Source organism: Cetorhinus maximus, chromosome 9, assembly GCF_964194155.1.
Source record: "Cetorhinus maximus chromosome 9, sCetMax3.hap1.1, whole genome shotgun sequence".
In the NCBI taxonomy this organism is placed as follows: Eukaryota; Metazoa; Chordata; class Chondrichthyes; order Lamniformes; family Cetorhinidae; genus Cetorhinus; species Cetorhinus maximus.
Window position 1 is genome coordinate 83,283,598 of NC_135887.1, and position 144,179 is coordinate 83,427,776.

Below are 144,179 nucleotides of genomic sequence, written 5' to 3' on the forward strand. Positions count from 1 at the left end.
ATGAATCTTACTGTTGCTTCCCAAGAAACCATGGGCAGTGTGGCCACCTGCGCCTATTGGAAGGAGGTCTGCTTTCAAAAGGCTGAATTTATCTGCAATTGCCTGCTGTGAGAGCCTGTGCTTTCTGAGGACCTGTTGTTTGGAGAAGTCAAGGAAGCTGACCCTCAGCCTACAGACCCTGTGCTGGGGCTGTCATATTCCTTCAGGTGCAGTTGATGCTCATCCATTTTGTCCTGTGGCCATGGAGAAGGCACCTGCAACTGCCCCTGTCATTGTGGCTGCTAGACTGAAGCAAGCTGCAGCTCCTCTTCAGAGGTCCAAACAACTGCAGAATGGTTAGTTCCCATGTTACAGACAGTTCCCAGGGGCAAGAAGTTGAGCTTGAGTTCAGTGGAATACAAGACACTGAACAAAGTTGCTGTTTCAAATAAAATCAATGAATTCAAGCTGAAAGATTTATTCCTATCAGTACTAGCCTTTCACTTGCTAGCCACGTATTTGCTGATGTCAGCCTTTATCCTGTTGCTATCAGGCCAGTTTCAACAATGACTTCCCACTGTGCCCTCTCAATCTGGTGAACTGCAGAAATATCATGGCTCCAGTGCACTGGCTGGGGAAGTCAGAATCCAGGGTTAAAGAAGCTCTTACTTTTGAATTGCCTTAAGTGGTTTCCTGTCAGATCCAAGAGGGTTCTGGGAAAGACGGGAGGGGGATGATGTCAACCTGACATCAATTTCAGGGAATGTAAGTCCCTGCATTCATTCTTTTTTGATATTTTTGGGATGTGGACTTCGCTGGCTAGGCCAGTATTTATTGCCCATCCCTAGTTGCCCTTGAGAAGGTGGTGGTGAGCTGCCTTCTTGAACCGCTGCAGTCCATGTGGTGTAGATACACCCACAGTGCTGTTAGGGAGTTCCAGGATTTTGACCCAGCAACAGTGAAGGAACGGCGATATATTTCCAAGTCAGGATGGTGAGTGACTTGGAGGGGAACTTCCAGGTGGTGGTGTTCCCATCTATCTGCTGCCCTTGTCCTTCTAGATGGTAGTGGATGTGGGTTTGGAAGGTGCTGTCTAAGGAGCTTTGGTGAATTCCTGCAGTGTATCTTGTAGATGGTACACACTGCTGCTACTATGCTTCGGTGGTGGAGGAAGTGAATGTTTGTAGATGTGGTGCCAATCAAGCCGGCTGCTTTGTCCTGGAAATTGTCAAGGCTCTTGAGTGTTGTGGGAGCTGCACTCATCCAGGGAAGAGGGGAGTATTCCACCACACTCCTGACTTGTGCCTTGTAGATGGTAGACAGGCTTTGGGGAGTCAGAAGGTGAGTTATTCGTCTCATGATTCCTAACCTTGACCTACTTTTGTAGCCACAGTATTTATATGGCTAGTCCAGTTCAGTTTCTGGTCAATGGTGATCCCTAGGATGTTGATAGTGGGGCATTCAGTGATAGTAATGCCATTGAACATCAAGGGGCAATGGTTGGATTCTCTCTTGTTGGAGATGGTCATTGTCTGACTCTTGTGTGGCACGAATGTTATTGCCACTTGTCAGCCCAAGCCTGGATATTGTCCATGTCTTGCTGCATTTGGACATGGACCACTTAATTATATGAGGAGTCAAAAATTGTGTTGAACATTGTGCAATCATCAGCGAACATCCCCACTTCTGACCTTATAATGGAAGGAAGGTAATTGATGAAGCAGCTGAAGATGGTTGGGCCTAGGACACTACCCTGAGGAATTCCTGCAGTGATGACCTGGAGTTGAGATGACTGACCTCTAACAACCTTTACCATTTTCCTTTGTGCTTGGTATGACTCCAACCAGCGAAGAGTTTTCCCCCTGATTCTCATTGACTCCAGTTTTGCTAAGGTTCCTTGATGCCACACACGGTCAAATGCGGCCTTGATGTCAAGGGCAGTCACTCTCACCTCACCTCGGGAGTTCGGCTCTTTTGTCCATGTTTGAACCAAGGCTGTAATGAGGTCAGGAGCTGAGTGGCCCTGGCGGAACCTAAACTGGGCAGTGAGCAGGTTGATAGCACTGTTAATGATCCCTTCCATTACTTTACTGCTGATCGAGAGTAGACTGATGGGGCAGTAATCGGCCGGTTTGGATTTGTCCTGCTTTTTGTTTATAGGACATACCTGGGAAATTTTCCACATAGCTGGGTAGATGCCAGTGTTGTAGCTGCACTGGAACAGCTTGGCTAGGGGCACGGCAAGTTCTGGAGCACAAGTCTTCAGTACTATTGCCGGAATATTGTCAGGGCCCATAGCCTTTGCAGCATCCAGTGCCTTCAGCCGTTTCTTGATATCGCGTGGAGTGAGTCAAATTGGCTGAAGACTGGAATCTGTGATGCTGGAGACCTTCAGAGGAGGAACTTGCCAGCTTTGAGGTGCTAATCACTCAAAACCAGCTCTGCTGTGTGGGACATGTTGGTCGTATGCCTGACACAAGACTCCCAAAGCAATTGCTCTACTCTGAGCTTGGTCGCAGCAGGAAACTAGTGGAATTGCTTTTGGGATGTCCTCAAAGCATCCCTGAAGAGATCAAGCATACCCCTGGACTCTTAGGAGACCCTGGCTTGTGACTGACCAAAATGGAGAAGGCTCATTCGAGAGGAGATGAGCGGATCGAGAGACTTCATCAAGAATGTGCAGAGGCGAAGTCAAGACATCAAAGGGAGCGCACAAACCTCCAAACAGCCCATCTACCCAACACTTCAGCACTACCTGCCCACATGTGGCAGCATCTGTAGATCACGCATTGGACTTATCAGCCATTTCAGAGCTCATCGAACCAGAGTGGATCCTGAGAAACTGCTTAAGAAGATGACGACGACAATGGCATCATTCTAGTTGAAAAGTATCATTTTTTTTGCTGCAGCTATGGGAAGATTTTCTACATTCACACTTTCTACTAAAATTATAACCATTGACAATAGCTGCACCAAGTAAAATAATTTTGTCAGTTTAAGCTAGTTTCTATGTTCTTTAGTTAGAACCTCCATCTTATCTTTCTTAAAACAATTTTTTCCCCACTAATTAAGTAATATCTCTTCACTGAAAATATACACTAATATTTGATAAGGTGGCAATTCTTAACATGGCTTCTTCTGTAGAAAATAATTATCTGAAGAGACTCCTGTGTATTTAGCAACAATGAAGGACAATCATCTATTCCTTTAAGAATAGCTTTTTCTTGTTAAAGTTCAAGTTGAGGGTCATGAATGCTGAAGGTTGGAATACTTTTGAACTCTTACCAAGGGTCAGCATCTATCAGGTATAGCATGGGTAAAAGCAACCTAAAACTCCTTGCATACTTATCCAATGATGCATCCTAATCCCAACTTGATAAGCATGCCACCTACTGCACCAGTATAAAGTTTTTCCATTTCCCCAGTCATCCATCCTAGAGTTGTCACTGAGTGGCATTTCTAATTTTTGCAGAATTTGGGACACTTGTGCTGTGAGCATGTGCTTTCTTGATCATTTTGACTTGTTTCCTGTAAGAGCCTTGCACCAATAAAAGAGACCTTCATTCTCTTCTTCTGGCCTGAATTTGAACCTAAACCATAAAGTGAAATAAAAATGGGTAATGTCTATGAAACCTATTGCAACAAATGGCTACATTATATTTCAGCGTTATTACCCATAATAATGCAGACTCTGCTCCAGTCATGCAGCAAATGTTTTACCAGCCTGTATTATTGTCTGGTCATTTAACTCATTTGAAAACTCAGTGTTGTTAATTTCAATGTGACCCTTCACTCCTTGATACAAAGCATATTGAATCTCTTATTTATTGTGAGAGTTTCAAGTCAGCACAAAAAATGTGATCAAACAGAATATCCCTACCTCAAACTTAATTTAGGCTTCCAGCCACACAGATTTGCTAAAATTATAGATACTCCGATCTCATTTCAAAGGTGTACTTTCATTCCAAGTTTCAGCAAACAGGAATAGCTTGAGTTTTGTTGTCATGGGATATTATTATGGCTCAGCTCCCAAGGAGCAGGGACTTAGAGTCCTATCCCCTATCAAACTAAAATGTTATACATTCCCTGGTAGTGAACTATAAAGACCTTCCAATAACTGTGACACAGAACTACCTCTGAGGAACAAGTCTACAGATCCCCAGTAATAAGTTCTTCCTCCTTTGCCACCATAAGAGGTCTACCGAGCTCAACCAACACTAAAAGGCAACATACTAATGTCTTTGTGATATAGTTTATTATTCCAATTATATTCAGCTCAGTTTTTAACTTTTTAATCTGTGACTTATTGGAACCCCAAAACACCAGGAATAACTGAGAGCTGACACAATCAAATAACACATTTAAGAAACCTTCAGATGGTAAAAATTGGTTCCAGCAAGTGTGTCAGAAAACAAATCAGTTCCCTTCAAAATTAAAACGCAGCTTGGGGGATTTCAGCTGGATTCGAGTTACTAGGCCATGTCTTCCAATGTTGATTCTGAGCTGTGTGATTCTTCCTCCACTCCAGGCTAACACAACAACAGGTATGTGAGTCTGTGGGGTGTGCATGGGGTCAAAGCTATAGTTCAAAATGTGTCACACTGCAATGATTTTTAATGCTACATCAGTTTGGTGTAAAGGCATAACATGGGTGTCTGTAGAAGACATTTATTCCATCTTCTACAAACATTCACATGTTTCATCTTGATAAATGACAGGAGAGTTATTGCAAATTGGAGTGTCATCTGAGCAGCTCGTTCCCAAATAAAAACAAAAAGCTAAAAGCTACTGCGGATGCTGGAAATCCAAAACAAAAACAGAATTACCTGGAAAAACTCAGCAGGTCTGGCAGCATCGACGGAGAAGAAATCAGTTAACGTTTCGAGCCTTCATGGCCCTTCGGCAGAACTGAAGCATAGTTAGGAGAAGGGAGAAATATAAGGTGGGGGAGGGGGGGGCGGGGGGGGAAGAGAGAAGTTGAGGGTGTGGTGATTGTGGAGATAAGCAGTGATAGGAGCAGATAATCAAAAGATGTCACAGACAAAAGGATCAAAGAGGTGTTGAAGGTGGTGATATTTGTCTAAGAAAAGTGCTAATTAAGAATGGAAGACAGGATACTCAAAGTACAGCTCTAGTGGGGGTGGGGTGGACAGACTAACAAGGTTTTAGTTTTAGATTTAAAAATAATGGAAATAGGTGGGGAAAGAAGAATCTATATAAATTATTGAAAAAAAAAGGGGGGGTGTGGGGGAAGGAGAAACGGGGTGGGGTTGGGGGGAGGGGGAGTTTAAGATCTAAAGTTGTTGAATTCAATATTCAGCCCGGAAGGCTGTAAAGTGCCTAGTCGGAAGATGAGGTGCTGTTCCTCCAGTTTGCGTTGGGCTTCACTGGAACAATGCAGCAAGCCAAGGACAGACATGTGGGCAAGAGAACAGGGTGGAGTGTTAAAATGGCAAGCGACAGGGAGGTTTGGGTCTTTCTTGCGGACAGACTGCAGGTGTTCCGCAAAATGGTTGCCCAGTTTGCGTTTGGTCTCTCCAATGTAGAGGAGACCGCATTGGGAGCAACGAATGCAGTAGACTAAGTTAGGGGAAATGCAAGTGAAATGCTGCTTCACTTGAAAGGAGTGTTTGGGCCCTTGGACCCAAACACTTTCCCCACCTATTTCCATTATTTTTAAATCTAAAACTAAAACCTTGTTAGTCTGTCCACCCCACCCCCACTAGAGCTGTACTTTGAGTATCCTGTCTTCCATTCTTAATTAGCACTTTTCTTAGACAAATATCACCACCTTCAACACCTCTTTGATCCTTTTGTCTGTGACATCTTTTGATTATCTGCTCCTATCACTGCTTATCTCCACAATCACCACACCCTCAACTTCTCTCTTCCCCCCATCGCCCCCCACCCCCCCCCCACCTTATATTTCTCCCTTCTCCTAACTATGCTTCAGTTCTGCCGAAGGGCCATGAAGGCTCGAAACGTTAACTGATTTCTTCTCCGTCGATGCTGCCAGACCTGCTAAGTTTTTCCAGGTAATTCTGTTTTTGTTTTCGTTCCCAAATAACATTTGCAAAGACTGGATGTGTGTTACCAAACCACTCTCTTGGCCAAAGTTGGTGCTGAACTCAAGGAGAAAAAGAGTTACCTACATAACAAAACACATAAATATTTAGAACATAAATGTATATAACATGCCATTCCATCAATCTTCTGGCACACAATATATAACAAAATACGTTAAATTAAAATCATTTTAATAATTATATTCTCAGAAAGGTAAAAGTTATTTCTTATGTTTGTGATTTCAGGCTGTTTTACCATAGTAAGTAGTGCTAAAAGAAAGAAAGGAAGGAACTTACACTTACATAGTGCCTTATTCTTAGAAATTGTCCAAACCTACACAGCAATTCGCCATAAAGAGCTATGAGTTGAAAATGCAGTTAATTATTTTTGGTGGTGTTTGTGAGGGAAACATTAGATGGGAGAACTCCCTGATCTTCAGACAGTGTAATGGGAATTCAGCATCTAGCTGAACATCTCACATGAAGGGAGAACATCACTGATCTTGGCAATGCCAAGTGTTACTTTAGAAACCCAAGTGAATTACCTGCAGTTCCTATGAAAAGTGACAGATATCTATTCAGACATTAGCACAGGTATGCACATTTAACAATATAAACGATTGTTTAACTTTTCCACAATCGCATCAATAGAAAAGCTGTTCTTTAAAAATGAAAAGGCTTTCATTTCATGAAAAGGAAGTGACAATGAAAAATTCTGGTTGTAAACCACATACACACACACACATGAAAAATATTGGTAAAGGATCAAGAATTTTTTTGTGTGTCACTTTGGTCCACGGCTGGTTGGTTGGCAGGCTGCCACTCATTCCTCTGCTTGTTGGGATAGCTGTCTCTCACACAGACTCAGGGCATGGTGTACAAATTGGTACTGCTCACATGTCTGGATCATTCCTCCCCTAAGAAACAATACAACATTCACATCACGTCAGACTCCTGCCAATGCACACAATCCTTCCAATTTATTTGGAAAAACAAAGAAACTCAGAAACCCTGGCTGGAATTTTTCATAAAGGCAGAAAAATTGGCTGTAAAACTGCCTCCACAGGGTCAGGAAGCCATGATATGATTTTATGACCGTCAGGCTGGTAAATGGCTAAGGTCATGGTTCCCTCCCATGTGGGAGGCTGTCGCACCACCAAGAGTTGCCTGCCAATCAGATGGCTGGCAGCTCTCCATTCTCAGCAGCATGAGTGGTGGCCACTGCTACAGCAGTTCACCACGGGGCCAGCAAAGAGGCTGGATTCAAAGGTGGGTTCGAGTGGCTTTACTGGGACCAATCTGGCAGGTCCTGGCGAGAAGGATTGTCTGCAATGGCAAAGCCAGGGGTGAGGGAATAAGTGGGTAAGGCGATCACCAATGACACATGATTTTATGCCTCACTCCCCATGTGCCAGTCCACTCCAGGGAGGCTGGAAAATAAAATATATTGAAATTATAGTCACAGGTGCGGTTGGTAAAACACTTCAGCTGATACAGTGATCCTTTGGGAATTTACAAAGCAATTTTTTAAGCTGCAACTGGCTAGCATTTGCACTTCCATTCACCATGAGCCATCTGCAGCTATTGATTTGCCCAACCACTCCTTGATGTCCATCTTTGATGTCCTCGTCCTGAAAATAATCTTTAAGGTCAAATTGCAGAGTTGGGAAAATTCCCAATGCCACAAACCTGACTCAGGAGAATGTGTCCTGGACCGTAGGAATTTTGTTCCGTGCTGGGGGCATTTTTAACAGGAATCGGATCCGCCACCCCTGGAAAGAGTTCGGAGGCAGCCACAGGGCTGCCGGGTGCCAAGGTAGGCTCGTTAAAAAGCCTGCCACGATGCTCTGCAACTTGCCCCAGCTGTAAAAAAAAACAGCCCTCTGGCCCTTACCCCTCACACCCCCTCACCTCCCCACTCATCCCCCATTCCCTACCTAACCCTGATAGTCCCTCATACCCTCCATGCCAAGCTATGCCCTTCTACCTACCCCATCACCCTTTATAGCCCCTATGCCAGCCCATTCCATCTGCCCACCCCATGACCCTTTATATCCCCTATGTCAACTTAGTGCCAACCCATGCCCCCCAACAATCTTTTTCCTTTACACCCTCCATGGAAGCTCACCCAGTATTCACCATGAGAAGACCTCAGGAGTCATTCTCAGATGAAATAATATAAAGTTCTGTGTCATTTGCAGCCTTCACTTTTGTTAAAATAAACACCTGCATTGATAAAAACCCATTCAAATTATTTATATTTAAATTCCTTCAAGTATTTAATCCCTTATGAAAACACATTTGTATTCATAGCACCACATCAAAGACATGGAGCTGTGAATCAACCTGTGAACCTACAAGTTCACCACTATGATAATAGATTGTGGAATTAGTCATGCAGCACTAATCCTATAATATTTTATATGTCAACAGGCAGCTAGTGAAATTGCAAGCACTGATTTTTTTCAACTGCAGGAGTTTTTTTTGCAAAAAATTTAAGAGCTTAAGGATTTAAATGCCTTAACAGCTTGACAGTTCCACTGAGTCAATTTTTACATACATTCAAGTCTACTTCTAACAATCCAAAAGGGCACCTGACCTCTCTCACAAGGCACCTTATCTCTCTCAAAGGGGCATTTAACCTCTCCCAAAGGGTACAGTACTTTCCAAATAACACAGGCAACTTTAGACAATATGCTCAAAGATCTAACACCCATAAGTCATGTTTTGGACATCCCATTAATGAAAATTGGAACTGTTTAAAGGCAACTGCACTTTTCATGTACAGCTGTCTTTGTGAACCACGGATGTGCAAACTTGGGAGTGGGACTTCCAGAATCGGTGCTCCAGTACCATTTTGGCTAAGGTGCAAACCCCTTCAAACCCTGTGAGAATTCAGGCCTTACTCTCTCCCAGCATGATAAAAAATTTACAAAGAACCATAAATTCTTAAGGGCGAGGGAGATGATCGGAAGAGGGAGGAAGTAATCAGGGAGAGGGTGTGACTGGGGGGACAGAGGGGTTATTGATCAGGAAAGTGAGAGGGAGTCAGGAAAGGGGCAAGTAGTAGCTGACAGCAGCCTTTGAAGTAGTGTGAAGCCATGTTTTTACAAAATTTTTGATGACACCCTGCAGTGATCCCTTTAAGGCTGCCTTGTTAGGCTACATGCAGACCTAGTTTTCTGGGCCATCTGTGTTCAGTTTGGCTCAGTTTAACAAAAGGGGCCTCAAACAGCTTGTAGGCTCCCAACTTGTATATGCTAAGGGTTGAACACTTGTTTCAGATGTGGTCCGTGCATCCTTTGGTGCTCATGACAAGTCATAACTTTCTGGCTCAGAGTGTATGCAAGTATGCTGCCCACCACGTTGGATGCGCTTGTGCCCATTTTACACTTACAAAATGGGTGCAACATCATCCAATTTCTAAGACAAAGTTTGTATTAGTTTGTAAAAATTAAATAATTAGTGTTCTCTTATCCACTGCACTTGATTTATCTTTGTGTAAACGGTGAATGTTTTAAAATTCTTAGTATCAAGGGCAAACTCAGGGTATCGAATCATTTGTTTCTCTTTGACTCTATGCCTGGCTCTGAGGTAGCCTCTCTAAAATAAAATATAAACAGATGATCACAGCTATCATGTGATACTTTAGCTCAATAAAAGTTCATTATATTCATCTTCTAGCTTGTTTTATTTGTAAAAACAAACTGAAATACTTTTATATAATGTGCAAAGAGATAAAACAACTTTTGCACTGAAAAAATGAACCTTCTACAAACCATGATTGTTTTTACATTCTTGAATGAACAAATGATGTTGCTGTTCTAATTCAAATTACTCATCTCTGTCTCTTTGTCTGTCAGCTACAATGTCTCTCGCTAAACTAGATTCTCTCCTACAAATTAAGTACTTGTTAATAGAGAAAAACTTTAAAGGTTTATTCTCCAGCTGATTTTTAAATCATTTGGAAAAACAAAGCGATGAGAAATTCTGTCACATCATGAGGAAAGGCACAATTCCCTTAACGCTGTGAAATTCTGCACACTTAAGGGGGGTTATCAACTCTGCTTGTGCCCAAAATTCCCAGCATGCCACAGTCTCAGCAGAATACGATTCTTGAAGTGCAAATGTAAATACAACGAGGCATGTGTTTCAACTAGAATTCTTGTACAGCAGAGCCTGAGTGTTTGCTAAAGATGTTTACTTTCCTACTGTTATTTCATTCTTATAAACATTTTTTGGCATTTCAACATTTTTTCAGTTTTAATTAAGACACTGGCCGGAATTTTGTCAGGCCAGCAGGCATCTTGCCCAATGGTCGGAGAACTGGTGGTTCTACCAGGGAGGTCTGATGGAATCAAATGCTCTTCAGGCACATGTGTCCACCGGTGGGCTTCCCTGCGATTGAGACCTCTGCATCAGAAGGTCTGCCCGCTAGGTGCTGCCGGCCAATCAGAGCTCAGTAGCTCCTCATCTTGCCAGTAGAAGCAGTGGCTGCTGGCAACACTACACCTACCAGAGGCCCAGGATCATCATAGAACCCCAGGTCACTGCATTGAGTGAGGGCAGGATGGAGGTTATGGTGTGGCAGTCATGGGTTTTTTGGGGGGGTGGAGGGGGGGGGATCAGGGCAAGGGCAGGGGGTAGCTTTCAGCGACTACCCCCTGCCCGATGCTGGGTCCCTTGATTGGGCACAGAGTGCCTGACTATGACGGGCTCCCCGAGGAGCCTGTTGGCAAACGCAGGAAAGCCGTGCAACTCCGATTTAATCCCTGAGCAACCACTAAATTACAGTGGGCTCAGGGATACCGGGTGTTATTTGGCTCATAATGAGCCTAATTGAAATCCCACTGCCCATGGTCAGGAATCCTGCCTCAGCCTCTTCCATCTCCCACTTAATCATGGGAGGTTTAGCCACCACCAGGAGACTAATGTAGGGCCTCTCCCATGGGCCAGCCACCATGCTACCTGCCATGATGGGTTGCATTAAATCCATCCCACTGCTACTAAAAGCCACTATGCCAACTTCCAATGATCACACTAACCTATCCATCCTTAGCTGACAGGTTGTCCTCAGTATGTCAACTACACCAGCATACTTCAGTTCTCTGTAACAGATGCTGGTGGCAATGAAACAGCCTGTCCTTCCAATGCCGGCACTGCAATATAATAGCAAAAAGATGATGTAAACAGTTGTATTCACAGAAACTGAAGGTTTCCTGACTTTGCATAATTAAAAGGACAAATAGGTGAAATAAAAAACAAGAATTTGGATGAGATTCTTCCCTTCTCAAGGCATCCAACCGAGTAACCTTGAGATCTTTTGTCAAATTGAAAAAAAAGGGTGAAGGTCGTGTGCAAAACATTTCCATGGAAAAAAAGAGATGACACAAATCGGGAAATAGTGATTAATTCACCTCACATTTCACAGCTAAATCCTATGGATTGCAGAAGGAAGAGTTTAATAGTTTCAAGATCAGAATATAGAAAGAGTTAGAGTCGTAAACAGTGCAATGAGTTTTGAGTCCAGAAATTGTTGTACAAAATTGTCTTTGTTGTACCTGCAGTGGACTATCACTGGTCCGCTATTGTCCTTCTTAGCTTGCTGTCTGGCCTCTTCCACCTCCTGGACCAGCTGTAAAAGTGGGCGAGCATTATCTGGTGTCTTCTGATCAGGCCATGATGTGTACCAGTAGTGCTTTAAATGTCGTTCCTCTGAGCCATCCTAAAGCCAGAAACATGTAGAATGAAAGTTGGTGTGCAGGATGGGTGAATAAACCCACACACCTGAGGACATAAATCTACAAGTGATCCTCCTCCTGCGAGTTCTCTTACCCCTGCCCGAGGCTGGTGCTCGTGTTAGCCCTCAGGTTGCTGCTATCGTGATGCCTATAGATGTAGCAATCCCGGTCTGATCGACCTCCTCACTGGAGGCCCTGTAGCCTGAGTGATTGAAACCCAAGGCAGATAGCTGCACTGAGTTTCAAGGCCCCTTACACCACCTGCTTGGTTCACATGTGCCAGTTCCTATATGATGCTCTGGCAGTATGCCTCCATAGTGTTGGCAACTTTTTTCTTGTTCTCAACTGACACTACCAATGCCTGTGTTGCTCCACCCTCTCTGCCAAGCAATGCTAGCATTCATAATGGCTGCTGTCCGGAGCCAGGACTGACCTTCTGCTACAACAAAAACAAAAATGCTGTAAAAACTCAGCAGATCTGGCAGCATCCGTGAAGAAGAGTCATAAGTACTTGAAACGTTGACTCTGTTTCTCTCTCCACAGATGCTGCCAGACCTGCTGAGTTCTTCCAGCATTTTTTGTTTTTGTTTTTGTTTCAGATTTCCAGCATCTGCAGTATTTTGCTTTCAGCTCTGAACTTCCACTAACTCACCACCTCGTTATATCTGGTGAGGTTCTGAAGCCTCTATTTCCTTTGCAACCTGTGAAAAGTCTGAAATACCCGATAAAATTGCAGTTAATTGCATGTTTAATAAGCTTAATTACCTTCCCGCTGAGATTGAGCAGCAGGTCCTCCTGCCAAGCCAGACTCCTTCGGAACACCCAGTTGCAATGTGAAGACGGCGAGCTTCTGTCCCGAGGCCTTTCGTCGCAATATTCAACACCTTGCCCCACCCCCACCTCCTAGTTCATTCCCAAATGACTGAGAAAATTCAGCCCACTGTTTCCAATGACTGAAGGATGGATAACTAGAGAGCACAGAATTTAGATGATTGCAAAAGGAACCAGAGGCAATATGGGAAAAGGTTTATGGAACAAGTGCTTAGGATTTAAAATGCCCTGCCTGACAGATGCATTTGGATATTGATTCAATAGTAGTCTTCAAAGGGTAATTGGATAAATTCTGGAAGAAGAGAGAACTGCAGGGATATGGGGGAAAAAGCTAGAAAGTAGGACTAAGTGGATTACTCTTCAAAAGAGCTGTCACAGATTTAATGACCCCATGGGGTCCTTCTGTGCTGTATTAATCTATGGTTCTATGTAACGCATCTAATTGCCTCAAAACCATTCAGTGATTGGTTAAATGAATTTCCTGAGTAACTTCTTCCATTACCCAACCAAGCTTTGAAACACTTTTGCCTGAATTCCTTATTTTTAATTTCCATTTTCTGGCTGATATCTCTTGGCGTGTGAATCCTTCTTCACAGTATACGTGCTGTCTGAATTAATTTTGTTGATTCGTTCCACGTTGCAATTACTCCTCTTCCAAAAGAAACAAGACTGACTTCACAGAATCATAGAATCATAGAATGGTTACAGCACAGAAGAAGGCTTCAGCCCATGTGTCGGCTCTCTCCAAGCGCAACTCAGCTAGTCCACTCCCCTGTCTTTTCCATGTAGACGTGCCATTTCTTTTCTCTTCAGATGATTATCCAATTCCTTTTGAAAGTCATAATTGAATCTGCCTCCACCACACGCTCGGGCAGTGCATTTCAGATTCTAATCATTTGCTACACAAAAAGATTTTCCTGATATTGGCTGAAATTTTCTGGCTCCGTTGGTATCGGGCATCATGCTGGTTAGAGGGTAGCAATATGGCAAGAAGGCCAAAGATTGGTTTTACACCATCATTAAACCAGTTTGCGATTGTCCGCTCCACCCGTCAATCGTGGGCCGCCATCGGACATCGGGAACATCATTTTAATACATTTGCATCTAATTTTAAGCACTGTTTGCAAGAATCATCCCCCGCATCAAATTTACCACCCACATTGACGTTACTTCACAACAGCGCACTTGGAGACTGTCTTTAAAAGGTGTGCACCTGATGACCTGAACCAGGAGGTGAGTGCACACAACCTTGCGCAGCACTTGTGAGCATTGCCCATAGAACATCAAGGATGAGGCATTGCACATTCGCGGGGGGCACACACAAGTCGCTTTTTCCCATCTGGCTTTCAGTGCGGTGCCTGGACAAGGGCTCCAGTGTGGGTCAGACCAGGGCTGGGGGGGTGGGTGCGTGGAAGGAGTGGAGGGAGCAAGGCAAGGCAGCACAGACAGACTGCAGGAAAGACTCAAGCACATGCCAGGGGGGAGGGGGAGGGGGGTTGAGGGAAGCGGCCACGCACTTAGAAATGCTTGTCAAAATGCACATTCTTCTGCAGTTGAGACCATTCAGCTGCAGCTTCATTGACATATATTCCTGGCTAGCTCAGTCGGTAGAGCATGAGACTGTTAATCTCAGGGTCATGGGTTCAAGCCCCACGTTTGGCGCTGTACTACTTTAGAGGTGTCAGCTGTGGCTCAGTTCATAGCACCCTCGCCTTTGAATCAGAGGGTTGTGGGTTCATGTCCCACTCCCGGAAACCAAGAACTGTGATTGTACTCGAAAGAGTTGCAATCTGTGACTGTTGATAACTCGAAAGAGTTACATCTTAACGATCTCGTTGAGCTCGTTGTTGCTCAGTTTGGAGCTGGACACTGAGAGAGGAGGTGTTCCTGCTGCCGCTGTGCCTACTGAGTTCAACATTTAGATACTGCTCCTGCTGTTCCTGGGGGGCCAGAGAGGAGAGAGAGGAAGAGAGAAGAAGAAGAAGACCATTTTCTTTTGTTTGGCTGCTGCAGGACAGGAAGGCCAGGAGGCTTGACCTTGGGACTTACAACATCCTAGGTGGGTGTTTGGACTTTTTGTTTTGTTTTCAGGTGGGGGTTATTAAGAACTGTGTATTGTAGGGGGAGGCCAGAAGACCATCCGGAGGACTTGGGGAAGGAAGAGAGAGGGTGTGTGTGTGGTTACAAACCATCTTGCTGCCACCCCTCCCCCCCCACAACCCAGCCTTTTCCAGTGGCCAGTATTGGCTGAAGCCATCGCCTCCCCCTACCGGAAGACCAACAAGCCCCCACCCACCTTCCATCTTAGAACCAGAGACACCCACCTAGAGTTTTCCCCTTTCCCTCCTGTGCCTCCCTGTCCTCTACCCCTCTCCCTCCTCTCCTCTCCTGCATAAAAGGGGGAGGCTATTTCAACCTTTCTCCCCCTTTTTCCCCCCCAGGGAGGAGCTTTATTTAAAAAAAAATAAAAAAAAATAATAGATATTTTTAAAAAAAAAACACAATACAATGGCCAATACTTCCCGGGGTGGGTGTGGCTCTGGCCCAAAGGCCAGTTTGCCATCACCTGTGGCCAGGCCCTCAAAGGCTAATGTGGAGACGGTGTTGCCACCGGTGGCAGGGACTTCTAAAAAGACCTATGCGAGGGTGGCTGCTTCTGCAGCTCCTGCTGCTCCCGCAGTCCTGTCGCCATTCCGCCTCCTAACGAGGGCTCTAGGGGTAAAGAGCTATGCTCACCCTGACATGACTATTGAGGCGTGCGTTAAGGCTATGGCTGGGGTCGTCGGCCCCTCGGCCATAGTTGCAGCCTCAAAAATGTATGGGAAGGCCATATTTTTCCTGAGGTCTGAGCGGGCGGTGCACCTCGCCCTGCAAAAGGGACTCACTGTGGGCGGGACCTTTCTGGCGGTGGACCCTCTTGAGGCCACCACCCAGAGGCTTTTGATTTCCAACGTCCCGCCCTTTCTCCCGAGTGAGCTCCTCCTCCCCCACCTTTGTAAACTGGGGGAGGTCAGGTCGGGGGTGGCGCCGATCCCGCTCAGCCTCAAGGACGCGGCCCTCCGCCACGTGTACTCCTTCCGGCGCCAAGTATTCATCCGCTTGGCCCGGGAGGAGTGCCTGGAGGGGGCCTTTTCAATAAATTATGAGGGGACCGCCTACCGGGTGTTTTGGACTGCGGAGGGCGTGCGGTGCCATGCTTGCAAGGAGGCGGGGCACGTCCGAAAGAACTGCCCCGTCCTCAAGGCCGCCAGCACCACTCAGGCGGCCGCGGCTGGCACCGCCCCTCCTCCCCCCGCCACTACTCCATCTCCCTCCCCGCAAGGGGAGGCGTCGCCAGCAGCCACTGCCATCTCGGTTGTTGGTGAGGCGGGGGGAGAGCCCCCACGTCATAAGAAGGCGCGGAGGAAGACCCGCAACCTGGGGGCGGTCCCCGAGACTCCCCAAACCCCCAAGGATCCCCAGACCCCTGTAGACACCGGCTCGGGGGAAATATCAACATCCGGCCCCTGCGTCGTCACCGCGCGTGCTCCCAGGCCCGTGGGTGCTGAGGCGCCATGTGCTGGGCCCGGCGTCGTCCCTGTGCGGGTTCCCGGGGCTAGCGGGGGCGAGACTCATGTCCCCGAGCCGGTGGTAAAGGAAAACCCCAAACCCCAGAGGGCAGGGCGTCCGGGTAGGCTGGACAAGGTAGAGGAGGCCCCAGAGATGGAGGTCTCCCTAGCCCCCAGCCTCCCTTGGAAGAGACGCCACCCCTCGGAGAAGGAAGAGGAGGGGGAGGGCGATGCCCAATCTGAAGAGGTTGGGTGTGTCCCCTCCCCTGATGAAGAGGTGGTGGCGTCTCCACCACCCAACAAGACCTCGACCTGCCCTCTGGGGGAATCACATACCCCTACCCCTGTACCCACAGTTCCCCCCATCAACCTGCTGCAGTCCCCTGAACAGGGCCCCTCGGGGGTCACTAAGGGCACCTCCCTTGTGGGGGTGCCCATTTTAGACCCACTCAATACCCCCGAGGTATCCTCTGGCCCGTTGGGGGACTGTGAGATTAATAATTTTAAAAGTTTAACTGGGTCATTGGGTGGTGGTGGCGAGGAAGGCCTTCCTGCTCCCTCCCAGAACTTAGCACCGGGCGTCATCGTTTTAGGTCAGGAGCTCATTTTGAGCTCCCCGGACGACCCGGTGCCAGGAGGAGAGCGGGCATCCGTAGTGCCGCCACCCTCTGGCCCTAATTTATTAGAGGAGACCAGAGAGGACCACTCTGGCCTTGATTCTGGGGGTGGGATCGAGGTGGAGGTGGAGCCTACTGGCAGTTCCGGACCAACACCCGTACTCAATACGGGGGAGGGGTTGGAAGCTGGAGGTGACGACCCGGAGGAGGACGGAGTTTTGGTGGTGAGCACCGGGGATGACCTCGACTCGTTTGAGAACGAGTCGATGGATACCCTGGTGCCCTCCACTGACTCTCCCCTCATCCCCCCACGGGAACTCAGGGACTTTTTAGCTAGTCATCGCGGTCGCCGAAACAGAGTCCAGTTGGCCTTGGCCCGGTGGCATTCTTTTCCGCTGGTGTTTTGGTCCACTCGTGAGGCCCTCAAGGCTCCTGAGTTGGTCAGGAACGCCCGGCGGAGGGTCCAAATGTTTCTCGCTGGGCTCCTGAGGGAGAGGAAGGATTAAAAAGTCCTCTCCTTTTAAATAAGGTGACGGTGGTATATACTCTTTGACAATGAAGACGACTATAGCCAGCCTCAACATCAACGGCAGCAGGGACGCACAGCGCAGGTTCCAGAACTTCTCGGTCCTCCGGGATGGGAAATATGCGGTGTGCTTCCTGTAAGAAACCCATACCGTTCCGGGAGATGAAGCTACGTGGCTCCTGGAGTGGCGAGGGGGGGTCTGCATGAGTCACCTAGCCTCCAATTCAGGCGGGGTGGCTATCTTGTTGGCCCTGCATTTTCAGCCGGAGATCTTGGGGGTCAAGGAGCCGGTGCCAGGCCGGTTGCTGCACCTGACTGTGCGCCTGGGGGGCGCGGCGCTTCACTTTGTGAATGTGTACGCTCCCCTGGGCTTGCAGCAGCAAGCGAGCTTCTTTGAAGAAGTGTCCACTCATCTTGGCTCCATCGACGCGGGCGAGTGCATCGTCCTCGGGGGGGATTTTAATTGCACCCTCGAGGCCCGGGACTGTCACGGTACCCAGCACCGCACGCGAGGTGTGAGTAAGTTACGGGACCTGGTCAGGTCCTTCGACTTGGTGGACGTCTGGCGAAATCTATATCCCGATTCCAGCGTTTTCACCTTTGTGTTACCTGGAGTCGGAGCGTCCAGACTCGACCGTCTTTACGTTTCGAAGGCGTACGTGTCCTGGGTTCCGGCGGCTTCTGTGCAGCAGGTGCCGTGCACGGACCACCGTCTGGTGTGGGCGGAGCTCGCTCCGTTTTGCGCTCGGACGGGGTCCGCGTACTGGCACTTTAACAACCTGTTGCTGGAGGACGAGCGGTTCCTGGACTCGTTTCGTCGTTTCTGGGCCGGCTGGAGAAGGAAGCGGGGAGGCTTCCCCTCCTTGAGGCTATGGTGGGACGTGGGCAAGACTCACGTCCGAGTTTTCTGTCAGGAGTACGCGAAGGGGTCGACAAAGAGGCGGAAATCCAGGGTCGAAGAGTTGGAGAAGGAGGTGCTTGATCTGGAGGCACGTCTCCGTCAGCCCGACGCGAACCCGGCCCTGCGGTCGGTGTACGATGAGAAGAAGGGCGCGTTGCGGGACCTGCAACTTGTCGGGTCCCGGGGCGCGTTCGTGAGGTCATGGATCAGGTTCCTCAAGGACCTGGACCGTGGCTCCCCCTTCTTCTACTCGCTGGAAAAAAGGCACGGGGTCCGTCAGCAGCTCCTTACGCTGCTGGCCGACGACGGATCCCTTGTCTCGAATCCGGAGGGCATCAGGGCCATGACCAGAAACCCTGTTCTCTCCGGATCCGTCCAGCGAGGATGCTTGCAGAGTTTTGTGGGAGGACCTGCCGCAGGTCGGCCCGGAGGGCGCCGGAAAGCTTGACTCCCCTATAAGTCTGGGGGAGCTGATCGGCGCCCTCGATGGTCTCTCAAGGGGCAAATCCCCGGGACTTGACGGGTTGACCGTGGAGTTCTTAAGGGCATTCTGGGATGTCCTGGGGAGCGACTTCGCGGGGGTCCTGGGGGAGAGCATTGCTACCGGGGAGATGCCCCTTTCATGGCGCAGGGCCGTGATTGCCCTGTTGCCGAAGAAGGGGGATCTCCGCCTTCTTAAAAACTGGCGCCCGGTCTCCCTCCTCAGCACGGACTATAAAATATTCGCTAGAACCATGTCTTCTCGGCTCGGCACCGTGCTGGACCACATGATCCACCCTGACCAGTCCTACACCGTCCCGGACCGCACAATTTATGACAACATCCATCTGGTCCGGGACATAATCCACCATTCCCAGAGGGCTGGTCTGTCGAGCGCCTTCCTGTCCCTTGGTCAGGAGAAGGCGTTCGACAGGGTGGATCACGAATATTTACTCGGGACTCTGCGAGCATTCGGTTTCGGGACGCATTTTGTCGCCTGGATCCGACTTCTGTACACCGCCGCGGAGTGTCTAGTGAAGGTTAACGGGTCCCTGACGGCGCCCCTTCGCTTTGGGAGAGGGGTACATCAGGGCTGCCCCCTGTCTGGCCAGTTGTATTCAATTTGCATGGAGCCTTTCCTGCGCCTCTTGCGGAGGAGGTTGTCGGGATTGGTTCTGCGCGGGCCGGGCATCGGGGTGGTCTTTTCGGCATACGCCGATGACGTGCTCCTAATGTTTAGTGACCCGGCTGACCTGCGGAGGATGCGCGAGTGCGAGGAGGTCTACTCTGCGGCTTCTTCTGCCAGGATCAACTGGGAGAAATGTTCTGGACTTCTGGTCGGCCCGTGGCAGATGGATCCCCTACCCGAGGAGCAGGACCAGCATCCTCTACCTGGGGGTCCATCTCTGCCCTGCCGAGGAATCCTGGCCGGCCAACTGGCAGGAACTGGAGACGAAAGTCACCGCTCGCCTGCGGCGCTGGACAGGACTGCTCCGAGTGCTGTCTTACCGGGGTCGAGTTCTGGTCATAAACCAGCTGATCGCCGCCATGTTGTGGTATTGGCTGGTCACTTTGACCCCTCCCCCGGACTTTGTCGTAAAAATCAAGAGAATGCTAGTCGACTTCTTCTGGGACAAAAGATTGCACTGGGTCGCTGCTGAGGTTCTGAGTCTCCCGCTTAGGGAGGGTGGTCAGGCGCTAGTGTGCCTACGCACGCAGGTGGCGACTTTCCGTCTTCAGACCCTGCAGCGATACCTTTACGTCGAGCCTCCTCCGAGATGGTGTGCCCTGGCGACGTATTTCTTCCGCCAGGTGCACGGCCTGAATTATGACGTGCAGCTCCTGTTTATAGAGCAGAGGGGCCTCGGTGGCTCCTTCCAGGCGTTGCCCGTCTTTTATCAGGACCTGATCAAAGTCTGGAACGTGGTCGCCGCACGACGCAGCTCTCCCCCGTCAGGAGTAGCAGCTATCGTCAGAGAGCCGCTGCTCAGGAATCCGCCCCTCTGTCCCTTTCAGTGGCTGGCGGAGAGGAGGGCTGTGGCTGCCGGGGTGACCAGGATCGGGGACGTGCTGGGTGGCGGAGGACTGGGCTGGATGCTCCCGCAGGAGTTGGCGCGCCGCGCGTCAGTGAGTGTCCAGGTCGCAGCCGACGCCATCCAAGACCTAAGAACGGTCGTGCTCGGACCCGAAGTCATTTTAGGTCTCAAGGTGGCCCAGGTGCGCGGTGATCTTCCGGCTGAACGTTCCCCTGTTCGGACGGAATTCCACATTGGCCCCAAGCCCCGAACCCTCCCTCGGGTGCCGGTGCCCCGCAATAATATGAGCCGCCTCGGGGACATGCCCTCCGTGCCATTTGGCACGGTGCGGAGGGGTTTTCTGTATGGACTGCTGCTGCACACCTTCCATTTTCTCGCCCTGGTCCGTCGCCCGGACACGCCCTGGCGTGCCTTGTTGCCGTCCGGCGGTGGAGGCCCCCGCTGGGAGGCCCTCTACAGAGGTGTTCTCCCTCTTTCTATCGGGGTCCTGGGTTGGAGGGTGTTGCATGCAGCAGTCCTCTACAATAGGAGGATGTTTAGGTTCACGGACTCCCAGGACACTTGCCCTTTTTGCGGTCTTGTGGAGTCCGTGGACCATGCATATATAGGGTGTCTTAGGCTGCACTCCCTTTTTAGTTATTTAAAAAACCTTTTGTTGTTGTTTTGTTTGCACTTCAGTCCCACGCTCCTGATCTACGGACACCCGGTGCGGAAGGGGGTTGGGAAGGAGGAGGACCTCCTTGTGAACCTGCTCCTGGGCTTGGCCAGGTTGGCCATTAACAAGTCCAGGCAGCGGGCGATCGAGGGGGGAGTCCCGCCCGATTGTTTGTCCCTCTTCTGCGGCTACGTTCGCGGCCGGGTGTCCCTGGAGAGGGAGCACACGGTGTCTGCTGGCACCATCGAGGCCTTCCATGCCCGGTGGGCGCAGCGGGGACTGGGGTGGTTTGTTGACCCCTTTAATCACATTTTGGTTTAATGTTTGTAAGTTCCCTTTAAACTTTGTCCTTGGTTTTACAGCTGACCTGACTTAGGGGCTGTGCCTGATTTATCCCTTATTGTGTTAATTTAGTTTATTGTTTTGACTCGAAAAGAGTTACATCTTTTTAGCGAGGTGTCAGCTGTGGCTCAGTTCATAGCACCCTTGCCTTTGAATCAGAAGGTTGTGGGTTCATGTCCCACTCCCGGAAATCAAGAACTGTGAATGTACTCGAAAGAGTTACAATCTGTGACTGTTGATAACTCGAAAGAGTTACATCTTTTTAGCGAGGTGTCAGCTGTGGCTCAGTTCATAGCACCCTCGCCTTTGAATCAGAAGGTTGTGGGTTCATGTCCCACTCCCGGAAACCAAGAACTGTGAATGTACTCGAAAGAGTTACATGCGATCTGTTGATAACTCGAAAGAGTTACATTTAATGTTTGTAAGTTTCCTTTAAATTTGTCCTTGGTTTTACAGCTGACCTGACTTAGGGGCTGTGCCTGATTTATCCCTTGTTTTTGTTAATTTAGTTAATTGTTTTAACTCGAAAAGAGTTACATCTTCTTAACCTTCCTAACCCTGCCGCGACGTCTTGGTGCTCCTCAATATCCACAGTGGATGTGGAGGCGCCTGCTGACTGCTATGCCTTGTATGTGATAACATTGATGGTGTCTTTTGGAGGGCTGAGACCTGGAGGACCCTGGCCTGCTTTTGGGGTCCTGCTGTGTGGCAGTGGCACCCTCCTTGGCCTGTGGAGCTGGAGCTGCTGGGGTCACAGGAAGAGAGAATTCAGATGAGTTGGACACTCCCCGGGTCACCTGGGTAGATGGTCCCGGGGTATGCACCGGCTGAACCTCCTCCCTATGGGTGCCCGAAGGCCCCTGGTCGACTTCTTGAGGAGAAGGGAAAAGTGGAGTGAGATCGAGCTACCATGCACCTATCTTGCGTTGACACTGTTGAAGGCCAACTATGGCTTCAGCGATGGAGTTCAGCCCGCACAGCACTGCAGACCAATGTCCTGGACCAAAATCTCCATAGAATACCATCCTACCAGTATTGACCTCAGTGCGTTGGCATGCCAGCGCTATCACCTCAGCCTGAAGGCGGACGGACTTTTCCATTATGCCTTGCAATCTGAGGAGTGCAGTGGACACCCTTCATGATGGTGCTGAGCTTGCCTTTGCAGCTCCAGCAACTGAGGTATGACCGAGTCCAGAGGCTCCTCACCTGACTTGGACTCAGCAGATTTATGGCCTTCAGCAGTCCTCCGAGTGCCGGAAACCTGGGAAGTCCCTGCTGCTACCTGCTGTGAATCAGACAGTGCAATGTGCTCACCAGATTCTGACCCCGTGGCTACTCTAGAACTAGGTCCCACCGAAGTGTGTGTCTCTGCGCTGGTGGAGGATGTGGGTGACCGCTGTGAGGGGTCTTCAATTAGGGTGTCATTAGATTTTTGTTCCGAAGTGCCCTCAGGGCTTGAGTCGAGGATCTGGGTTGTGGACCCCTTCGGCTATTTCCCAGATGTGCCTGCAAAATCAAGGAGAGATAATTAGTGCATGTCAGGGGACTGCAGAACAGGGGAACTGACTCACAGCATGGTTGTCTGATGGATGTTGCACTTGGTTGAGCACCGCCGACCTCACCGTCAGCACAGGAACTATTCAGATCATCTCTAGCCTGCTGGATGACTCTTTTCAAAGTCTGTGAGGACCTTGATGTCAGGTATTCCTCCACCAGTCTGCAACTTCTCCCTTTTGTTGTCTGTCAGTTTGTTCTGCATGAATACAGATGGAGACAGTGTAAGCAGGATGCCTGCCAGGCCAGTTGATAAGGATGTCTGGCATGTGTGGGTGATGAGTGGTGCCATGGACAGGATGAGGACACAATTTGCAGGGCAGGTGAAGGTGTGTGTATGTGAGTGAATGGTGATGTCCCTTGAACTGGCAGTGAGTGAGATGCCTGTGGATGTGTGATGGGTTTGTGAGTGTGAGAGTTGAGAGTGATGAGAAGAATGACTTACCCTAGCAAAACGAAGGAGACCATTCATCCTCTTGCGGCACTGGGTGGCTGTCCTCTTTTGCAGGGCATTGGCGCTGACTACCACTGCCACCACCTCCCATGCTGGATTGGTGACTCTGTTTGTTGGTCTTTGCCCCGTGCAGGGGTAAAGGACTTCACAGCGCATCTCCACAACATCCAGGAAGTGTCTGAGGGAGGCGTTGCTAAAGGGGCAGCATGTTTCCTCCCTTTGGCTGCCATTACTTTTCAGCAGCTTCCGATGCCTTGGGGAGGTCTAGTTCTGTGCAAGGGCAGCCTTTAAATATGGTACCCGGATTACAGAGGCTGCCCACCAGTGAGCCAGCGTGTTTGCTGGGAATGCATTGCTAATGAGGTGGGACATTGTAGAAATGGGACAATATGGCGTGAAAAGCCACCATTGCGGTGACAGGTAAAATGCCCTTGTTCCCGTCTGCTGTCGCACTTTGTGCAAATCTGGGACAATTCCACCCATCGTCTTTGGTTCTTTTGCCATTCACCTTAAATCGGTGTCCTCTGGTTCCGCCAATGGGAAAAGCTTCTCCCTATGTACTTTGTCATGACCTCTCATGACTTTGAACACCTCTGTCAAATCTCCTCTCAACCTGCTTTTCTTTAAGAACAGCCCCAGGATCTCCAATCTATCCTCTTAACTGAAGTGCCTCATCCCTGGAGTCATTCATATACATTTCTTTCTGCATCCTCTCCACTCCCTTCATATCCTTCCTAAATGTGATGGTCAGAATTTGACACAATACTCCAGCTGAGGCCAAATCAATGTTTTATAAAGGTTCACCATAACCCCTGTGCTCTTGTACACTATGCCTCTGTTTATAAAGCCTAGGATCCCATATGCCTTATTAACCATTTTTCTCAATCTGCCATGTCACCTTCAACAATTTTTGCACTTATACTTCCAGGTCACTCTGCACCCCTTTAGAATTGTATCCTTAATTTTATATTGCGTCTCTTTGTTTTCCACCCAAAATATATCACTTCAACTTTTCTACATTAAATTTCATCTGCACTCTGTCCGTCCATTCCACTGGCCTATCTCTGTCCTCTAGAAGTCCATATCTATCCTCTTTGCAGTTCACAGTACTACCAGCTTTTGTGTTATCTGAAAATTGTGAAGTTGTGCTTTGCACACTCAAGTCTAGGTCATAAATATAGATCAAGAAAAGCAGAGGTCCTAATACTGAACCCCAGGGAACCCCTATACTGCCCTCGAGTCGAATAAACAACCATTCACCACTAATCTGTTTCCTGTCACTCAGGCAACTTCATATTCATGCTTTTATTCTATGGGTTTTAACTTTGCTGACAAACCTGTTATGTGGCATTTTATAAAATGCCTTCTGGAATTCTACGTGCACCAACTTTGTTAACCTTTCTTCATTACTTAAATTCTTAGATCCTTGATATCCATAATCATCGTTGTTGCATGATGAGATGTTAGAAACCAATCAATGATATCGATGGATAGGAAACAACTGCTTTTCAGGAGCCAAAGAGATAGAAGATAATATTCTTGCAATTGTTTTTCACCAAACTGTTGATCCAATAATGAAGCCAGACATTAATATATTTTACCTTCAGGGTAATGTTTCTCAAACTGTAGTCATCTGCATGTAGAACATTGTTTACAATCACTTCGATTCCTTGGTAATTGGCTTGATCCTCAGGCCAATATACTGTACATTTCTGAAACAAGGAAACGGGAATGAGTTCTAAAAATAGCAGTTGAGCCAGGAGGCTGTGAAAAATTGAGAACAATGATTTGAAATCTGAACATATTTGTCATATATATGTTTTTCCCACAATAGGATATTCCTAATCCATGTTGAGTGAAGGGAAGGATCTACTTGTTGTCATCTCACTGCATGGAGTATTAATTTGCAGTTAGGAGGAACTTAGGAAAATTTTAATTTCTGATTAATAAATTATCATGAAAATTGGACTTGGATGGGTTATTAATACGGGTATGTTCATTTGGCACTGTAACAGCTTCTGCTAATGACCCAGGTGCAATTGCTGGTCTGTGCTAAGTCAGCTACTCTCAGGAGGAGATTAGGGGAGCAGAGTTCAGTACCATTGGTGAATGGTGTGAAAAACCAACCAGTTTTTTTACTCCTGCTAATTGTTAACCAGTGACTCTTGCTGGAAAATGCATTTGTTCAGGCATTAGGTAAGTACAGGTTTGAACTCAGCTATGATACTGCCACGATGGAGTATTACAGCAACATTGATTGTTTAGGCTCACACTTGAAGAATGACCACTTGGGACATTCTCAGTATGATAGCAGTAAATATGGCACCATCCCTAACCAGTGCTTTAGAGAGAGAGGAGAAAATTGGGGAATTAACCAATTGACTTTCATTACGTCTGAGCAGGTACTCTTGGCAGGCTTTTGAATCATCGAGGAAGTACTGTAGATAAGTCTATTCTCACCTCATTCTATTGTGTGTCAGTAGGTCTCACAAATGGGTTCTGAGTCTTTTATAGTTGAATATTAAGTGTTTATTGCTAACACAAAACTATGTACACATACAGGGCACAGCCCAAGCTATGAGCTAACTCCATGCTTGTTTCTACACAAATCTGTGCAGTCTACAACTGACTCTAGTTTCAGGTTATGTGTCTCTTTACATCACACTGTGGGTAGTACTGTTTCCCAGTCCCACATTAGCCCTTGCTATGGCAGATACCATTATGCTACACCACCCTCAAGTCTTTACCCAATGTATTTACATCACAATCGTGCTACCCCTTCTCCCTCCTCAAATCTCTGACTTTATAAATTCAGATGGCCTGGAGACTTGACAGTTCTTTCAGATCTCATTCTGGAAGGAGTGGTAGGCTCTGTTGATTTGGGTGCCCTTTGTCGATTCAGAGTTTGAGCATAGTCTGTGTTTCTGGTACTTGGTTGTCTTCTTCTAATTCACTCAAGTGTAGTAGGAAGTTGGCCTTGAAGGATGAGGAGGAGATTCCTACTGTTCCTCCTGATTGTACCTTCCAGTATATGATGAGGTATGACCTTGGCTGGTCATCATCTCTCCAGACAATGACGCCTTCTCTTTCAACGTCCCTGAACAACCCTTTCTGTAACTGTAGCAGGTTTCTAGTGCAGTACCTTCTATGGAAGGCGGATAGCTGCTGCTGCCTATAGGATTGTTCTCGGTCCTGATTGTTTCAGTGGTCCTTGACTGTGAACCCTGGGATTCATTTCTTATGCAGCATTGGGATTTGGGTGTGGAGTTTTTTGCCAATCAGGAGCTCTGATGGGGCTAATCCACGTTGCAGCGGCGTGGATCTATAAGTTAAAAATTCCATAGGGAAGTCGTTCTTTCTCAGAAGAACTTTAATGTGGCAGATGCCCCTTTCTGCCCATTTGATTGTGGATACCTTGGGGTGCTGATATGGCGTTTAAAGTGGTAACTGATGGCAAATTGGGTGAAGTATTAATATGCGAATTGCCATTATTGGACACCGCATGGTCCGGGATGCCAAGGCTCGCAAACATTTCCTTCACGACTGCCTCAGTGATCATTGTGTGTAATTGCTTTACCTCAATCCATCGGGAGAAGTAGTCAACCGCGATGAGGAAGGACTTGCCATTAAAGATAAATAAATTGATTCCCGACCGTTCCCACAGCCTGCAAGGGAATTGTATGGAGATGAGGGGCTTTCTGTGGCCCAGCTTGTGCAGCACACATATCTGGCAGTTTGCAATTATTCCTTCAATGGTCCTTGATATGCTTGGCTGCCATACAGCAGATTGGGCATGCACTCTCCACTTTGTAATGCCCAGGTGGCCCTCGTGAAATTTTTGGAGAATTGCTGGCAGAAGGGAGACTGGAATGACCAACTGCTCATTGTAAACTAGCAGATCATCTATCACAGCAAAGTGTTTCTATTGCTCAAACCAAATTTTCGTGACGCTGTCACCTGGCCTTTGCTGTGACCACCCATGTTGACAGTAATGGCAGATGCAGACACACTCCTCATCTTGCATCTGCTCCTGGTAGATTTGCTGAAGTTTCCCTGAGGTAGCCGTCAGTTGTCTCCTCACTGATTGGGAGTATAACTCGAGCTCCTGAACCATGTTGACCTCATGTGTTGCAGGAAGGTCGACCATGACCCTGGATAGTGTATCTGCAGTTGTTTGATGTTTCCCTTGAACGTACACCATCTCATATGTGAATCTCATGGGACGCAAGCAGAATCTCTGAATTCTGGGGGTCATCTTTGCAAGTTCCTTCCCACCTAGCAGTGAGAGTTTATGATCTGGTTCAAGCCAATAATGAAGTCAAAGAACTTCTTGCAAGCCCACGTGACTGTGAGAGCTTCTTTATTGATAATGACGATATTGATATCGTATCTCTGATTGATAGTCCCCTAGATGCATAATATACTGGTCGGCGGCATTCATTAAGTTGTTCCTGAAATAAAACTGCCCCTAGGCCTGCGAACGAGGATCTGCTGCTATAGTAGTGGGCAAGGATTGGTCATAATGAGCGATATCGGGTGAGAGCAGCATGGCTTTGATATGCTTAAATGCTTGCTCCTGGTGCATATCCCAGCACTGTGCCTGGCTTTTTTGAGAAGGTGTCGCAGGGGGTTCTGTGACCTACGCTAGGTTGGGTAGAAATTTCACCAACTGGTTCAGCATGCCCAGGAATCTCTAGAGATCTGGAATAAATGATGGGGTTGGGAACTCACTGATAAATTTTGTTTTTTGTGGGTCCACCGTGATGCCTTTGCTGCTGACAATGTGTGCTAAGAACCAAATAGATGTCTTAGAGAACTCACATTTCTCATTTAGTGCCAATCCTGCTTCCTGCAAGCATTCTAGGACATATGAGCCTCCTTTCATGTTCCTTCACAGTCATGCCATTGGACCAAAACATCATCTATATGGAAGATGACACCCTCCAGGTCTTGCAAAATGGCTGACATGCTGAGTTGAAAAATCTCGGGTGCCGAGGTAATGCCAAATGGCAAGCGGTTGAAATAGAATCTGTCAAAAGGTATGATAAATATAGTAATCAATCTGGATTTCTCATCTAGTGGAAGTTGACAGAAGCCGCTGTTAGCATTGAGTTTTAAAAACACTGTGCTTTTGGAGAGCTTGGACAGGCTGACGTCCACCAAGGATATTGGGCGGACTTCTCTTGCCACTGCCTTGCTGAGTTGGGTCAGGTTGACACAGATACGGATGGACCCGTTTGGCTTCAGAACCAGGACCAACCCGGAATACCATTCGGTCGACTCCCATTTTGGGTAATCTCATCCAGTTGTTGCTGCAATTGTTTCATGAGCAGAGCGCTATTTTCCATGGTATGAACAGGCACATGGGCGTGGCATCCTCCCTTAACGTAATACTGTATGCGTTCCTCAGTCGCCCCAATCCAATGAAGAGTTTTTTTAAAATTTGGAACCAAACCCTTGCTGGTTGACCTCCTCAATTTTCTGAAGGAGGTTGAAGTCAACACAGACTTTTCTGTTTAAAAGGTAAAATTCTTCATTGTGGACTACAAATAACATCTCCCGTATTTGTTTATCTTTGTATTGGAGTGTCACCTGCAATATACCATTAACTGGGAGCTTGATGCCACCTGCTCCAACAGCTGTTGTTCGTGGCATCATCTGTTGTGTCACCGGCCCTGGTTCCTTGTCCAACAGCACCATAACACTGGCTTCTATGTCCTATTGAAGTTGGTGAGGTGACCGTTTACTGAAATGTCTGCATTCCAAAAAGAGTACCCAGGACCCTTAACCTCATCTAAGAAGCACGGTTGGGTCTCTTCCCGGTGTGGTACCTCAATCTCATGGATTGACTTGGGACCCTCCTCCTGTCTTAGATTTGCATTGCTTTCTGAAGCATCCCAGGCAGTTGCAGTTGAAACACTGCAATGAGATTGCTGGATATTGTTCTCACCTGTGCGGTCATTTGGCTCCACAGTGCTGACACAGTCGCCCACTCTCTTGTGGTCAGTTTGGGTATTGCCTTCCTTGGCCTGGAGTCTCTCTGCCCCTTTGTTGTTTTACTAGCTGGACATTTGGGGTTGCTTTGTACCATGGCTTACTTTCAGCCCGTAAAATACATTTGGTGCTGTTAGCGGATTTCAGACTGGTTGACTATTTGGATGGCCTTTTCTACAGTCAGGCCTTCCTTGGCCTGTAGTATGTCTGAAAGGGCTTCCTCAGTCACTGCGACAACAGTTCTGTCCCTCATGAGTTCTGACTTAAGGTCACCGTAGTCACAGCCTTCAGCCAATCTGTATAATTTGTTTCTAAAAGAGTCAACCGGTTCTCCAGGCTGTTGGACACATTTGTTGAATTTTGCTCTCTAAAATGTTGTTGCTTCTTAAATTAAAATATGTATCGTATGATTTTAGAACTTCATCAAATTTATCTGAGAATTTGTTTATTCCTTGCCTCGCAATAATATCATAGGCTATCGGACCAACTGAATAAAGTAGTGTATTCACTTGTTCAGCTTCTGTCTTTTTATCTAAAGCTGAAGCTATTAAGTATCTTAAAAATCCTTTCCACCAGAGTCCCCAATTTTGTGTTTGGTTTGGCCCTTGGATCAGTCCAAATTGGTCTGGTAATGTTGATTTGTTGTCCATGGTTGCTTTGAAGTTCAGGTAAGTACAGCTTTGAATGCTTTAAAGATGGCGTTGCAGTAACCTTTTTCAAAGAGTCTTCCCACACTTGTCACGTTTTGGCAGGCTCCCACGGCAATGGTGCCCTGACTCCTTTGACTTTAGTTGTATTCAGTCAACTATTCTGGGCCTTCCCTGTGATATCGCAGGATTTCCAGGTGTTTTACAGTGGATTCCTGGCCTTGGCTGAGGTTTTTAAACCTTCCGATTTGTTTTCGTGTTTTTTTTCTTACCACGAGCTCAGCCGCCACATGGTATGGCACCAATTCTGAACCCGGGCTGGCTGTGTTGCTTTCGGAAACGGGATGCTCTGCCTTCTTTTTACAGCACTGAAGCTTTTTAGACTAGTCCTGGCTTAGAACTGAATTCCTTGCTCATCCCTGCTAGGTCCTTTGACTCTGCACTCTGTGGAGATCTTGTGGAGACCCCAGCTGCACAGTAGAGTTTTTTTCTCGCCTTTCTGCTTCCAATTCTGAAACGGAACTTCTTACAGGCGATCTCCCTCTGTGTCTTCACTTCAGGTGCTTTCAGTCAGGTCAGAGTGCTGCTCCTTTAATTTTCTAACTTTTGAATTTCTGTTCCAGCTTCTCTGAGGCTCTGGGTTTTTCCAAGAGCTGCCACATGTTGTATGTCATATATTCAGTTGGTCTCATGAAGAGGTTCTGAGTCTTGTATGGTTGATAAGTGTTTATTGATAACACATAACTACATACATATATACAGCATATAGCCCAAGCTATGAGCTAACTCCATGCTTGCTTCTCAATGTCTTAGCTGTTTATAAGTTCTGTTCCGTTGTTGTTTGTCTTCTCAGATAATCTTTAACATCCAGTTAACAATTTCCTCCTTTTATTTCAAGTGGGTTGCAGGCCATTTAACCTTCCCTTTTCTCTCCCTTGTTTTTCTGATTTTAATAAAATGCTTCTTCATCACTCAATCTTCCCACAAACAGCATAGTAGTGGGCATTTAACCAAGGTTTCTCATTTATTGAAAGGCCTTAGTGTGTAGAGACCCTGGGCCCACACGTCAATGAGGATCTTATCCTGGTTGTTAACAGCTACCAAATATGTCAATTTTCACCACTATAGCTAGTTTTGCACAATTTAGGCTTGTTTCCTCTGACGCCATCCTGTGTCAACAGCATTCCACAGACTGCCATTGGCAGTGGCTTGAACCAGCACTCTACATTTGTTTAGGAGTGTGTAGCTTAGGGGAGGGAAACCAATAACAAAATGAAGAGAAAAAGAAATAGACTGTATTTCCTCAAAGGAAAGTATGTACCATAAATTTTTAAAAATCAAAATGGTAATCGACCTTTGCAGAGACTGGAGCCTGAATTTTTCGCTTGTCGGGTGCGGGCGATCGGCAGGCCTGGGAATGGACGGGAAATGGATTCCCCAACCGTGATCAACTCCCTGATGAGCACTTCCACTCCCATAAAATAAGACAGCTGCCTCAGGGAACTGCAAACCTCCACAGAATAAATGAAACAACAAAAATGCTGCAAAATATGTCCATGCAGCACAATCAAGCACCTGAAAGCATACCTCTTTTAAAAAACAGTCCCCCAGGTTTCTCTTTTTATTTTATTTCCCAATGGAGATTTCATCCCGCCCTGGATCGAGGTTTGAGCAAAAATGTAAAGGCTGCGTGGCCGATTGGCCCATCCACCAACCATAAAAGTGGATGGGCCATGAAAAATCGCTTTCAATTGCCTCCTTAGTGGGCTTAATTGTCGGTGGGCGCACTTCCGACTGTCGTGCACGCCCGCCCAATGAGATATCACGTGAGTGCGTGATGACATCGGGACGCTTGCACAACATCATCTCACGCTACTTCACGGCAGGATGGGTCAGGCGTGCACCCGCCCACTGGATGTAAAATTCTGGCCTAGGGGTGATTTAAACCCACCTGCCTGGTGGAAATTGCGTTGGTGGGCAATTAAGATTATCCACTGGACTTAACCATCAAGATCCCAATCTTTACCTGCTCTTCTGAAGCAGGTGGAAAGAACATGCAAAGTGGGTCCACGGTGGTCCACCTGTTATGGCTTTCCTGCCAGGACAACCTTGCAACAAGAGAAGTCAGGATCAGAGAAAGCCCCAGAAAGAAAATGAATTAACATCTTTTGACTTACCCCATGGAGCCAGGAGCTGTTGAAGTGCCCTTCAAACCACCCCCCCAGCACCCCCACCACCACCCTGGTGGTCCTCGCTACAACCTACCTGATTGCCAAAGATGGTTCCTCTGGTCCCTGGTGGCCTCTTGCCGTTCAGCATAGCATTCCCACCTGCTGGCCAGCAGCTGCATCTCACCAGCTTTGGGTGGGAGACTGGCTGAGGCCATGAAAATGAGCCCCAGGAGTTAAGTCTCCTGGGCCTCATGTTGCTAAGGCTGGGACTGTTTGCTAACTGCCTCAGCCCCTGCCAACAATTACACTCCAAATCCGACTCTCTCCACAAATTAAAATCGTGGCTTGGACACTAAGTATAGAAGATACTGTTTCAAGGGTGAATGCACTGAGGCATAACAACTAGAATGGATCAATCTGCAGTTTGTTTGGAGTTAGCAATCCTGGGAGAGCTGAAAATATGCATCTCTGGGTTAGTTGAGGACAAGTTGAGATTCTGTTGCGGTGGTCCTCGCTTTGAAAACCTTTCTGAAACTCGCTGCATGTGCATCCTGCTGAGCGCACCAGAATTCTGTAAGGCTGATAACAAGGCCCCTGCACAGAGCTGCTGATTTATGTGGTGTGCACACGAGATGAACTCATCTAATAATGAGCAAGCAACTCATTTACATAATTACCTCATGCCATGAACACATAACTCATAGTGCACAAGGAACGACAGTGCTGAATTTTCAACAGCAGCAGCCAGTAAAGGACACAGATGCATAAAACTCATAGGTGAGGCACTGGAGAGCAACCAGGACCCACATAATGGTAACCCTGTAAGAGTCAACAGCTTCAAAATAAGATGATTGAAAGTAGAAGGTAGAAATAAATTTGGACAAGAATATGTACTAATTAAAGCTGACTAACTCAACCAATCCCATCCTATTTAAAACTAAATGCCTGAAGAGTCCATTGTGCTGACAGCTGCAGCAGTACCTCATTCCTTTCCTCCAGGTTTGTGATCATGACAACAATGGTTGACCGCTCCTGCCAAATCATTGTCCAAAAATCCGACACTGTGTTCGCAGTTGGTCCCTGAGTAGCAATGTATACTTTTTCCTCCCCTCCGTAGCCCTGTAAGTATAAAACAGCATCAACTCAATACCATTGCTAGAGGGGCAGAAGCACCACAGCATAGCCTGCAATAGGCACCCATAGTGATACAGAGTGGAGCACAGCTGATAATCCCACTGTCACAAGGAGGGCTGTGACAAAACGTAGATGCCTGGGCTGCACCTTTGAGTCAAAAGAAGCAGAGACTGAGGCATGGTATCCATTACACAATTTCTAAAAGATGAATCCAGTTCTTGTGTAGATACTGTCCATACCAAGTAAAGGTGAACAATTTGCTTTAATGGCTTGTTTGTGTCTCACTGTCAGCTCTTGCACGTGTATCCTGCTGAGTATACCAGAATTCTGTAACGCTGATAACAAGGCCCTTGCACAGAGCTGCTGACTTAGGTAGTGTGCACACGAGATGATCTCGCCCAATAGTGAGCAAGCAACTCATTTACATAATTAACTCATGCCATGAACACATCATTTATAATGCACAAGGAATGTCAATGCTGGATTTTCAACATCAGCAGCCAGTGAAGGACTGTTTGGTGCCCATTCCACACCTGGGGAGGTGGTGGTGTTAGTAGTATTGTCACTGGACTAGTATTCTAGAGACCCAGGGTAATGGTCTGGGGACCTGGGTTTGAATCCCACGGCAGATGGTGAAATTTGAGTTCAGTAAAAATCTGGAATTAAAAGTCTAATGATGACCACAAAACCATTGCTGATTGTCAGAAAAACCCATCTGGTTCACTAATATCCTTTAGGGAAGGAAATCTGCTGTCCTTATCTGGTCTGGCCTACATTTGATTCCAGACCCACAACAACGTGGTTGACTCTTAAATGCCCTCTGAACAAGGACAGTTAGGGATGGGTAATAAATGCCGGCTGAGCCAGTGGTGCCCACATCCCATGAATGAATAAAAAAAGTGATTTTCTGAGCATTGCAGTGGGGCTGGGTGTGGTGGCAGGGACTAGGGTGGAATGATAGCAGAGGTGGAGGTAGACACCTGGCGGAGAGGCTAAGTTCTTTTAAATGATGGGTCTCCCTTCAGCACCCATTCCTCATAAACATTGATGTGGCCCCTTAGTTTTGATAATTTTTGAGAGCCCAATGAACCTTACACACAACTCCCAGTCGGCTTGGTGTTAGATGCCTGCTTTGGGGCACATCAGATACCTTGCATGCCACAGGTCTCTGCACATGCTAATCCAAGGCACCCAGCATCAGATTATTAGCACCTATAAATTAAAGTGTGTAACACCCTGCTGCATAAATAGCAATTCTGAAAATTACACAGGGGACATACTCTGCTCATAATTTCATAAATTACACAGCAAATAACCCTTACCCTGCTTAATAGACAATAACTCCATAACATACATGGCCTGCTGAATAAATAGGAATTCCACATAGTTACAGATTAATTGGTGTAATTATATTTCAATTGTTAAGATGTTTCTTTTTAAGATTTGCCTAGCTGTCTCCTTGAAGCTGAGGCTCTAAATGTTGCACTTACCCTAATGCAGTTAGCATTAATGTATGAACTAAGTGGGTCTTCTGGTTTGTTAATGGTAAGGCACACTCTGCTGTGAGGATCTGAAAATAAAATGGCAAAATGTAAAACATCTAAAGATCTTTACATTATCTGAAACGATCACTCTAATTTACAAACAAGTGACTTACTCAGCAGCATAACCCTCTAGGTGTTTCTTAACCAAGCTTTGTTTTTATGAATAACTCCTGCTTATAACATTTCCTAACATGGTCAGAGCCTATTACTACTATTATTACACAGCCTATGGGAAAATAAAATGGCCAGATAACTCATAAAGCAAGATCATATGGGACATTATGGTACTTACACAAGCCTGCCCTACAAGAGGTGAGGGAACAATATTTTGAAGCTGATGTTGTTAACAGATTGGAATGAGGATAATATTGGGAAATTAGTCACACACTGTTGAGGCCATTATTGCTTTTCTCATAGCTTTTAGATTTTGTATTTCACCAGTTAAGTATTCACCACCATTGAATGAAGAGAGAAAGTGAAATTTCAATTCTCACACATTTATAACAATCAGGTAAGTGATCTTTTGATCTGGTTTAATGCTATTCTTTTAGCTGTCTGTACCACTTTTAGGGCAATTGTTTAGCCTCTTGTGCAAATCATATCAGACAGTGGTCTGGAGTCCCTCCATTTTGCTGATTACCTTTATGATCTCTACCTTTACCCATCAAGCTTGCTGAGAAACATGAATTCGGTGGATAACATACCCATCCACATGATAGTCCCACAGATCTCCCATTCTCTTCCTCTTAGATTGATTAAGTCCTTTGAATCTCCCATAACTTTCAAAGAAAACATTTTGAGAAAATTTGCTCTAAGTTAAAATGGCTGAAGTGTCTCCCATCAAATTTATTTTGATGCAGTCCCACAGTATCCCCATTCTAGCCAAAAAAACCTAACCTATTTGAAGGTGAAAAATGCTCCCCTTTATCCACACCATAGTATCTGCTGTCACCCAGAGATCTATTCCTGGCTTCCTCCTATTTCTCATTTACATGCTGCCCCTCAGCGACAGCATCCAAAAATATGTCACTTTCCACATATATGTTGATGACCCAGCAGCTCCACCTTACCATCACCTCACATAAACCCTCCACTATCTCTAAATTGTCAGACTGTTTATCCAACATCCAGTATTTGATTGTGGTAAAGTGAAGTACCCTGTCCCTTTAAGAGAAGGCAAGTGTACTGATCTTGTGATAGCACTGACGAATCACTTTACAACACGGGCAACTGGGAACTGTAAGTCTAGTTCTGGAGGTTTCTGAGTCAGTACATAAGATCTGGTGCTCTGCCCTATGTCTCAATAAACCATCACTGTTTATTCTTACATCAGTTCCTCCCCATTATTGATTGTAAGCAGCAATTGAGGAGAACATAGGAAGGCATGCAGTTAGAGTTCGGTTGGCCAACTAACTCATTTACCCAAGACATAAAATTAATGAACAGAAATTTTCTTCACTTAAATATTGGGAAGAACAAAACCATTGCCTTCTGTCCCCACCACAAACTCCATTGTCTAGCCACCGACCCTATCCCTGTAATATCCTGCACCCCCATAAGCCTCCAAGATACCTGCACTCCTCTAATTCTGGCATCTTGAGCAATCCTGATTTTAATTGTTCCACCATTAGCTTCAGCTGCCTTGGCCCTTAAGTTCCAGAATTCCCTCCCTAAATTTCACCTCCCTCCTTTAAGACACATCCTAAAACCCACTTCTTAGTCCAAGCTTTTGGATATCTGCCCTAGTATCTCCTTATGGGACTCAGTGTCACTTTTCATTTTATAATGCCCCCATGAAAGCATCTTGGGATGTTAAAAACACTACATAGATACAAGTTGTTGTCGTAATTGTTGTTAAGGTGTTGGGGCACTTGGTGCCAGAATGCAGTGAGTCAAGCTATCATGTTCTACTGAGAAGAAATTATTTAAACAGCAGCTGAGGCAATGAGTAAAATCCTGACAATGGCAATCCTGATGGTGTAACAATGGGCTCAACGCTACTGCCTTTGCAATTTACTTACTTGGGAGGATTGTCTTATAACGATTCTTCAGTCCAAAGCCTGGAATATCAAATTCCTTCGGATCAACAAAATTCATCGGTATTTCCTGCAGTTGGGAGAATGGAAGTACGAAGGACAAGGTTATATTAAAAGCTTATTAAACATTATAACTTCAATATGCTAAAAACAAAAAAATCTGGTTACCATGCTCAATTTCTCAGCCCAATAGAGGGTGTTTGTTGATTGCATCACCTCAACCCAGAATCACCGAGTGCCATATTTGATGTTGCTACAATTTCCAAGATAGTCAGCATAGGAAAATGGAGTGTAGAAATCAATCATGTTCCCAGGGGATAGAAAGAGGAGGGAGGAAAACTAAAGAAGGCCTGTCATAGCCCAAAGTATTTAACAAAGATAAATCAAGTGGCTCTTGTTAGAATCATATCTTTCAAGACTGAATTTTTCTTTTGAAACATGGAAGGACGTGGCATTATCTGGACATTTGGATGCTGACCTGGAATTTTTAAAAAGGTCATAAGTTCACCTTGGATCTGTCAACAAGCAGGCCTCTTCCAAGAAATCACCTGACCTGCATGGTACTTGAGAAAGATCTGTTTGTTTTGAACTACAAACACTTTAACTGATGGGGAAAGAAAATGGAGAAAGGCAAAGGCTGGTAACTTGCTGGAAATCACATGGCAGAGAGGAACAAAGCCTAAGTTTGAACCTGCTGGTTTTGAAGTCAGTCTTTTTAGAAAAAAAAGAAAAATTGGAAGCAGGAGTGGGTCATTCGGCCCTTTGAGCCTGCTCCGCCATTCAATATGATCATGGCTGATCCTCTATCTCAATGCCGTACACCCGCTCTCTCCCCATACCTCTTAATGCCTTTAGAGTCTAGAAATCTATTTCCTTCTTAAATATATTCAGTGACTTGGCTGCCACAGCCCTCTGTTGTAGAGAATTCCACAGGTTCACCATCCTCTGAGTGAAGAGGTTTCTCCTCATCTCAGTCCTGAATGGCCTACTCCGTATCCTGATATTGTGACCCCTCGTTCTAGACCACCCAGCCAGAGGAAACATTATCCTTGCACCCAGTCTGTCCAGCCCTTTTAGAATTTTATATGTTTCAATGAGATCCCCTCTCATTCTTCTAAATTCCAGTGAATAAAGGCCGAGTCGACCCAATCTCTCCTCACACAACAATCCTGCCATCCCAGGAATCAGTCTGGCGAACCTTCGCCGCACACCCTCTTCGGCAAATATATCCTTTCTTAGGTGAGGAGACCAAAACTGAACACAATACTGCAGGTGTGGTCTCATCAAGGCCCTGTACAGCTGCAGCAAGACATCCTTGCTCCTGTACTTTCTCTTGCAATGAAGGTCAGCATACCATTTGCCTTGTTAACTGCTTGTTGCACTTGAATGCTTGTTTTTAGCGATTGGTGTACAAGGATGCCCAGGTCCTTTTGTACATCAACTTTTCCCAATTTATCACCATTTAAATAATACTCTGTCATCCTGTGTTTCCTACTAAAGTGGATAACTTCACACTTATCCATGCTATACTGCATCTGCCATGTATTTGCTCACTCACTTAACTTGTCTAATCACCTTGAAGCCTCTTAACATCCTTCTCACCACTCACAATCCCACCAAGTTTTGTGTCATCAGCAAACTTGGAAATATTACATTTGGTTCCCTTATCCAAATCATTGATATATATTGTGAATAGCTGGGTCCCAAGCACTGATCCCTGTGGTACTCCACTAGCCACCGCCTGCCATTCCAAAAAAGGCCCATTTATTCCTACTCTCTGTTTCCTGTCTGCTAACCAATTCTCAATTCATGCCAATATATTACCCCCAATCCCTTGTGCTTTAATTTTGCACACTAAGCTCTTTTGTGGGACTTTATCAAAAGCTTTCTGAAAATCCAAATACACCACATCCACTGGTTCTCCTTTATCTATTCTGCTAGGTGTGTCCTTAAAAAACTCCAGTAGGTTTGTCAAACATGATTTCCCTTTCATAAATCCACAATGATTTTGTCTAATCCCTTTGATATTTTCTAAATGTCCTGTTATCACATCCTTTATAATAGACTCTAGCATTTTCTCTACCATTGATGTTAGGCTAACCAGTCTGTAATTTCCATTTTTTTCCCTCCCTCCTTTTTTAAATAGTGGGGTTACATTTGCCACCCTCCAATCTGCCAGGACTGTTCCAGAATATACAGAATTTTAGAAGATGGCAACCAACGCATCCACTATTTCCATGGCCACCTCCTTTAGCAGATTATCAGGTCCTGGGGATTTATCAGCTTTCAGTCCCATTAATTTCTCCAGCACAAAGATAAAAGCAAAATAATGTAGATGCTGGAAATCTGAAACGAAAACAGAAAATGCAGGAAAAACTCAGCAAGTCTAGCAGCATCTGTGGAGAGAGAAACAGAGTTAACGTTTCAAGTCCGTATGACCCTTCTTCAGAGCTCTTTGGATCTAATACTATCCTTAATTTCTTTTGTTAGCCATGGTTGGGCCACTTTTCCTGTTGTGTTTTTTGCACCAGAAAGGAATATATAACTGTTGCAATGCATACATTCGTGTGCATACATTCTTAAATATTAGCCATTGCCTAGCCAATGTCATGCCTTTTAATGAAGTTCCCCAATCTATCTTAAGGAACTCACGCCTCATACCTTCATAGTTTCCTTTGTTTAGATTTAGGACCCTAGTTTCAGATTGGATTACTTCACTTTCCAACCTAAGGAAGAATTCTATCATGTTATGGTCACTGTTCCCTAAAGGACTCTGCACAAGATTATTAATTAACCCCTTCTCATTGCACAAAACCAAATCTAGGATAGCCTCTTCCCTGGTTGGTTCCTCAACGTACTGGTCTAAAAAACCATCTCGTACACACTCCAGGAATTCATCCGCCACAGTATTATTGCTAATTTGGTTTGTCCAGTCTATATGTAGATAAGGCACCCATGATTACTGTAGTACTCTTGTTACATGCATCTCTAATTTCCTGTTTAGTACTGCCCCCTACCTTACCACTACCATTTGGAGGCCTATATACAATTCCCTCTAATGTTTTCCACCCCTTGTTGTTTCTTAGCTCCACCCAGACTGATTCTACATCTAGATTTTCTGAGCCAATATCCTCTCTCATTATTGCACTGATTTCATCCTTAACTAACAATGCCATGCCACGTCCTTTTCCTTTTTGCCTGTCCTTCCTAAATATTGAATACCCTTGGATATTCATTTCCCAGCCTTAGTCACCCTGCAGCCAAGTCTCTGTAATCGCAATCATATCGTACCCATTTACATCTATTTGTGCTATTAATTTGTCTACCTTATTGCGAATACTTCGTGCAATCAGATAAAGTGCCTTTGCACTTGTCTTTTTACATATCTTTTTTTATACTATGGCCCTATTTGCTGCTAGCCTCCATTTCTTCTGCCTTCCACTTTTGCTTTTTACTTTTCTGTCTTTCATTTCTATCTTTGTTTCCCTCACGTGTCTCCCCACTCAGGTTCCCATCCCCCTGCTGCTCTAGTTTAAACCCTCCCCCACAGTACTAGCGAATACCCCTGCGAGGATATTGGTCCCGGTCCTACAGGGATGCAACCTGTCCTGCTTGTACCAGCCCCATCTTCCCCAGAATCAGTCCCAATGTCTCAGGAATCTAAATCCCTCTGTCCTACACCATCTCTCCAGCCATGCATTCATCCGGTCTAATCGCCTATTCCTGATCTTACAAGCATGTGGCACTGGGAGTAATCCTGAGATTGCTACTTTTGAGGTCCTGCTTTTTAATTTATTTCCTAGCTCCCTATATTCTGCTTGCAGGACCTCATCCCACTTTTTACCTATGTTGTTGGTACCAATGTGGACCACGACCTCTGACTGTTCACCCTCCCCCTTCAGAATGTCCTGTAGCCGCTCAGTAACATCCTTGACCCTGGCATCAGGGAGGCAACATACCATCGTGGTGCCACGTATGCAGCTGAGAAATGTCTACTGGTTCCCCTTACAATAGAATCTCCTATCACTATTGCTATCCCACTCTTTCCTTTATCCCCGTGCAGTTGAGCCACTTGTGGTGCCACAGACTTGGCTCTCGCTGCATTCCCCTGAGAAACCATTTCCCCCAGTAGTATCCAAAATGTTGGAGAGGGAAATGGACCCAGGGGACTCCTGCACTACCTGCTTCTGCCTTTACTCTGTCTAGCGGTCACCCATTCCCTTTCTGCCTGTGCACTCTTTACCTGCGGTGTGACCAGCTCACTGTACATGCTATCCACAAAGATCTCTGCCCTGCAGATGCTCCACGGTGACTCCAGCCACTGCTCCAGGTCTGAAACACGGACTTCAAGTAGCTGCAGCTGGAGACACTTCCTGCACATGTGGTCATCATGGACACTGGAAGTGTTCCTGACTTCCTACATCACACTGGGAAATAAGCTGAGAAAGGAAGACTACCCTAACTGGCTCTCCCTGTCTGCCTGGCCTGAAATTGTGTATGGCTATCAATTTGTAGCCAGAGAATCCTTATATGAATATAACTTGCCTATGTTTTGGACCTGCAAAGCTGACACAGAAAGAATTGATCCAGCCATATTTATATATACATAGCTATACATACACATATACATACAAATATATATGTATATATATTCCCCTCCACGCCAAAGTTCCATTGGTGTGAACTTCCAAACGTCCACCAGGATCAGTGGCCCATCTTTACACAAGGGAACTGCAGAGCAACAACATTGAGACCCTGCGAACTTTATCCTTGTTTTTATAATGCCTATCCTCTAAAGCCCTTTTCTTCGGAGAGACTCTATCTGTTTGTCCTTTGTTTGTGTCTGTGCTGGGGGATTTTTTTTTAAAGAGGTTGGTAGTGAAACTTCTAGATTACAATTGTGTGTTAACCAATACTTGCAACTTGTTAAAAAAGTTTTGTTTTATAATAAACAACCATTCTGAGTTTATTGAAGGAGCCTGGTTAAAGTCTCTTTTATTCTGGGTACAGTAAAGAAGGTAAACAATTAGCCAATTTGGTGAGTAAATTAAACTTTTAAATTAATTGGTATGACCTGCAGAGTCCTGGGTCTAGATAATACATGCATTCCTCCCATCCCGGTCATTACACTCACTGTTTAGTTTAGTTTCGCAACAATGAAAACCACATGAAAAGTTAAAAGCGGATGGAATAAGAGAAATAGCAAGATAGTTAGTCAAAAATGTTTTTAGTTATGATACTTATTTTCTGTTGAAGAATAATGTTACACAGGAGGTCATTTGGTCCATTGTGCAGTGCTGGCTCTTTGAAACAGCTATCTACCTAGTCCCATTATTTTGTCATTTCCCCAATGCCTGGTAAATTATTCCCCTTAATGTTATCCAATTCCATTTTGAAAGTTATTATTTAATCTGCTACCACCACACTTCCAGACAGTGCATTCTAGATCACTGAAACTGACCTTGTAAAGAAAGAATTCCACCTCACTTCTGGCTCTTTTGCCTGTCACCTTAAATCTGTGTCCTCCAGTTACAGACTCTTCTGCCACTGGAAACAGATTCTCTTTATTCATCAAAACTCTTCATGATTTTGAACATCTCTATTGAATTCCCTTTAATCTAAACTAAATTGAGCTATATTTTTCCACCCAGGGAGATGATTAAAAAATAAATCAGTGGAAAAGTATTGTGCTGCTGCATTGAGCACAGGTTAGGTATTGAGTGGTGACTGGGTACTGATCGTAGTTCAGGTGCTGAGTGCAGGCTAGGTGCCAAGAATAGCTAGCCACCGAGTGCTGAACAGAAATATTATTGACTGAATTCACTCCCAGTCAGAATGGCTACATGCAGCAAAGGTTCCTTTGCATTTTACTCCTGATCCCCCATTTCTTTATGTTACTTACAAGGAACTCTCTCTGGAGTGAAAAGGAATCCATGGCCCGTTCGTGCAGTATCTGTGAAGTGAGTAGGTTAGATGCTGTTTGCAAGTATTCCCATGCTGACTGCTCCCTGGGTGACAGCACCTGCCCATCAGCTTCTTCACTTCCTGGTGTACACATATCCAGGGTCAGGGATACATTAGAGCCTCTCCTTTAAGGTGAAGAAAGAAGATCAGATTTCACAAAAGCCATTTGACTACTGTCCCTTATTTACAGCAGAAGTATTGTGCACCTCACTGTGAAACATGTATAAGTGACCTTCTAGCCTTATGTATCCTGTTCTCTAGTACACTTTGGAGCACTTATGCCTATGCAGCTGATTGTGAATAGATAAATAATTTCTCAGTGCACCACAGCCTAGTCTCTGCTGCATTGGAATCTCTTACTCCTGTGCATGCTACCCTCTGTTGACTCAAGAACTCCAGAGGCAGCCAGTCTGGGTACAGGAATCAAGAGCAGGGTTCTTTCCTTGTGTAGCTCCTGATATCAGTAGCTTTGGCTGGAATCCAAAATGTTTGTAGTGGTATCCGCTCCAAGTAGTGTGGACTGAGGCTTCATTTTGTTGATATGTTTGTAGCCTAAAGGCTTTGGCATTTACTTATACAGATATCTAATTTCTTATAAAGAGAACCATTTCAATCTTCATACATTTACCTCTCCTGAAGTCCCACTGGTTTAACGGCAAGTGTTGACTGATCCACTGACTCTGATGCTGAATCTGTGGAGCTCTCAAGGGCCTGAACCTGGTTCTCTACCTGTTCCTGGCCCTCAGACTGCAAAAAGACTTGGCCCTCAATATCTTCTTGGTCAAAATCTTTAGGTGCTGGTTCAGTGATTTCATCCATTTTTTCTTCAGGCCATTCCGAGTAGGTGAAGGATGGCTGTCGACTCATTGACTGACGTCTTGCCCCTGATGAGAATTGGCGGACGACTGTTTTCAGACAATAGAGGATCTGAGAAAGAAGAACATTGCCTGATGACTTTTTAACATGTCTGTTCACCTTTCAGTAAATATTCTGCTTTTCTGTTTTACCTACCAAAGTTGATAACTTCACACTCAACCGCATTGTATTCCATCTGTCATGTTTTTTTCCCACTTACCCAACCTGCCTATTTCCCTCTGCAGCTTCTTTGCACCCTCCTCATCACTTATTTTTCCAAATAACTTTGTATCATCAGCAAACTTGGATACATTACACTTAGTCCCCTCATCTAAATCATAACTATAAATTGTAAATAGCTGAGGCCCAAGTGCTGATCCTTGCGGAACCCTGTTAAGTTACAGCATGCCACCCCAAAAATGTCCTGTTTATTCATACTATGTTTTCTGACAATCCTCAATTCATGCTAATATTAGCCCCAATCACATGAATCCTAATTTTGTGTAATAATCTTTTGTATGACACCTCATCGAATGCATTTTGAAAATCCAAATACGCTACATTAACTGGTCCCCGTTTATCCAGTTAACTAGTTACACCCTCAAAAAGCTCTAACAGATTTGTCAAATATGGTTTCCCTTTCATTAATTTGTATTGGTTTTGCTTAATCATGTTGTGATTTTCTAAGCGTCCTGTTACTAAGTCCATAATAATTGATTCTACTATTTTCCCTACAACTGATGTTAGGTTAACAGGTCTATAGTTTCCTGTTCTTTCTCTTCCTCCTTTCTTAAATAGATGGGGTTATGTTTCCACACTTCCAATTCTTGAAGTTTGTTCTACTGTCTAATGAGTTCCGGAAGATCAAAATCAATGCATCCATTATCTTCACAGCAACCTCTTGCAAATCATTAGGATACAGGTCATCAGGTCCAGAGGATTTGTCACCATTTAATCCCATTAATTTCTCCAGGCCTAGTTCATAACTTATACTGATTTCTTTAAGTTTCTCATTTTCACTCGACACCTGGTTAACCATTATCTCCAGAATACTTTGGCCAGGATTTTATGGCCCCACCACAGCATGTCTCCCCCTGTGGATGCAGCGAGCCATTTAAAAATTCATTCAGTTTAGTGGGATCATAATATCCCGCTGAGCGGGAGGGACTGTAAAATCCTGGCCTTTGTGTGTCTTCTACAATAAAAACAAATACAAATGTTTCTGCCATTTCCTTATTCCCTATTATAATTTTACCTGTATTTGCCTCACATGGGCTCACAGTTACTTTCACTAATCTCTTTCTAATTACATACCAAGAATCATTTACTATGGCCCAGATCTTCTGGTCAGTGGCGATGCCATTGCTGACCACGATTAAAAGTGTGTCCTGGAGGGCAGTAGAAAGCGGTAGAGGGCATTAGAGGGAGTGTCAGTTCATGTGATAGGAATGGAGTAAAAGGTGGCTGAAGACAGCTCCCATGATTTCTGTGGTTCATACCTGTGGAAATTGCTGATGTTGGGTTGAAAGGTTCAGCTTTTTGACTGTCAGTGTTTTGTGGTTTGCTCTGATGTTCAACATACATTTGAAGTGTCTAAACCCAGGGGCAAACACAATCAGAATGAAACCGGGCCTGGTGCTTTATCGACTGCAATGTCCAATATTACAGCTGGTAACAACATGGCGGTTTCCTATGCTGAATTTAATTCTGTCAGTACACTTGCTGACTTACGCAACAGGGAAACACTACAATTTTTACTGAGGCACTTCTTTTGGAGGTTTTTGGCAAGGAGAGTTTTGATTCACCTCCAGTAGTGAATCGAGCCCATCACTCTTTTGGCCACAGCATGGTGAGCCCCCAAGGCCTTTAATACTAAGACTACATCACTATAGAATGAAGGAGCAAATTATGCATCCGTCTAGAGAAAAGGGTCAACTGTACTTTCGTGGAAGCAAGGTATTCATCTACCCTGACCTCAGCACAGATGTAGCCCGGTGTGGTGGAGAATATAAATTTGTTAAAGCCCAACTTTGTGAAGCCGGACTTAAATATGGCTTTCTCCACCCTGCTTGCCTGCATGTACCTTTCAATGGAGTGAATAAGATTTTCAACATGCTTAAAGAAGCTTCAGCCTTTTTCAAGGATATAATTGTACCTTCTCTTAATAATCATATTGTGACTTCACCCAGCACAAAACGGTAGTCGATGCTTAATTAGGTAACTATGCATGATGGATCTGTTACACGATAAATTTTGTTCATTATACCAATCTCTTTGTATCTTATGTCCAAACTGCACTAATCTCAAGAAGTTTTACATATGTGTGTTTATTTTTTACCTTTTACCATATGTGTAATTGAATTCATTAGAGAATTGAATTTCTCTTAATATTCTCCCTCTTTTGTTGAGTACTGTATTATCAAACTGTTACTTCGGACAGATTCTGCACCTTGTTTAGCATATGCTGAGCTTTACAATACTTTTGTTTGAGATATTTGATTGTAAGTTGCTTTAATATGGGTTGCCTTTTTAAGGCACTGATAAGATAGATATGAATAGTACACTAGCTGTGAGGGGTACCATTCACTTCTTTTGGAGAGGTGATACAAACTTTTCTTTCCTTCTTCCCCTTCTATTTTTTCTCCCTTTTCTTCCCTCTCCCTTTTTCTCTTTTCCTTGTTCTTTTCCAAATATACACGTACACTTTCCTTTTGGTCAGCGTTTAATTAACATTCTTTAGGTGGATAAGCTCTGGTTCAAAAATATTTAATCCTTTATTTGCAGTGGTTAACCCATAGGGACCATATGCTTTGATGTGCTTTTATTATCATAATGTCCACTGATATTAAGGCCTCACAGTGTGGTTGTCCAATACATTTCATTACCCAGTTAAAAGAAATAAAGTTCTCTCTCATTTACTTCATTTGAAAGTGGGCATTGCTTTCCTGCAGGAAACTCACTTACGTACATCTGACCACTTTCAAATGCGGAAAGGTTGTGTTGGGCAGATGTTTCATTCTAATTTTCATAGTAAAGCGAGAGGCATGGCAATTTTAATCCCTAAAGGCATTCCCTATGTTCACCCTCAGGTTATAGCTGACCCCAATGGCCGCTATGATATAGTACAAGGCAGACTTTTTAACTGCCCATTGAGCCTAGCTAATGTATATAGACCCCACCCAGATGATCACCATTTCATTTCAAATTTCTTATTTTCCATCCCTGATTTATACTCATATCACTTACTTCTTGGAGGAGACTTTAACTGTATTCTTAACCCAAATTTAGATCGCTCTTCCACAAAATCTGTTCAATATCAAAATCAGCCTCAGCCATCAGTTCTCTTCTGGATACACACAGATTGATAGATTCATGACATTTTCCAAACCCATCAGCAAGACAATGCTCCTTAGTTTTAGCAATATCATTCTATGACCAACCTGTTTCTCATCCACCATGGCGTCTTGATTCTCTTCTTCTCACTGACCCGGATTTTACTAAATTCATTTCCTTGCAAATAGATATTTTTATAGAACTTAAGACTACTCCAGATATTTCCTTTGCTACTGTCTGGCAGAGTATGAAGGCTTACTTACATGGACAAATAATTTCATTTACTGCTCAACTTAACAAACACAATACCTCAAAATTGCCCCAATTGATTGACCAAATTCTCTTAATGGATCAGCAGTATGCTATTGCACCTACCCCAGTATTATATCAACAGCATCTCGCTCTACAGACTGAATTTGATCTTCTTTCCACTAAACAAACAGAAAAGCTTATACTTAGATCACATGGTACATTTTATAAGCATGGTGAAAGAACTAGTAGGCTTCCAGCTCACCAACTTCGCCGGTCTGCTTCCTCTCAACTTATAGCTGAAATTGCCACTCCAACAGGGTCACCCGCACCGATCATCTGGAGATCAATGATCTATTCAAACTTTTTTATTCCACTCTTTACACATCAGACTCCTTTTCAGATCCTTGATTATTTCACAATTTTTTTGATAATATGGACATCCCATCTCTAACGTCTGACTCTATGAATCCGTTAGAAGTACCCCTTTCCTAAGATGAAATACTAAAGGTAATTAAATCCATGCAAAGTAATAAGCCACCAGGGCCTGATAGATTATAATATAATGATGAATTGATAGATTATTATATAGATAGATAATATAATGAATTTTATAAAAAATTCTTATCACAACTTTTTCCAATATTGTCTCTGTTTTCGGAATGCTTTCTCTCTAAAATGCTCCCTCAAAGATGCGAGGCATCTTTGTCTATTCTTTTAAAGATGAATAAGGATCCTCTGCATTGCAGTTCATAACGGCCTATTTCCCTTTTAAATGCGGATGTCAAGATACTAGCTAAAGCCTTAGTCCACCGTCTTGAACTGTTCTTCCATCTATTATCTCTCCTGACCAGACATGTTTTATACAGGGAAGGCAATCTTTCTCTAATTTAAGGCGTCTTTTCAATATCATTTATACACATTCAACTACTCCTCCCCCTGAGGTTCTTATAACTATGGATGCTGAATAGGCTTTTGATAGAGTGGAATGAGACTACCTTTTCTTCACTCTTCAAAAATTTGGATTTGGACTCATTTTTATAAAATTGATAAAACTATTGTATTCCTCACTGGTTACTTCAGTACGTGTAAATAATATCCACTCTAAGTTCTTTAACTTCCGTCGAGTTACTAGACAGGGCTGTCCCCTTTCCCCCCTACTTTTCGCTATTGCTATTTAGCCCCTGGCAATTTCACTGTGGAGCTGTGGTGTTATTCAGGGTGTTATACAGGGTGCAGTCGAGCAGAAACACTCCCTCTATGCTGATGACCTGCTTCTTTACATCTCTGATCCGGTCTCATCTCTCCCACATATTTTTTCTATTCTTGAGCGATCTGGTCATATTTCAGGTTTTAAAATGAATTTGCAAAAGAGTGAAATATTTCCTCTTTTTTTCCTATTAACTCTATTGCAAAGAGTTATCTTCTTTCTTCCCTCCCATTCAAGGTCTCAGTAAACAGTTGTAAATATTTTGGAATTTTAGTTACTCAATCCCTTGGAGACCTTTTTAAGCTCAACTTTGACCCTTTGTTGGAACATACGAAGTAGGACTTAGCACATTGGTCTAGCTTACCTCTTACTTTACTTGGTTGTATATGTCCCGTAAAGATGAATATTTTGCCAAAATTTCGATACTTATTTCAGTACATTCCATTGTTTATTCCCAAGCATTTTTTGTTGCAATAGGCCAATTAATTATTTCCTTTTCACTACATTGCCCTTCGCTTCCCACCTTAAAAACTCTTTCGGTGCAAGATTTTGACTCAGATTTATCAGAAGATAACTGGAAGTCTGTTCTCTCTCGTGTAAATTCCTCATCTGTATGTGCGAGACATGGATTGCCACGATTTAAAATCTTACATCGTAACCATCTATCCAAGGTGAAATTATCTAAGATCTATCCAAATTTGAATCCAACCTGTGATAACTGTCATACTGCCACAGCCACTCTAATTCATCTGTACTGGTCGTATCTTAAATTGGCTTTGTTTTGGACAAAAATTTTTAGATCGCTCTCACATTTTTTCAGTAGCAACATTGAACCTTCTCCTATTATAGAACTCTTTGGAGTGTAACCAAATGGCATCCCTCTTACAAAAATTCAGACTGATGCACTTGCCTTTTCAACATTATTGGCTAAACATATTATTCTATTAAATTGGAAACAGTCTGCCCCGCTTTCTTTTACTAATTGGATACGTGATCTTAAAAACTTGAGAAAATAAAGTAAAGGAAAATGAAGAGGCTCCACTGAAGGATTTTATGCAGCTTGGCAACTTTCCTTAGATTACTTTGAGGAACTACAGCTCTCTACTTTCATATATCTGACCCTAATTAGGTTGTATGTACTATATCAGATGAAGCTATATCTGACCTATGATTGTTGCTGATTTTCTTACTATTCATTTTTTTGGAGGTTTGGGAGGGTATTTTTCTCTTTCCTTTTTCTTCTTCCTCCTACTTCTCTTTTCCTTTCTTTCTCTTTCTCTTCTAAATGTAAGTGTATTGAATTATTGCTGTACTGTAAGTTTTTTTTGTACGGTTACTCATTATGACTGTTGTTAAAATTAATTTAAAAAACATTTAAAAAGTATGTCCTTACCTTTCATTGCCATTGCAGCCAAGACTTCCTGTCATTGTGTAAGAGCAGGGTGAGGGTGTGCATTGTTGGGAAGGGGGCGTGGTTAGTATTGGTAGGAGGGTGAGCGAGGAGGACAAGCATTGTCGATGTGCAGAGGTGGGGTGAGCAGTGTTGGGTGGTGCGGGCGGGTGAGCATTGGCAGGGGTGCGGGGAGTGAGCATTTTGGGGATGGGATGAGGGGGGTGAGCGTTGCCAGGATGGTGGGGTGTGAGCATTACCGGGAGGGAGGATAAGGGGTTGAGCATTGTTGGGGTGCAAGGATTTGAGTATTGCTGCAGAAGTAAGCAACATCTTGGAATGGGGTAGTGAGCACCATGGGCAAGGGGTGGGGGAGCGTGGTGAACAGTGTTGGGGGTAGGAGTGAGCAGTTTCAAGGGTGTGAGCGTTGTTGAGGGAATGGTGAGCTGTATCGGGGGTACAGGTGGGGTGAGCATTGTCAGGAGCGGTTGGATTTTTTTAGGCTTTCCAGATACAGCTTGCCCTATTAATCACTGTCAACCTGGGTCCTACGCCCGTGATTAACAGCAGGAGAATCATAGGGTAATTTTCTGCTTTGGAACTGGGCATCAAGCCCAAGTCTTCATTGATTAAGGTCTGTCATAGACATAGAGTCATAGAAATTTACAGCACAGAAAAAGGCCCTTTGGCCCATCAAGTCTGCACCGGTCAAACAAGTACCTAACTATTCTAATCCCATTTTCCAGCACTAGGCCCATAGCCTTGATTGCCATGGCATCACAAGTGGACATCCAAATACTTCTTAAATGTTATGAGGGTTTCTGCCTCCACCACCCTTTCAGGCAGTGAGTTCCAGGATCCCACCACCCTCTGGATGAAAAAATTATTCCTCACATCCCCTCTAAACCTCCTGCCCCATACCTTAAATCTTTGCCCCCTGGTTATTGATCCCTCCACCAAGGGGAAAAGTTCCTTCCTGTCTACCCTATCTATGCCCCTTATAATTTTATACACCTCAATCATGTGCCCCCTCAATCTCCTCTGCTTCAGGGAAAATAACCCCAGTCTATCCAATCTCTCCTCATAACTAAAACTCTCCAGCCCAGGCAGCATCCTGGTAAATCTCCTCTGCACTCTCTCTAGTGCAATCACATCTTTCCTGTAATGCGGATTCCAGAACTGCACGCAATATTCTAGCTGTGGCCTAACCAACGTTTTATACAGTTCCAGCATAACCTCCCTGCTCTTATATTCTATGCCACGGCTAATAAATGCAAGTATCCCATATCCTTATCTACCTGTCCCGCTACCTTAAGGGACCGGTGGACATGCACACCTAGGTCCCTCTGATCTTCGGTACTTCCCAGGGTCCCACCAATTCATCGTGTATTCCTGTGCCTTGTTTGTCCTGCCCAAGTGCATCACCTCACACTTATCCGGATTAAATTCCATTTGCCACTGATCAGCCCATCTGACCAGCCTGCCTATATCCTCCTGTAATCTAAGGCTATCCTTCTCACTATTTACCACCCCAACAATTTTCGTGTCATCCGCGAACTTACTGATCAACCCTCCTACGTTCAAGTCTAAATCGTTTATATATACCACATAGCAAGGGACCCAACACTGATTCCTGTGGAACCCCACTGGACACAGGCATCTAATCACAAAAACACCCATCAACCATCACCCTCTGCTTCCTGCCACTCAGCCAATTCTGGATCCAATTTGCCAAATTACCTTGGATCCCATGGGCTCTTACCTTCGTTATCGGTCTCCCATGCTGGACCTTATCAAAAGCCTCGCTGAAGTCCAAGTAGACTACATCTAATGCATTGCCCTCACCTACACACCTGGTCACCTCATTGAAAAATTCAATCAAATTGGTCAGACATGACCTCCCCTTAACAAAACCATGCTGACTTGATTAATCTCTGCCTCTCCAAGTGTAGATTAATTCTGTCCCTCAGAATTGCTTCCAATAGTTTCCCCACCACTGAGGTTAGACTGACTGGCCTGTAGTTCCCTGGTTTGTCCTTTTCTCCCTTCTTGAATAATGGTCCCACATTGGCTCTCCTCCAGTCCTCTGGCACCTCTCCTGTGGCCAGAAAGCCATTGAAAATTATTGCCAGTGCCCCTGCTATCTCCTCCCTAGCCTCACTCAACAGCTTGGGATACATTTCATCCGGGCCTGGAGATTTATCTACTTTTATGTCTGGCAGACCACTTAGAAGCTCCTCCCTTTCTATGCTAATTTCTTTAATTATATCACAGTCCTTCGGCCTGATTTCCATACCCACGTCATCCCTCTCACTTGTAAACACTGACACAAAGTATTCAATTGGAACCCTACCTACATCTTCCATCTCCAGGCACAAATTACCACTATGGTCCTTAATGGGCCCTACTCTTTCCCTAGTTATCCTCTTACTCTTAATGTACTTGTAAAATAACTTTGAATTTTCCTCTATTTTACCTGCCAATGTATTTTCATGCCCCCTTTTTGCTCTCCTAATTTCCTTTTTAAGTTCCCCCCCTACACATTCTATACTCCTCTAGGGCTTCCGCTGTTTTGAGCCCTCAGTATCTGCCATAAACTTCCCTATTTCTCTTTATCCAATCCTGTATATCCCTCGACATCCAGGGTTCCCTGGATTTGCTGGTCCCACCCTTTATCTTTACTGGAATATGTTGGTCCTGTACTCTCCCTATTTCCTTCTTGAATGGGTCCCACTGCTCTGACGCAGATTTACCTAAAAGTAGCTGCTCCCAGTCCACTATGGCCAAATCATATCTGATCTTATTAAAATTGGCCTTCCCCAACTCTGATTTCTGGCCCATCCATATCCTTTTCCATAACAACCTTGAATCTAATGGAGTTATGATCACTATCTGAAAAATGCTCCCCCACTGAAACCTCTACCACTTGCACGGCTTCATTCCCTAAAATTAAGTCCAGGACCGCCCCCTCTCTTGTCGGACCTTCTACGTACTGGCTTAAAAAGCTCTCCTGGATGCATTTTAAGAATTCTGCTCCCTCTAAACCTATCACACTATGACTAACCCAGTTAATGTTGGGGAAGTTGAAATCCCCCACTACTACTACCCTATTATTTTTACATTTCTCTGAAATTTGCCTACATATCTGCTCTTCTACTTCTCTCTGGCTGTTTGGGGGCCTATAGTACACTCCCAGCAATGTGATTGCTCCTTTTCTGTTTTTACGTTCTACCCATATGGCTTCATTTGAGGAGCTTTCTAAGATGTCATCCCTCCTGACTGGTGTAATTGATTCCTTGATCAATATTGTGATACCCCCTCCTCTTTTATGTTGGGAGACATTCTCAGAATGCCTGGGTAGCATAATTCTGCCCATCAGAAGTTTAAACTTCCCAGATAAGTACCATGCATGTTCACGGGTCGGGACTTCCTCAGGGTTCTGACATGCAACAATGGCAAATGCCTTAACATTCACCACTGTTGCCTTTGGAGATCTGGGCCAATGGTTTTATGTCTTTTGCTAGTCTAATCTCATAATCTCTTTTCTCTTTCTTGGTCCTCCTTTGCTGAATTTTAAAGTCCCCTCAGTCGTCGCATTTACTACTCTTTGACAATATTGTAAGCCTCTTCCTTTGATCGAACATAATCTTTAATCCTCTTGTTAGCCATAGATTGAGCATTTTTTCTGTGGCATTTTCATGCTTTAAAATAATATATATTTGTTACAAATTATGTATTAGTTCTTTAAATGTTAGCCATTGTTAGTCCAGCAATATATATTTTTATGCAGTTTCCCAACCTACCTTAGCCAACTTGCCCCGCTATACCTACTGTTGTAATGAACAATTGCAGAGATGTAGATATACCTGAACAATAACTGGTTTATGTGATGAACATAACTAGAGAAAGGTATGCAAGACTAGGGGTGGAATCATCCCAGATTTGCACTGTGTGATCGCGGGTGGGAAAAAGAACGTTTTAACCGCCGGCTGCAAAGGTGACTTTTCACGCCGTATCATCTCAAACCCTCTTCATTAATCATGCATTACCAGGAAACAAGTCATTTTGCTGGCAGTTGGCCTCTGATTCACCCACCACGCTGCTTCCTTACACTGGGCGCTATATTTAAAGTGCAGCAGAGTGCACACCTTCCAGTGCTTCCAGCTCAGGAGTCCTGTACAGACGACATGGCCCCAAAAGGCAAGAAGACTGCAGCCCCCTGTTTCAGTGACGCATCACTGGAACGCCTTTTGGACGCCATGGAGACCCGCCGTGATGTCCTCTACCCCGCTCTGCCCACAGGAGGGGCAGCAACATCACCAATCCGGCTTGGGAGGCTGTGGCAGCGATAGTCAGTGCCAAAGCCCTGCAAAAGAGGACAGCCACCCAGTGCCGAAAGAGGATGAATAATCCCCTCTATTCTGCCAGGGTAAATCAGTCTTCTCATCACTCTCAACTCACACACTCATAAACCTATCACACATCCACAGGGATCTCACTCATTGCCAGTTTAAGGGACATCACTATTCACCCTCTCACACACACCTTCATTGACCTCATCCCGTCCATGGCACGCTCACCACCTACACATATCAGGCATACTTATCATCTGGCCTGGCAGACGTCCTGCTTACACTCTCCCCATCTGTATTCATGCAGGACAAGCTGGCACACAACAAAAGGGAGAGGTCGCAGACTGGTGGAGGAATGCTTGAAATCAATGTCCTCACGGACTTTGAAAATTGGGTTGTCCAGTTCACCGGCGAAGATCTGGACCGTTCCTGTGCTGATGGTGAGGATCCAGCAGTGCAACATCCATCAGACATCCTGTGAGTGATGTGTCCTGTTTCACGGGCCATTGCCATGCACTAATTATCTCTCCTTGCTTTCACAGGCACATCTGGGAAACAGCCGACAGAGTCCAGGACCCAGGTCCTCGACTCAAGCCCCGAAGACACCTCAGAAGAGGAATCTGCTGAAACCCTCATTGAAGACCTGTCAAAGCACTCACCCACACCCTCCACCAGCGCAGAGACACAGACCTCAGTGGGACCAGGCTTTAGTGTAGCCTTGGGGTCACAATCTGGTGAGCACATCGTACTTTCTGATCCACGGCAGGCAAAGGCAGGCACTCCCCAGGTTTCCAGCACTCAGAGGACTGCTAGAGACCATAAATCTGCTGAGTCCAAGTTAGATGATGAGCCTCTGGATTGGTCATGCCTCAGTCTCTGGAGATGCAAAGTCAAGCTCGGGAACATCAGGAAGAGATGTCTGCTACACTCCTCAGATTGCAAGGCAATATGGAGGAGTCCACCTTCAGTCTGAGGCGATAGTGCCGGCATGCCAACACACCAAGGTCAACACTGGTGGGATGGCGGCCACCATGGAAACCCTGGTCCAGGACATCGGTTCTGTACTGCTGCGCGGGCTGAACTGCATCGCTGACGCCATAGTTGGCCTCCAATAGTGTCAACATGAGAGGGGTGAGGGACAGCTCTATCTCACTTCAACTTCCCCTTTTCCTCAAGGGGTCAGCCAAGAGCCCTCAAGGCACCCATAGGGAGGGACGTGCATACCCCTGGGCTATCCATACAGGTGACTCTGGGAGTGTCTGACCCATCTGAATCCCGTCTTCCTGTAACCCCAGCAAATCCAGCTCCAAAGGCCAAGGAGGGTGCCACTGCCACACAGCAGGACCCCAAAAGCAGGCCAGGGCCCTCCAGGTCTTGGCCCTCCCGAGGACACCCATCAAGGTAATCACAGACAGGGCGTAGCAGTCAGCAGACTGCCTCAACCTCCGCTGTAGATGTCGGCGGAGTACCAAGACGTAGCAGCAGGGTTAGGAAGGTTAAGAAGATGTAACTCTTTCGAGTTATCAACAGTTTGCATGTAACTCTTTCGAGTACATTCACAGTTCTTGGTTTTCCGGGAGTGGGACATGAACCCACAACCTTCTGATTCAAAGGCGAAGGTGCTATGAACTGAGCCACAGCTGACACCTCGCTAAAAAGATGTAACTCTTTCGAGTTATCAACAGATCGCATGTAACTCTTTCGAGTACATTCACAGTTCTTGGTTTCCGGGAGTGGGACATGAACCCACAACCTTCTGATTCAAAGGCGAGGGTGCTATGAACTGAGCCACAGTTGACACCTCGCTAAAAAGATGTAACTCTTGTAGAGTCAAAACAATTAACTAAATTAACAATAACAAGGGATAAATCAAGCACAGCCCCTAATTCAGGTCAGCTGTAAAACCAAGGACAAAGTTTAAAGGAAACTTACAAACATTAAACCAAAATGTGATTAAAGGGGTCAACAAAACACACCAGTCCCCGCGGCGCCCACTGGGCACGGAAGGCCTCGATGGTGCCGGCAAACACAGTGTGCTCCCTCTCCAGGGACACCCGGCCGCGAACGTAGCCGCGGAAGAGGGACAAACAATCGGACGGGACTCCCCCCTCGATCGCCCGCTGCCTGGACTTGTTAATGGCCAACCTGGCCAGGCCCAGGAGCAGGTTCACGAGGAGGTCCTCCTCCTTCCCGACCCCCTTCCGCACCGGGTGTCCGTAGATCAGGAGCGTGGGACTGAAGTGCAAACAAAATAGTAATAAAAGGTTTTTTAAATAACTAAAAAGGGAGTGCAGCCTAAGACACCCTATGTATGCATGGTCCACGGACTCCACAAGACCACAAAAAGGGCAAGTGTCCTGGGAGTCCGTGAACCTAAACATCCTCCTATTGTAGGGGACTGCTGCATGCAACACCCTCCAACCCAGGTCCCCGATAGAAAGAGGGAGGACACCTCCATAGAGGGCCTCCCATCGGGGGCCTCCGCCGCCGGACGGCAACAAGGCACGCCAGGGCGTGTCCGGGCAAAATGGTTAATGTTTTGTAAACTCACATTGTAACTCCTAATTCTTTCGAGTTATCAACAGTCACAGATTGCAACTCTTTTGCGTACAATCACAGTTCTTGGTTTCCGGGAGTGGGACATGAACCCACAACCCTCTGATTCAAAGGCGAGGGTGCTATGAACTGAGCCACAGCTGATACCTCGCTAAAAAGATGTAACTCTTTCGAGTTATCAACAGATCGCATGTAACTCTTTCGAGTACATTCACAGTTCTTGGTTTCCGGGAGTGGGACATGAACCCACAACCTTCTGATTCAAAGGCGAGGGTGCTATAAACTGAGCCACAGTTGACACCTCGCTAAAAAGATGTAGTTGCACAGCCTGGGCATGGGTGTTAATCACTTGTACATAATGTTCACTTTGTTAATAAACTCCTAAGAATGTCTCCTTGCCTATGGCTGCTCGTTCTGAGAAGCACTGTTCGTGTTGCTCAGATGTGAAACCTTGGTACCTACACAAGATAAAGGCAGGTCTCTCACTCCAGGGCCTCTTTCCTGTGCTTTGTGCAACCTTCCCAGCACACTGACAGTGACAGCCTTCACTGTCACTGTTCACATCAGTCATGCCTGCAACTCGATGTGGCTTATCATTGCTGCCAGAATGTCCTGAGCCGGTGACACAGAGTTCTGTCATTCTTTCTGTGTGCTCCCAGCACCTCTGAGGTCCAGCTGGCCCCCCATCTCATCAGCATCTGTGTCCAGTGACAGTGTAGTCCTGAAGGGTTCATCTCAAAAAGGATGCTGTAGGGTCACGACAAGTTAATATTTCCCCGCTGCATCTCCATGATATGACCCTGTTTACAGAGCACAAGCGAGGTGCCATCAGCCAGACAGGAGTCAAAAATTCACAGATGCAATGTGAGGATCTGTGGTGTCTCCTCACTGCATGTCATCATCATCCTCCACAAATCTAGCAGCTATGAGGGCCTTCTGAGTGCATATGCCTCATCTGGCCAGTGCGATGGCCTCCTCCTCGCCATCATCCTCACCTTCGAGGACCTCCTCACCCTCATCCCCGTTGACGTTCTCCTCATCGGAGGAGATGTGCAGCTCCTCCATCTCCTCCTCAGGCAGCTCTTCTCCCCACTGCAGCGCCAGGTTGTGAAGAGTGCAGCAGGTGGCAACAATGTGTGCCACCCTCTGTGGACTGTATTGCATGGCTCCATCAGACCAGCCCAGGCACTGGAACCTCATTTTCAACGTTCCGATGGTTTACTCTACTAAAATGCAAGTAGTAGCATGAGCCTTGTTGCACCTTCTCTCTGCTGCACTCTTGAGGCCACCGCATGGGTGTCATCAGCCACGTCCTTTGCATGTAGCCCTCATCCCTGAGAAGCCAACCCTGCAGCCTCTGTGGACCTTGGAAAACCTCAGGGATCCGAGACCTACTGAGAACGTAGGAGTCGTGAACGCTCCCTGGGAGTTGTGCGCAGACCTGCAGGATGTGTTTGTGGTGGTCGCACACCAACTGAACATTAAGTGAGTGGAATCCCTTGCGGTTGACATAGTTGACCCCGTATTGCCATGGAGATCTGAGTGCCACGTGAATGCAGCTGATGGCACCCTGCACCTGTGGAAAAGCAGAGATCTGGGAAAATCCCAGTGCTCTTGTATCTTGGCTTTCCTGATCCTAGGAAAAATGCATAAAATTAAGTGCCTTTCCACAGGTGGCGTCTGTCATGGATGCATTTGTGTGTGGAGCTTGCAATAGCCCACAGAGGTCGCCTGTGGAACCCTGAAAGGAGCCACTGGCGTAAAAATTGAGCTCTGTGATCACTTTCACAATCACTGGCAGTAGATGCCCTCCATGTCCCTGTGGCACCAAATCCTGCAACAGGTGGCTGATGTGACCGACCAGTTCCCTGGACATGTGCAGTCTTCGGCGACACTGGTTCTCGGGCATCTGCAGGAATGACAAGCACCATCTATAGACCATTGATCTAGCTAGGCGCCGACCAATTATGGCTTGCTGTGGCTCTTAAGCGGCATGCGTAAGAGCCAGCTGCCTTTCTTCCTGAGGGTGCTGCTCCTCCCTCTCCTCAGCCAGTTGCTCGCTTCTCCTTCGTCTCTGCTCTCTATAAGCCATGAGGCATACAGCCTGCCATGACACCCGATGCCACCAGGCATGAAAGATTCCGCCCTAGGTGCTACTCAGTTTAAGCCAGGATCTTTCTCCTTCTCGACTCTTTGTCACGTGTCTCTTATATCATCATGTGGGCAGTCCTGTTTCTCCAGTCGCACACATTAACCCTTTCAATCCTGAACAACTTAATACTACACCCCCCCTCCCCACCCCCCGCCAAGTCTTTGTCCAAATATATTTTACATTTATATTTACATACTACCCCATCTCTCCCCAAGTCTTTGACTTCACTGATTCAAACAGTCTGGAGGTTACACGATTTCCCCTGGTCGTGTTGTTGTCTAATTTGGAAGATCCCTAATCTCCCTTTGGATTTCATTGCTTTGACTTGGTTGGTCTTTGGTAAGATTTGCAGTATCTGGTGTATTGTCAGTTTGACTCTCAGCAGCTGGTTCTCGCAAATGTATAATGGATAGTTCTTTTTGAGAATTGAGGATAAGATTTCTCCTGTTTCTTATCGTGCCTTCAGGAGTATGTATTAAGTAAGAACATTGTTGATCATTATCCCTTTAGACAATGACTTCTTTTCTGCCTTGGTTTCTTATCTATATCTTGTCTCCCTTGTTCAACCTGAGCAGGTTTCTAGTACAGTACCTCCTATTGTAATCAGAAGCTTGTAGTTTTCTATAGGACTGCTCACGGACCTGAACTTTCTGATAGCCTTGGACTGCTAGCCCTGGGAATAGTTTCTTTGGTAGGATGGGAAACTGGGTTCAAAGTTTCCTTCCCATCAGCAGTTCAGATGGTACCAAAGGACATTGCAATGGATTAGACCTGTATGTTATAAGTGTCAATGAAAAATCCTCGTTCTTCTTTAAGAGGGTTTTAATAGTGCAGACACCCCTTTCTGCCTCACCGTTGAATTGGAGATACTTGGGGAACTGGTGAGATGTATGAATCCATAGTTCTTGATGAAATGCTTGAAATAGTCATTGGCAAATTGCGGGCTATTGTTGGACACCATCTGGTCTGGAATGCCATGTGTTGCAAAGACTTCTTTCAACGACCTAATGACTGACTCAGTGGTTGTAGTGTATAAATGTTTCATCTTGATCGACCTGGATGAATGATCTCCTCTGTTCCGCCAGGCCAGCGTAAGTCACTCTTTTCATCACTCCCAACTCACACACTCACAAACCCATCACACATCCACAGGGCCCTCACTCACTGCCAGTGCAAGGGACATCACCATTCACTCTTTCACATACACCATCACTGTCCTCATCCCGTCCATGGGACCACTCACCGCCCACACAGGCCGGGCAACAGGAGGGAAAGGTAGCAGACAGGTGGAGGTATTCCGGAATTCAAAGTTCTCACAGAATTTGAAAACAGAGCCATCCAGCTGGCCGGCGATGACCGGGACCAGTCCTGTGCTGACGGTGAGGTCGGCACTGCTGTACCAAGTGAAGACCCAGCAGTGCAACATCCATCAGATAACCATGCTGTGAGGGATGTGTGCTCTTTCACAGGCCACTGCCATGCACTAATTATCTCCCCATGCTTTCGCAGGCACATCTGGGAAGCAGCAGACGGAGTCCATAACCCAGACCCTTCAATCAAGAGGAATCCGAAGGCACCCTCCCTGAAGTCCCGTCACATTGCTCACCCACATCTTCTACCAGCGCAGAGACACACACCTCGGTGGGACTTAGCTTTAGAGTAGCCTCGGGACCACAATCTGGTGAGCACATCGCACTTTCAGATCCACAGCAGGCGGAGGCAGGGACTTCCCAGGTCCCCGGCACTTGGAGGACTGCTGGAGGCCAGAACATTGCTGAGTCTGAGTCAGATGACGAGCCTCTGGACTCGGTCATGGCACAATTGCTGGAGCTGCAAAGGCAAACTTGGGAATATCAAGAAGGATTGGCCGCTGCACTCCTCAGATGGCTAGGTACAATGGAGGAGTCCGTCTTCAGACTGAGGTGATAGCGCCTGCATTTCAACGCACCAAGGTCATTAGTAGCAGGATATCGGCCGTCATGGAGAACTTGGTCCAGAATGTCACTCCTGTACTGCTGCGCGGGCTTAACTCCATCGCTGATGTCGTAATTGGTCTTCAACAGCGTGTATGCGAGAGGGGTGCTGGGCAGCTCAATTTCACTCCAGCTACCCCTTCCGCTCACAGGGTCAGCCACGGGCCCTCGGGCACCCATAGAGAGGAGGATCAGCAGGTGCGTGCTCCGGGGCCATCCACCCAGGTGACTCTGGGACCGGCCCACATGACTCCCCTCTTCCTGTGACCTCCACAGATCCAGCTTCACAGGCCGAGGAGGGTGCCACTGCCACACAGCAGGACCTCAAAAGCAGGCCGGGGCCCTCCAAGTCTTGGCCCTCCAGAGGACACCCGCCAAAGTCATCACAGACAGGGTGTCACAGTCAGCAGGCTACCTCCACCGCTGCTGTGGATGTCCAGGGAGCACCAAGACGTAGCGGCAGGGTTAGGACAGTTAAGGAGAATTAGTTGCACAGCCTGGGCACGGGTGTTAATCACTTGTACATAATGTTCACTATTGTCAATAAACTCTCAAGAATGTCTCCCTGCCTATGGCTCCTTGTTCTGATGAGCAATGTTCTTGTCCCTCAGATGTGAAACCTTTCTGCACAGGATAAAAGGCAGGTGTCTCAGTCCAGGGTCTCTTCACTGTCCTCTGTGCAGCCTTCAGACCACAGTGATGGTCCAGCCTCACGCTCCCTGGAAACATTACTGATGTCTGCACTTCGGCAGTGCTGGTCATTGCTGTCAGAATGTAGTGGGCAGGTGCCACAGAGTTCTCTCATACTCCATGTGTGCTCTCAGCACCTTTAAAGGTGGGGCTGGCCCCCATCATACCAGCATCTACGACCAGTGATGCTTTGCACCGGCTCCTAAAGGGGTGAGGTGCTGAAGGCAGACATAGAATCAGATGCATCTAAAGTTTCACAGCTGCGTCTCTGAGATGGCCCTGATCATGGAACGCAAGCGAGCTGCCCTCGGTCAGACAGGAGCCAGGCATTCTCAGAGGACATGTGAAGACCTATGGAGCATCCTCACTGCATGTTGTCATCACCCTTCTGCGATCGAGCGACTAGTAGGGCCTCCAGTGCATCTCCATGACAGAAGCATTCTCACAGGAGGGTATTGGTGCTGCCATAAGCCAGACTCAAGTCAAACGTTCACAACTGCGATGTCAGGATCTCTGGGGACACCTCACTGCATGTCGTCATCATCCTCCACAAATCTGGCAGCTATGAGGGCTTCCCGAGTGCACCTGCCACTCTAGCTAATGTGAGAGCCTCATTCCAGTCGATGTCACCACCGAGGGCCCCCTCACCCTCACTCCTGTCAGCATCCTCTTCATTGGAGGAGACATGCAGCTTCTCCATCTCCTCCTCAGCCAGCTCCTCACCCTGTTGCAATGCCAGGTTGTAAAGGACGTAGCAGACGATGACAATGAGCAACACCCTCTACGGACTGCATTGCAGGGCTCCACCAGACCAGTCCAGGCACCAGAACTGCATCTTCAGCATCCCGATGGTCTGTTCCATCAAGTTGCGAGATGCTGCATGAGCCTCATTATAGCGTCGCTCTGCTGTAGTCTGAGGCTGCCGCACGAGTGTCATCAGCCATGGCCTCTACGGGTAGCCCTTGTCAACAAGGAGCCATCCCTGCAGCCTCTGTGGACCCTAGAAGACTGCAGGGATCTGCAAACAACTCAGGATGTAGGCGACGTGCACACTCCCTGGAAACCATGTGCATACCTGCAGGATGCGTTTCTGGTGGTCTCATACCAGCTGCATGTTCAGTGAGTGGAAGCCCTTGCAATTGATGAAGTCCACTGAGTGTAGCGATGTAGACCTGAAGGCCACATGTGTGCAGTCAATTGCACCCTGCACATGGGGGAATCCCGAGATCAGGGTGACTCCAATGGCCCTTGCATCCTGGCTGTCCCAGTCCCGGGCGAAATGCACAAAATTTTGTGCCATGGAGAAGATGGCATCCGTGACCTCATAGATGCATTTGTAGGTGGCAGCTTGTGAAATCCCACAGAGGTCACCTGTGGAGCCTGAAAGGAGCCACTGGCATAGAAATTGAGCGCCGCAGTTACTTTCACAGCCGCTGGCAGTGGATTTCCTCCATGTCCCCTTGGCGCCAAGTCCTGCAGTAAGTGGCAGATGTGAGCCACCAGGTCCCTAAACATGCGCAGTCGTTGGCGACACTGGTTCTCAGTCATCTGCAGAAATGGCAGGTGGCGTCTATAGACCCTGGGTGTTGCTAGGTGCTGACCAGCCACGGCTCGCTGTCACTCCTGGGCAGCGTGTGTGAGAGCCCCTGCTGCCCCTTCTTCATGAGGTTGCTGCTCCTGCCTTTGTGCGGCCGGGTGCCTCAGTCGCTCTCTCCTCCGTCTTCTATGGTCTTTGTAGGCCATCAGGCATACAGCTAGGTCACCAGGATCCATGATCCTGATGTGGTCCTCCTGCAGCATGAAAGAGAGAGAGAGACATGGTGATCATGCTGTACTTAGCTACTTTCCTGGCCCTGTGTGACCACCACTTAATGCTTCCCGGAGAGTGCTGGTCACCCCGCGGATGACCAGAGATGAGTGCGCTGCATTGCTGCCCTGTCAACCTGCGACATGAGGGACACTGGTCCAAACCGGGATGCTGAGATTGCAAGGGGCTGTGAGCGCCTCCAGCAGTGACTGCTACATGACCAGCGTTGGCGAGGAGTTTGTACAACGTGTGCAGTCCCACTGTTCTGTGGTTCAGTAAAATTGTGGCAGACTCGAAGTCTGTGCCGGGGGATGTGGGGGTAAGATATGGAGCACTTGGTGGCCCTTGGGTGCCTCCGTGATGTTTGCAAGGGTGGGCAGGCTAGGAGCCTGACCCCAATGATATCATTGTGGCTGCGCCTGATGTGTTGTAGTTGCAGAGGCATGGTCAGTTTATGCAGGTGTACCTAACGCATGGCCATTTCCCTTGCTTACCCTGCCCCCCACCTCAATTGCCTGCACGGGATGCAGCACTTGACGCCCCCCCCCCCCCCCCCCCCCACACTCCCGCCACCCCCCCACCACCTCAGCAGTCGCCTCAGAGGCTGGCCAGCAGTTGCCCCCAGACACCCCCCAACCCTTAGCAGTCGCCTCCGAGGCTGGCCAGCACTTGCCCCCAGACGCCTCCCCACCCCCCCACCCCCACCTCTTAGCAGTCGCCTGCAGAGCCAGGCATCAGTTTCCCCCTCGCCCGGTGCCCCTGAGGCCTGTAAACAATAGGCGAGCTGTGGAGAACGCTGCTGCTCCGTCACCTCAGTTCCCCAAAGTGAACGCCACCAAGTGCACGTCGTCTGTGTGCTGTTGTGAAACACTTTGGCGTGCTTTCCCGCTGACATGGACGGACAATACGGCCGGGTTCCAAGAGCCTGGTGGGATGGCCATTTAATTATATGCTAATGTATTACATTTAGCTCCCTGCCGACCGATCGTGGGAAACAATGGTGTGGAAGATCGTGATCTGCCTTCATGTCGTCGTGAAGTGGGTCCCACCATATTTTCCGCGCACGCCACCTATCACGCCCGCCACCAGCAGGCTCGGAAAATTCTGCCCATAGTGTCTCTGTGTCTTTGAGGCTTAACTAGCTGGACCGAGTGTTTGCCTGTGCACGACATTTCATTCTCTCCCGTTAAAATGATCCTCTATTGCTCACAGAGTTCTGACTATCTAACTATCTGGATTTCCTTTTCTGGGGTTAGACCTTCCTTAGTTTACAGGAGGTCAGAGAGTGCATCGTCTGCGACTCCTACCACCACTCCTTCTGATGAGTTCATACTTTAAATCTCCGCATTCACAACTCTCTGACATCCTGTACAGATGGTTGATGAATGAACCGATTGGTTCCCCCAGCTGTTAGATTCTCTAATTGAATTTTATTGCTTCCTCGATTAAAATAGCTGTTGAATGATTTTTATACCTCTTCAAATTTTGCGGATGATTCACCAATTCTCTGCCATGCAATACTGTCATCCACAATCGAGCCTACCAAGTAAAGCAGCGTATTTACCTGCTTTTTTTCTGACTTTTTATTTAAATCTGAAATTGCCAATAGTGTGATTGATCTGGGCCTTGGATTAGTCCGAATTGACTTGCAAGTATGGAATTCTGATCCATGTTCAAAATTCTTAAAGTGCATGTTCTGCTTTAAGGGCTGCCTGAATTTTAAGAGGTGTCGCTGTTCACCTGGAGACAAAGGAATTTCCCGCGCTTGCTGGTTTTGGTGTGTTACGCTACAATGGCGATCACGCTCAGTTTGAAAAAACATTTTACCAATGCCTGCCTGGATCAGCTGCCTGCAGACTTCTCTTGTTCAGTGTGTTTTTTTTGCTCACAAGTCTGTTGAATTCAACTTGCTCTTTAATAAGCTGATTAGTCACGATGTTCCCAAAATATTTAAGTAATTTTCTTTTTTTTGGAGGAGCTCGGCACTATGTGTTCATGCTCCGACTTGCAGCTCAGGCTTTATGGACGGGTTTCTTTCAAACTGCACTCCTGACTTCAAATTACTTTAAAGATTTCTCAGGACTTGATGCAGCCTGGAATTTTAAAAGATTTAACTCACGTTTGCAAGTTCTGCCAACTCTGCACTCTGAAGCTGGACTTCCAAAGAAGTCCAATGGAGTCTTCTCTCATGCTGCAGTAAGGAATTTTAAATCTCTTCAGCTTCCAAGCCTTTCTTTGGAGCTTTTTTGAGGCAATTTCTCCTCTGCACCTCTGCTTCTGGAGTGTCTTTGCAGGTCTGAATACTTTGTTGAATTTTTTCTCAGTTTTTCAGCATTTTGGTTTGTCTTTGCATTTTAACGAGGTTCAGGGTTTTTATCCCTCTGCTGCCATAATATTGTGGGGTGTTGGTTAGATCATGGTAGGGTTTAATGAATGAAGTTTTCCTAGTCTGAAATAGGTCAACTGTAAGTCTTTATTAACTACTAGAAATATTTACAAAGCTATAGTAAATGATACAAAGTAGGAGCTGTCTCCATGCTTGGGTCTGCACGTGGCTCTGTTCAACACCACACTGACCCTGGGTGCTGGTCATGTGCTCTCTTACATCACTGTGTGGGCGGTACTGTACTCCGTCCCCCACTAACACTATATGTGCCAGATCATTATACTACAGATTGTGCACCGTGCACACCTGGCACCGTGAGATAATTTCTTCTATTGATCCCAATATTTCTGGCCACACAGCAGGCTGGGCTCGAGCTCTACATTGTGTAATGCCCTTGTGACCCTGGTGGATTCTTTCTAGAATCTCTAGTCGGAGTGAGACGGAAATTACCAACTGCTCAACATACACCAGCGGATCATCAATTATGGCAAAGTGTCTCCATTGTTCGAAGTATATTTTCATTACCGTTCCACCAAAATTCTGCTGTGGCCAAACTTGCATGCAGTATTAATGAATGCAGATGCAGTCCTCATTCCGCATCTGCTCTTGGCGGATTTGTTTTAACTTTTTTGAGCTCGCTGGCAATTGTGCTGCCATGAACTGGGAATAGGACTCAACCTCATTGACTAGATTAATATCCTGTGTTGCCAGATGATCGACTGTGGCTCTGAACAATGTGTGCTCAGTTGTTTGTAATTTGCTCGGGACATACACTCATATAAGTGAAGCACATTAGCCTCAAGCAGAAGCTCTGGATTCTCGAGGTCATTTTGGCAAGTTCCTTTCTGTCCAGTAGTGAGAATAATGGTTTGTGGTCTGTCTCGATGATTACTTTTAGCTCAATGATAAAGTCGGAGAATTTCTCACAAGCCCACGAGACTGCAAGAGCTTCTTTCCCTGTAATTGCATACCTCATTTCTGTGTCAGATAGTGCCTGAGGCACCCATTCAGTTGTTCTTGTTACAGGATTGCCCCTAGCTCTGTAGATGAGGCATCAGCTGCGATTGTGGTTGGTAGGGCAGGTCGTAGTGAGGTAAGATATCTGGTGAGAGCAGCATGCCTTTAATCTGGTAGAATGCTTGTTCTTCGTGTGTACCCAAACACCATGCTTGAGCCTTCTTCAACAGGTGTCTGATGGACCCCGTGACATGCACTAGGTTCTGGAGGAATTTTGCCAGCTGATTGACCATACCAAGGAATAGTTGAAGATCTGGAATGGTTGATGGGGTCAAAAATTCACTGATGACGCTTGTCTTTTGCAGGTTTGCCATTATGTTTGCGCTACTCACAATATGGCCTAAAAATTGAAAGAACATTTTGGAGAATTCACACATATCGTTAAGTGTCAGTCTTTCCTCCTGCAAACAGTTCAAGTTCAGGTCGTGTTCTTCGGTTGTTACTCCTTAGGCAAGGATGTCACCCATGTGGCATGTTATGCCTAAAAGGCCTTGCACAATGGTAGAAATTGTTTGTTGAAAGATTTTTGGTGCTGAGGTTATGCCAAATGGCAAACAATTAAGCAAAATCTGCCAGATGGGGTAATGAAGGTTGTCAACAATTTAGATTTTTCATCTAATGGTACCTGCCAAAAGTCACTGTTGGCATTAAGTTTCGAGAACATTGTACTCTTGGAGAGCTTAGTCAAGCTGTCGTCCACTGAGGACATTGGGTGGATTTCCCTCGCCACTGCCTGTCGAGTTGAGTTAGCTGCGCAGGTTATTTGTAGGACATGACTATTACACCTGCTCCTGTATCACTAATTACTACACTACATTACAATCACTAATTTGAAATTAGTGATAAATCCATTGACACAAATATCAGCATCCCAGAATGCCTAACTGGGGTCTTTAATCTCACCTAGGAAACATTGTGGTTCTATTTCTTGTTGAGATGTCTCAATTTCATTAATGGCCATGTGTGTGAAGACTCTCTCGTTATCCTCTGTGTATCTAGAGGTTTTAGTTCTGCACATCTTTCCAAAGTGTCCAAATCTTTTACAATGAAGGCAGGATACTGTTCACGCCTGTAGCGTTCTTGGCACTGCAGCATTGGCATGGTTTAATGGCATCTTGAACTTTTGTTCCATAAGGTGTCTTCTTCCCTGGAGTGTCTTTGACATTCTTTTGTTTAATAAGTTATACCGTCATTGGGGGTTTTATGAACCATTGTTTGTCTTTCTCCCCTGAGTATGGTTCTATTTTGTTTGTCTTGCCAGCTGTATCGTCTTCTCCAAAGTTAAGTCTTCTTTGGATTGCAGTAGGTCAGATAGGGTGTCATTGGTAACACTGACTATGATGTGGTCCCATATCAGCTCAGTTTTAAAATCATCAAATTCACAACCTTCAGCCAGTCAATACAGGTCATTGATAAAGGCATCTACCAGTTTACCTGATCTCTGGACCCTTTTATTAAACTTGGCATTTCCGATATCTTGTTGCTCTGTAAATTAAAATTAAATCATAGGCTTTTAAAACTTCTTTGAATTTGTCTGAAGTTTCATTAATGCCTTGTCTTGCTATATCATCATCAGCAATTGCTCTAACACAGAACAATAATGTATTAACTTGTTCAGCCTCAGGCATATTGTCAATCCAGAAGCAATTCTGAATCTTAAAAATCTCTTTCTCCATAGTGTCCAGTTCTGTATTTGAATTGGCCCTTCCATATGCCCAAAGTGGTCTGGCAAGGTGAATTTGGAATCCAGAGTTGTTTAAGACTTTAGGAGACTTGCCTTGATTTTTAAACTTCTGTTGCAGTAATGGAGTAGTCCTGCACTGATCAGCCTTTCACTGATATCCTCTGTGGTCACTGACCTTTTTTGGTAATTGTTCCTGAACTTTGCAGAATTTTTAAACTAATCACTGGAAGTTACTATTGAGCTCTGTTCACTGCTTTCCTCCCGCTGAGAAATTGTGTTTAAGCAGTTGATTTTTTTTTTCAGTTGCTGCCTTGAAGTCACTATTTCGAATGGTGCCGATCTCAGACCCAGACTGCGGGGTGTATGGAAACCCACGGTCACTAGAAATAGAATTTGCCCAGTGCTGAGTACATATTGCACCATTAATTTGAAGATTGAGTCTTTTTCAAGGTTTGCTCACCCTTCTTTTGTCATTAGGTTCTTTGACTCTGCAGCTGGATCGGGATTTTTCATGGACCACCACACGCTATGGTAAGTTGAACAGTTGATTTTCTCTCTGCCTTTCAGCCTCCACGTCTTCTATGGAGCTCTTTTGGAGATTTCCAGCTGTCTTACTGAAGTCTTTGGTTTTGGCGTCTTTTTACATGTCAGACTTGCAAACTTTTTTAAAGTTGATTTTTGGAGATTTCAGGGTCCTTCATAGCTGCTACCATGTTGTAAGATCCCACCATTGAGACCATGTTATATGTTAGTTGTGACTGGCTAAGGAACAATTGCAGAGACATAGATATGTCTGAACAATATCTCATTTATTGGATGAACATAACTATATACAGATACACAAGTCTAGGTGTTACTCAGTCTAAGACATGGGCATTCTCCTTCTCGACTCTTCAGCATATATGTGTCACATCATGATGTGGGCGGTACTGTTTCTCCAGTCCCACACATTAAACACTTTCAACCCTGAGCACCCTAATACTACACCTACGTAGTTTACTTGGTTTAGATTTAAGATGCTAGCTTACTTGGTTCAGATTTAAGACTCTTGTTTTGGACTTAACCAAATCTTTCAACCTCTTTATAAAATGCTATTATATTACGGTCACTCTTCTCTAGAGACCCCTTTTCCAACAAGGTTTAGTTAGTTCCGCGACATTCTGATCTAGAAAACTATCTTGCATACCTTCATGAACTCATTCTCCACACTATTATTGCAAATTTAGTTTGCTCAGTCTATATGAAGATAAAGTCTCCCATGATTACTGTACTACCCTTATGACCTTTAATTCTCGAATTTCCTGATTATACTCTGCCCTGTTAATTATATATTAAATGTGTTTAATTGTATGCAGGTGCTGTACACGAACTGGGGTTTCACCTGAGCTGCTATAAATATGAATACGGATGGAAAGAATAGTTATTAGGTTAGGAGGTGTATGCTTGTAATGTGTAACTCGGTAAATAAAAGTGTGTAAAGATTGGCTCTTGTTCTATCCTTTACCGACTGGCTTTGTAGGATAGCACATGGTTGCCTAAAGGTGAAGGTTGGAAGCTAAGAAAAAACATTCAGATAAAAAATGATAATCCTAACATGGCAAAGAGCAAGTGTAAATTGTCGGGGTATAATTAACCCCCAGTGGTCTCAGAGTGTGAATCATATGACTAGTGGAAGAATGAAATGGTTATGTGGGCACAAGCTACGTCCTTACCAAATAGGAAATAAGGTATAGTTTTAACGCTGTTGCATCCTGTACCTCAAGTGCTCGTGTCTTTTGTGATGAAGGTCCTGAGGAACAGAATACTCTTGGATACTAGTAATGTGAGTAACCTTGCGTTGGTCCTCCCTACTTAATGAATCCAGGTAACACTGTAACCAATCTCTTCCACATACTGTTGAAATGTAACCACTACTAGCACTGCACAGTTAAGAAAGTCAGTTGGATGGTGAGGAAAGATTGAACATAAGAAATAGGAGCAGAAGTAGCCCATTCAGCCCTTCAAGCCCACTCTGTCATTCAATTCAATGAGATCATGACTGATCTTCTACTTCAAAACCATTTTCCTGCACTATCTCCTTATCCCTTGATGATTTTAATGTGTAGAAATCTTTCAGAATCACAGAGTGCAGAAGAGGCCCTTTGGCCCATCGAGTCTGCACTGACATGTGAGAACACCTGACCTACCTACCTAATCCCATTTACCAGCACTTGGCCCATAGCCTTGAATGTTATGACGTGCCAAGTGCTCATCCAGGTATTTTTTAAAGAATGTGAGGCAACCCGCTTCCACCACCCTCCCAGGCAGCGGATTCTAAACCATCACCACCCTCTGGGTAAAAAAGTTTTTCCTCACATCCCCCCTTAAACCTCCTGTCCCTCACCTTGAACTTATGTCTCCTTGTGACTGACCCTTCAACTAAGGGGAGCAGCTGCTCCCTATCCACCCTGTCCATGCCCCTTATAATCTTGTATACCTCGATCAGGTTGCCCCTCAGTCTTCTCTGCTCCAATGAAAACAACCCAAGTCTATCCAATCTCTCTTCATAACTTAAATGTTTCTTCCCAGGCAACATCCTGGTGAATCTCCTCTGCACCCCCTCCAGTGCAATCACATCCTTCCTATAATGTGGCGACCAGAACTGCACACAGTACTCCAGCTGTGGCCTCACCAAGGTTCTATACAACTCCAACATGACCTAAAAACAAAAAACTACTTTGGATGCTGGAAATCCAAAACAAAAACAGAATTACCTGGAAAAACTCAGCAGGTCTGGCAGCATCAGCGGAGAAGAAAAGAGTCGACGTTTCGAGTCCTCATGACCCTTCAGCAGAACTGAGTATAGTTAGGAGAGGGGTGAAATATAAGCTGGTTTAAGTTGGGGGGGAGAGAGAAGTTGAGGGGGGGGGGTGGTTGTAGGGACAAGCAAGCAGTGATAGGAGCAGATAATCAAAAGATGTCACAGACCTGCTGAGTTTTTCCAGGTAATTCTGTTTTTGTTTTGGATTTTCAGCATCCGCAGTAGTTTTTTGTTTTTATCTCTGTGTTTAATTGACTGCCACTCCTCTTCAAGAAATGCCTACCTTGAAGAAGTATTGCTCTGTTCTCCGACAGGATTTCCGTCTGTCTCTTCTGCCTTGTTCACCTTCATTGCTTTCCATTTCTCTCCTGGTGTTTGACAAGGTGTTTACTAAAACCCGCTTTCACAGCCATATTTCCTTTCTCAGTGACTGTCTCCGTCTCCGACTCACCCCACGTGGATTTCAACTGAAATTCCATCCATCTTGTTTCAAACCCACCCAGGATTACAGGTATTTCCGGGACATAAAACATTTCTCGGACTGCTGTTCCCGTCGCATTCTGAGATTCACACTCAGTGCCATGCGCCGCCATATGAACACACTCGACCTCTCCCTCCAGCAGCACTGCTGCACCCTTTTTCAAAGCTGCGCGTGCCCCCAGTTTCATTTTATTCTTCGTCTCATCCTACGCCTCAACAAGAAACTTTTTCTCTTTCTCCCAAGTGCTAAGGAACGCAAGCTCCAACAACTCATCGACACCAACACCCATCTGGGACCCTCCACCCCTGCTTGTCCCTCCGTCCCCACCCCATCTTCCAATCCCAGCCCCAGCCGCGTATTCACTATACCCCCTGACCTTCCCCTCTCCGATGCTGAACGTTCAGTGCGCAGCAAAGGACTTAGTTTCATACCCTTACGCCCTCATCTCAATGAATTTCGGGCTCGGCACGATGCTGAACTCTTCTTCAGCCGTCTTCGTCTCCGTGCTCACTTCTTTGGGCAGGAGTCCTCTCACCGTTCAACGGATCCTTTTACCCACCTCCAATATTCTCCCTCCACCTGGACCCCTCTCTCTGGATTCTTACCTTCTCTTGATCTTTTCATTGAGAACTGTCGGCGTGACATTAGCCGTCTCAATTTCTCTGCTCCTCTCACCCATTCTAATCTGTCTCTCTCTGAACTTGCTGCACTCCGTTCTCTCAGGTCCAACCCCAACATTGTCATCAAACCCGCTGACAAGGGTGGTGCTGTTGTTGTCTGACGCACTGACCTCTACCTCGCGGAGGCTGAGCGTCAACTCGCAGACACTTCCTCCTACCTCTACCTGGACCATGACCCCACCACTGAACATCAAGCCATTGTTTCCAGGATTGTCACTGACCTCATCTCCTCTGGAGATCTTCCTCCCACAGCTTCCAACCTGATAGTCGCCCAACCTCGGATGGCCCGCTTCTACCTCCTACCCAAAATCCACAAACAGAACTGTCCCGGCAGACCGATCGTGTCAGCCTGTTCCTGCCCCACGGAACTCATTTCTCGTTATCTTGACTCCCTTCTCTCTCCCCTTGTCCAGTCCCTTCCCACCTACATCTGTGATTCCTCTGACACCTTACGTCACATCAACAATTTCCAGTTCCCTGGCCCCAACCGCTTCCTCTTCACCATGGATGTCCAATCCCTCTACACCTCCATCCCCCACCAGGATGGTCTGAGGGCCCTTAGCTTCTTCCTTGAACGGAGGCCCGAACAATCCCCATCCACCACTACCCTCCTCCGTCTGGCTGAACTTGTTCTCACACTGAACAATTTCTCCTTTAACTCCTCTCACTTCCTCCAAATAAAAGGTGTGGCTATGGGTACCCACATGGGCCCCAGCTATGCCTGTCTCTTTATGGGGTATGTGGAACATTCCTTGTTCCAGTCCTACTCCGGCCCCCTCCCACAACTCTTTCTCCGGTACATCGATTATTACTTCGGTGCGGCTTCATGCTCTCGTCTGGACCTGGAAAAATTTATTAATTTTGCTTCCAATCTCCACCCCTCCGTCATTTTCACATGGTCCATTTCCGACACTTCCCTTCCCTTCTTTGACCTCTCTGTCTCAATTTCTGATGATAGACTGTCCACCAATATCCATTACAAGCCTACCAACTCCCACAGCTACCTCAACTACAGCTCCTCACACCCCGCTTCCTGTAAGGACTCCATCCCATTCTCTCAGTCACATCTGTTCTGATGACGCTACCTTCAAAAACAGTTCCTCGGACATGTCCTCCTTCTTCCTTAACCGAGGTTTTCCACCCACGGTCGTTGACAGGGACCTCAACCGTGTCTGGCCCATCTCCCGCGCATCCGCCCTCATGCCTTCTCCTCCCTCCCAGAAACATGATAGGGTCCCCCTTGTCCTCACTTATCACCCCACCAGCCTCCGCATTCAAAGGATCATCCTCCGCCATTTCCGCCAACTCCAGCATGATGCCACCACCAAACACATCTTCCCTTCACCCCCCCGGCGGCATTCCATAGGGATCGTTCCCTCCGGGACACCCTGGTCCACTCCTCCATCACCCCCTACTCCTCAACCCCCACCTATGGCACCTTCTCATGCCCACGCAGAAGATGCAACACTTGCTCCTTCACTTCCTCTCTCCTCACCTTCCAAGGGCCCAAACACTCCTTTCAAGTGAAGCAGCATTTCACTTGCATTTCCCCTAACTTAGTCTACTGCATTCGTTGCTCCCAATGCGGTCTCCTCTACATTGGAGAGACCAAACGCAAACCGGGCGACCGCTTTGCAGAACACCTGCGGTCTGTCCGCAAGAAAGACCCAAACCTCCCTGTCGCTTGCCATTTTAACACTCCACCCTGCTCTCTTGCCCACATGTCTGTCCTTGGCTTGCTGCATTGTTCCAGTGAAGCCCAACGCAAACTGGAGGAACAGCACCTCATCTTCCGAATAGGCACTTTACAGCCTTCCGGGCTGAATATTGAATTCAACAACTTTAGATCTTAAACTCCCTCCCCCCATCCCCACCCCGTTTCTTCCCTCTCCCTTTTGTTTTTTTCAATAATTTATATAGATTTTTCTTTTCCCACCTATTTCCATTATTTTTAAATCTACAACTAATACCTTGTCAGTCTTTCCACCCCACCCCCACTAGAGCTGTACCTTGAGTGTCCTGCCATCCATTTTTAATTAGCACATTTTCTTAGATAATATCACCACCGTCAACACCTCTTTGATCCTTTTGTCTGTGACATCTTTTGATTATCTGCTCCTATCACTGCTTGCTTGTCCCTACAACCAGCCCCCGCTCAACTTCTCTCTCTCTCCCCCCCCCCCAACCACCTTAAACCAGCTTATATTTCACCCCTCTCCTAACTATACTCAGTTCTGCTGAAGGGTCATGAGGACTCGAAACGTCGACTCTTTTCTTCTCCGCCGATGCTGCCAGACCTGCTGAGTTTTTCCAGGTAATTCTGTTTTTGTTTCCAACATGACCTCCCTACTTTTGTAATCTATACCTCAATTGATAAAGGCAAGTGTCCCATATGCCTTTTTCACCACCCCACTAACATGCCCCTCTGCCTTCAGAGATCTATGGACACACACGCCAAGGTCCCTTTGCTCCTCAGAACTTCCTAGTGTCATGCCGTTCATTGAATACTTCCTTGTCAAATTACTCCTTCCAAAGTGTATCACCTCACACTTTTCAGGGTTAAATTCCATCTGCCACTTATCTGCTCATTTGACCATTCCATCTATATCTTCCTGTAGCCCAAGACACTCAACCTCACTATTAACCACCCAGCCAATCTTTGTGTCATCCGCAAACTTACTAATCCTACCCCCACATAATCATCTATGTCGTTTATATAAATGACAAATAATAGGGGAGCAAGCACAGATCCCTATGGTACGCCACTGGACACTGGCTTCCAGTCACTAAAGCATCCTTCTGTCATCACCCTCTGTCTCCTACAACTAAGCCAATTTTGAATCCACCTTATCAAATTACCCTGTATCCCATGTGCCTTTGCCTTCTTTATAAGTCTCCCATGTGGGACCTTGTCAAAGGCTTTGCTGAAATCCATATAAACTACATCAACTACACTACCCTCATCTAAGCACCTGGTCACCTCCTCAAAAAATTCAATCAAATTTGTTAGGCATGACCTCCCTCTGACAAAGCCTATCTCTGACTATCCCTGATCAAACCTTGCCTCTCCAAGTGGAGATAGATTCTCTCCTTCAGAATTTTCTCCAATAGTTTCCCTACCACTAACGTGAGACTCACTGGCGGCAGTTCCCTGGCTTATCTCTACAATCCTTCTTAAATAGTGGAGCCACATTAGCTGTTCTCCAGTCCTCAATCTCAGTCTTGAACATACTCAATGACTGAGCCTCCACAGCCCCCTGAGACAGAGTATTCTAAAGATTCAACACCCTCTTAAGTGAAGAAATTCCTCCTCATCTCAGTCCTAAATGGCATGCTCCTTATTCTGAGACAGTGTCCTCTGGTTCTAGACCCTCCAGCCAAAGGAAACATCCTTCCTGCATCAAACTGGGTCGAGCCTTGTAAGAATTTTGTATGTTTGAATGAGATCACCTCTTATCCTTCTGAACTCCAGAAAATAAAGGCCCAGTCTATTTAATCTTTCCTCTTAGGACAATCCCTCCATCCCAGGAATTAATTTAGTAACCTTTGTTGCACTCCCCCTATGGCAAGTACATCTTTCCTTAGGTAAGGAGACAAAACTGTGTATAATACTCCAGGTGCGGTTTCACCAAGGTTCTATATAATTGCAGTAAGACATCTTTACTGTTCTCAAATACTCTTGTAATAAAGGCCAACATAACATTTGCTTTCTTAATTGCTTGTTGTACCTGCATGTTTGCTTTCAGTGACTCATGAACAAGGACACCCAAGTCTCTTTGAAGTTCAACACTTACCAGCCTCTTACCATTTAAGAAATACTCTGCATTTCTGTTTTTCACATTTCTTCACGTCGCTTTCCATCTGCCAAATTTTAGCCCACTCGCTAGCCTCTCCAAATCCCCTTGAAGCATCATTGCATCCTCCTCACAACTCACATTTCCACCTAGTTTTGTATCATCTGTAAACTTGGAAATATTACATTTAATCCCTGCATCCAAATCATTCATATAGACTGTGAATAGCTGGAGCCCAAGCATTGATCCTTACATTAAGGCACTAGTCACAGCCTCCCAACTCAAAAATGAACCATTTATTCCTACTCTGTTTTCTGTCCGTTGACCAGTTCTCAATCCATGCCAATATATTACCCCCAATCCTATGTGCTCTAATTTTGTTTACTAACCTCTTGTGTGGGACCTTATCAAAAGTTTTCTGAAAATCTAAAGATGCTACATCCACCAGTTCCCCCTTATCTGTTCCAAATTGCCTTCTGTGTTGTTTCATAATCCTCCTGTGCATTTTTTCTGCACATTTGAATGCTTTACATGCAAGGAGACAGGTTTTCATCAAATTTGAAGTTGTGGAGAAAATCTGGAGAGCTCTGAGGCATCATGTAAGACCATCTGAAGATTTGATGCATTGTTAAAGAAAGGGTAACTTCTGGTTCAATCAAGGCATTCAAAAGGGAATTATCTGAAAAGGGAGAGCATGTAGGGTTACAGGGAGAAGATGGGACTCTACCTTATAGCACAAGGTGAATTGCTCATTCAGAGACCTGGTGCAGACACAATGGGCTGAATGGCCTCCTTCTGTACTGTAACAATTTTGTGATCCTGTGAACTTTTTTATTCTTTCATGGAATGTGAACATTGCTGCAAGGCCCACATTTGTTGTCCACCCCTAATTGTCCTAGGGAATGGAAAGGCCCTAATAGGTCATAACGGTAAAACAGTGCTTATCAAACTATGAAACTTCATTTCTCATGGTGAATCAGAATTAATTACAAATTCTCGAACTCTGAGTAGGTGATAGAATTAAGCAATGCATCTTCTACTTTAAGTGCTCATGTGTTTTGTGATGAAGGTCCAGAGGAACAGAATACTGCCTATACTAGTAACCTGAGTGATGATAACTCACTGGACAGAGCTATAACATACAAAGGCAAAATGCCCAGAGTGGGTACTAGGATTACATATATCCAGAGCGATCTGGTGAATGGAGGGATGGTAGAATGTTCTGGATAATGGCCAAGAAGCAAGGGTCATGAGCTGACAGAATGGGGTATCAGAGTGGAGAGCAAGAAATGCAGTGGGTCAGAAGTGACTCTTGCATCAGAAATTATTTCATATCAAAGAAAAACCTTCTGAAAGTGCAAGAGGGCAATCATGCAGACAGACATGAAAATGCAAATGTAGGCTGTAGCTTTAATAGATTATGCAGTGAAGATCACAGAATAGCCTTGGAACAGAACTAGAAGCAGAAGCCCACATTGCTCATGAATTTTGGTGGCTGCCAATAAACTGGAGGTTAAACTAATAAGAGAGGCAAAGCAAAGGGAGTTTGATAGTTGGAGAGAGCTCAGAGATTTTTCTGAGGTAGCAGATAAGTGGCAAAAAGCTTCTTCATATTGATGGATTTCTATTGAAAAAATCTTTGCAGTTGGGACTTAAAAGCCTATGTGAGGCTAACTGCTAGGGGTTTCGATGAGCGACTGGATGTTACAGATGTTAGAATAAACCCTCCACAACTGGAAAAGTAATCTTGAAAACCTTTTTAGCTCTTTGACTAGATATTCATGGGAATGTAATCAGTGAACATAAATGCCGCATTTCTGCAGGGGGATACTTTTCAGAGACAAGTGTTTCTGAAACCACACAAAGAGGTGGAAAATGTGTTTAGTTTTTGGTCAGGGTCTAGACAAGGATTTTGGGGATTGTCTATTCTCTCAAAGTATGCTGCTCGACTCTAGTTTCTCAAAGTCATTTCTCTTTATTTACAGCAAGTATTTACACATTTGCACGAGGTTGAAGCTTCTCCTTCCAGATCTCTCTTATTTCTCAGTTATGTGATCTGACATCATTATTACATCAGCATTATGTATGCTTCTGATGTTAACACTTTACTCTACATCTCCCCCCAAGTCTTTATCCCTATCATATTTACATCCTCTGACAAAGACTCAGACTTTTAGTCTCTTAGGTGCCTTGACCAATCTCCCCAATCCCATTCTGATCTTTTGAGCTCAACAATATTCTCTACACTCCCTTCTGTCAAGTGTTGAGTGTTCTTCTGGTGGGTGGCTGTAGACCTTCTAGTAAGTATTTCTTCTTATTCATCAGGATCTGATTAGTAAGCCCAAATTTCAATGGACTTTCTCTCCAAGGATATTAAGGTGCTGCAGTTTCTCCTTATGACACCCTTGTCTGTCTCAATCCTATATGATCTTGGCTGTGGAATTTTTTTTCAATTATTGTGCCTTCTTCTGTTGGTCTCAGACCCTTACTCTCTCCCTGGGCTCCAGCACCAGTAACTCATGTGCTCCATGCCTGTGATTAAAGTTCCAAGCCTGGTTGCTTCTCTGTTCTTCCTCATGCTGTTTTACCCTCCCGTGGTCTTTTGTGGTGATATTGGGTTTGAATTTTTGTTCCAAGGATGGAAACTATGTTCTCAATCTCCTACACATTAGTGACTCTGATGGTGAGAAACCATTTTATTGTAGTGAGGTTTGATAACTCAGAAGAGCTTGGTTTTTCTTCTATAAATCTTTGACGGTTCATACCCCTCTCTCAACTTCTCCATTTGTTTGAGGATAGTGTGGTGAGCTGGTTACATGAATAAAGCCATATTAGTTTGCAAAATTGTAGAATAGCTCATTAGCAAATTGCAGCCCATTATTAGATACTACAAGGTCCGGGATGCCATGTGTTCCATAAATTCTCTTGAGGGACTGGATGACTACTTCTGTTGTGATACTGTGCAATCTGTTTACTTCAATCCCCCATGAGTAGTAATCAATGATAATAATGAAGGTTTTCCACCTAAATTCAATTAAATCCATTCCCAGGTGCTCCCATGGCCTTGGTGGAAAAGTAGAAGGCAATTGTGGTTCTTTTTGTTCTTGGCTGTGATGGCACAAGTACGATAGTTAGAAATAGTTTCTTCTGTGCAGCGAGCAATGCCTGGCCACCAATCTGATTGCTTTGCCCTCACATGACATTTTGCTATACCGAGGTGACCTTGGTGAAGTCTTTGAAGAATATCAAGCTGAAGTGCTCTCGATATGGCTATTCTCTCTTTGAAGACTAGCAAGTTGTCAACGACTGTGAGGTGTTTGTTGTAGTATCGGATTAGTGGGGATATAGTCTGGTCATCCTTCCAGACAATATTCTCGGATTTGGAGACATTCTTCATTTCATTGATGGACTTGTTCCATTTCCTCGAACTTTTTTTGCAGTAGCTGGTAAGTGCTGAGTGATTAAGGATATATATGCTTCGATGTCCTCAATGAAGTGTAATTCCTCTTCAAAAACAGAAATACCTGGAAAAACTCAGCAGGTCTGGCAGCATTGGCAGAGAAGAACAAAGTTGACGTTTCGAGTCCTCATGACCCTTCAGCAGAACTAAGTAAAAATAGGAGAGGGGTGAAATATAAGCTGGTTTAAGGTGGGGGGGGGGGGGGGGGGGGTTGGGGAAATATAAGCTGGTTTAAGGTGGGGGGGAACCCCCACCCCCCACCTTAAACCAGCTTATATTTCACACCTCTCCTATTTTTACTTAGTTCTGTTGAAGGGTCATGAGGACTCGAAACGTCAACTTTGTTCTTCTCCACTGATGCTGCCAGACCTGCTGAGTTTTTCCAGGTATTTCTGTTTTTGTTTTGGATTTCCAGCATCCGCAGTTTTTTGTTTTTATCTCTGTAATTCCTCTTGATTGGTTCCTTCTGACAGTATTTGTGACAGCTTGTCTGCCATTGTTTGATACTTCTTTGCACATACTCTGTGGTGGAGTTATATCTCATCAACCTTAAACTGGCTGGAGGCATGAGGTGGCATGGATGGGGCATGGGGAGGGTATAGGGGTGTGAGGAGCAAGGGTTAGAGGGCTGTTTTTGTTTTTCTTTTCCACAGAGCCAGAGCACCAAAATGGGCCTTTTCAGCAACCAGCCCGCCTCCACACCCAAGAGCCCCTGTACTGCCTCTGAACTTTTTCCAGGGCAACAAGCCTGACTCCCATTTCACCCTGCCCCACCTAGAATGAAAATCCGACCAACCAGGGCACTTTATCCTGGGTCGGGTTTACATAGCTGGTAATTGCCCTGATTCTGCTCTCCCGACCTGGGAGCAAAAATTCAGGCCTGGCTCTGATGGAAGCATTGAATATGGGATTCTGTGTACAAAGGTTTTAAATGAGATTCTGTACAGTTGTCAGTGTCCATTGCATTTGTTGCATCCAGTGCGCTCAACCATTGTTTGATATCACATGGAGTGATTCGAATTGACATCTGTGATGGTGAGGAGTTCAGGATGAAACCAAGATGGATCATCCCACACAGCACTTCTGGCTGAAGTTGATTGCAAATGCTTCAGCCTTGTCTTTTGTACTTGGGGATGTTCCTGGAATCTTCTCCTCCCATTAATTGTTAATTGTCCACCACCATTCTCGATGGCCTTGGAAGACTGCAGAGATTTGATCTGGTCCGTTTGTTGTGGGATTGCTTTACTGTGTCTGTAGCATGCATGTAATCCTGCGTTGTGGCTTCATTTTTAGGTACACCTGGTGCTGCCCATTGTATACTCTCTTACGCTCCTTATTGAACTCGGGTTGATTTCCTGGCTTGATGGTGATAGTAGAGTGGGGAATCTGGGCCATGAAATTACAGAATATGGTGGAATATAATTCTGCTGCTGCTGATGGCCCATAGGTATTCAGTTTTGAGCTGCTAGGCCTGTTCTGAATCTATCCCATTTGGCACTGTGGTACTGCCACACAACACAACAGATGGGGTTCTCAATGTGAAGATGGGAATTTGTCTCCACAAGAACCACAGGGTTGTCACTCCTGCCAACATGACCATGGATAGATGCATCTACATCAGGTCGGTTGGCAAGGGTGAGGTCAAATAGATTTTTCTTTTTGGGTTGGTTTTCTTATCACCCTGCCATTTCAGTCTGTAGTGGTGCTACCAAGGCACTCTTGATGATGGACATCCAAAGTACATCCTGAGCTCTTGCCAACCTCAGTGATTCTTCCAAGTGGCATTCAACATGGAGGAATATTGATTCATCAGCTGAAGGAGGATAGTCGGTGGAGGTCAGTAGGATATTTCCTTGCTCACGTTTGGTCTGATGCTATGAGACTTCATGGGGTTGGGAATCAATGTTGAGAACTTCCAGGGCCACTCCTTCTGGACTGTATACCATTGTCCTATCACCTCAGGGATGGCGATGACGAAGTCTGGAACTTTGGCTGTATGTATGATTTGGTGAGTATGATGACGTCAGCTTGTGCCTGACCGAGCTGTGGGACAGGTCTCCAAATTTTGGCACAAGATCCTAGATGTTGGGGAGGAGGACTTTGCATGCCTCTGTCATGTCAAATGCCAAGGTGAATGCTGGATGGTCCATCCAGTTTTATTCTTTTTAGCAGTTAGATACACTTGAATGGCTTCTTAAGCTATTTCAGAGGCCAGTTAAGTGTCAAGTAGCAAATTAAGACATATATAGGCCATACTCTTAAGAGGGACAGATTTCTTGCCCTAAGGAACATTAGCGAACCAGATAGGGTTTTTATGATAAACTGGTAGCTTCATGGGTACCATTACTAACGCTAGCTTTTTAAAAAACATTCAGATATATTTAATTAACTGAATTTAAATTTGATAGCTCCTCTGGTGCGTTTTGAACTCATGTCTCTGGATCATTGGTGCAGTCCTCTGGATTACTAGTCCAATAACGTAGAACTGGAATTTCATCTTTGAGGCAGGTAATGGGAATTGGGAAAAAGCGTCCTCAAGGCCGGGATTTTCATTCCGGTTGGATGGAGGGGTGGTGGGGGGAGGGTTGTAGGGGGATAGCCACAGGGGCCGCTGGGTGCCAAGGCAGGCTGTTTAAAAGGCCCACCTCGGTGCACTGAGACTTTGCCCCACTTATAATAACAGTAAGGCTCTCTAGCCCTAACTCCTGATACCCTGTCACCCCCCCCCCAACATACTCCCCATGTCCCATCCATGCCAACTCATGCCCCCCACCCACCTCTTTCACAACAGGCCAATAAAAATGTCAATCATCCAGTCCCTTTAAAGTATCAATAGCAGAAACTGCAAGCACTTGAAACTTCATCTTGTGTAAATAAACATTGTGCAATTAATAGAATAGATCAGAGAGCCAGAGCTCTCAATCAAGGAATGTTTTCACTGGGTGCCATTGTTTCAACAGAGTACTGGATGTCTGGGCTTTCTTGAGAAGTGTAGAGGAACATCTCCACAGATCCCTGAAGGTAGCAGGGCAGGTAGAGAAGGTGGTTAAGAAGGCATACCAGATACTTTCCTTTATTGGCCAAGGCACAGTGTATTAGAGCAGGAACTGTATAAAACACGGGTTAGGCCGCAGTTAGATTACTGCGTACAGTACTAGTATTTTAGCTATGAGAATAGATTGGATAGACTGGGGCTGTTTTCTTTGGAACAGAGGAGACTGATGGCAGATTTAGTTGAGGTGTTTACAATTATGAGGGGTTTAGATAGTGTGGATAAGAAGGATCTATTTCTCATAGCAAAGAGGTCATTAACAGGGGACACAGATTTAAATTAATTAGTGAAAGGATTAAAGAGGAGTTGCGGAAAAATGTTTTCACCCAGAGGGTGGTGCAGGTCTTTAACTCACTTTCTGAAAGAGTGGTAGAGGCAAAAACCTTCATCACAGTTAGAAAAGCCTCGGATATGCCGTATACTTGAAGTGCCTTAACCTGCAGGGCTACAGATCAAGAGCTGGAAGGTAGGAGTAGGTAGGATATCTCTTTTTTTGCGGGATGTAAAATTCTGCCCAAAGGTAATTTTGTGAGTCAGAAAGAGAAACCATTGATCGAGTCACTTTTCCTAGAAGGTATATAAAAGTTGAAACAAGCAAGCGTACTTCTGGTGAGCTGGACATCAAGGAGAAGTCGGGTGGAAAATGGTTTGATACTACATGGCATTGCATAAAATATGGCATGGACTTGGAGAGGAAACAGAGGTTGGAAATGGGGTGGTAGTTTGCAAGAATTGAGGTTAAGGCCGAATTTCTTTGAAGAACGTTCTGAAATGGATGGATGCTGTAAGGACAGGAAATGATTAACAGCTCATATGCAGGCAAGGGAAGAAAGTTGAGTGTTCAGCAGTTAAGTGAGATGAAAAGAACGTCCAATGGCAAACATGATCTTGAAAAGGGAAGGGATATTAGAGAGAAATTAAAGAAAGAGGTGAATCCTGGTCTAGGGGCAGGCGAAAACTAGGAAAATATTCAACTTGGTGCGGAAGGGGAAAGGATGGAAACAGCAGAGGCAGTTGAATGAATGGTCTTTATGATCAAAGAAGTCGCTGGGCAGAATTTTACAGGGACCTTGCCTGCAGGTTTGCAGATGGGGTTCCTGTAAAATTCCCCGGATGTCTTTCCCACACGACTCCCGCCCGCCCCCTGACCTAGCCACGGTTTACATGGAGTGGGGGGGCAAGACCTGCCCGTGTCCCAGTTGAAGCCCCTTAATTATTGGCCACTTAAGGACTGTTTCCCATACGGCTTCAGTTTTGAAGCTGTCAGTAGGAGTTCAGGGGCAAAGCCCGAGAGGACACCCTGCTTGTGCCTCGGACGTGGGCACTTTCCTCAGGGACCCTTCTCCACATCAGACAACTCCATTCCCCATCCAAGATCTTCTCCCTGCAGGTGTTCCCCTAACACCAGGCCTATCCCCACACCCCTCCCCCCCCACCTTCCAGGCCTCAACACTCCTCCCCACTGTGACACAACCCACACTTACCTGGATTTGGACTCCTGAACTTCGAATATTGGGATTGCTTGCAGTCCCATTCTTAGCCACTGCTGCCACTGGGACTATAAAGCTGCTGGCTGATCAGGTTGACCGGCAGCTCTATGAGGTGGGACTTCCGCCCAAGTGTGGACTGTAAGGCCCGTCTCCAGCTAATTAACATTCCTTGGAGCGGAATGGCTGCAAGAATGTTGTGACCACCGATTCTTCACGTGGCGGGAACCTCACCATCCAAAAAATCCTACCCAATGCATTAACACACAAGGGCTTGAAAAAAATAGGAAGAAATGCAATGGTTAGTAAGAAAATGGGAGAAACTGACTCCAGATGTGAGATTCGGGAAAGTTCCTAAAATATACTCGAAATAGTGTGGAAAACGGAATGAAAGAAGATTGTCTTAACTAGATTGTTATACATGAAAATGACTGAACCATCTGCCCAAAGTCTAAAAATCAGCAAAGGCATTGGCTACAAATTATAGATGAAGCTACAAGTGACTCAAATGTACAAAAACCATTTGTATTTATATTGAAGACATCCAGCCAGTCCACAAAAAACAAACCAGAGCAGAAAATGAGACTATCGTCAGTAATCAATAAAATAGTAAGGCAGCACTGCAATAAGAACCTCTGATGGAAAAGATCCCCACCAACCCTAATAGCAGGTTCACTATCCTAAAAGCAAGAAGTGATACAGCAATGCAAAGCAATGATCTTGTCTATCAGTGTATTTTTCTTTTCGTTAATTGTTACAATTGGTACTGTTGAAAGATCTTAAATTTGTTGTTGAAGTGTTCGCACTTAAAGGTCTGTTTTCTTTAAGGAAAACATTGGGATATTGGTGTAACTTTGTATCCATAGTCAAGGAAAGTAAACTTCCTTGCAATACCCACCCTAGTATTTAAATCCCTTCATGGCCTCACCCATCCCTATCTCTGAAACCACCTGCAGCACTAACCTCCAAACTCTCTGACTCTGACCTTTTGTGCAATACCCCATATTTGAACAGTAGATATATCTTCAGCTAACTAGGCCCCACATTCAGAATTCCTTTGCTACCCTCTCTGTCTGTGCCTGTCCTCCTCATTTTCCTCTTATAAGGTTCTCCTTAAAGCTGACCTCCTTCTCCAGACTCTTCATCACCCACTTAGTCATAAAATCGCAGAATACTTACAACACAGAAGGAAACCATTCAATCCATCTTGCTTGTGCCATCTCTTTGGAAGAACTCATTAGTTCCACTTCCTATAATTTTCTCCCTTTCAAGTGTTTATACAATTCCCTTTTGAAAGTTGCAATTGAATCTCCCTTTTTTATTTTCTTTCTAAATGCTGCAGCTTCTTCTAATTTGTTAACAATTGAAATTAATATCAAACCTTAGAAGCACAAAATAAAATCACATTTTAAAAAATGTTGTACTCACCCCAGAGCCTGTCAGCACAGTTCCCAGTATAGCTGTCGCCAGTAGAGGGCAGCAGCTGTCTGTTTCCCAAAAACCTTGCTGCGGAAGCAAGAGATCCTGGGAGGGAAAAGAGTACATTGAATAATTTTCATACACTTTTGTTCAGTTTCTTACATGAAGCTTTTTAGAAAGATTACTGTGTAATTGTTTGGCTGTGTTAGGGAGAAAAATACATTAATCAGAAAACAGGTGCACTTTTCATGATAAGTGTCACGGTGTGAAATTATTTCAAAACTCTTTAGTGTACTTTAGTGTAACAAGGCCCAGCAACCACTGCAGTCATAAGAACATAAGAAACTCGGCCAGGAGTAACTTTGGCATCTACACTGTCAAGCCCTCTAAGAATCTTATATGTTTCAATAAGGTCACCTCTCATTCTTCTAAACTCCAATGAGTACAGGCTCAACCTACTCAACCTTTCCTCCTAAGAAAATCCCTCCATACCCAGGATCAACCTAGTGAAATTTCTCTGGACTGCCTCCAATGCCAGTATATCTTTCCTCAGATAAGGGGACCAAAACTGCTCACAGTATTCTAGGTGTGGTCTAGCTAGTGCCTTGTATAGTTTTAGCAAGACTTCCCTATTTTTATACTCCATTCCCTTTGAAATAAAGGCCAACATTCCATTTGTCTCCCCTAATACCTGCTGAACTTGTATGCTAGCTTTTTGTGATTCATGCATGAGGACCCCCAAATCCCCCTGTACTGCAGCTTTCTGCAGTCTTTCTCCACTTAAATAATATTCAGCTCCTCTATTCTTCCTGCCAAAGTGCATAACCTCACATTTTCCCACATTATATTCCATCTGCCAATTTTTTGCCCACTCACTTAACCTGTCTATATCCCTCTGCAGACTTTGTGTCATCTCATCACCCATTTAAGTGTCATCACTTGCCTTCCCACCTATTTTTGTGTCATCCGCAAACTTGGCGATAGTACATTCACTTCCCTCATCCAAGTCATTAATATACATTATAAATAATTGTGACCCCAGCACTGATCCCTGTGGCACTCCACTAGTTACAGGTTGCCATCCTGAAAATGCCCCCCTTATTCCAACTCTCTGTCTCCTATTAGTTAACCAATCCTCTATCCATGCTAATATACTACCCCCAATACCATGGACTTTTATCTTATTAAGTAGCCTTATGTGCAGTACCTTATCGAACGCCTTTTGGAAATCCAAATATATTGCATCTACTGGTACCCCTTTAGCTATCCTGCTTGTTACCTTCTCAAAGAATTCTAATACATTTGTTAGACATGATTTCCCCTTCATGAAACCATGCCGCCTCTGCTTGATTATATTATGCATTTCGAAATGCTCTGCTATTACATCCTTTATAATAGACTCTAACATTTTCCCAATAATGGATGTTAGCTAACTGGCCTATAGTTACCTGTTTTTTTGTCTCCCTTTTTGAATAAGGGTGTTATATTGGCAATTTTCCAATCCGCTGGAACTTTTCCAGAATCTAAGGATTCTTGGAAGATTACTATCAGTGCATCCACTATCTCTGTAGCTACTTCCTTTAATATCCTAGGGTGCAACCCATCATATCCAAGGGATTTATCGGCCTTTAGCCCCATTAGTTTCCCCAGTACTTTTTCTCTAGTGATAGTTTTGTATTTATTTCCTCTCTCTCCGCCACCCCCCCACCCCACCCGCCCCCCCCCCCCCCCCCCCACCCTCCCCCGTTTTGCTCCTTGATTATTTAGTATTTTTGGATGCTATTAGTGTCTTCTACCGTGAAGACTGATGCAAGGTATTTATTCAACTCCTCTGCCACTTACTGGTTCCCCATTATTATTTCCCCAGCCTCATTCTCTAGGGGTTCACTTTGGCCTCTCTCTTCCTATTTATATATTTAAAGAAGCTCTTACTGTCCATTTTTATATTAATTGCTAGTTTACCCTCAAAGTTTATTTTTTCCCACTATTACTTTTTGGGCGTCTTTTGTTGGTTTTAAAAAGTTTCCCAATCCTCTGGCTTAGCACTAACCTTTGCCACATTGTAAGTTTTTTCTTTCAATTTGATTCTATCCCTAACTTCCTTGGTTAACCATGATTGGTTTATCCCCTTCCTAGAATCCTTCTTTCTCACTGGGATATATCTTTGTGGTGAGTCATGAACTATCTTCTTAAACATCTGCCATTTTTCATCAACCATCTTTTCTGCTAAACACCTTTCCCAGCCTATCCTAGCCCTAGGCCTAAGCTACTGAATCTCTGCTCATAGGACAGTTCCCACATCTCAGGAACCAGTCCAGTGAACCTTCATTGCCCTCCCTCTCAGGCAAGTATGTTCTTCCTTAGGTAAGGAGATCAAAACTGCACACAGTACTCCAGGTGTGGCCTCATCAATGTCATTTATAATTGTAGTAAGACATTTTTTCTCCATACGTCAATCCCTTTCTAACATAAGCTAACCTACTATTTGCCTTCCAATTGCTTACTGTATCTGAATGTTAATATTCTGTGATTCATGTCTACAATGAAGTTATAAATTATGATTACTTCTTTTATTTGTATTGTGATCACCATTCTGCACCTGTCGCCATGATGAATTTCAATAAACCTAAGGACCAAGATCCTTATGAATTCAAACATTTCCCAGTCTCCCACCATTCAAAAAATATTCTGCTTTTTTAAATTTTGCCTACCAAAGTGGATAAGCTTCACACTTTGTCAACATTCCATTTCATCTGCTATGTTTTTACCCACTCATCCAAGCTGTCTGTATCCCTCTGCAGTCTCCTTGGGTCTTCTTCACTGTGTATTTTCCCACCTAATCTTGTATCATCAGCAAACATGGATATGTTACACTCAGCCCATCATCTAAGCCATGAACATAGCTGAGGCTCAAGTACTGATCTTGATATACCTGGCTAATTACAGCCTGCCAACCCAAAAATATCCTGTTTGTTCACAGTATCACAGTATCTTTACAATGCAGAAGGATGCCATTCGGCCCATCGAGTCTGCACTGGCTCTCTGAAAGAGCATTCCACTAGTCCCACTCCTTGCCTTATCCCTGTAACCTTGCACATTCTCTCTTTTCAGATAGCAATCTAAATCCCTTTTGAATACCTCGATCGAACCTGCCTCCACCACCCTTTCACGAAGTTTGTTCCAGACTCCAACCACCCTCTGGGTGAAAACATTTTTCCTCACATCACATTTACTCCTTAATTATTTTGAATCTGTGCCCTCTAGTTCTTGGTGATTTATTTAGTGGGAACAGTTTCTCACTATTTACCCTGTCCATACCCCTCAGGATCTTGAATACCTCCATCAAGTCTCCTCTCAGCCTTCTTTTCTCCAAGGTAAAGAGTCTCAACCTCTCCAATCTATCCTCATAGATATAGTTCTTCATCCTGGGAATTATTATTGTGAATCTCCTCTGTACTCTCTCCAGTGCCTTCACATCCTTCCTTAAGTATGGCACCCAGAACTGGACTCAGTACTCCAGATGAGACCTACATAGTGTCTTGTACAGGTTCAACATGACCTCCTTACTCTTGTACTCAATGCCCCTATTAATAAAGTCTAAGATACTATATGCTTTATTAACTGTTCTCTCAATGTGCCCTACCATCTTCAATGACCTATGTACGTATACACAGAGGTCCCGCTGTTCCTGCGCCTCCTTTAGAGGCTCTCCCTTTATTTTATACTGTCCCACCATATCTTTCCTGCCAAAATGAATCACCTCACACTTCTCTGCATTGAACTTCATCTGCCACTTGTCTGCCCAATCCACCAACATGTCTGTGTCCTTTTGAATTCAAGACTATCCCCATCACAGTTGATAACATTTCCAATCTTCATATCATCTGCAAATTTTGAAATCATGCCCTGCACACCACAGTCTAGGTCATTAATATATTTCAGGAAGAGCAAGGATCCCAACACTGAACCCTGGGGAACTCCACTACAAACCTTCCTGCAATCTGAAAAACAACCATTTATCACCACTCTCTGTTTCCTGTCACTCAGCCAATTTCTTAAGCAAGTGCCTACTTTCCCACTTATTGCATGAACTATAATTTTGCTCACAAGCCTGTTGTGTGGCACTGTATTAAATACCTTTTCATACTATGTTTTCTGTCTATTAACCAATCCTCAATCAATGCTTATATATTATTAACGTTTCGAGTCCGAATGACTCTTTATCAGAACTAAAGAATTATAGAAATGTGGTGAAATATAATATAACATATCATTCCTTGTTCCAGTCCTACTCAGGCCCCCTCCCACAACTCTTTCTCTGGTACATCAATGACTGCTTCAATGCTGCTTCATGCTCTCATCTGGACCTGGAAAAATTTATTAATTTTGCTTCCAATTTCCACCCCTCCATCATTTTCACATGGTTCATCACTGACACTTCCCTCCCCTTTCTTGACCTCTCTGTTTCAATTTCTGGTGATAGACTGTCCACCAATATTCATTACAAGCCTACCGACTCCCACAGCTACCTCGACTACAGCTCCTCACACCCCGCTTCCTGTAAGGACTCCATCCCATTCTCTCAGTTCCTTCACCTCCGTCGCATCTGTTCTGATGATGCTACTTTCCAAAACAGTTCCTCTGACATGTCTTCCTTATTCCTTAACCAAGGTTTTCCACCCACAGTGGTTGCCAGGGCACTCAACCGTGTTCAGCCCATCTCCCGCGCATCCACCCTCACTCCTTCCTCTCCCTCCCAGAACCAAGATAGGGTCCCCCTTGTCCTCACTTATCACCCCACCAGCCTCCACATTCAAAGGATCATCGTCCGCCATTTCCGCCAACTCCAGCATGATGCCACCACCAAACACATCTTCCCTTCACCCCCACTGGCAGCATTCCGCAGGGATCGTTCCCTCCGGGGCGCCCTGGTCCACTTCTCCATCACGCCCTAAACCTCAACCCCCTCCCATGGCACTTTCCCATGTAACCTCAGAAGGTGTTACACCTGCCCTTTACTAACCCCCTCCTCACGGTTCAAGGGCCCAAACACTCCTTTCAAGTGAAGCAGCACTTCACTTGCACTTCCCTCAATTTAGTCTACTGCATTCGCTGCTCTCAATGCGGTCTCCTCTACATTGGAGAGACCAAACGCAGACTGGGTGACCATTTTGCGGAACACCTTCAGTCTGTCCGCAAGCATGACCCAGACCTCCCTATCTCTTGCCATTTCAACACACCACCCTGCTCTCAAGCCCACATGTCCATCCTTGGCCTGCTGCAATGTTCCAGTGAAGCTCAACACAAACTGGAGAGACAGCACCTCATCTTCCGACTAGGCACTCTACAGCCTTTCTTACTTAACATTGAGTTCAACAACTTCAGATCATGAACTCTGTCCTCCATCCCCACCCCCTTTCCTATCCCCCTTTTTCCAAAAATTTATATTTTTAAAATCTATTTTTCTTTTCCCACCTATTTTTAAATTTATTTCAATCTATTGTTTTATCTCCACCTTTTAGCCCATTTCGATCCCTTCCCCCCACCCCACCCCCACTAGGGCCATCTGCCACTTGTTTGTCCTGCTTTCTACCCTTAATGTCACCATTAGCACATTCCTTAGATAATATCACCACCATCAACACCCCTTTATCCTTTTGTCTATGACATCTTTGGCAATCTCTTCTTTGCCTCCACCTATCATTGGCCCTCTATCCAGCTCTACCTGTCCCACCCCCCTCAACCCGCTTATATTTCACCACATTTCTATAATTCTTTAGTTCTGATGAAGAGTCATTCGGACTCGAAACGTTAAGTGTGTTCCTTTCCGCGGATGCTGTAAGACATGCTGAGTTTTCCCAGCTATTTTATGTTTTTGTTTCAGATTTCCAGCATCCGCAGTATTTTGCTTTTATCTTATATATTATCTCCATTAGTCCTAATTCTGTGTAACAACATCTTGTTTGGCACCTTATTGAATGCATTTTGAAAATCCAAATACACTACACCAACTGGTCCTCCCTTATCCAGCTTATTAGTTGCATTCTCAAATAGCTGTAACAGATTTGTAGAACATTATTTCCTTTTCATTATTTTGCATTGACTCTGCTTAATCAGGTTTTCTAAGTGCCCTGTTTGCACGTTTCTAATAATAGATTCTAGCATTTTGCCTATTACCGATGTTTTTAGGCTAACTGGCCTATAGCTCTCCATTTTCTCCCTTCCTCCTTTCTTAAATAGCAGGGAGATGTTTGTTATCTTTTAATCCATGGGGGCTGTTCTAGAATCTTTGGAATTCCAGAAGGTCAAACATAATGCATCCATTATCTCTGCAGCTACCTCTTTCAATACTCTAGGATACTGGTCATTGGTTCCAGGGGATTTGACAATATTTGTTCCTCTTAATTTCTCCACTCTCACTTTACCCAATATTTCAGGAATATTTTTTGTGTCTTCTACCATGAAGATAGGTACAAAGTATTTGTTTAATGTCTCTGCCATTTCCTTATTCCCCATTATAATTTAATCTGTCTCTGCCTCCAATGCGCCACAGTTACTTTCACTCATATTTTCTGATTTGCATACCAATAGAAACATTTACAATCTGTTTTTATGCCTCTTGCTAGTCTACTCTCATATTCTATTTTCTCCTTCTTAGTCAATTTCTTTGTCCTTTTTGCTGAATTCTATAATCCTCTCAATCCTCAGGCAAGAAGGGAGGAGATAAAAGGCACGTATCAACGTATGAATTAGGAGCAGGAGAAGGCCATATGGCCCCTCAAGCCTGCTCCCCCATACAGCAAAATCATGGGTGATCTGATTGTGGCCTCAGCTCCACTTTCCTGCCTACCCCTGATACTGTTTAACTCTCTTGTTAGTCAAGAAAATATCTACCTCTGCCTTAAAAATATTCAATGACCCTGCCTCCATTGCTCTCTGGGGAAGTGAGTTCCCCAGACTCACAACCTTCTGAAAGAAAGCATTTCTCTCCATCTCCATCGTAAGTGGGAGACACCTTACTTTTAAACTGTGTCCCCTAATTCTAGGCTCTCCCACAAGGGGAAACATCCTTTCAGCAGCCACCCTGTCAAGTCTCCTCAGGACCTTATATGTTCCAACAAGATCACCTCTCATTCTTCAAAGCTCCAATGAATACAGGCCCAAGCTGTCTAACCGTTCTTCATAAGATAACCCCACAATCTCCAGAACCAGTTGAGTGAACCTTCTCTGAACTGCTTCGAATGAAATTTTGTCCTTTCTTAAATAAGGAGACCAAAACTGTACACAGTACTCTAGATTTGGTCTCACCAATACCCTGTGCAACTGTAGTAACACTTCCCTACTTTTATATTCCTTCCCCCTTGCAATAAACAATAACGTTCCATTTGCCTTCTTAATCACTTGCAGTACCTCTGTACTGACTTTTTCTAATTCATATACCAGGAGACCCAGATCCCTCTGTACATCAGAGTCTTGCAATCTCTCTCCATTTAAATAATATGTTGCTTTTCTATTCTCCCTGCATATTTCCAACATTATCCTCCATCTGCCAAATTTTTACCTCCTCATTTAACCTATCTATATCCCTTTGCAAACTCATTATTTCCTCTTCACAACTTATTTTCCTACCTATCTTTGTGTCATCAGCAAATTTAGCAACCATACATTCGATCCCTTCATCCATGTCTTTGATATAGATTGTAAATAGTTGAGACCCCAGCACTGATCCCTATGATGATCCACTCGTTACACCTTGCCAACCTGAAAATGATCCATTTATGCCTATTCCCTGTTCCCTGTTAGCTAACCAACCTCTATCCACACTAATATGTTGCCCCCTACACCATGAGCTCTTATTATGTATAGTAACCTTTGACATGGCACCTTGTCAAATGCCTTCTGGAAATCTAACTATACCACATCCACAGGTTCCCCTTTATCCAAAAATACCTGGAAAAACTCAGCAGGTCTGGCAGCATCCGTGGAAAGGAGCACAGTTAACGTTTCGAGTCCGCATAACTCTTCAACAGAACTAAGGAAAAATAGAAAAGGGGTGAAATATAAGCTGCTTTAAGTGGGGGAGTTGGGACAAGAAGAGCTGGATAGAGGGCCAGTGATGGGTGGAGATAACCAAAAGATGTCACAGACAAAAGGACAAAGAGGTGTTGAAGGTGGTGATATTATCTAAAGGAATGTGCTAATTAAGGGTAGAAAGCAGGACAAGCAAGGTACAGATAGCCCTAGTGGGGGTGGGGTGGAGTGAAGGGAAGGGATCCAAATAGGCTAAAAGGTAGAGAAAAAACAATGGATAGAAATACATTTAAAAATAATGGAAATAGGTGGGAAAAGAAAAATCTATATAAATTTTTGGAAAAAAAGGGGGATCGGAAAGGGGGTGGTGATGGAGGAGAGAGTTCATGATCTAAAATTTTAAAACAACCACTCCCTGGATGCAACCTGCCTGGTCTTGGCAGCTTATCACTGCTTGCTTGTCCCTACAACCACCGGCCCCTCAACTTCTCTTTCTCTCCCCCCCTCCACCCTTAAACCAGCTTATATTTCACCCACCCCTTTTCTATTTTTCCTTAGTTCTGTTGAAGAGTCATGCGGACTCGAAATGTTAACTGTGCTCCTTTCCACAGATGCTGCCAGACCTGCTGAGTTTTTCTAGGTATTTTTGTTTTTGTTTTCGATTTCCAGCGTCCGCAGTTCTTTGCTTTTATTTTTTCCCCTTTATCCATGTTGTTTGCTACTTCTTCAAAGAACTCTAATAAATTAGCCAACCATGATTTCCCTTTCACAAAACCACAATGACTCTGCCTGATTGCATTGAGATTTTGTAAGTACCCTATTACCTCCATAATAATAGATTCCAACATTTTCCCTATGACAGTTAACTGGCCTCTCATTTCCTACTTTCTGTCTCCCTCCTTTCTTGAATGCAGGAGCTACATTTGCTATTTCCTAAGCTGATGGGTCCTTTCCAAAATCTAGGGAATTTTGGAAAACTACAACCAATGCACCTACTATCTCAGCAGCCACTTCCTTTAAGACCCGAGGATGAAGTCCATCAGGACCTGGGGACTTTTCAATTTTTAGTTCTAACGATTTTCTCATACCTTTTCCCTGGTAATTGGAATTGTTTCAAGCTCCTCTTTCCCTTTCACCTCTTGGTTCATAATTATTTCAGGGATGTTTCTGTACAGTGAAGACTAACACAAAATATCTGTTCAATTCATCTGCCATTTCCTTATTTTCCATTATTAATTCCCCAGACACACTCTCTCTAGAGGACCAACACTCACATTACTTACTCTTTTTCTTTTTAAACTCTTACTATCTGTTTTTATATTTTTAGCTAGGTTTCTCTCGTACTCGATTTCTCCCTCCTTATTATCTTTATTGTTATTCTTTGCTGTTTATTATATTCCATCCAATCTTCTAACCTGCCATTAATCTTCGTGGAATTATATGCTTTTTCTTTCAATTTGATACAATGGACAGAATCATCCTAGAATTGCTCTAAGTGCAGTAGTGGGCTTGAAAAATGATGTTTTAGCCACCGGCTGCAATGGCAGGTTTTTGCACTGTATCATCTGCTTCTGGGCGCGTCCCGCTTCATTAATAATGCATTTACGGGAAACATGCCTGATCACTGGTGGGCGGGCTCGGATTTGCACTTCCTTGCTCGATGTGCCATATTTAAAGCGCACCAGAGCACAGCTACTTCATGTCTACACAACAGGACCACTCCAGGTGATAGGTGGTACCGAAAGCAAAGATGACGGCAATCCCCACATTTGGTGATGTCTCTCTGGGGCACCTGCTGGATGCAGCGGAAGACTGCCGCATGATCCTCTACCCCCTGCTCTGACCGCAGGAGGTCCAGCAGAATCACCAATCCAGCTGGGAGAAGGTCAGTGCCGACAGAGCACAGAGGAGGTCAGCCACCCAGTGTAGGAAGAGGATGAATGATCTCATCCATACCGCCAGAGTAAGTCAACCACCACATCACTCTCAACACACACTTCCAAACCCATGACACATTCACAAGGATCCCACACTTCAAGGGACAACATCACTAACTCTCACTCATGCCCTCGCACCTCCATTAGGCTCATATCCTCTAGAGCTCGTGTCCTCATCCTGTCCATGGCTCTGCTCACCACACAAACATTCCATGCAACCCTATCATCTGCCGTGGCATGCATCCTGCTCACACTCTCTCCATCTGTCTTCATGCAGGAGAAGCTGGCTCACATCAGCAGGGAGAGGTCCCAGGCATGAGCTGGAGTGGCCCACATTAGGCCCCTGACTCACTTTGCGGAGTGTGCACATCATGCTGACTGGTGAGGATATAGACCATGCCTGCAGTGACAGTGAGGTCGGCGGCAAACACCCACATGAGGATTCTGCACCAGATCATCCCTCTCTCAACACAACTGTGAGTGCTCTTTCCTGTTTTTGAGTCTGCTACCATGTACTAATTATCTCTACTTTGGTTCACAGGGAGCTCTGCTAAGCGACTAATGCCCTCAGCCAGCCAGTCCCCCAGCTCCATCCAAGTCCTCAATTCCAACCAAGAAGACGCCTCCTCCATTGAAGAGCTGGAAGTAAGCAGCCTGGAAGACCCGTCACAGCGCTTACCCACACCCTCCACCAGTGCAGAGACATGCACCTCGGTGGAACCTAGATGTAGGGCTCACAATCTGATGGCCATCGCACGGACACATGTCCACAGCAGGATGAAGCAGGTTCAGCCGAACTCCCTAGCACTTGAGGACTGCTGGGAAGAGGCATCTGTCAGGCTGAGTCAGATGATGAGCTTCTAGATTCGGCCTTCAAACTCATCGTGGAGAGTCAGCAGAAGGCAGGGGAACATCACGCAGAGCTGTTGGAAGCCCTCAGCAAAATGGCACGTGAGTCGGAGGAGTGCGTCCGCCTGTTCTCTGAAGTGGTGCCCACATGTGTGCATATGGAGGTCTCCATGGGAAGGATGGTGGACGCCATGTAGACCTTGGTCCAGCAGAACGTGGAGATGCACATAGACCTTCACTCCATCGCAGTGACCATGGGTGAGTCCTGCAGTGGCAAAGCAAGAGGTAAACAGGGCACCTCAATGTCCCTCCACGTGCTCGTTCCCATCAAGGAGTGAGATTGGGCCCTCAGGTACCCGAAGGGAGGACGATGGCAGCTGGACACCCATGGGTCTTCCACTCAGGAATCTCAGGGCCTGCCTGCTCAGTCTGAGTTCCCTTTGCCTGTGACCCCCTCAACCTCGTCCTCTGTCATCGCAGAGGGAGCAGCTGGTCCAGAGGAGGATAGCCAAAGCAAGCCGAGTTCCTCAAGGACTCGGCTCTCCAGAGGACCTACGCCAAATGCATCAGAGGCAACAGGGCCAACCATTGCACAGGCTGCCTCCATCCCTGCTGTGGATGTCAGGGCAGCACCTTGAAGAAGTGGTAGGCCTAGAAAAGTTAATAAATTCTGATCACAAGTGGTTGCATAGGTGAACACATTTTGTTACTTTGTAAACTGAAAATATATTAACTTTCACTGAATAATGTGTAATGTTGTCTTTCAGCTTTATTTACAGACTTTGTGAGTCCTCCCATTGCATTCCCCCACCAGCAGTTCAGTTGCATGCAGCTGGACCACGAGTGATTCCAAAGAGAGAAGTGTATGTGGCAGGGCCTTTCAGAGCTTCTTGCAAGTACTCTCCCAAGCACACATCCATCACAGTCATCTCATCATCCTGAGCATTTACAATGCTGCTTGCTGGGGTTCCATTTCAGTTGTCCATCTGAGCTGACCTGCACTGATTTCACTCCCATGCAGCATCTGTGCCTGTCCAACATGAGGCTCAGCTCACCTTCTATTTTGAAAAAATGGTAGTGGTCAAATTCCTCATGAGCTTTCCTGTCCTTTTCCCTCCCCCAGTCATCCATGTTCTTTATCCCACAACCATAGAGCCCCCTGGCATAACATTCGACCTCCCCACCATAACCTTCCTGCATGAACCCTTGTCATTCGTTTTCGTTCCCTATCTTCCTGAAAATCCCACCCTCATTCCCATCGACCTCCCCAAACTTCTCCTTCCCACCCCATGTCCATGCTTACCTCCGTGTCCCCACCAACCACCCTCACCACCCCTTCTACTGCCACCGTCGCACATACACCCCCCCACCCTACCATCTTCCTCTGCTGCCCCTACTCTAATTACTCTAACCATTCCCTCCTACCTCTCCCATCCTGAATTCACGGGCCAGAAGGCAGTCATCAACTCCACAGACCCCTTCCTTGCTCGTTCACCTGGACATTCCATTCCCCCCAGCACCTTCCTATCCCTCTACGCCTACCTCCCCACTTGCACCAGTCTCCCCCGTTGCACCTTCCTTTCTCTTTACTCCTTCCTCTAACCTTACTCCTTCTTTCCCCCATACCACCCCCTCCCCTTCCCGCACACCTTCCCTACTCCAGCCTATCTCTCTTACACCTTCCTCCCGCCTTACAACTACCTCTCCACTTGCACCATTCTCCCCTGTTACACCTTCCCCCCACCAGACTCCCTCCTTCCCCTGGACATCTTTCCCCCTTTAGACTCCCTCCCTTACACCTTCCTCCCCCTTAAAAACTACCTCCTCACTTGCAACAGTCTTCTCCATTACACCTTCACCCTTCTGGATTCCCTCCTCCCCCTATGCTCCTTCCTCTCCACCAGACATCCTCCTTCCTCCTCCCAACCTCACCCCCCGACACCCTCCTTCACCCTCCCAACCTCACCCCCCAACACCCTCCTTTCCCCTTCCAACTTCACCCCCCAACACCCTCCTTTCCCCTCCCAACCTCACCCCCCCAAACTTTCATCTTCCCTCCCAACTTCAACCCCTGACCCCCCCCCACCACACCCCACAACCTCATGCCCCCACAGTACATCTTCCTCTCCCACTCGCACCTAGTTCTTTCTCTCCCCCAACACTTTGCCAATCATCTGCAGAAATCCATGGCGAAGTCCATGAAGTTCCAAAGAAGGTCCAAAGCATCAACTGGAAAATGGTGCAAGACAATGGCGAAGTCCGTGAAATTCCTAATCATCAACGAAGTCGAAGCTGCTGCGTGGAGGCTTCCCACCTTCCAAGAGCTGCTTCAAGGCGGAGCCATGTGCATGAGGATCCACCCACCATGTGATACATGTAGGGTCCGGTAGTTGTAGGTCTCAAGCATCTTCTTCTCCTTGGATGATAACGATCTGAGCAAGACCCTAAATACAAGTCCTGACTTCTGCATGACACATTTTTCCAACGTGTTCTGGGCCGGCACAGTTTTCCCGCCATCCCATTAGAGGGATGCAAATTAGGTTCACGTCGGCCTCTGTTGGGATTCATGATCCACCATGGCAATTCACACTGGCGTGAAACCAATTTCTGTCCCTCTCACTGAATTCTCCCTCCCTGCCCGCAATGACACCTGCCGCAAACAGGAGCAGACGATTCCGCCCTATCTTTATGGTGTGTCCTACTCCTAGGGCAGGATTTTTCACTCGGTGCACGCCCGACATGCCTGAGTGTAAAATAGTGCATGATGACATTGGGCAAATGTCCCGATGTCATTGTACACTTGAGCGATATATCAGTTGCCAGGCACGCACAAGAGCTGGCAGCACGCCCACCAACAATTAAGAGGCCTATTAAGGCCATTAATGTATTAATTAACCTTAATTTTTTGCTGCTCATCCAACGTTACGGTTGGCGGGCAAGCGAATCGGCCAGGTGGCCTTTGGATTTTTGAGCAAACCTCATCCTAGGGCTGGATGAGGTTTCCATTATTAATTTTTTTTTAAAAAATTGGGCAGAATTTGTACAACCTATATGTTTAGGTAACTGAGTCCGATGTGTGGGCATTTTTTCTGCAATTTAAAATCTTTATTTGATGGTTTTAAAATCGTCAGCTCCCTGAGGCAGCTCTCTGCCTTCAGGGAGCTTTCCTTCTGTGCTCCCCCATTCCCGCGCTGACTTCAGTGCTCGCCCTCCTCATGCCCCCACCACAGCAGCGCTGAGTCTTTCAGCGTGCCTTTCACACTGGCAGGCCGTTAATTGACCAGCCAGCGTGAAATCGTGGTCAGGAGCCAATCGCGGGTAGCAGGCCATTTCCCAGCTTCTCCCGGGGCTGCCCACTGCGCCCGCCCATCGCGCCCGCCCGACAACCTCAAAATTCTGCTCCTAGAGTTTTTCTTTCTCACTGGAATGGATCTTTGCTGAGTGTAATGAAATATCTCCTTAGCTCTCTGCCAATGCATCTCTATTAACCTATCCTTTAACCTATTTTCCCAGTTCACTTTAGCCCGCTCTGTCTTCATACCCTCATAATTGCCCTGATTTAAGTGTAACAAGTCTTAGTCCAACTCTTCTCTCCCACAAACTGAATGCAAAATTGAAACATGTAATGATCACTGCTGCATAGGGACGGTCTAAAATAGCTGGCTCTCTAGTTGGCTCTAGCATGTGCTACCCTATGAAACTGTCCTGAAGACACTCTATGAACTCATCTTCCACGCTACCTTTGCATATCTGATTTGTCCAATCTATATGTAGATTAAAATCACCCATGATTATCACCATATCTTTCTCACAAGTCCCAATTATTTCCTCTGGTATACCCAGTCCTACCATGGTTACTATTAGTGGGCCTATAAACTATTCCCACAAATGACTTCCTACATTTACTGTTTGTTATCTGTACCCAAACATCTTGATCTTTAGAACTAAGGTCATCTTTCTCTAACATACAAATATCATTTTTTAACAGAGTTACCCCTCCACCTTTTCCTAGCTTCCCATCCTTCTGAAATGTTATGTACTCTTGAATAGCTTTTGTCATCTTGCAGCTGTGTCTCTGTGGGTGGAATTGTCCCAGATTTGCACAAAGTGCAGTAGCAGTGTTTTACCCATTGGCTGCAATGGCAGCTTTTTAAGCTGTTTCGTCCCAATCCCGCCTCATTAATCATGCATTCCTGTGAAACACATCCTGTTGGCAGGGTGGCCTTTCATTCACCCGCCCTGCTGTCACATCAGGCATTCAGTAAACTGGGCACCATATTTAAAGGCTGCTTCTGCAAAGAGCTAGCACTCTTCAAGGGTTAGGAAGCTGCTGCGAACTGATGGCTGTCAAAGAGAGGAAACGTGCCGCCCCCATATTTAGCGACGCCTCCCTCAGGCACTTACTGATCCACTGCCAAGTCCTCTACCCCGCCTCTGGGCAAAGGCCAGCAAGCAAGGTCACTAATCCAGCATGGGAGGCAGTGGCAGCAGCGGTCAGCGCCAATGTCCTGCAAAAGAGGTCAGCCACTCAGTGCCGTAACAGGATGAATGGCCTCTTCCAATCTGCCAAGGTGTCGCTCTTCTCATCACTCTCAACCTTGATACTCACAAATCCATCACACATCCACAGGGATCTTACGCCTCAAGGGACAACACCACTAACTCTTACACACACCCTCACATCTCCATCAGGCTCATATGCTCTGGAACTCACATCCTCATCCTGTCCATGGGCGGAATTTTCTCTGCCCGCAGGTGTTGGGTGTGCTCGGCAGTGTGAACAGACAGTATGGTGAGAAGGCCAGCTTGCGATCATCCAGTCAGCCCATCGATAGTGGGCCTTGTTTCCCACCACCAGACGTCAGGAACCTCATTGTAATACATCTGCATATCATTATAAGGCCAGCCTGCCGGAATCATCCCTCCCGCTGCATTGTCTGCCCTTGTTCCACAACAGCATATATAAGGCATGCACTTGGTGGGCTGAACTTTGAGGGGAACTCAGAGGTGAGTGCACAATAACGTTGTGCAGCGCTCACAAGGGTCACCTGTTGGACTTCAAGTTTGAAGCACGGTGGAGGGGGTTGCAAGGGTTGCCCTGCGGTTGAGGCACATTGGGGGGTGGGGGCCAGGTCTGCCCTGAGGTTGAGGCACATTAGAGCAGCGGGGGATAAGGGCTGCCCTGCAGTTGAGGCATGTTAGAGGGGAAGCAAGGGCTGCCCTGCAGTTGAGGTGCATTGGAGAGGGGGACAAAACTGCCCTGTGGTTGAGGCCCCGGGGTGGGGTGCAAGGGCTGCCCTGCAGTTGAAGGTAGTGCACAAACACATGCGGGGTGGGGGGAGGGAAGCCACGCATTAAACCTTGTATAAAGTGACCATTATTCTGTAGCTGAGATAGTTCAGACGCAGCTGCATTGATATGTGCGAAGTCGGGCCTCTAGCTTATCTACCCACTCAAGCAACGCAGAGATATGAAAGTGTCACCAAGTGTTCCAAAGCCTTTCACCCCTTGGGCACAGACTGCAAACTAATGAGTGTTTTAGTGGACTGCAGGACAGTTGGACGACTGGGCATGTTGTACAATCTCCTTGCTAAAGCTGACCGTGGAGGCACTCACAGCCCATTGTAATGTCATCATCCCTGTTTGGACCAGTCTCCTCCATGATTCAAGCTAACAGTGCAGCCTTGCAGTGTGGGTTAGAAGAATGCATGCACCTGAGCTCAGAGCACAGCATGCATGGGCAAAGCTGCCACCAATTGGTCAGGTGGAGTGGGGCGGAGGTTGGTGGGGTTTCAGGCAGCCATGCAGGCGCAGTAAACTCTGGCCATCCAAGTGATGGCCAACACTCTCCGGGATGCACGAAGGGGCCTTCAGACTTAACCAAGAGAAATTCTTAGAATACCCAAGCTAACCCATGCATCTCTCTCTTTCATCCTGCAGGAGGAGTACATCAGGAACACGGAGCCTGGTGAACCAGCCGTATGCCTCTTGGTGTACAGAGAGCAAAGACGGCAGGGAAGAGAGCGACAGAGGCACCTGGCTGCGCAGAGGGAGGAGCAGCACCCTCAGGAAGAAGGAACAGCTGGGGCTTCTGGACATGCTGAAGAGCCACTGCGAGTTGTCGCTGGCTGGTGCCCAGCTAGACCTAGGGTCTATAGACCCCACCTTTCATTCCTGCAGAATGAAAGAACCAGTGTCACTGAAGACTGCGCAAGTCTATGGAACTGGTTGGTCATATCTGCCAGCTACTGCAGGATTTGGCGCAACAAGGACATGGAGGGCGTCCACTGCCAGTGACTCTGGCACTCAATTTATAGGCCATTGGCTCCTTTCAGGGTCCATAGATGACCTCTGTGGGATATCACAAGCCTCCACTCACAAATGCATCCATGATGCCACGGATGCCACCTTTGCAATGGCACACAATTTTGTACATTTCGCCCGGGACCAGGAGAGCCAGGATGCAAGAGTGATTGGATTTGTCCGGATCTCAGGTTTCCCACAGGTGCAAGGTCTGATCAAATGCACTCATGTGGTGCTCGATCTCTGTCGCAACAAGTGGTCAACTATATCAACCACAAGGGCTTCCATTCGGCAGAAGTGCAGCTGGTGTGCGACCACCACAAACGCATTCTGCAGGTCCGCGTACAGTTTCCAGGGAATGTCTACGACTCCTACATTCTCAGCTGATCACAGATCCCTGACGTCTTCCAGTCCACAGAAGCTGCAGGGTTGGCTCCTAGGGAACAAGGGCTACCTGCAGAGGATGTGCCTGATGACACCCGTGCGGTAGCCTCAGACTGCAGCAGAGTGAAGGTATAACGAGGCTTATGCTGCAACTCACAATTTGGTGGAGAAAATCATCGGGATGCTGAAAATAAGGTTCAGGTGCCTATATCGGTCTGGTGGAGCCCTGCAATTTAGACAACAGAGGGTGCTGCGCCCTTTACAACCTGGGAGAGGAGCTGGTTGAGGAGGAGATGGAGGATCTGGTAGTCTCCTCTGATGAGGAGGATGTCAATGGTGATGAGGGTGAGGAGGTCCTTGAAGCTGACGATAATGGCGACGAGGGCCTTGCTCTGGCCAGGCGAGGCAGGCGCGCTAGGGAGACCCTCATAACTTCTAGATTTCTGGAGGATGATGATGACATGCAGTGAGGAGACACCATAGATCCTCACATTGCATCTTGAAAGTTTGACTCCAGTCTGGCTTATGGCAGCACATGTACCTTCTGTGATAATGTTCCTGACATGGAGACACAGTGCAGGGCCTAATAGTCGCTTGATTGCAAGAGGACAATGACAACATGCTGTGAGGACACTCCATAGATCTTCACATAGCCTTCGAGAATGTGTGCACCTGCTGATCCTCCTCCCTACGGGTGCCCAAGGGCTCCTGGCTCCTGGCTGACTCCTTGAGGAGAAGGGAAAGGTGAAGTGAGATAGAGCTGCCCCGCACTCCTCTCACATACACATTGTTGGAGGCCAACTATGGCGTAAGCGATGAAGTTCAACCCGCGCAGCAGTGCAGGATCGATCTCCTGGACTAAGGTCTCCATGGTAGCCGCCATCAGACCAGAGCTGACCTTGGTGCATTGACATGCTGGTGCTATCACTTCAGCCTGAAGGCGGACGGACTCCTTCATCATGCCTTGCAATCTAAGGAGCACAGCAGACATCACTTCCTGATGTTCCCGAGCTTGCCTTTGCAGCTCCAGCAACTGTGACATGACTGAGTCCAGAGGCTCGTCATCTGACTCAGACTCAGCAAATCTCTGGCCTCCAGCAGTCCTCTGAGTGCTGGGGACCTGGGAAGTCCCTGCCTCTGCCTGCTGTGGATCAGAAAGTGCAATGTGCTCACAAGATTGTTATCCCGAGGCTACTCTAAAGTTAGGTCCCATCGAGGCATGTGTCTCTGCACTGGTGGAGAGTGTGGGCGAGTGCTGTGATGGGACTTCAAGGAGGGTGCCTTTAGATTCCTCTTCAGAGGTTTCTTTGGGGCTTGATTGAAGGTCCTGGGTTATGGACTCCATTGGCTGTTTCCCAGATGTGCCTGCAAAAGCAAGGTGAGATAATAAGTGCATGGCAGTGGCCTGTGAAACAGGACACATCATTTACAGCGTGGTTGTCTGATGGCTGTTGCACTGCTGGATCCTCACTTGGCTGGGAACCACTGACCTCACCGTCAGCACAGGAATGGTCCAGATCCTTGCTGGCCAGCTGGATGGCTCTGTTTTCAAAGTCTGTGAGGACCTTGATTTCAGGCACTCCTCCACGAGTCTGCAACATCTCTCTCTTGTTATGCGCCAGATTGTCCTGTATGCATAGAGATGGAGAGAGTGTAAGCAGGATGCCTGCCAGGTCAGGTGATAAGTATGACTGGCATATGTGGGCGGTGAGTTTTTTTTATTCATTCACGGGATGTGGTCCCATGGATGAGATGAGGATAATGAAGATGTGTGTGGGAGAGTGAATGGTGATGTCCCTTGAGCTGGCGGTGAGTGAGGGCCCTGTGGATGTGTGATGGGTTTGTGAGTGTGTGAGTTGAGAGTGATGAGTAATGAGAAGAGTAACTTACCCTGGCAGAATGGAGGAGATCGCTCATCCACTTTTGGCACTGGGTGGCTGTCTTCTTTTGCAGCGCATTGGCACTGACCACCGCTGCCACTGCCTCCCATGTTGCTGCCCATCCTGTGGCCAGAGCAGGGATAGAGGACATCACGTCGGGCCTCCAAAAGGCGCTTGAGGGACACATCATTAAAGCTGATGACTACAGTCTTTTTGCCTTTCAGGGCCATGTCTTCCGTGCAGCAGAGCTGGATTGGAAGCACTGAGAGGCTGCGCGTGACTGCACTTTAAATATGGTGCCTGGTGTGATGAAGCGACAGGGTGAGGATGGCGTTGCGGGCGAATGAGAACCCGTCCGGCATCGAAACGGTGTGTTTCCCAGGAATGTATCATTAATGCGGCATGTGACGGGTTTGGGATGATACGGCGTGGGAAGCTGCCATTGCGGCCAGTGGGTAAAACATAATTTTCCCCGCCTGCTACCGCACTTAGTGCAAATCTGGGACGATTCTGCCCCATGTCTCCGCTCACCACACAAACATTCCATGCAGTGCCATGTGTGCTGTTCAAACTCTCCATCTGTTTCCATGCAGGCAAAGCTGGCTCGCAGCAGCAGGGAGAGGTCCCAGACCGGGGTTGGAGTCGCCCACAGTAGGCTCCTCACGCACTTTGAGGAGTGTGCCCATTGCGCTGACTGACTCTTTCCTCCCCCTAGACTCCTTCCTCCCTGCGAATACGTTCCTTCCCCTAGACTCCTCCCCTGCTCCGAACTCCTTCCCGCCTCTGAACTCCTTCCCCGCTCTGAACTCCTTTCCCTCCGAATTCCTTCCTCCTGGACTCCTTCCTCCCCTGGACTCTTTCCTCCCCTCCCTCCCCCCCAGACTCCTTTCTTCCCCCACCGGACTCCTTCCTCCTTCCGAAGTCCTGGCCCCATCCAAACTCTTTCCCTTATATCTACCTCCCATGTTACACCCTCCTCCCCCCTTACTGCCTCCCTCCCTCTCCCAACCTCACCTCACCCCCCTGCTGACACCATCGCTCCCAGTCAAACCTATACCTTCCTCTCCACCCCCTCGGTGCAGACCATAGCCACGGCACTGATAACCTGAAGCAGACCCTCAAAGGTCACCTTCCACCTTCTGTGAGCTGCTTTATAGTGGAGCCATGTCCATGAGAGTCCACCCAGCATGCAATGCCTGTTCCTTCAGGGCCGGGTTGCTGTAGGGCTCCAGCATCTTCTGCTCCCCGGATTTCCACAATGTGAGCAAGGCCCTGGCCATAAGTCCTGACTTCTGCACCTCACACTTGTCAAGACGTATTCTGCACCGGCGTTTTCCTGCTGACGTGGGCAGTAAATTTGATGTGGGGTATGATTCCAGTGAGCAGGGCTTATATTGATACGCAGATTTATGAAAATGAAATTCCCAATTTTTCCACAGTGGGAAACATGGCCCACCATTGATGGATGGAGCGGAGAACTGCAAACTGGTTTCATGACGGCGTGAAACCGATTTTTGGTCTTCCCGCCATATTGTCCACTCATGTCCACCATGATGCCCGACCTCAATGGACACCGAAAATTCCAGCCTGCCATGGCTATCAGGTCATACATATTTATTTCTATTTGAGCTGTCAATTCGTCCGTTTTGTTGCAAATGCTATGCACATTCAGAAACTAGAGTTTTGAATTTTGTCTTTTTACTACTTTGCAACCTCTAGCCTTATCTGCTATCCTTCCAACATACACCAATGGCAGATGGTAAAAGCGGGAAAGAGTCCTGGTCAGCCTCTCCCATCACTTTCCATAGCTCTAGACTACAACATGCATGCAAAAGTGTATGTTACCATAGCATCACGGCTCTTTGGGAGGGCGGTGGCTCAGTTAACTGGATGGCTAGTGTGGATCAGATTGGTGCTAGCAGCACGGGTTTGATCCCCTTTCTGGCTGGGGTGGAGTCAGACCTGCCTTTGGACAAGGAAATCAAGAAGAAGAACCCAAATGCATTTTTAACCACCTTATCAATTGCTCTGCATCTTTTGAGGATTTGTCTATATGGACACCAAAACCTTTCTGCTCATCTATCCTTCTCAAAATTGTGCCACAAACTGTCTTTAGACTTGTGGATCTTGCCCTCTCATGAATTTACTTCCCTTATGAAATTCATGCAGCTGTAAATGAGCCCCCCAAAAAATTTCCATTTATGTCCAGGGGTAGTATTTGGAAATAAATAACTTTACATAACACTGCTGGATTTCCCAAACTATTGATTTTTAGGCAATTGAAGCAACTAATTTGCACACTAGCAAGTCTTACAAACAGGATTGAGATAACTGATCAGTTCATCTGTTCTTGGTGCTAATGATTGAGTGATATATGTTTGGGCAGGATACCCAGAGAACTCCCCTGTTCTTTTTTTAACAACCTGATCAACGTGAGCTGCTGCCTTCACCTAATGTGAACCTGAACTCTCAAATTCCTCTGTTCTTCTACAGCAAAGAGTTTATTTCTAGTCAGAATATATTTATATTATATATGTTATATTTTTAACCAACATGTATCATGTTATACTGATGATAAATTTGTCATAATATTGTACTTTTAGATACTCTGGATTAATAAAAGGAAAATGTTTGATATTAGTGACTTTAGCTTTGCTGAGTAGATGTCTATTTTCTAACAGAATTTTTGTTTGACAACTATAATGTAGCTGACCTGATGAGTTTCTTCAGTGTATTTTTAATCACACATTGGCTGCTTCTCATGTCTAACTGAGATTGAGATTTTTAAAAATTTATTCGTGCGATGTAGGTGTCGCTGGCTAGGCCAGCATTTATTGCCCATCCCTAATTGCCCTTGAGAAGGTGATGGTGAGCTGCCTTCTTGAACTGCTGCAGTCCATATGATGTAGGTACACCCACAGTGCTGATGGGGAGGGAGTTCCAGGATCTTGACCCAGCCACAGTGAAGGAACGGTGACATATTCCCAAGTCAGATGGTGAGTGGCGCTTGGAGTGGAACTTCCAGTTGGTGGTGTTCCCATGCGTCTGCTGCCCCTGCCCTTCTAGATGGTAGAGGTCGTGGGTTTGGAAGGTGTCGTCTAAGGAGCCTTGGTGAGTTCCTACAGTACATCTTTCAGATGGTACACACTGCTGCGACTGTGCGTCTGTGGTGGAGGGAGTTAATGTGTATAGATGGGGTGCCAATCAAGCGGGCTGCTTTGTCCTGGATGGTGTCAAGCTTCTTGAATGTCGTGGGAGCTGCACTCATTCAGGCAAGTGGAGAGTATTCCAAGACACTCCTGACTTGTGCCTTGCAGATGGTGGACAGGCTTTGGGGAGTCGGGAGGTGAGTCCGCAGGAGTCATAACCTGCTCTTGTAGCCACAGTATTTATGTGGCTAGTCCAGCTCAGTTTCTGGTCAATGGTAACCCACAGGATGTTGATAGTGGGGGATTCAGTGATAGTAATGACATTGAATGTCAAGGGGAAATGGTTAGATTCTCTCTTGTTGGAGATGGTCATTGCCTGAGTGTGGTACTGAGAGTGGGGCGCTGACTTCCTCTGCAATCTCCATCCAGACTCGCTTGCTCAGGTGGGATGGTCTCTTCTTCCAACCCCTTTGGAAGAGGTCTGCCCACCTTTTCCTTGCAGCCTGAAAGAGAATCTACAGGGAGGAATCACTAAAGCATGGGGCTACCAGCTGTCTTCACTCTGCCAAAGTTGCAGCAGGCTTCCAGTTGGCTCCTTCAGGATCAGAAGAAGCAGCCTTCTGCACAGTAATCAGAAGGAGGAGTCACTGTAGATCAAAGGCAACACCATAGGCAGGGCTATCAACCCTTTAAATGTGGCCCCAGAAGCTGACGTACAGTCAGCTGATGCTGCTATCGGCACCTCATTACCCTCCTCTGCTCTTTAATGGACAAGTCCTCCACCATACTTGAGTTAATTTATATTCACTCCCTCTGCCACCAATTCACAATAACAGTAGTGTGTACCATCTACAAGATGCACTGCAGCAACTCACCAAGGCTCCTTCAACAGCACCTTCCAAACCTATGTCTTCTACCACCTCGAAGGACAAGGACAGCAGACACATGGCAACATCACCACCTACAAGTATCCCTCTAAGCCACACACCATTCTGACTTGGAACTATATCATCATTCCTTCACTGTCACTGGATCAAAACCCTGGAACTTTTTTCATAACAGTATTGTGGGTGTATCTACACCACATGGACTGTCACGGTACAAGAAGGTGACTCAGCACCACCTTCTCAAGGGCCATAAGTGATGGACAACAAATTCTGGCCTAGCTAGTGACGCCCGCATCCCATCAACCAATAAATCTGAAAGAATGTGGCTGGCCGCCACATGATCACACTCAGTCAGCTGCATGACGCTTGAGCAGAAATCCGGTGCCGTGTGGGACCAGCAGCTCTCTTAAAAAATTCAACCCATTCTTTTATTACAGCTAATTTCCCTGCCTTTCTCAAGGCTTCTGTGCAGTCTGGTGTAGAGACAGATACGACTATAATAAGGAACATGTTTGCATAGTTTATTACAGCTCTGTGTTTAAAGCTTTCTATCACAACTTAACATGGTCTGTTGGGGGTTCTGTTCACAGTGGAAGGACTGAATCCACTAAAGTTGTACTGGATTTAGTACAGATATTTTATTTTCATATTTTAGCCTTTAAAAACAGGGATCAGTAACATTAGTAACAAGAAGAGCCATTTTTTGAATTTAGCCAAAAACAATATCTTAAGAGCCGCAATGCTGTTACTCAAATACCAATAAAAATGAAAAACAAGGCAGAAACACCTATCAACAACATTTTAAAAATGTTTACAATAAGTTGTTAATTAAATGATACTTTTTCACAAATACAATGGAAGTTTAAAAATCCAAAACAAGCCATTTAGTTACCATCAAAATGCCTTCGATTGATCATGAGTCCTTAATGAGCCGCATGCTACCCCAGGATTTGTTTTAAAATCCTGAATTATGGGAAGCTACAAAATGCACAAAATGTTGCCATTTAAGAATATCAAAGATAATCTCTAAGTATTTCTACAACAGGATATGGGTGATCAGGGACACATTGATAAAGTCAAACACAAGAAAACATAAAAAGGAGGAAGATGGAGTTGGGAAGAAAAAATGCCCTTATTGTCGTTAATTTTGTTAGTTTTCTAAAATTTCTGGTTATTGTTGCCTTATTTGAATTTAGTAAATACTAAAGACAAGAATTGATGCGGCAATGCTGTCACATATTAGAAGACGTGAGGTTGATATTATACTGTAGCAAGATTGTGTAATTTCTTATGATACTTTTGAGAAATAAACCACAGCTGGGCAATAGGGAACTCAAATAAAAACAGAAGATGCAAGAAACATGCAGCAATCAGCCAGTCAGTGGAGAGAAGAACCAAGTTGGTCAAGATCAGGTCTGCAAAGATGGTGGCATCGTGGTAATGTCAGTAAACATTGTAATCCAGAGGCCCAGGTTAATGCTCTATGGACACAGGTTCAAATCCCACCAAGCAGCTGATGGAATTTACATTCAAATAAATCAGGAATTAAAAGCTAATCTCAGCAATGGTGACTATGACAGCTATCATGGATTGTCATAAAAACCCATCTACTGTCCTTACCTGCTATAGCTTACATGTGACTCCAGACCCACAGCAGTGTTGTTGATTCTTAACTACCCTTTGAAATGGCCCAGCAAGCCACTCTGTTCAGTGGCAATAGGCAACAAATGTTGGCCTTGCCAGTGACACCCACATCCCATCAAAGAATGAAGAAAGAATCAAACGTTAGGTTGAAGGAACGAAGCATTGATCAGGTTGAATTGGTAGCCAGGAGGGAGAGATAAGTGAAATATAATGTAAAACAGTTCAGACTAATTAATGTTTGGGAAGAGTGTGGAAATTTTAAAATAGTTGTGATATTTATTATCTATTAATAGTGTTGTCATACCAGAGTGAGACATTAATTGTATTCTCGAAGGTTGGGAGAGGAAATGGGGGAAACTGGCTGGATCAGGGAGGCTCCTCTAAGAAATTGTAGCATATTGGATACAAAGAGCTCAAAATTCTATAAACAGAGTTAGGACTGGGACAAGCTCTGTTTCAAAAAATCCACAACGTTTGATTATTGCCAATATATTAGAGGATCTGTGCCTGGGAAAAGAATCTGAGGAAAAGATACTGATCCAAGGCCAAGTGACAAACGTGCCCATGAGGTTTCAATGGAACTGTAGAAGCAAGAAGAAAGTGAGAAGGAGCCAGGTTCTGTACACAGTCCTCAGTTTTGATCAAATGAGTCAATCTGTTCAATTAGCCTCCCACGTGATCAGAACCTTTTGAAGTCCGTTTTAAAAATTCTCCACTGCTACAAACCTTTGGAACCACTTTAATGAGAAAAATAATGAAGAAGCATTGTGTGGTCTAGTTAGAGTCTGTGCTATTGAAAGTAAGGCTAACAATACAGCTGCACAGTAAAGTGGTTTATGATTAATATCAAACTGCTTGTAAAAACATTGCCTCGTATTGACTTCAATGGAAGTGAAAATCAGAAGAGATGGATAATGTGCGGTTGAATTGATTTCACCAGTTTTATATTTTTAGACTAAATTAATATTACCCCAATTTCTCGAGGTTTTCTTGAGTGTTTCTGAATATATTGTCAGTTTCTTGTCATAACCAGATAATTTCTTATAAGCCCACAATAAACACATTTAAATTGCACAATTTGAACTCAAGATTATTGGGTAAAGTGGACCTTAGTTTTCTCCTCATTTTCCTCTAGTATCTTTTCTCCCATAGCACCTCTTCCATCCTCCTTGCATCTCTTACCTGGTCCAGGCCTACTTATAAATGCAGGCAATTTTGAAGCTCTTCTCTTTGTTAACAGAGATGTCTCAAATTGTTAAAGTATCAGATTATTGATATTGATAAAGGTATTGAGAGTTCATAGGCAAAATGCTTTCCAGGAAATAGTCAAAGCTGTGGTAGACTTGGGCTATGTTTGCATTGTGACAGGGAGCAAAAGGAGTTTTGTTGCAAAGCAAGTACTGATCAACAGTAAATTAATGATTACATGAGTTGCAGAGAAAAAAAGAGATAGAAACAGGAGAAAAGGAATTGGGTGTGGCAGAAGAAACAAAGAGATGAGAAGTGCTTTTTATATTCTAGCAGTGCAGCTAATGGGAGAGGTGCTAGTCTTTTTATGTTGACTGTATTCCACAAGCAAATTGGCATAAGGTAAATAAGATCAGACAATTGAATGCATGGCTCAAATATTGGTGTGTGAGAAATAGGTTTCGATTCATGGGGGACTGGCACCAGTACTGGGGAAAGAGGGAGTTGTATCATTGAAACGGGTCTTCACCTGAACCGCGCTGGGACCGATGCCCTGGCAAATCGTTTAACTAGGGCTGTGGAGATGGATTTAAATTAAATAATGGGGTGTGAGGGGAGATTTGGTAAATTAAAGACAAACAACATGGTAATGGAGCAGGTTAACAAAACGGGTGATGGTAACTAGAGTGCGACAGGAGGGGAGAGAGCGTACAAACTTAAGAGTGTACCAGCAGTTAAGGTCAGAGTATGGAAGAATGGTAAAAAGACAGTTTTAAAGGCTGTGTATCTGAATGCACACAGCATTCATAACAAGATGAATACATTGACTGCACAAATAGGAATAAATAATCCGGTAGCCATGATTGCAGTGTAACCAGGGCTGGGATCTGAATATTCAAGGGTAATTGACATTTAGGGAAGACGTGAAGAAGGGGGTTGTTATTCAGGGACAAAATTAGTGTAGTAGTGAGAGATGACTTTGTTTCAGAACAGCAAGATGTAGAACCAATTTGGGTGGAGATTAAGAAATAGCAGAGGAAAGAAGACACTTGTGGGTGTAGTTTTTAGGCCCCCTAATAAGGGCTACATGTAGGACAGAGAATGCATGAAGAAATAATGGGGGCTTGTAAGAAAGGTATTGCAATAATCCTGGGTGATTTTAATCTTCATATAGATTGGATGCATCAAGCTGGCAAAGATGAGTTCATAGAGTGTATTCGGGACAATGCTCACTTTAGCTACTCTTTTCCTCTAAATTTGATACTGCCTTTAACTTTTTTAATTAACCATGGATGCTGGGCCCTCCCCTTGGAATTTTTCTTTCTCATTGGAATGTATCTATTCTGTGTAGTCTGAAATATTCCTTTAAATATTTGCCTTGGAACCTCTATCAACCTATCCCTTAGTCTCATTTGCCACTTCACTTTAGCTAGCCCCGCCTTACTATATCCCCTATTACCACTACATTCCTTTGTGCTCCCCCCACTTAAATGGCTTCCTGTATCGCAGTGCATGAGTCAGCTCATCCATTCTGCAGACCCCATTCTCATCCAAACAACTGAAAGAACCTCAAACCTGTTGGACAATTGTAGAGGCTGACACTCCTGTACTCCTACCCTCTGGGTCCCCTTACCTGCCTCAGCTGAAGTCACACCCTCCTGTCCCTAACCACCATCCAAATCAGAAGATACTATCTTAAGGGGTATGACTGCCTCCTGGTACAAAGCGTCCACGTAACTCTCACCCTCACTGATGTGTTGCAGTGTCTGCAGCTCAACCTCCAGCTGAATGACTCTAGAGTCGAAAGTCCCCAAGCTGCAGACCCTTACTAGAGATGTGCTTGCCCTGTATAAAACTGTTATCCAGGAGCTCCCAGATGCTGTAGCAATGACACATTAGCTGTCCTGTCATACTTAAGTACTTTAATTAATTATTTTATTCAATTATTTATTTTCTTTTATATATTTATTAAACTTATCACTAATTCCTGTACTATTTTAAACCTTAGGAATAGAATAGACCTTGAGCACTTACCAGATACTTACCAAACAGCTAGCTTCTTCCCTTGTAGTAGAGCAAGAACCAGTTCCTACATGGTGAAAAAGTTACAAAAGGCAAAGAAGCAGCAACTCCACCCCCCACCCCCCACCGCCTTCTCACTAAACTTCCTCAGCTCACCAAACTCTCACACTCCGTTGATGTCGCACTCCAGTGATCAAGGCATCAAGAAACCCTAGCAAAACTTGAGTCAATGAGAATCAGGAGGAAAACTCTCCGCTGGTTGGAGTCATACCTATCACAAAGGAAGATGGTTTTGGCTGTTGGAGGTCAATCATCTCAGTCCCAAGACACCACTGTAAGAGTTCCGAGGCCCAACATCTTCAGCTGCTTCATCAATGACCTTCCTTCCATCATGTGATCAGAAGTGGCGATGCTCGCTGATGATTGCACAATGTTCAGCACCATTCATGAGTCCTCAGATACAGAAGCAGTCCATGTCCAAATGCAGCAAGACCTGGACTATATCATGGCTTGGGCTGAAAAGTAGTAAGTAACATTCGTGGCGCACAAGTGCCAGGCAATGACCATCTCCAACAAAAGAGAATCTAACCATCGCCCCTTAATATTCAATGGCATTACCATCATTGAATCCCCCACTATCAACATCCTGGGGGTTACCACTGACCAGAAACTGAACTGGACTAGCCATATAAATACTGTGGCTACAAGGGGAGGTCAGAGGCTAGCAATCCTGCAGTGAATAACTCACCTCCTGACTCCTCAATTTCAGTCCACCATCTACAGGACAGAAGTTAGGAGTGTGATGGAATACTCTCCACTTGCAGCCTGATGAATGCAGCTCCAACAACACTCAAGAACCTCAACACCATCCAGGACAAAGCAGCTAACTTGATTGGCACCCAACCACAAACATCCAGTCCTTCCACCACTGATGCACAGTGGCAGCAGTGTGTACCATCTGCAGAAACTCACCAAGCATCCTTAAGCAGCACCTGCTGAACTCATGACCACTACCATCTAGAAGGACAAGGGCAGCAGATGCATGGAAACACCACCACCTGGAAGTTCCCCTCCAGGCCACACACCATCCTGACTTGGAAATATATCGGCATTCTTGCGTTGTCGATGAGTCAAAATCCTGGAACTCCCTCCGTAACAGCACTGTGGGTGCACCTACACCACATGGACTGCAGCAGTTCAAGAAGGCAGTTCACCACCACCTTCTCAAGGGCAAGTGGGGATGGGCAATAAACGCTGGCCTAGCCAGCGATGACCACATCCCATGAATGAATCGAAAAAAGACTGTGACCTCTAGTCCTAGACCCTCCAATCAGGAAAACAGCCTCTCTGATCTACCCTGTAAGGCCCCCTAAGAATTTTATATGTTTTAATTAATTCACTTCTCATTCTTCTAAATTTCAGAGAATATAGGCCAATACTACACAGTCTCTCATCATAGGACAGCCCTCTCATCCCATCAATCAATCTAGTGAGCTTATATAGCACCCCTTCTAATGCAAGTAGATTTTTTCTTATGTACAAGGTACACCAGATGTGGTCTCACAAAACCCCTATATAATTACAGCAGGACTTCCTTACCCTTACACTACAATCCCCCTGAAATAAAGGCTGACGTACCATTTCCCTACAGGTTAACTTCCTGTGAGCCATTTTTGGACCTCCAAATCCTTCTCAATACCAACATTTACTAGTCCCTCGCCTTCTAAAAAAATTCTGCATCTCCATTCTTCCTACCAAAGTGGATAATTTCAAAGTTCTCCATGTTATACTTCATCTATCATTTTTTTGCCCACTCACTTAACTAGTCCATATCTCTTTGTGACCTCTTTGCGGTTTCCTCAGAGCTTACTTTTCCACCTTGCTTTGAGTCATTTGCAAACTTGGCTACATTACACTGAGTCCCCTCATCTAAATCATTGCTATATGTTGTAAATTCCTGAGATCCAAGTCCTGATCATTGTGGCACTTCACTAGTTATACCCGCCATTCCAAAAATAAAGGCTAATGTTTGCTTATAACTTGCTTGTTTTCTGTCTGTTAACCATAGAAGCATAGAATGGTTACAGGACAGAAGGTGGTTTTTAAAATAAGATTGGTTTTATCGGCAACCTTATAAATAGGGCCTGAGGCATTTGCTCACCATGCAAGCTTGATGCTGAAATAAGGTGCATCAAAGGCATCCTGTAAGACAATGGTTACCCTCATCAGATCATTTCACGCTGTATATCACACAAACAGGCCTAAAGCCATCACTTTTGGCCCTGAAAGGTGCCCAGTCTACCTCAGATTACCCTGGAAGGACAAGGTACCTCAAAAGTTTGAGCAACAGGTGAAGCTAGCTGTTTCACGCTCCTACTATGTAGTAACAACACAAGTGGTATTTGCCACTAACAGGATGCTGCCGTCAAACTAAAAAGACGTTCTGCCTATCACACAAATGAGTAATGTGGTATTTGAATTTCAGTGCCAGTGTGATGCAAGATATGTAGGCCATACATATATCACAAAGACGGCGGATCGTATCAAACAGCATGTCCCTACCACTGTTCGCAACAGGCAGGGTACAGACCGTATCCAACCAGCCTGTGCTTGCAAAATTCAAAACACAGTGTCCAATATAAGATGTGATTCAGTGATTGGACAACATTTGTTAAATAATCCTCAATGTGCTAAGAATTACGCTGACAACCAATTTAAGATTCACAGTCAGACGCACAGTGTTTCACATTTACATGTACTGGAAGCTATATATATATATATATTAACACACAGGGCCCTGTTCTTTGCAGGCAGAAAGAACATGGACACACATTGAGCCCGATTCAGTTAAACAAAGTAAGCGACAGCCATTCGCTGACTTATTCCTCAAGGCAATGCCTTGACCAATCAGGGCCAAGCTGCCTGGTTTAAATTTCAAACAATGCTTGGCAGTTAACTGTCAGTCACCATCAGTGGTGCATTCTCCATGGCAATGCCACTTGCCAACCAATCAGCACTTTCTTCACATACAGTATAAATTGCTGATTTTCTCCCTTACATTGATATTCTTGTGAGGGTCCTGACGAGTGCAAGATGAAAAGTTTAGACATGTCTCTTTTTTCAGCAATACTCAAGTTCTGTACTACCGAAAGACTACTCTCAGATTCATAGCCCTGTATCTGATGCCAACCCTTCATCGCCAAAGGACTTGGCAAATGAACCCTGATTGAAACCTGCATGTGACTTTGTTTAACTTGGGAACCTTGGGGCACCATCATTGGCCACACCATCTTCATGGTGGTGGAATTTCAGTGACATGTCAAACCACAATGACCAGGACTACCGTGTTGCTACAGCTTTCTTCCACCTTCGCAGACAGTGAGACAGTGAGTCTTCCTTTGCCTATTCTGCCATTGAGGACACATTGTCTGCACTTTGTCTGCCCCCCTAACCTTGCTGTCATGGGTGGCCCTACCAGGAGCAAGTAGCTCCTGACGGCATCACTCAAGGAATCATCGGAACACACAAGCAATTCCACCAGGTTAAGGAGGCAATCCATAGGAGAAGAACAAGCCCATACATGACAATTTATCAAGTACCATTTGGAAGTCCATATATATACTGCATCAACGCACTACCAACATCTACCGCAACGAAAACTCCATCAAGTTAGTCAATCATGAATTGTCAATCCTATGCTAATATATTACCCCTAATTCCATGGACCCTGTTTTGTAACAATCTCTTGTATGGCACCTTGTCAAATGTTTTCCAGAAAGCCACAAATAGTACATCCAGTAGTTCCCTTTGTTAGTTATACCCTCAAAAACTGTATTTGTCAAACACAATTTCCCTTTCATAAAGCTGTGCTGATCGGGTTATTTGTCAACTGGCTCTTTGCATTCCACAACAGAGCCAAGTGTCACTGTCAGTAAAAGAAAGGGTGCAATGCAGGGAGGCCATTCTCCCTGGATAGGAAGGAAATAGTTGGGCAATATAGTACCATTTCTAGAAAAAGAAAATGTGGAAAGGCTATACAGAAAATTCATGGATAAAATGCTTGAACATAAAGTGTTTGTGATAACATGAACCTGCAATGTGGTAAGAATATCAGAAAAATAGCTTCCTCTGAAGACATTTACACAATGTGCATGGGCATTGAATGTTTAAAAGAGATGAGTAGATGGGAAGAAAGATGGTGCAGCTTGGTTTGTCAAGGACATCTAGGAGATTAAAAAAGATGACCCTATGAGGAGTGGGAACAATATAGCATTTTTTCCTAAAACAAGAACAAAGCCAAGTCTAGGGGCATGTCCCCTACCAACCAGTTCGAATAAAAAAGAAAACTTTTCCATCAAAATATAAGGAGGATGTTGTTATGTTCTTACAAAATAAGTCCTTGAGCATATTTGCTATATAAACATCAAGGCATCAGTCACACAAAGGATTGGTCAACATATTATTCATAGGTTCATTTATTAAGGATCAGATAGATGATAGTAGTCTTACATCATTGCAGAGCTTGGAAACGCATCAGAGCTGTTACTGGACTAAGACTGAATCACCTGATGCATTGCATCATTTCCCTTCTACTGATAAATACAGATACATATTCATATCCTTAAAGGTATACTACAACAGATATATCAAAACAGGAAAGTTACTTTAATAAGGGTTTTCAACCAACACAATATAAGTTGGGAATGTCCAAGTGGCTTAGAATTCAAGTAAGCAAATAGTGGGGGCCACAAGAGGAGGTGTACTTCTTGACTTGGTAATGGCTTGTGACTTAGACAATTTCAAAGGAAGTTACACCACACTTGAGAGATAGCCACTGTGGAAAAATTAATGTTAAAATAATGCTTGATTTACAAACAACAAGGTGAAGAGTCAGCTATTGTATCCAGAGCAGATCTGAAATTTGTAACATTAATTTACATCATGATTTAATCCAGGTCATTTGTGCATATATTACAAACAGTAAGGACACCAGCATCAATCCCCAGGGCACTCCCCTTAATCCAAGTTTCTAATCTATTCTCTACACCTTCCCAGCATCATTCTTCCAACTAGTACCTGCTGTTTCTTCTTCAGCCAATCCATTATCTACCTCCAAGTTTATTTAGGATATCCGCTGCATTAAGTTTTTAAAGTAATCTTTCATGTGTGTCTTAATCAAAGGCTTTTTGGAAATTCAGATAAACAACATATTTGGGATTCCAGTGTCTACAAGGGATGTCAGTTCTCAAGTTTAGGATGCCAGTTAGATAGGAATTTTTCCTCCAAAACTGTGTTTGGCTGCCATTTGATACACCTCAACTTTGTTCCTAATAATTGATTGCATTATTTTGCCAGTTATCAATGTAAGACTAATTTGAGTCTATAATATTTGCTTTGTCATTTGTCACTCTTTTGACAATATATAGCGCAGGTGAGCTGGATATAAGCACATAAGAACTAGGAGCAGGAGTAGGCAATTCAGCCCCTCTTGCTGGCCCCGCCATTCAAAACGATCATGGCTGATCTCATTTCGGTCTCAACTCCAATTTCCCACCCTCCCTCCATAACCTTTCAACCCGTTACTAATTAAAAATCTGTCTATTTCCTCCTTAAATTTATTCAGCGCCCCGGCATCCACTGCACTGAGGTAGTGAATTCCACAGATTCACGACCCTTTGAGAAAAGTAATTCCTCCTCATCTCTAATTTAAATCTACCACCCCTTAGCCTAAAACTATGGCCTCTCGTTCTAGAATGCCGCACAAGGGGAAACATCTTCAGGTCTACTTTGTCTATCCCCTTTAGCATTTTATGTACCTCAATTAGATCTCCTCTCATCCTTCTAAACTCTAGCGAGTATAGGCCTAAACTGCTCAATCTCTCCTCATAAGACAAGCCCCGCATCTCTGGAATCAATCTAGTGAGCCTCCTCTGAACCGCCTCCAATGCAACTACATCCTTCCTCAGGTAAGGGGACCAATACTGTGCACAGTACTCCAGGTGCAGTCTCACCAATGCCTTGTACAGTTGCAACACTTCCCTATTTTTATACTCTATTCCTTTAGCAATAAATGCCAAAATTCCAATTTCCTTCCTTATTACCTGCTGTACCTGCATACTAGCTTTCAGCGATTCATGCATGAGGACACCCAGATCCCTCTGCACTGAAGCATTCTGAAGTTTCTCTCCATTTAAATAATAAGTCGTCATTTTATTCTTCTGTCCAAAATGGATAACCTCACACTTATCCACGTTAAACTCCATCTGCCAAGTTTGCAGAAGTAAATCATGACAGTCAGAAGTTGAAGTTAATTAATGCTGGGATGGTGTGCAATTGTAAACAAATGCTGTGCTGCCCCTTATTAAATAGACATGGGGAACAAAGATAAGAAACTCATTTGGATGATGATTATAGGCACAGAGAGGACTTCAAAAACCATACAGTAAGAAATCAAGAGAAAAAGTGGGAAAAATTCAGTCAGATGGCCTTGTTTTTAAGGTGTATATATGAGGTCATCTAGTATCCACTCTCAATGGAGAGGTGACAAATTATTGAAGTTTCAAATCGTTACGCATATAGAAACAAACTATTACAATATCCAGAAAGCATTTAAAGCCCTACACATCAGTACATATAGTAGAGTATGCCTTGTATCCAATGTATTTAGTGCAGTGGGTATAATTAATAAGCAGGACACTGAGCAAGAAGACATAACATAATGTTATTCAGATAGCTTCTACGTTCATTACTTCTATCAATACCAAAGATTAAACCATCTCCTTGCCACTGTGGTGATATTTCTCTTACCTCTGTGTCTGTTGAAATGACTGGGAAAGCAATTGTAGGCATCAGTAAGTATTGCAAGAGGCTGAGGACTTTTTGTCCAGCGGCAACCACTCCATAGCCCTGGCATAGATATCCAACCCAAAGGACCTATAGCACAATCAAAAAAACAATCACAGGCTGTTCAGGTAAGCTAATGATGGTCGTGTGTTGCACAGAACCAAAGAGTGTACATATCATTAAACGGGCAGGATAATGACAGCAGAAACCAAAAGGAAAATTAAAAGCAGCAACAACAACAATGTAATTATATAGCACTTTTAATGTAATGAAATGTCCCAAGGTGCTTTTAACTTGATGAGTTTGTGCAGTCACAAAATAACCCCATCCTCTTTTAATTTTCTTATATACTCACACTTATTATAGGGAGGTGGTGGCATAGTGGCATTGTCACTGGGCTAGTAATCCAAAGACCCAGGGTAATGACCCTGGGTTCAAATCTCACCATGGCAGATGGTGAATTGGAATTTAATAAAAAATTTGGAATTAAAAATCTAATGATGACCATAAAACCATTGTCAATTGTCATAAAAACCCATCGGGTTCACTAATGTCCCTCAGGGGAAGAAACCTGCTGCCCTTACCTGGTCTGGCCTACATGTGATTCTGGATCCACAGCAATGCGGTTGACTCTTAAATAGCCTAGCAAGCCATTCCCTTTTCAAGGGCAATTAGGGATGGGCAATAGATGCTGGGATAGCCAGTGACACCCATGTCCCTTGAATGAATTTAAAAAAATATTGGTATCAAATTGATATTAACTTGGATGGGATATAATATGACTGAAGTGTAAAAAGGAAAAATGTCACACTGGTGCAATAGGGGATGTTCTCCTCAGTTTGGGGTTCAGGCATATTGTGCAGGCAGAGTAGAGAGAGCTTCATTGTGTCTCATCTAGCATTCCAGGGCAGGAACAGAATGAATTAAATCCAGAATTAGGCCCCTTCTACACTTCCCCATCAAGCATTCCTAAGATCGGTAGAACACCAGTTAGATGCAATGTAGAGAGGGCATACATCTGCATGTAATGTGTATTGTTATGAGGATATACCCCTTTATTTTTGAAAATATGATTTTTCAACTTTCAACTGACTGAAACTTTTGCAATTTGAACTGAGACAGAACAAGCTGCTTAAAGATGCAAGACCACATTCCAAGGCAAAGGTGAGAAACCAACAAATCACTCAAGGGAATGTGAAGATCTCTATTTCCTATAATCCAGGTACCCATTGAAACTCATAACTGTCAAAGGAAGAGACATGAAAAATGCAAAGCATGGGCATTGAAACAATGGCAACCACAGACAGGCTCACCCAAAACCTCTTAGAAATACACAATGGGTGAAGTATTTCAAAATAAGGCTGCCAGCCACCAGAGAGAGATTGCAAGTGACACAAGTAGTGTTCAGAAAGCCTTCAGCAGAGGAGACAAGCTGTGGGCTGCTCACTGTCTCCCTCTCACTCTTTTGGAGTAAGCATGTCACCCAGTTCAAGAAACCAAATCTACCAGAAACCAGTGAACCAAGATCTTGTAATAATTGCAACATCTTCTACATCTGACCATATCCAAGAAACCACCTAACCTAAATCAGCTACAACATTCAAAATCTATAATCCAAGGACAACCAAAGGACACTTAAATGTATGTTGTATTACTTTTCAAAAAATTGGTCTCTAACTCCCCTTATTTCTCATACTGTGTGTGTGTGTGGGCCCTAATAATGGCATGAGAGCCATCGCGTTTTTATTATTTTTCTCGGATTTAATGGTTAATAAATTTGCTCTTGCTTTGACTCAAGAAAACCTTATTTGATTGGCTCCTTATTGCTCATATCTAAATACATTCTAATTTGGAAAAGGCAAATCGCTGTAAAAAAGAAACTTAAACCTTTGTTGTGACCAACCAGGAAAGTTCAATAGAGGGGAGCCAGTTCACCCCTTCTCACCTGGTCCAAACAAAACTGGGGGCTCATATGCAGAATTGTTCCCACAGATTGATGAAAGAATTGAAAGAAGTGGGAGAAGTAAATTGTCCTTCAAAAGCAATTTAAAAACTGCAGAAGGTTTTCTTGGGTCTGTAATACTAAAGTGCTAAAATGGTCACATTTGATGTCAATGCTTTCATAGAACAGGATGAGATAACTGGTGAGAAGTTAAGGGCACTGTCTTTGGAAGAACTGAAAGGTGTAGCTAGGCACATGTGGTGGAGTTCCACCTGAAAGCTGGACAAACTGAAATTTTAGAACAGGTGGCAAAACATCCAGAGGTGGAAATTGAGGACACTGAAACAGATAAGTTAGTGGCAGAGAAATTAAGATTGGAGAAGCGGAAATTGTAACTGGAATTTGAGGAAAAAGAGAAAGAGAGAGAGGCAGGAACAGAAGGAGGAGAGAGAATTCCAGGAAAGGGAAAGAGAAAGGGAAAGGGAGTTTAAATTAAAACAGCTTGCACTGAGAAGGGAGGATCCAATGGTGCCCATTGAAGACAGCCCTGGTGAGGGAACCATCCCTAGCACAGAAATAAGAGGAGGTGGATGCTTTCTTCATCTCTTTTGAAAGAGTAGAATGGCAGCTAAAGTGGCCAGCCCAACACTGGTCCCTGCTGCTGTAGAGTAAGATAACAGAAAAAGATCACAAGATTTAGTCCCTCTTGCCTAAGGAAAGTGCAACAAGTTATGAGGCAGTAAAAAGTGCTATTTTAAGTGCATACCAGTTATTGCATGAGATGTACAGTCTGAAATTCCATACTGTCAGCAGACAGTACGCCTGACTAGACGTACCTGGAATTTGAACAGCTTAAGCAGTTCACTTTTGCCCAATGGGCATTTGAAATTGAGGCCACCTACAAAAGACTTCATGAAAAATAATTCTCCTCTAGGTGTTTGAAACCGCCATATCCTTCCCAAAAAGAACTCACATAGAGAAACAGCAGGTAACAGGGGCCAGGCAGATAGCAACACTGGCTGATGATTATGAGCTGGTCCACAAACCCTCATCCCAAAAGAAACTCTTCCTTATTTACTCCCAACCATCTGAGAAGGAGAGAAGGTGAAAGAGTTATAGGAAACTGAGCACCCTTGGAGGAGAAGGTACTGCTGGAAACAAAGGGGACCCTCCTCAGGCCAGAAAGAATGGTGCTGTGAAGAGTAAGGCCAAGAATCCTGTGTGTTTTAACTGCCACAAGGCAAGACAGCTCCATGCTGATTGCCGGAGCTTACAGGAAAAACCCCCTGGATTTGTTGGGGCACGCAAACCTTGCACAGAAAATGGGATCAGAGAGCATTATAGATCAGGCTATGGCTCTGTCTGCGACAGCAAATCCGTGTCGATGCACGGCTGTGAGTGTGGGTGAGCTTAATAAAATCCCTGAGAATTACAAGGATTTTGGGTGAGTAAACGTATAATGGTACTGAGGGATACAGGGGCCAGCCAATCTCTACTACTACCACCAGAGAGTGCAGTAAGTGCCAAGATGTCGATAAAGGGTATTGAAGGCAGATACATTCCCATCCTCTTATACTGGGTGCACCTGGAGTGCAATCTTGCGTCAGGACCGTTGACCATGGGAGTTGTCCCCAGTTTGCCTGTGGACAGGATCAACCTGATATTCAGCAATGCCCTGGCAGGAGCAAAAGTGATAGCATGCCAGTAGTCTCAGAGAAGCCAACCGAGGTCAGAGAGACAGAACAGCTGCAAGAAAAAGTTCCTGGCATTTTCCCTGACTGTGTAGTAACCCCGTCTACAGCCAGATAAACTCCGTCAAAGAAGACTGAAGTGACACTGCAGACAGATGACCCTACTGTCTGGTTATCTCTGACCTTTTTTTGGGGAGTCCAGAGGACCCTAAGAAGGAAATAAGTAGATCTTCTTTGGTTCCAGTTCAGCAAGCCGACCCACTGTTAATAAAATTAGCTCAGGCTGCCCAAACTGAAGTTCAGGCAGAGAGTACCTGCTCAAGGAATGCTTAATGCTGACTCATGTACCCAAAAGTAAAAGGTATTCTGCTCACCAGAAAAGAAGTTCCTCAACTTGGTGAATTTGTCAAAAGAGAATTCCTTAAGCTTTTTTGTAAGGAACAACTTAGTCATATTTAATTGCTAGGTTAGAGAGTAAAATTCAGCCAGTGCAGTAAATTCTGATTGATTTAATGCTTTCAGAAGTAAATTGTTTCAGTTTGGCAGAAAACAGAAGGATAAGGGTCCAGGTCAGGGAAAGGTAAGAAATGGTAAGATCAAGCCATGAAATAGAAACTGGATGGTGGGAAAGCCAGATGAAGTCAGCTGGATAGGGTAGGTGGCTTTTACTGATTGCTACATTGCTCTTATTGTCAATCTATTGTGGATTGATGTAAAATCATTTTCCCCTGAAGGCTCAGAAGGTAAACGCACTAGCTCATGTATTATTGAGCCACAGAAACCAAGAATGTCCTAGGCTTGAATCTCAGTTTATGCTTTATTAATTGATCTGCTCTTGATAAAAAAGAATTTTAATTTGCTGTTCTCTGGTGGGAAATGCTACATACTTAACAGTCATTTATCACTAATGTTAGGAAATAGAGATAGCTTAGGTAAGTTATATTGGTATTTGTAGATGTTAGGTGTGTTTTAGCTTTAAAATTTAAGTTTGATTTGTATTTCTGTATCTCTGTATTAAGAAAGGTCAAGTGGAGTTTTAGTTTCACTTTAAAAAGGTGCCTGCATTTCTAATGAGTTTTTTAGGTTGCAGATAGGATAACAAACAAGAGTAAAGGAATTGGGCTCTTGCCTAGCAACAGGGGTCCAGAGAGGCAAGTCCCTCCATAGACACACTCAGAAAAACTGAAGAAGCAGCAGTTTTAAGCCCAGTTTTAAGCCAAGACCCCAGAAAGACTGGGCACTAGGAGAGGGAGCTGCAGATTTCCCAAAAGAACCAAAAGATCCCAAAGCCAAAGGAGTGAAACAGAAACAGGGGAAAGTCTCAAGCAGATCTGCTAGTCAAAGGAAGGATAGGAACTTGAAAAAGGTCCTGTTAAGTGAAGTTAAGAGTGAGGGACAGAAAGAAAGGCTCCAAGCTTCAGATTTAAAAAGACAAAAGCTGCAAAAAGCAGATTTAAAGTGAGAACAGCTTGCAAGAGGCAAGAAGATCCAAAGAGACAACTGAAGGTCGATTTCTCTTCACTATTGGCATGTGAAGCAGTGGTACTGTTGATGACTGACTTGGTGAGAGAGAGTGCGTGGAAAACAGCTTGAATGCATGTAATGACCCAGGGAAGAGGAACATCAGGAGGAGAGTTTGAAACTCTGGAAGTGAACCCTTGTGGAAGGTGTCTGAGAGAAAGTGTCTGTTTGGAAGAGGATTCCAAGGCGAGATCTTGGAGAGTGGAGATTGGAAACCCTGGTGTGAAAAATGGAATGCAGTGAGACTGGTTGGCTCACAGTGTGACAAGTGACTGGGGGATGTTGAGGAGAAATCCATAGCATCTGGTTAATAGGCACTCTGTGGTCAGACACACCACACTCTGAAACCAAGTGACAGATGCCAGCTCAGTTTACAAGGACTGTGTATTTACTATGAACATTGAAGTATAAGATAGCTTTTGTCACTTGTGTTATCCTTACAAATCTGTATATATCTGTGAAGATGTAGGTGTGGATGAAGGAGTATTGTAACATAGTTCACCTTTTCTTGTTGAATAAATGTTTTATTCTTTTGTTAAAAGTTCATCAGCTGACTCCTGTGATTTTGTTCAGTAGCTACCCTCCACATATTTAAACAAACAAATAAAAGTTAGAATCTATCAAGCTGGATTCCACTCTGGAATCAGGCTTGTCCAGGGGCAAGCTCAGCAAGGATCGCAACACTAATTAATACCCAGAATAATCAGCATTGTTGACTGAGATTGCAAACAGTTTATCAGGGTTTCCTTAATATGAATTGTAAAGAGTTGTGATCCCTGTGGCACAGCACTCGTTACATCCTGCCAACCAGAAAATGAACTACTCTCTGCCTCCTGTCAGCTAACCAATCCTTTAACCATGCCAATATGTTACCCCCTACACCATGAAGTTTTATTTTCCGCAATAACCTTTGATGTGGCACCTTATCAAAAGCCTTCTGGAAATCTAAGTGCAGTACATCCACCAGTTCTCCTTACCTACAGAACATGTGACTCCTTCAAAGAACTCCAATAAATTGGTTAAACATGATCTCCCTTGCACAAAACCATGTTGACTCTGCCTGATTGCCTTGAATTTTTCTAAGTACCCTGCCATAACATCTTTAATAACAGCTTCCAAAATTTTCCCTATGATAGATGTTCAACTAACTGGCCTGTAGTTTGCTGAGTTCCTCCCTCCCTTTCACTTCCTGATTCACAGCTATTTCTGGGATGTTACTCGTATCATCTATAGTGATGTGAAATACCTGTTCTTTTTTTTTTAAATTCATTCATGGGATGTGGACATTGCTGGCTAGGCCAGCATTTATTTCCCATCCCTAATTGCCCTTGAACAGAGGGCATTTAAGAGTCAACCACATCGCTGTGGGTCTGGAGTCACATATAGGCCTGGAGTCACATGTAGGCCAGACCAGGTAAGGACAGCAGATTTCCTTCTCTGAAGGACATTAGTGAACCAGATGGGTTTATTATGACAATTGGCAATGGTTTCATGGTCATCATGAGGCTTTGAATTCCAGATTTTTAAAAAATTGAATTCAAATTTCACATTTGCCATGGTGGGATTTGAACCTGGGTCCCCAGAGCATTACCCTGGGTCTCTGAAATATTAGTCAGTGACAGTACCACTATGCCACCAATTCATCTGCCAGCTCCTTATTTTCCATTATGAATTACTAGATTCACTTTATATGGGACCATAATAAGATTGAATTTTACATTCAGTTTGAGGGAGAGAAGAGTGGGTCTAAGGCTAGTATTTTAAACTTAAATAAGGGCTATTATGAGGGCATGAAAGCAGAACAAGTGAAAGCGAACTAGCAATTTAGGTTAAGAGATAGGTCAATAGAGATGCAGTGGCAGACATTTCAGAAAATATTTCAGAATACGCAATAGTTACATTCCAACGAGAAAGAAAAAGTCGAAGGGGAGGACGCACCATCCGTGGTTAACTAAAAAAGTTAAAGGTGCAAAGATGGGTGGCAAATTGGAAGATTGGACAGAATATAAAATCAACAAAAAATGACAGAAGATTAATAAAGAGGGAAAAATTAGAATACAAGAGAAAGCTAGCTAGAAATATAAAGACAAATAGTAAGAGTTTCTATAGATATTTAAAAAAGAAAAGGGTGAACAAAGTGAGTATTGGCCCTATAGAAAGTGAGTCTGGGGAGTTAATAATGGAAAATAAGGAGGTGGCAAATGAAGGGAATTGAATATAAGAGTAGGGAGGTTATGCTTCAGTTATACCAGTCATTGTTGAGACCACATCTGGAATACTGTGTACAGTACTGGTCTCCTTATTTAAGGAAAGATGTAAATGCATTGGAAACAGTTCAGAGAAGGTTTACTAGATTAACACCTGGAACAGGCAGTTTGTCTTATTTTGCATAGGTCTTCACCATAGAGGATATAAGTAACATCCCAGAAATAGCTGGAAACCAGGAATTGGAAGGGAGGGAGGAACTCAAGAAAATTACAATCACCAGGGAAGTGGTACTTCGCAAATTGTTGGAACTGCAGGTTGACAAGTCCTTGGATTTCGTCCTAAGGCCCTAAAAGAAGTGGCTAGCGAGATAGTTAATGCGTTGGTTTTAATTTTCCAAAATTCATTAGATTTGGGGAAGGTTCCATTATATTGGAAAATAGCTAAAAAGGAGGGAGAGAGAAAGCAAGAAACTACAGGCCAGTTAGCTTAACGTCTGTCATAGGGAAAATGTTAGAAGCTATTACTTAAGATGTTATAACAGGGCACTTGGAAAAATTCAAGGCAATCAGGCAGAGTCAACATGGTTTTGTGAAAGGGAAATCATGTTTATCCAATTCATTGGAGTTTTTTGAAGAAGTAACATGTGCTGTGGATGAAGGGGAACCGGTGGATGTACTGTACTTAGATTTCCAGGAGGCATTTGATAAAGTGCCACATCAAAGGCTATTGTGGAAAATAAAAGCTCATGGTGTAGGGGGTATCATATTGGCATGGATGGAAGATTGGCTAGCTAACAGGAAACAGAGAGTAGGTATAAAAGGTTCATTTTCTGGTTGGCAGGACGATGAGTGGTATGCCACAGGGATCCGTGCTAGGGCCTCAAATCTTTACAACTTATATAAATGACTTGGATGATTGCTATGGTTGCTAAATTTGCTGATGATACAAAGATAGGTAGGAAAGTGCATTGTGAAGAGGGCACAAGGATACTACAAAGGGATCTAGATAGGTTAAGTGAGTGGGCAAAGGTCTGGCAAATGGAGTATGATGAGGGAAAATTTGAAATTGTCCATTTTGGCAGGAAGAATAAAAAAGGAGCATATTATCTAAATGGTGACAGATTGCAGAGCTCTGAGTTGCAGAGGGGTCTGGGTGTCCTAGTACATGAATCACAGAAAGCTAGCATGCAGGTATAGCAAGTAATTAGCTAAGCTAATAGAATGTTATCATTTATTGTGAGGGGAATCGAATACAAGAGTAGGGAGGTATTGCTTCAAATATGCAGGGCATTGGTGAAGCCACATCTAGAGTACTGTGTACAGTATTGGCCTCCTTATTTAAGCAAGTGTATACATGCGTTAGAAGCAGCTCCGAGAGATTTACTAAACTAAAACCAGGCATGGGCGAGTTGTCTTATGAGGAAAGATTGGACAAGCTAGGCTTGTAAAGTCACCTCTTAGAAGAGTAAGAGGTGACTTTATTGAAACATATAAGATCCTGAAGGGTCTTGTCAGTGCATGGGTGGATATGGAGAAGAAGTTTCCTCTTGTGGGAGAATCTAGAACTAGGGGTCACTATTTAAAAACAAGGGGTTGCCCATTTAAGATAGAGGTGAGAAATTTTTTTTCTCAGAGGGTCGTGAGTCTTTGGAACTCACCTCCTCAAAAGGCAATGAAAGCATAGTCTTTGAGCATTTTTAAGGCAAAGGTAGATAGATTCTTGATAAACAAGGAGGTGAAATTATATCGGGGATAGGCGGGAGGTTACAATCAGATCAGCCATGATCCTATTGAATGGCGGAGCAGGCTCGAGGGGTGGAGTGGCCTACTCCTGCTCCTAATTCGTACATTCTTATTTTCGTATGTAAACATTTCTCCTCATCTCCATCATAAATGGGAGATCCCTTATTTTTAAACTGTGTCCCTTGATTCTAGTCTCTCCCAGAAAGAGAAACATCCTCTCAACATCCAACTTGTTAAGTCCCCTCCGGATCTTATTTGTTTTGATAAGATCGCACGCATTCTTCTAAACTCCAATGGATATAGGCCCAACCTGTCCAACCTTTCCTCATAGGTCCTTCATCCCAAGAATTGAGTGAACCTTCTCTGAACTGCTTTGAATGCAGTTATACCCTTTCTTAAGTAAGGAGACCAAAACTGTGCACAGCACTCCAGATGCAGTCTAGCTAAGTTCCTGCACAACTGCAGTAACACCTCCCTACTTTTACATTCCATTCCCCTTACAATAAATGACAGCATTCCGTTTGCTTTCCTAATTCCTTGCTGTATTTGCATATCAACTGTTTGTGATTCATGTACTAGAACACCCAGATCCCTCTGTACCACAGAGTTCTGCAATCTCTCTCAATTTAAATAATCTACTGCTTTTCTATTCTCCGTGCCAAAGTAGACAAGTTCACAACTTCCCACATTATACACCATCTGCCATCTGCTCCCACCTGGCTGCCTATCATTCATCATTCATAAACTTGAGGTAATGAATCCAAAATTCTGCTGCCTGTATCCTAACTCGCACCAAGTTCCATTCACCTGTCACCCCTGTGCTTGCTGACCTACAATTGGCTCCTGGTCCAGCAATGTCTCAATTCTCGATTTTAATCACTATTGGTTTCTTTAGCTGCTCAGGACCTAAGCTCTGGAATTCCCTCCCTAAACCTCTCTTACTCCATCTTTTTTTAAGACCTTCCTTAAAACCTACCTCCTTGACTAAGTTTAGGTCATCTGTCCTAATAACTCTTTATATGGCCCAGTGCCAAATTTTATTTGATAATGCCCTACCCTTGGATCATTTCACTACTCAAGACTCTGTAGAAATGCAAGTTGTTGTTGTTGGCTGGGCTCTGGCAAATCTCAACAATAAATTTAGCTACCACATGTTTACATTGTATGGAAGGTTTCAGAGCACTGGCAGTAGCAAAGGAACAACCACACAAACATAAGGAGCTGCAAAAAAACGAATTGAGAGCCATAAGGACTGATGAAAACCTTTATGCTAAGTGCAATATTAGATTCCATTTCAAAGAAGTAATATGTGAGAAACTGTGTCCTACACAAATGTGTCAGGGTTTGTTTCATGGCTTCGCTGATCAAGACAGTGAGTAGCAGTGATACAGACCACAAAGTCTAGGTTCAGTTCACATTCTGTTTTAGTCTGAACCAAGTAACACTTTGAATGCTACAATTGCCCTCAGTCCCTTGAACTAATGAGGAGAAAATTTTCTAAGATTCCCTCTTTAAATGAGCCTAACCATGCATTTTTGAACATTACGTGAAGACAGAAATTAGCTCAGGAAATGCTTTCCTGTGGCTGAATTGTCTCCCAGGACTCACTGTCAAGATTCTCGTGTAAAAGGAAGGCTACTTGGGCAGATATCAGAGGGTAATCGGAACTTGTTGTACTGAAATCCAGCAAGAGTTCCAATTTTGGTCTAAATTTCCAGCTTCACACTAGCACAATAATATGGTGCAACCAGCCTCTGAGCTGAATCCAATGGCTTCATGCAGTAAATGGAGCAAATTTCTCTGCCTCTGAATATATCCTCCCCAATCCCAGCAAAGGGCAACATATGAGTATCATAAATGTTGCATTAATAGAAAACTGGGGATGGATTCAGAGGCAGATACTCAAAGGGAAAACAACACTGCTGGAAGTAGGAGGCAAAGCAGGCCAGGCATATTCCACTGAGAGAGGTGATGGTACTGGGCAGAATATTTTTCTTTATTCATTTACAGGATGTGGGCGTCGCTAGCTAGGCCAGCATTTATTGCTGATCCCTAATTGCCCTTGAGAAGGTGGTGGTGAGTTGCCTTCCTGGACAACTGCAGTCCATGTGGTGTAGGTACACCCACAGTGCTGTTAGGGTGAGAGGCCCAGGATTTTAACCCAGTGACAGTGAAGGAACGGCGATATATTTCCAAGGCAGGATGTTGTGTGGCTTGGAGGGGTGAAAGCGTTCCCATGTATCTGTTGCCCTTGTCCTTCTAGATGGTAGCAGTCGGGGTTTGGAAGGTGCTGCCTAAGGAGCTTTGGTGAGTTTCTGCACTGCACCTTGCACATGGTACACACTGCTGCCACTGTTCGTTGGTGGTTGAGGGACTGAATGTTTGTGGAAGAGGTGCCAAGCAAGCGGGCTCCTTTGACCTGGATGGTGTTGAGCTTCTTGAGTGTTTTTGGAGCTGCACTCATCCAGGCAAGTATTCCATCACACTCCTGACTTGTGCCTGATGGTGGACAAGCTTTGGGGAGTCAGGAGGTGAGTCACTCAACGCAGGATTCCTAGCCTCTGATCTGCTCTTGTAGCCACAGTATCTATATGGCTAGTCCAATTCAGTTTTTGGTCAATGGTAACCCCCAGAATGTTGATAGTGGGGCATTCAGTGATGGTAATGCCATTGAATGTCAAGGGGTGATGGTTAGATTCTCTCTTGTTGGAGATGGTCATTGCCTGGCACTTGTGTGGCGCGAATGTTACTTGCCACTTGTCACTCCAAACCTGGATATTGTCTAAGTCTTGCTGCATTTGGATATGGACTGCTTCAGTATCTGAGGGGTTGCGAATGGTGCAGAACATTGTGCAATCATCAGCAAACATCCCCACTTCTGACCTTATGATGGAAGGAAGGCTATTGATGATGCAGCTCAAGATGGTTGGGCCTAGGACACTACCCTGAGGAACTCCTGCAGAGTTGTCCTGGAGCTTAGATGACTGACTTCCAACAACCACAGCCATCTTCCTTTGTGCTAGATGTGACTCCAAACAGTGGAGGGTTTACCCCAATCCCCATTAACTCTAGTTTTGCCAGTGCTCCTTGATGCCACAGTCAGTCAAATGCTGCCTTGATGTCAAGTGCAGTCACTCTCACCTCACCTCTGGAGTTCAGCTCTTTAGTCTGTTTGAACCAAGGCTGTAATAAGGTCAGGAGCTGAGTGGTCCTGGCAGAACCCAAACAGAGCATCAGTGAGCAGATTATTGCTAAGCAAGTGCTGCTTGATAGCACTGTTGATGACCCCTTCCATCACCTTACTGATAATGGAGAATAGACTGATGGGGTGGTAATTAGCTGGGTTGGATTTGTCCTGCTTTTTGTGTACAGGACATACCTGGGCAATTTTCCATGTTGCCAGATAGATGCCAGTGTTATAGCTGTACTGGGACAGCTTGGCTAGGGCTGAGGCAAGTTCTGGAGCACAAGTCTTCAGTACTATTGTCAGAATATTGTCAGGGCCCATAGCCTCTTCAGTATCCAGTGCCTTCAGCTGTTTCTTTATAATGTGGAGTGAATTGAATTGGCTGAAGACTGGCATCTGTGATACTGGGGACCACCTGAGGAGGTCAAGATGGACCATCCGCTTGGCATTTCTGGCTGAAGATTGTTGCAAATTCTTCAGTCTCATCTTTTGCACTGGTGTGCTGGGCTTCTCCATAATTGAGGATGGGGATATTTGTGGAGCCTTCTCCTCCAGTGAGTTGTTTAATTGTACACCACCATTCAGAAAGAGATGCACGGTCAGCAAGGAGAGACTTCAGCCTGAACGAGACAGAGACCAAGTGAGTATATTTGAGAATTTGGTTCAAAGTGGGAATTCGACTGGTAAATCTTTTTCAAGTTAAATTTTAGAGTAAGGGTCAGATTCTGACCTAGAACTAACAATCTAGCACTAGCAGCCTTTAAGTAAGTTAAATAGGCGAGAGAATCAGGCAGCTGCCTTAGTCACAATTAACTGTCAATCACCTGAAAGCCATTGCCTAAATAAATGTTGATTACTGTAGTAGGAAGCTAAGCTAGAGAGTGACTCATTACAGCTCTATATAAGAAAGGAACTTTTAAAGCACACAGTCAGTAAGAGGCGCACTGTCTATGAAGGGAGACCTCAGCCTGAGTGAGACAGAGACCAAGTGAGTCTCTTTGGGAATTTGGTTCAAAGTGGGAATTTGGTGCATGGGGGAAAGAGGTGCTTTAGGTAAGATTTACTGTGAGAAGTAAAGTGTGCTGAGTGAGGAGTTCGGTGAAGGGTGGGGAGGAGGTGCTTTTTCTTCTATTCTTTTTCAGCCTCCAGTATTTGATTTCAACTTTGGAGCAGCAGTAGGAGCAGGTAAACCAATAACAGGAATTATTAACAAAAACAGAATTACCTGGAAAAACTCAGCAGGTCTGGCAGCATCGGCGGAGAAGAAATCAGTTAACGTTTCGAGCCTTCATGGCCCTTCAGCAGAACTGAAGCATAGTTAGAAGAAGGGAGAAATATAAATTGGTTTAAGGTGGGGGGTGGGGGGGGAGAGCGAGAGAGACATCGAGGGTGTGGTGATTGTGGAGATGAGCAGATAATCAAAAGATGTCACAGACAAAAGGGTCAAAGAGGTGTTTTGTCCCAGACAAAACACCTCTTTGACCCTTTTGTCTGTGACATCTTTTGATTATCTGCTCATCTTCACAATCACCACACCCTCGATGTCTCTCTCTCTCTCTCTCTCTCTCCACCCCCCCCCCCCCCCCCACCTTAAACCAATTTATATTTCTCCCTTCTTCTAACTATGCTTCAGTTCTGCCGAAGGGCCATGAAGGCTCGAAACGTTAACTGATTTCTTCTCCGCCGATGCTGCCAGACCTGCTGAGTTTTTCCAGGTAATTCTGTTTTTGTTTTGGATTTCCAGCATCCGCAGTAGCTTTTAGCTTTTTGTTTTTAACAGGAATTATTAGTTTTATCAGTACTATAAGTACTATATTGTTTTAACAGTATTGTAAAGTTTACTGGCAGTGCCAAAACCTATTGGGAGGTGTAGGCTTTATTAATTATACTTAATTAATGAGCAATTATTAATTCATTACCACATAACAGAGATGGCGGGGCAGGCAATCTTCTGTGATTGCAGGATATGGGAGCTTCTGGATACTGGTCTGATTCAGGGCAAACATGTCTGTAGTAAACGTTTGCGGCTGCAGGAACTTTGGCTCCGAGTTACTGAGCTGGAGGCTGAGCTGCAGACACTGCGGCACATCAGGGAGGGGGAAAGTTATCTGGACATTTTATTCCAGGAGGCGGTCACACCCCTTAAGATAGGGTCTTCTGATTTGGTCAGTGATCAGGGACAGGAGGGTGTGACTGCAAGTGAGGCAGGTAAGGGGACCCAGAGGCCAGGAGTGCAGGAGATTGGCCCTTGAAATTGTCCAATAGGTTTTAGGTTTTTACAGCTTGTTAGGATGAGAATGGGGGCCACAGAGTGAATGAGCTGACTGGCCATGGCACCGTCGTACAGGAAGCCATTCAAATGGGTGAGTTACAAGCAATGTAGTGGTAATAGGGGACAGTATAGTCAGAAGGATTGACACCATTCTCTGCAGCAAAGAGCATGAGTCGAGGCAGCTGTGTTGCCTGCCCGATGCCAGGATTTTGGACATCTGCTCAGGGCTGGAGAGGAACTTGCAGTGGGAGGGGGAAGACTGAGGGTAGTGTATTGAGCTGGATAGAAAACTGGTTGGCAGACAGGAAACAAAGAGTAGGAATAAACAGGTCTTTTTCTGAATGGCAGGCAGTGACTAGTGGGGTACCGCAGGGATCGGTGCTGGGACCCCAGTTATTCACAATATTATTAATGATTTAGATGAGGGAACTAAATGTAATATCTCTAAACTTGCAGATGACACAAAGCTGGGTGGGAGGGTGAGCTGTGAAGAGGATGCAGAGATGCTTCAGTGTGATTTGGACAAGGTGACTGAGTGGGCAAATGCATGGCAGATGCAGTATAATGTGGATAAATGTGAGATTATCCACTTTGGTAGCAAAAACAGGAAAGCAGATTATTATCTGAATGGCTATAAATTGAGAGAGGGGAATGTGCAACGAGACCTAGCTGTCCTCATACACCAGTCGCTGAAGGTAAGCATGCAGGTGCAGCAGGCGGTAAAGAAGGCAAATGGTATGTTGGTCTTCATAGCGAGAGGATTTGAGTACAGGAGCAGGATGTTTTGCTGCAAATATACAGGGCCTTGGTGAGACCACACCTGGAATATTGTGTCCAGTTTTGATCTCCTTATCTGAGGAAGGATGTTCTTGCTATAGAGGGAATGCAGCAAAGGTTTACCAGACTGATTCCTGGGATGGCGGGACTGACATATGAGGAGAGATTGAGTCAGTTCGGATTATATTCGCTGGAGTTCAGAAGAATGAGGAGGAATCTCAGAAACCTATAAAATTCTAACAGGACTAGACAGGATAGATGCAGGAAGGATGTTCCCGATGGTGCAGGAGCCCAGAACCAGGGGTCTGAGGATATGGGGTAGACCATTTAGGACTGAGATGAGGAGAAGTTTCTTCACCCAGACAGTGGTGAACCTGTGGAATTCGCTACCACAGAAAGTAGTTGATGTCAAAACATGGTATGTTTTCAAGAAGGAGTTAGATATAGCCCTTTGGGCAAAAGGGATCAAAGGATATGGGGAGAAAGTAGGAGCAGGCTATTGAGTTGGATGATCAGCCATGACCATGATGAATGGCAGATCAGACTCGAAGGACTGAATGGCCTACTCCTGCTCCTATTTTCTATGTTTCTACGACTCAGTTGTCATGGTCCATGATGGTACCAATGTCATAGGAAAGACAAAGAAGGAGGTTCTGCACAGTCAGTTTGAGGAGCTTGGCACCAAATTAAGAAGCAGAACCTCAAAGGTCATAATCTCTGGGTTATTACCTGAGCCACATGCAAATTGGCATAGGACAAATAAGATTAGGGAGATAAAGGTGTGACTCAAATACTTGTGTGGGACCAGTGGGTTCCAGTTCGAGGGGCACTGGCACCAGTACTGAGGCATGTGGGATCTGTACCATTGGGACGGTATACACCTGAACTCTGCTGGGACTGGTGTTTTTACGAGCCGTGTAACTAGGGAAGTAGAGACAGTTTTAAATGAAGTCGTTGGGGAAAGGGATCAAATTTGGGAAGATGTGATAAATCAAAGAGTAGAGACAAGGTAAAAGAGGTATTATTACAGGAATTGAAAGACAGGAAGGAATAGAGAATACAAATCTAACAGTAAATCAACAGAGCAGAATATAAAAAGAATAAAAGGATCAAACTCAAGGCTCTGTATCTGAATGCATGAAGCATTCAGAAGAAAACAGATGAACTGAGAGTGCACTAATAAATAAATAGGTGCGATTTGATAGCCATTACAGAGACATGGCAGCAGGAGGACATGGATTGGGACCTGAATGTTAAAGGATATAGGACATTTAGGAAAGAAAGGAAGTGAGGAAAAGGTGGAAGGGTGGTTCTGTTAGTTAATAATGGTATTAGCACAATAGAGAGGGATGACCTAAGTTCAGGAAACCAGGATGTGGAAATGATTTGGGTAGAGATCAGAAATGATACAGGCAAAAAGTCACTTGTGGGAATCATGTACAGTCCCCCTAGTAGTAACCACATGTAGGACGGAGCATAAAGGACGGTATAATGGGAGCTTATCAGAAAGACACAGTTAGAATCATGGGAGATTTTAATCTACATATAGACTGGAAAAGTCAGGTGCACAAAGGTAGCCTAGATGAGGTGTTCATAGAATGTTTCCAGGATAGTTTCTTAGAACAACATGTTCTGGAGCCAACCAGACAGCATGCTATACTAGACATGATATTGTGCAACGAGCTGGGATTAATTAATGACCTCATAGTGGAGGCGCCCTTAAGTAGCAGCGACCATAATATGATTGAAGTTTACATTCAGTTTGAGGGAGAGAGGAGTGGGTCCGAGAATATGTTTTTAAACTTAATTAAGGGCAATCATGAGGTAATCAAAGTAGAGCTGTCTAATGTGAATTGGCAAGTTAAGTTAAGGGGTAGGTCAATAGAGATGCAGTGGCAAACATTTATGGGGATATTTCAGAATACACAGAATAGATATATTCCCACAAGTAAGAAAAAATCCAAGGGACGGACACACCATTGTGATTAAATACAAAGTTTAAAGATAATATCAAACTTAAAGAGAAAGCATACAATCGTGCAAGGACAGGTGGAAGTTCAGAAGACTGGACAGAATATAAGGAACAGCATAGGATGACTAAAGGATTAATAAGGATAGAATAATTAGAGTACGAGAGAAAACCAGCCAGAAATATAAAAACAGATAGTAAGAGTTTCTATAAATATTTTAAAAAGAAACGAGTTAACAAAGTGAGCACTGGTCCTATAGAAAGTGAGTCTGGAGAATTGATAATGAAAAACAAGGAAATGGCAGGTGAATTGAACAGTTATTTTGCATCAGTCTTCACTATAGAGGATACAAGTAACATCCCAGAAGCAGATATAAATCAGGAAATCAAAGGGAATGAGGAACTCAGGAAAATTACAATCACCAGAGAAGTGGTACTGAGTAAATTGTTGCAGCTGTGGGCTGACAAGCGCCCGGGTCCTGATGGACTTCACCCTAGAGTTTTAAAAGAAGTGGCTAGTGAGATAGTTGATGCATTGGTTTTAATTTTTCAAAACTCCCATAGATTTGGGGAAGGTCCCATTTGATTGGAAGATGGCAAATGTAACTCCTTTATTCAAAAAGGTAGGGGGATGCGGGGGGAAGACAGAAAGCTGGAAACTACAGGCCAGTAAGGTTAACTGGGGAAATATCATAGCGAAAATGTTAGAAGCTGCTCTTAAAGAAGCTATAGCAGGGCAATTGGATAAGTTCAAGGCAATCAGGCAGATGGTTTTGTGAAAGGAAAATCATGCTTAATCAACTTATTGGAGTTCTTTGAGGAAGTAACACGTGCTGTGGATAAAGGGGAACCTGCAGATGTACTGTACTTAGATTTCCAGAAAGCATTTGATAAAGTGGCACATCAAAGGTTATTGTGGAATATAAAAACTCATCGTATAGTGGGTAACGTGTTGGCATGGATAGAAGATTGGCTGTCTAACAGGAAGCAGAGAGTAGGCATAAATGGGCCTTTTTCAGGTCGGCATGATGTAACGAGTGGTGTGCCATAGGGATCAGTGCTGGGACCTCAAATGTTTACAATTTACATAAATGATTTGGATGAAGGGATGGATGGCATGTTTCCAAATTTGCTGATGACAAAGATAGGTAGGAAAGTTAAGTTGCGAAGAGGACAAAAGGAGGCTATATAATGTGGGAAAACGTGAAATTGATCATTTTGAATAATAAAAAGTATAAAAGAGAAGCATATTATCTAAATGGTGAGATATTGCAGAGCTCTGAAATGCAGAGAGATCTGGGTGTCTTAGTGAACAAATCGTAAAAGGCTAGTATGCAGGTACAGCAGGTAATTAGGAAAGCTCATAGAATGTTATCATTTATTGCGAAGGGAATCGAATACAAAAGTAGGGAGGTTATGGTTCAGTTATACAGAGCACTTGGGAGACCACATTTGGAATACTGTGTACCATATTGGTCACCTTATTTATTGATGGATGTAAATGCATTGGAAGCGGTTCAGCGAATGTTTACCAGACTAATATCTGGAATGGGTGAGTTGTCTTACGACATAAGTTTGGACAGGCTAGGCTTGTATCCAGTGGAGTTTAGAAGAGTAAGAGGCAAATTGACTGAAACATATACGACCCTGAGAGGTCTTGACAGGGCAGATATGGATAGCCTGTTTCCTCTTGTGGGAGAACCTAGAACTAGGGGTCACTGTTTAAAAATAAGGAGTCGCCCATTTAAAATGGAGATGAGGTGAAGTTTTTTGCTTTCAGAGGATTGAGAGTCTTTGGAACTCTCTTCCTGACAATGCGGTGGGAGCAGAATCTTTGAATATTTTTAAGGCAGAGGTGGATAGATTCTTAGCATGCAAGATAGTGATAGGTTATCAGCGGTTGGTAGATGCAGATTTGAGATTACTATCAGATCAGCCATGATCTTATTTAATGGTGGAGCAGGCTTGAGAGGCGGAATGAGCTACTCCTGCGCCATGTTCATATGTTCACGACGAGATGTGGCAGGACTGCAGATTTTAGATCTGATCCGTTGGTTGTAGAATCGCTTTGCACTATCTGTTACTTCTTGCTTATGCTGTTTGGCATGAAAATAGTCCTGTGTTGTAGCTTCACCAGGTTGATACCTCATTTTTAGGAATGCCTGGTGTTGCTCCTGGCATGCCCTCCTGCACTCTTCATTGAACCAGTGTTGATCCCCTGGCTTGGTGTGGTAATGGTAAAGTGGAGGATATGCTGGGCCATGAGGTTAAAGGTTGTGGTTGGGTACAATTTTTCTGCTGCTGATAGCCCACAGCACCTCATGGATGCCCAGTTTTGAGTTGTGAGAGCTGTTCGAAATCTATCCCACTTAGCACAGTGGTAGTGCCACACAACACGATGGAGAGTATCCTCAATGTGAACTCGGGACTTCGCCTTCACAAGGTCACTCCTACTTACACTGTCATGGACAGATGGATCTGTGGCAGGCGGGCTGGTGAGGATGAGGTCAAGTATGTTTTTCCCTCTTGTTGGTTCCCTCATCACCTGCCGCAGACCCAGTCTAGCAGCTATGATATTTAGGTCTCGGCCAGCTTGGTCTGTGGTGGTGCTACGGAGCCACTCTTGGTGATGGACATTGAAGTCCCCCACCCAGAATACATTCTGCGCCCTTGCCACCCTCAGTGCTTCCTCCAAGTTGTGTTCAACATGTAGGAGTACTGATTCATTAATGGTGTGGGGGACGGGGGGTGGGGGGTACGTGGTAATCAGCAGGTTTCCTTGCCCATGTTTGACCTGATGCCATGAGACTTCATGGGTGCTAGAGTCAATATTGAAGACTCCCAGGGCAACTCCCTTCCAATTGTATGCCACAGTGCCACCACCTCTGCTGGGTCTGTGCTGTCGGTGGGACATTACCTGTAAGGTATGGTTCCATGAGTAGGACTATGTCAGGCTGTTGCTTGACTAATTTGTGAGACAGCACTCCCAATTTTAGCACAAGCCCCCAGATGTTATTAAGGAGGACTTTGCAGGGTCGACAGGGCTGTATTTGCCATTGTTGTTTCCAGTGCCTAGGTCGATGCCGGTTGGTCCATCCGGTTTGTCCATCTGGTGCCTGCCAACAATGGGAACCATGGCGGACGGGGAACTTAATTTGGCAGGAGGCAAAAAATGTTGGGAATCCTATTTGCATTCATTAACATCTCATGCGTGCTCATCAAAAGGCCACCTCATGGGAATTATTTTCACCCTCCAAATTAAGTTTCCTGCCAGCGGGAAATTAGAACATTCAGTTTTACAACTGTATATAAGTGAAGTGCACCAGGCGAACTTCGCTTCTTATACGACTTTGTGGTCAGTAGATGCTGCTTTTGCCTTCCTGGGTACCACTCATAACTTCATTCATTTCGAGTGCCGGTAGCACAAGCTGTACCAAGGCTGGGCTTGGGAGGCAGGAGTGGCGGGGAAGGGTGGGACAGAGACAGGACTGGGCGGGGAGAGGACAAGCGGTGAAGGGCGGGAGCCTGTCCAGGGAATGGTCATGAACCTGTCTGGGGAAGGAAGCCAGCTTGTCCGGGATATGGTCATAAGACTGTCCAGGGCAGGAAGCCAGACTCCAGGATGCATGGCCGTGCAACTATCCACAGAAGGAAGCCAGACTGTCCAGTGTATGGTCATTAGACTGTTCAGGGAAAAAAACGATATTGTCCAATGGCCGTGAGACTGTGCAGGGAAGGAAGCTAGAGTGTCTAAGGTATGGTCATGAGACTGTCTGGGGAAGGAAGCCAGGCTGTTCGAGGAAGGAAGTCACACTGTCTGGGGCAAGTTAGAGGGCTCAGCGTGGCATGCATGCCTTGATCCTGTTTTTGGGCAGGGGAGGTGTCTCTGGGCAGTGATGATCTTAGAGAAATGTGCCGAAAAGGTGTGGGCCGTGAGTTACTGCATTTGGTCCTTGGGGCTGGAAGGATGGTAGTGGGAATCAGAGGGCACAGTCACAGTCAGAGGAGGAAGTTGGATAGTTAGATCCGGTATGTTGGAAGTTCAAATCTCATGGGGAATAGTGGATGGTCTCATGGTGGGGAGGAGGTTGATCTCTGAACGTGAGGCTTCAGCTGGCCTCGGGAATGAGAAAGTCAGGGTCAGGAGGAGCAAACTGAAGGGAACAGGAGGCATATCAGGAATATCAACATAAATAATAACCTGCTCAAGTGTAATGGGGAGGCTGAATGGTGAAAGGAGGGAGAGGAATGAGGAGGTGTCATGAAGATATTAACGTATATGTTATTGGAAATTATTTTAAATTGGGCTTGTAGTAGGGTCTGTGTCTGTGGGTGTGAGTGTGTGTGTCTTAATTGGATTAAAGACAGCTAGTCTGGGTGTTTTGATGTATAGTGGTTTTGAGATGTTAAACAGTAAGGTAGAGGGGACATTTGCATTTTGTTGAACAAACCAAGCCTTTACCAACTGTTGTGTCATAACAGGAGGTGGTAACTATGGAGGAGGATGGCAGGAACTTGGTGGGTGACAGGGCAGATTGGAATGTGCTGGAAGCACACTCCAATTCTAGGCACACTGTCTTCGAGTCTTGAAAGTTATGGTGCAGTTATAAAAAACTATCAAAAAAACTATATGGGTGGGTCTCAAAGTGGTTGGGAGGAGTTAATGACTCCTGAGTAAAGAGGCACCCTGTTAATTATTTGCTCAAGCTATGGAGAACCAGGTTCAGCTGAGTACTGTTCTCAAGGCTCAAGAAGCCCACTGGAGGAGCTTTGCTGCATGACAAATGGGTCACGTTCTGGCATTAAGTATGTGTGATTGGCCATCTTCTCCTGCCAGAGGAAGAAAGAAGTAATGGAAGTGAATTCCTCCAAGGGGCACGGCTGCTGGACAGCAGCCAGACGCACACTCCAGACCTCCATACTCCCTGCTAAATGGTCATGGCTTGATGAGATCATGCCAAAAGCTTTCCATCATGCCAAGGCTATGTTTTCTCCATACACTGCATAGAGTCATGGAGGCAAGCTGAAAATTGCGAAATGGAAGGTTCTCACACATGGCTGTCATCATTCAGTCAATGTACAGTCATGTATGAAGGGGAGGAACACCCATCTGTGGTTCTCCATAATGTCCTTCACCTGGAAGGTGTAGGGTGGGGATGCCATGTCTAAACAGAGGCCAGGCCAAAGACTTAGCAATGGCTTGCTGGCTTGGAATAGAGGAAAACCTGTTAAGGATATGCTCAAAAAATATATCAGATCAATTTGTTCATAGGTCCAAAGAGGCATTAAGGATGCAGGCTGCAGGAAACCCTGCACTTGTTCTGGCTCTCATGCAAATGAGGAGAAGAAGGGCCCATTGCAGATTGGCACAGGGACAGGAGGAGCAGCGGCCTGAGCAGCAAGAGGGAGCAGGGCCCCAAGAATTTCAAGATGCTCCCGAAGAGAGGCAAATGCAATGGCAACCATAGGCCTGACTATGGGTATGTTGCAGGTGCTGCTCATATATGGAAATGAACAAAAGGCAATGCCTCGGGCCCCTTCGCTTGTCAAGGGATGTGGTAGATCATATTTGCCAGCTTTTTAGGGACGACCACAAGGACTTAGAGGGCATCTCTTGCCAGTGACACTGAAGATTACCGCCACATTGAACTTTTCTGCCTGCCGTTCTTTCCAGGGCTCCACTAAAGACCTGTGTGGCATCTTCCAATTGGCGATACATAAATGCATACGGGAGGTCACAGATGCCCTATTCATGGGAGCATACCAGTATGTCCAATTCTGCATAGGTGCTGAAAGCTAGGCATGTGTAAGGGGAGGAACAGCCAGAGCAGTGAGATTAGCAGCGATGCCTGGTTTCCCGCAAGTGCAGTGCACAAATGACTGCACACGTGGCCTTGAGAACTCTCTGGTTACCTCTGGAATTTGAATGTTACAAAGGCAATGTTCAACTACAGTCTCTCACCCATGAAACTGCATTTACAATGAACCTTGCCACTCACTTGGATGATTTTAATACCCACGAGTAACCCTCATCAATCTGCATTGAGTGGTGATCTTGAGGGGACAAATGATGCTCCTCCCTGTGGACCCAACTATTTGGTTCTGCCTGGTCGGCCCCCCTTTGGGAGCAGGTGTCAGAGTGACAGGAGTGCATCGCTGGCAAATTATGATGTCCAACCACTTATAAACTGCCATGCACACTGATGGT

At 45.1% G+C, this 144,179-nt stretch overlaps 1 protein-coding gene and 1 non-coding gene across 2 annotated transcripts; one reads left to right on the forward strand and one right to left on the reverse strand.

Annotated features, from left to right (window-relative positions):
* Positions 1–6,282: 6,282 nt before the first annotated feature.
* On the reverse strand, positions 6,283–85,378 carry ptpn5 (protein tyrosine phosphatase non-receptor type 5). Its single transcript, XM_078547861.1, has 10 exons — positions 85,306–85,378; positions 43,347–43,645; positions 42,657–42,843; positions 36,740–36,824; positions 34,665–34,744; positions 33,022–33,159; positions 24,830–24,940; positions 11,606–11,769; positions 11,090–11,203; positions 6,283–6,961 (listed from the first exon to the last, which is right to left on the reverse strand). The coding sequence occupies exons 1-10, from the start codon at positions 85,321–85,323 to the stop codon at positions 6,868–6,870; spliced, it is 1,290 nt and encodes a 429-aa protein (XP_078403987.1). The 5' UTR covers positions 85,324–85,378; the 3' UTR covers positions 6,283–6,867.
* Positions 14,206–14,278, forward strand: trnan-guu (transfer RNA asparagine (anticodon GUU)). The gene has a single exon. It is a non-coding gene; the product is annotated as a tRNA-Asn (tRNA).
* Positions 85,379–144,179: the final 58,801 nt, after the last annotated feature.

Bases quoted from the DNA above. Each gene is read 5' to 3' on its own strand.
- ptpn5 (XM_078547861.1), bottom strand. The intron at 42,844-43,346 runs GTAAATGTATGA...TTCACCTTAAAG, and splicing joins CCAGTGGGACTTCAGGAGAG to GAGAGGCTCTAATGTATCCC. The intron at 24,941-33,021 runs GTACTGCTGCAG...TCCTTGTTTCAG, and splicing joins ACCTGGAGGAAAGGAATGAG to AAATGTACAGTATATTGGCC.